This window comes from Notolepis coatsorum (genome assembly GCF_963971535.1).
Source record: "Notolepis coatsorum genome assembly, chromosome: 7".
NCBI lineage: Eukaryota > Metazoa > Chordata > Actinopteri > Aulopiformes > Paralepididae > Notolepis > Notolepis coatsorum.
In genome coordinates, this window is record NC_140171.1 from 71563127 (window position 1) to 71707305 (window position 144179).

Genomic DNA, 144179 nt, shown 5'->3' on the forward strand with positions numbered 1-144179 from the left:
TTGTAGAACCAGGTTAACTGTGTCCTGGCTGTAGTAGAACCAGGTTAACTGTGTCCTGGCTGTTGTAGAACCAGGTTAACTGTGTCCTGGCTGTAGTAGAACCAGGTTAACTGTGTCCTGGCTGTTAGTAGAACCAGGTTAACTGTGTCCTGGCTGTAGCAGTTTGGTTTGTTAGAACAGACTGTAATCTTATGCTTATGGCAGATCAATCAGCATGGATTGTCTGTAAACTTTAATACATGGCAGTTTGGTTTGTTAGAACAGACTAATCTTCACTTGCTTATGGCAGATCAATCAGCATGGATTGTCTGTAAACTTTCACTTGCTTATGGCAGATCAATCAGCATGGATTGTCTGTAAACTTTATGCATTGTTGTCACTTGCCATATCTTGCTATGCTCGCTCATGCCTGTATTTTTTTTGTCCGTTCTATTTTATAATTTTTATTTTATTTTATTTTATTTTTATTTTACTATTTTTAAACTGAATCATTTTAAACTATTTTTACTATTTGTGTTACTGAAAACTGTAAGCGGAGAGCCTATTGGGATGCTAGATCCTAATGTGAAACACTGTGATTCTACCTGTCTATCTTTTTATGCTCGCTTATGCCTGTATTTTTTACTGTTGTGAAGCACTTTGAACTACAACCTCTGTATGAAAAGTGCTATACAAATAAAGTTATTATTATTATTATTATAGTTATATGAGTATAGTGACGCTCTGCGTTGGACTCACTGAGGACCCCGTGGTCTTGCCTTTGTGGTGTAAGACTTGGGAAGGAGCTGTTAGTATGGCCACACCCCTGCTTATGTAGAGGAGCGGATGGGGGTGTGGCCAGGCAGATGAGGTGTGTAAAGGTGCATGTAGGAGCCAAATCCTATGATGATAAATTGTAACTTTATTGCCCCCTTAGAAATGTGGTTTATTATGGTATTCGTGTTTTTTTTTGTTTATTAATATTTGTCAATGAATTCCAAGATGGAGACTTACCTGGTCAACTCCCCCTTTTTCCCACGCTCCCCCTAACCACTCCTATAACATGGCAGGTAATTTAGAGTTCACGCAGGCCCAGGTGGAGCGGTACCATATAGTTTTTGACCGCACTCAATTCGCATTTGATTTGATTGACAGTTTAAGTTCATGTACATAACCCTTTTTGTTTGTTTTATAGTGGTAGGCAGCTATTGGGGCTGTTGTGACTCGCTTCCCAATAAATCCCGTTTGTTTTGAAAGTACATTGGACCAGCGTCATCTTTTCTTTTTGGATTGCAATTCGGAGCGTGTCGGACTAACAACGCATTACCTGGAGCCTCAAGGCAACTGCGGTTCGTATGATTGCCTTTATATTGTCAAAAACTTCCGCTGACAAAGCCGACGGACAACTTCTAAGCGCAACAAGGAAGGAGGTAAAGTAAAAAATGGATGTTCGTTGTGGATCAAAGACGTTGCGTCTGAGTGGAGTGGATGTGATGAACATAAACGGCGCGGCCGTCTTTATTGTTTGAAGGTGTCTTGTGCTGGTGAAGAGGAAAATATAATACGGACTCTGTCTCTGTGGTTGACAGCGATACGGACTCTGTCTCTGTGTGGCTGACAGCGGGTCGGTGTGTGTGCGTTTGAGAGTGGATGACGTCACGCGCAGCATTTGCCAAGTGCGCTGTTTCCCACGCCCTAGCTGCTTCATTCATAAAACACTGTTCTGTTTTAAATGCATACAACGCCGCTGCTCATCTGAATTAGGAGGTTTTCGTTAGCTGCCCACATTATGGAGGAAATGGAGAGTGGTATTTTTGAGGATCCTTTACAAAAATTAAAAGGCTCAAGAAGTGCAAAACTGGGTGCACTTACTAAAAAAAGGAATGAAATCACTGAACTTATGGGAAATCATGGAAATGTGGAATTGGTTCACACAAAAATGACAGATTTCTCCAAGTTGTGTGGCGAGTTACATGAACTCAATACAGCTGTAAAGGGTTTGCTAACCAAAATATCCATAGAGGAAACAGAAGAGGACCAAGCAGAATGGTACAAGCCTAAAGCAGCATCACTGCATGCATTTGCTGCCCATGTTCAAACGTGGACTGAAGCGGCACAACCACATATTGAATATGACAAAGGTGAAGAAGAGATCCACCCAAAGGACAGCGTTTCAAACACCTCTTCAAGGCGTTCAAGGAGGTCATCAAAAGGTAGTAGGCATTCTTTTTTTCTTTTTTTTTTTGGTCTTTTCCCCCCTCCATTTTCCTCCGATTTTCTCCCATCCCAATGTTAGTCGTATGCCAATTCCCAGTCCCTTCCTGGTCGCTGCGCTTTACCCCCCACAGTCAGATCATTTGGGAGAGTGGAGGCTACCACGTGCTTCCTCCGACACACGTCCAGCCAATCACCGCTTCTTTTCACCTGGCAGCGCGGATTCTCATTGAGAGGGCGTAGCGTGTGGGAGGACCACACTATCCCCCTCACGTCCAATCCGCGCTTAGCAGGCGCCCCGACCGAACTGTAGGAGTCGCTGTTTACAACGACCCGGACCCACCCCGCCAGCTTCTCCCACCCTCTGATACAGCCAATTGTATCAGTGCAGACGGCCAGCCAAGCTGGTGACAACCCCGGAGCTGTGAGCTGGATTCGAACAGGCGAACCAAGCTCACAGCTCCGGGGCTGATGACGAACGCAATCTCCGCTCGACCACCTAACCGCCCAGCTAGGTAGTAGGCATTCTAATTACTCCTCTACATCCTCAATCCGACTCAAACTACAAGCTGAGAAGGCAGCTTTATTGATCAAAGCAGAAGCATTAATAAAGAAACAAGCACTGGACAAGGAGGAGGCTGTACTAAAGGAGAGGAGCGACAAGGAGGATGCTGAACTAAAGGCCAAAAGGGAGCAGTTGGAACTGCAAACTGAAATACAAACCACCAGTGCTAAACTGAATGTTTTTACAGAATATGAGAACATTCATGAGATGGACAATAGACCAGGCGATGGAATTAATGAATATTTCGATGAAAGGGAAAGGTCTAAGGAAGCCTCAAAAAAGGTTATTCGAGAGGCAATGACGCCCACCTCCACTGATGTCATCACAACATTACCCATCACAAATTCAGATGTGTATGATGTGGAATTCCAGCCTCTTACTCCATCTGCTCAGCTTGCACAGTTGAACAGACACAGCAGCCTGTTACCAGAAAGTGTTCAAACTGTATATCACCCTGTTTACCCAAGACCAAGCAACATAGGAGGGGAGCCTGTTGTAAGACGAAAGGAAACGTCACAACAGCCCCAAATTGGAATGTCTGCTTTAAGGGTCAGCCATGGAGGATCTGCGAAACAGCATGAAAATGGAGCCGTCAGACACGATGGTGCTGTCACTCTAGAAGGATACAGGGAAACACCCGACATGGGCAGGATCGTCGACGTCATGCAACATCAGAATAGTATAACTGAAGTACTGGTGAAACAGCAAAGACTATCATCCTTACCACCTCTCAGCGTACCCACGTTTAAAGGGGATCCATTAGAATACAGGTTCTTTATACGCGCATTCGAGCATGGTATTGAGGATAGAACTGAAAACTGCAAGGACAGACTGTATTTCCTGGAGCAGTTTACCATGGGGCAACCCCGAGAAGTGGTACGGAGCTGCCAACATATGGACGCCTCAATAGGATACACGGAGGCCAAAAGGCTCCTAAAGAAGTATTATGGCAACGAGTACCAGATTGCAACAGCTCACATTGATAAAGCCCTGGGCCCTCATTCATCAACGTGTTCTACGCACAGATCTGTGCTTACCCTGTGCGTACGATCATTTCTAAGCAAAGAGTGGGATTCATCAATTTCGATTTGAACTTGACTCCGTGCTTACATCTACGCACAGGTCAGACCACACTTACCTGACGCCCAGTGGTAGAATATATTATTACAACAAGGAAATGAGCTTCTGTGCATAATAACACTGGCATGTTCTGTACGAACCGTAGTTCATTATAGTTCATTGTAAAATAGCAACAGTAGTGTAATTATGGTCAAAACCCTATAAATAGCATTTGGAATAATAGATCTTTCTCTCAGAATGAATGCAGCATGGTTTATATAGCGTTATCGGAATATACGGGGTGTAGGCTACTGACTGACTGCGCTCCGCGTAGCTTGATTGATTGATTGATTGATTGAAAAGTTTATTAACAGATTGCAGAATGGGTACAGTACAGTACAGCTCAGTACATACAATTGTTAATTGGGGATGCAGACCAACTTTCGTCTTGTTTACATCAGGGTCCCCCATTTTCAATTCATCATAAATCATAAAGCTCAACTCGTTATTATTTTGCGCACAGACCGCCGAAACACGGGAACGTTTTGATTATATTTAAAAGGCTTTACGTTAAACGAAACAAGTGGAATTTCGAAGCTGTAAGCAGAATAAGTCATATGAATATAGTGTTCTTCCCCCTTTTTACTGTATAAGAAAGAATAGAAAACGCATTGCAATGACACCATGCAGATAGTGGACAGACTATGTATATGATGGGATTCAAGTTCGCGTTTTTGTTGCTCATAGGCATGCTGTCAGAGTATGATATCTTAATCAAACATTCTAGAACATTTGTCGTCACAGATCATGTCCTAATAGAACATAGGCTATGGCATGGATCGTGATATTGTGTGGACTGTAATTATTACTGTACCGGTACCACCCATTGTGACAACAGCCTTGTGAGTCCCGCACACAAACATGATGGAATTCAAGTTCATGTATTGAAAGGCATGCCTACATCATACATGCAGTGAGATTCATTGTTCTTGTATATGCTCTCTATTATTGTTTATATAGGCTACCCAATACTGACATCAAAATAGATTGTAGTATGCCTCTAGAAATCATATGCAGCAGGTAGAAAATTGACGGGAGATCCATCGCGATTTGGAATAGAATTGAGGAGAACTTTAATCCCTGGGTATCAATCAAACAACACGGGAAAAGGCAGTCATATTCCAGCGCGGTCTTTATTAGCCGACAACAAAATAGATGCCTCTAAAAATCATATAGCCAATCGAACACAACTAATAAAGGCATTCATATTACAGCACGGTTATAATGACACACAACCAACGCCAAACAGTGGTCAACGAACGGTCTTTATTAGTATTCTGAGCTGTCCAGGCAGAATTGCAGCAATGGTCTTAGGGAGCCGTTGATATCTGACATCACCGTTTACAAGTCCGCCTTTTATTATTTATCCCATAATACGCGATAGTGTCTTCTTGGTTCGACAGCAGTGAACAATCTTCGTGGAGTTTCTCAGGGTTCCGCTCGGGTCAGTCCATTATTTCACATCCCATGGGGGGTGTTTCCTCATTTTCATGACCATATATGGATAATCATGCACAAGCATTGACGGTAGAACAAAGTGGTATTCATCAACACGGAGGGGCATAGAGCCTGCGTACGCACCGTGTGATGAATCCCGACTTCCCTGTGCGTACACTAGTTCTACATTCCATGCTTACGTGTGGAAATAGAAATGTTCTACGCACACTATTGATGAATGAGGGCCCTGAACTGGCCAGCAGTCAAAGCTGAAGATGCTGAAGCCCTACAAGCATATTCAGTAGGGATGCTCGATATTGGCTTTTTTACCGATACCGATATTCCGATATTGTCCAACTCTTAATTTCGATACCGATACCGATACCGATATCAACCGATACCGATATATGCAGGGTTTCCCCCCAAAAAAACTGAATAATTTCAGGTAATTAATCATTTCACTGGATGCATTCAAAAGGCTTTCTAAATGTAAGCATTATCTGTGCAAAATATGATAATTAAAAAAGTAAAAATTAACATTACATATCTCTTGTTGTTGAATTAAACCAACATGCATACTTTTGACAATAAATAAAATAAGAATTGGTTCTTACTTGCTTGCCTGGGTAAATAAAGGTTAAATAAATGTAAATTTTTTTTTTTTTTTTTTTTACCGATACCGATATTTTCCGATATCACATTTTACTGCCGATATCGGCCGATAATATCGGTCGGCCGATAATATCGGACATCCCTAATATTCAGTCTTTCTAACTGGATGCTGTAAAACGATGGACAGCATTGAGTACATGGAGGAGATGGATAATCCAACCACAATAAGAGCCATTCTCTCTAAATTGCCATACAAAATGAAAGAGAGGTGGAGAGGCTTGGCATGTGACCTACAAGAGAAAAGTGGACGGAGAGCTAGATTTAATGATCTAGTTAATTTCATTGATCACCAAGCTAGAATCATGTCACATCCTTTGTTTGGGAACCTAAAGGAAACACCCACCTCTTCAGGAAGAACATCAGGACCACTTCCATATCGACCAAGTACACCAAGGGAGAGGAAGAGTGGTTTTACTACCAGCGTCTCACCCGTTAAGAGAGTTACTGGAAGGCCCTCACCAGCCGCCCTCAAGCCATGTTTGTTCTGTCAGGGAGAGCACAGTTTGGACCTTTGCAGAGAACTGGACAAGAAGCCACAAAAGGAAAAGTTGGATTTCTTGAAAAGCAAAGGAGTGTGCTTTGGCTGTCTGTCATATGGACACATGAGCAAGGGATGCACACAGAAAGTGACTTGTCGAGTGTGTTCACTGAGGCACCCTACCATACTCCACATACATAAACAGGTCGACGGTGGTAAAGAAAATAAAAATAGGGAACAGACTGTTACCAGTGCATTTATAACTGGAGACGGCGAGACCCACACAGGGGCCGGGGAGCCTGACTGCATGCTATCTATAGTGCCGGTGAGGGTGAAAATGAAGAAAGGTAATCGCATGATACAGACTTATGCCTTTCTGGACTCAGGAAGCACCGGCACCTTCTGCACAGAAGCTTTGCTTAGAGACCTCAAGGTTTCAGGAAGAAGTACAGACATCCTTCTCAAAACCATGAATAAAGAGGAAGTCGTCAGTACCTCCGTGGTCTGCGGAATGGAGGTATGTGGCATGGACGACAACACACTAGTGGAACTCCCCGCCGTCTACACGCAGAAGAAAATACCTGTGACCAAAGACCATATTCCCACTCAGGAATACGTGGATCAGTGGCCATATTTGCAGCAGGTACGTCTCCGTCACATTGATGCTGACATTGGCCTGTTAATCGGAACCAATGTACCAATGGATGGTTATCAACAGCCAGAGAGATGGTCCATACGCCGTTAAAACAATGTTGGGTTGGACCGTCAATGGACCCCTAAAAAAAGGTTCTGTCTCCCCCTGTGGACAGTCGACTGTAATGGCACACAGAATTTCGGTTGTACAGCTAGATGAGATTCTGCAGCAACAAAACAAGTATGATTTCCCCGAACGACAGAGTGAGGAGCAGCTTGAAATGTCTAGAGAGGACCACGTCTTCATAGAGCGTGTCTCCCAGTCAGCCAAACTGGTGGATGGCCACTACAACATAGGCCTACCACTTAGGAAGGAGGATGCTGAATTTCCCAATAATCGCTGTGTGGCACAACAGCGGGCCCTCGGCCTGAAAAGGAAACTTAGCAAGTCCCCTCAGTTACATAGGGACTACGTCAAGTTCATGGCCGACATCCTGGATAAAGGCTATGCCATAAAAGTGGAAAAAGGCTCACAGGACAGCAGCAAAAGGACTTGGTACAGATACAGCCGGGAAAAGTCCTGGTACAGCTGTTTGCCGGCCGGTTTGTCGCCGTTTTGGTGTGGTTAATGTTAACAATGACCAGCGGGGGCGCTCTCATACAGCTGGTGACAACGTGCTGGACGAGCTCCGCCCTCCCTCGGCAAACTGAGAGAGAAGCAGAGGAAGTAAATATCGCGTCTCGTCTGTTGGCAGTGGATTTAGCTCTCAATCGGTAAACTCTTAATATACATTACTATTGAAATGCATTTTTACTTAACTTTACAGCATTATTCAAACGTGATAGGAAGTTATGAGTCATCAGCCGTTTATATGCAGTACGTTTTTGCCTACAGATTATACAGTACATGGCAAATGGTGTAGCCGGCTCACATATTTCACGTTACTTTCTCAGATAGCAATCTGTGTGTGTGTGTACTTATGTGTTGTACTAATTGTACTAATAATAGTGTTTACGTTCCATGTGTCCATATCCTGAGGTGCGAGGAGCTGGAGAACACTGGAGAGCAGCATGTAACCAACCCCCTCCAATGTACAGTCATTTACATTTACCATGTATCATAAACAGTACTGTATTTGCAAATCTGGTATGTCATTAAATGTATAGATGTAGCAGTACTGTCTATCTGTATGTCATATACTGTATGTTATGATGAATTGAAAATGGGGGACCCTGATGTAAACAAGATAAAAGTCTTTCTCTGGTCTGCATCCCCTTAACAATTGTGTGTATTGAGCTGTACTGTATTGTACCCATTCTGCAATCTGTTAATACAGTTTTCAATTAATGGCAGAGCCATAAAAAAACGATTGAATTGCTCAGAATTTTAAATTATGTCCCCAATAGCACATAATAATATTAATATTATTCCCCAGTATGACAGTATGATAAAAACATACTGCCAAATTACCCCCATGGGTGTTGAAGGCACTGTACCACCACAAGTCAGGAATTGAGAAAAAGAAAATGCAACTACTGGTACAAAATAAGGCAGCAAGACTCGTTCTTGGTTGTTCATATAGGACTAGTGTTGTTCAAATGCATGAACGTCTTAGTTGGAGGAGTGTTGAGAAAAGACTTTCTGCCAACCTTTTAATTTGTTTTCATAAAGTGATCACAACCCACAGTCCTAAATATATCACGGATAAAATAATTTACGCCTCAAATGTGCACATGCATTTTACCAGAGGGGCAAGTAGAGGGCAGATTATTCTACCCCATACAAACACTAACAGTATGCAAAGAACAGTTTTATATAGGGCTATCAGGGCATGGAATTATCTTCCAAGTGACATACGTGACATAAGAGGTGTAGCAAGCTTCAAAAATAAATTAAAATCTTACATGTAGCCAATATTGACAATGCTGAGATATGCAATATGTTACCGTTGATGTACATATTTAGATATAATATGTTTGTGTGTTAATGTTGTTGTGGTTCCTCGGTTGGTACGTCTTGCTATGTTGTGTTTCCTTATTTGGTATGTCTTGCTATGTTTTAATTGTATTATGTTTTAATTGCAATGTATATGTTGTAATGTTTTAATGTTGTCTCGGACCCCAGGAAGACTAGTTGACGTCTCGGCGTCAGCTAATGGGGATCCTTTGCTAATAAACAAATAAACTTCAGCCTCACGCTTACATCCACTTGGACCATGAACAAACAAAAAAGGTGTTGAGAAAGACAGTGAACACTACAGAAAGGAGGAACTTGGGGATTGAATGGAGAAATTAAGTAAGAGATGTAAAGATTATGCATTACAATTGATGATTAATCAACAATAATGGAAAACCATTTTTTGTTTTTCTTCCCTTCCACCCTCATCTCCAAAACAGTTGGTGTGAACAAATAATGAGTTTTGCTTCTTTTTTTGGTTTTTCTTTTAATCAGTGAAATATATTCCCATCCATATCCCCAACTTTGTGATTTTTACATACTGATCAGACGGAGGCAGAATAGCCTGCACATACATCAATGCATCTCTTGTAAGATACTGTATGAATTGCGGCATACATTTTCCCAGACATGGTGCTGTTGGCATCAAGCACAGGAGGTGAGGGGTGGATTGTCACCACCTGTTTAGCTAGGGCAGAGCGTGAGGGGTGGATTGTCACCACCTGTTTAGCTAGGGCAGAGCGCATGTAGAGGGCATAGAAGAACCAGATGAGGCTGAAGATGCACAGGCCGATGGAGATGTTGATGAACACTTTGCCCATGTCAACCTTCTTCTTCTTCTCCTTGCGATCTCCTTCACCACCCTCTTCCTCTGCCTTCCCATCCTGCCCACAGGAGCTGAGTGAAGAAGTGCAGAAGAGAAGATGTTTAGGTTCAAAGGGACAGTCAATGGCATGCTAGGGGTAACAGTACTGTATATTTGAATACCGCTTATGTCACAAATGTATCAGTACTAAATACCTACATGTCCCTATGCTATAAATGTCATGTATGTTGTGTATGTCATAAATGTCTATATGAAATGAAAATGGGGGACCCTGATGGAAACAAGACAAACGTCTTTCTCAGGTCTGCATCCCCTTAACAATAGTATGTATTGAGCCGTACTGTATTGTACCCATTCTGCAATCTGTTAAATAAAGTTTTCATTCATTCATTCATGCTTGAGGAAGACCGGTAAGGTCGAAACGTTTATTTATATATTGTAAGAGTATATTTATGAGACAGTATATTTATTTTGTACAAGAATGTGAAACTTCCTATCACGTTTGAATAATGCTGTAAAGTTAAGTAAAAATGCATTTCAACTTGTCCAATCGGTGGTAGTGAACGTATCGTAGCGATCAGGCATGCAGTAATGTCAGGAAGAATGAGAAGAGGTTGTATTCGTATATGATGGTTTAATTCCAGCTCAATATGGGTTTTACAGGTTAATACTCTCTCGTAACACACAACACAGACCTGCTAATTATATATACGCTCGCTTCACGACAAACTAACGTCCGGTCCGGTAATACAAAAAGTCAACCAATGAACTAGATTCTTGTACCGGATCTCCTCTCTGGTAAACAAGAATACCCTGAAGACTCTGGCAGGAGCACTCATTCAAGGGTACTACGACTTTGGAAAACCACTAGCCACAGTGGCTACCCAAGTGGCCAGCATACTCGGCCCAATTCCGGCTACCGGTCGGCACACTCGGCATATGTCCGGCACGGCACGCCAACGATGAGCCGGATCTGGCGCGGTAATGGTTGCCGGGGCAGAGCCGACTCGCGCTCGCCAAAGATAAACCGGCTCTGGCCCGGCAATGGTTGCCGGGGCGGAGCCGACTCGCGCTCGCCAAAGATAAACCGGCTCTGGCCCAGCAATGGTTGCCGGGGCGGAGCCGACTCGCGCTCGCCAAAGATAAACCGGCTCTGGCCCGGCAATGGTTGCCGGGGCGGAGCCGACTCGGGCTCGCCAAAGATAAACCGGCTCTGGCCCGGCAATGGTTGCCGGGGCTGAGCCGACTCGGGCTCGCCAAAGATAAACCGGCTCTGGCCCGGCTCGGCTTGCCGTGCCAGAGCCGACTCGGGCTCGCCAAAGATAAACCGGCTCTGGCCCGGCTCGGCTTGCCGTGCCAGAGCCGACTCGGGCTCGCCAAAGATAAACCGGCTCTGGCACGGCAATGGTTGCCGGGGCAGAGCCGACTCGGGCTCGCCAAAGATAAACCGGCTCTGGCTCGGCAATGGTTTGCGGCGTCGTTTCTTGCGCTAGCCTCTTGTTAGCCAGCATTGCCTTAATAGCTTTGAGCTAAGGATCTTTGCCGATGCATAAAGTATTGTTTATAGTGCATTTCTTGCCACCTTATAGCATTTGTACATTTGTATGACCGTCTATAATGCTCCCGTTTTTCCGGACGTTTTGGTAATGATTTTCAATATAAAATCATATTTCTAAATGACAGGAAGTTGATAAACTGGCCGGAATAGCTTTGAGCTAACGGATCTTTGCCGATGCATTCCATTCTAAACGTAACGTTAGTTGTTCAAAACATTACCCGTCTATATAATTTGTTCCTCAACGTTATATAGACAGGTCATGTTTTGTAAACTAACGTTATGTTTAGAATGGAATGAATACGGGTCGGGAAAGATAGTTAGCTCAAAGCTAATCCGGAAGGACAGCTAACAGTAGCTGCTGTCTAACTGTGATGCATTTTCTGTTTGCAGTCCAATGTTCACCAAAACACACACCCACACACTTATAATTTGTTCCTCAACGTTATATAGACAGGTCATGTTTTGTAAACTAACGTTATGTTTAGAATGGAATGAATACATGGGTCGGGAAAGATAGTTAGCTCAAAGCTAATCCGGAAGGACAGCTAACAGTAGCTACTGTCTAACTGTGATGCATTTTCTGTTTGCAGTCCAATGTTCACCAAAACACACACCCACACACTTATAATTTGTTCCTCAACGTTATATAGACAGGTCATGTTTTGTAAACTAACGTTATGTTTAGAATGGAATGAATACTAACACAACACAGACTGCAGCTCCCCAAGCTAACACAAGCTAACACAACACAGACTGCAGCTCCCCAAGCTAACACAAGCTAACACAACACAGACTGCAGCTCCCCAAGCTAACACAACACAGACTGCAGCTCCCCAAGCTAACACAAGCTAACACAACATGGACTGCAGCTCCCCAAGCTAACACAAGCTAACACAACACAGACTGCAGCTCCCCAAGCTAACACAAGCTAACACAACACAGACTGCAGCTCCCCAAGCTAACACAAGCTAACACAACACAGACTGCAGCTCCCCAAGCTAACACAAGCTAACACAACATGGACCGCAGCTCCCCAAGCTAACAGAAGCTAACACAACACAGACTGCAGCTCCCCAAGCTAACACAAGCTAACACAACACAGACTGCAGCTCCCCAAGCTAACACAACATGGACTGCAGCTCCCCAAGCTAACACAAGCTAACACAACACAGACTGCAGCTCCCCAAGCTAACACAAGCTAACACAACACAGACTGCAGCTCCCCAAGCTAACACAAGCTAACACAACACAGACTGCAGCTCCCCAAGCTAACACAAGCTAACACAACACAGGTCATTTGGACATTCTTTCGATGCCATTATGAATGACTAGCAATCTGTCGGAGTCAATGAGAGCTTTCATTTATGTCATTTAGTCATTTATTCAAAATGCCATTCCAGAATCCGTTCCTATGAGACAGTTTTAGTTCAATTCTGCACTAATGCCAACTGTTTAACATGAGTATGCAACAAGCTCATACTGGCTGCATATCTGTTCTACTGTCTATCTAGAAGCTCATACTGGCTGCATATCTCTTCTACTGTCTTATCTAGAAGCTCATACTGGCTGCATATCTCTTTCTTATCTAGAAGCTCATACTGGCTGCATATCTCTTCTACTGTCTTATCTAGAAGCTCATCTGGCTGCATATCTCTTCTACTGTCTTATCTAGAAGCTCATACTGGCTGCATATCTCTTCTACTGTCTTATCTAGAAGCTCATCTGGCTGCATATCTCTTCTACTGTCTTATCTAGAAGCTCATACTGGCTGCATATCTGTTCTACTGTATCTAGAAGCTCATACTGGCTGCATATCTGTTCTACTGTCTCTAGAAGAGAGAAGAGAGAAGAGAATGGCGCTGCTACGTCCGGCTGCCTTTCTGTTCGCTCCGTCGAGACTGTGCTTACTTTTGTTAATATTTATAGTTTTAAGAGTTTTGTCTGTACCAACAGTAGGTGCATTTAATGTGTATGACCGTCAGTCACTTATAGACATCGGATTACGGGAAACTTACCGATTGGATTACTCCCTGGACCAGCTTTCCGAACCGCAACAATGGCCTGTTGAGATTCTCCGGAGAATGGGACCAGAGCCTTTGTTCCTTGATCCCAGGAACAAACGAACCAGACGGCGTGGGAAGAGAGCTGGGATCCGTAACAGGCTGAGATACAGACGCCACCGAACGCCATTGCCCAGTATATTGCTAGCCAATGTACAATCAATTGACAATAAACTGGATGATATCCGAGCAAGGATTCAATACCAAAGAGACGTTAGGGACTGCAACGTTCTCTGCTTCACCGAAACGTGGCTCACGCCGGAGGTTCCAGATCACGCGATTCAACCAGCGGATCATTTCTTTATCCATAGGAAGGATCGGACACAATCAGAGTCCGGTAAACAACGTGGTGGAGGTATTGCCTTCATGTTTAACAAAAATTGGAGTGATCCAACGAATGTGAAGGAATTATCCAATCACTGCTCCCCAGAACTGGAATATATAACCATCAAGTGTCGTCCTTTCTTCCTCCCGAGGGAGTTAACGGCGATCATCCTGGTCGGAGTGTATATTCCACCGCAAGCCAACAACAACGCCGCGCTCTCCAGACTCCACGACGAGGTAAACAATATACAAGCGACGAACGTTAACGCCGCCATTTTAGTACTGGGAGATTTCAATAGCGCCAATCTGAGAAAGGTATTGCCTGATTTCTACCAGCATGTGACTTGCAACACCAGAGGCGGTAACATCCTAGATCACTGTTACACGCAATTTAAAGGTGGCTACAAGGCTCATTCTGATAGTGGCTTTGGCAAGTCAGATCACGCATCCATTTTCCTTACACCAAAGTACAGACAAAGAATTAAAAGTACTCCCGTAGTCTCGCGAGAGGTGCAGAAATGGGATGTGACGTCAGAGGATACACTAGTGTCAGTGTTTCACAACACAGACTGGATTGTATTCCGCGACACAGATAACATTAATGCCTACACGGAGACAGTGCTGGACTATGTCTGTACTAGGGTGAAAGAAACAATCCCCACTACCAAAATGAAAGTTTACCCAAATCAAAAACCCTGGGTAGACAAATCCGTCCGTGAAGCTCTGAGAGAGCGCACCAAAGCATACAATGACGGCCTAGTGGCAGGCAACATGAACGACCACAAGGTGGCGCAACACAACGGAAGGAGGACAGTGACAGAGGCCAAACGACGCTACAGGGATAAAATTGAACTCCAGTTTGAACAAGCTGACTCTAGAGCTATGTGGCAGGGGCTCAAAACGATGACAGACTACAAAGGCGCCTCCCTCAAACTGAACAGTGACATCTCCTTAGCAAACGACCTCAATACCTTCTATGCGAGGTTTGATGCTGGTAATAACAACACCAGCTCACAAGCCTCGGCAATGGGGGGGGGGGGGTCGGCTGCTGATGGAGGCGCAGTGTTCAGGGTAACAGAGCATGAGGTGAGGCGGACCTTTAAAAAAGTGAATATCAGGAAGGCAGCAGGTCCGGACGGCATCCCCGGCCGCGTCCTAAAAGTCTGTGCCGACCAACTGGCCCCAGTATTCACTGACATATTTAACCTGTCCTTAGAACAGGCTGTCATCCCCACCTGCCTGAAGAAGTCCACTATTATCCCTGTACCCAAAAAATCCAAGCCTGCTTGCCTCAACGACTACCGCCCTGTAGCTCTCACCTCCATAGCCATGAAGTGCTTTGAGAAGCTAGTAAAGGGCTACATCTGCTCCTCCCTCCCCATCAACATGGACCCCCTGCAATTTGCATACCGCCCCAACAGGTCCACGGAGGACGCCATATCCCATGTGCTGCACACAGCAGCATCACACCTGGACAAGAGGCAGGGGAACTATGTGAGAATGCTATTCATCGACTACAGCTCGGCATTCAATACCATAGTCCCCTCCATACTCATAGCCAAGCTCAGGGACCTGGGCTTGGGCTATGACCTCTGCCAGTGGGTCTTGGACTTCCTGACTGGCAGACCCCAGGTGGTGAGAGCAGGCAACTGCACCTCCTCATCCATCACCCTCAACATAGGGGCCCCCCAGGGCTGTGTTCTGAGTCCCCTCCTCTACTCCCTGTACACACACGACTGTGTGGCTCAGCGGAGTAGCAATACAATCGTCAAATTTGCTGACGACACAGTGGTGGTGGGCCTGATCTCTGCCAACGACGAGAGGGCCTACCTGGAAGAGGTCAAGGTCCTGGCGGGATGGTGCCAGGAAAACAGCCTCTCCCTGAACGTCAGCAAAACAAAGGAGATGATTGTGGACTTCAGGAGGTCGGGGGTCAAGGACTACAGCCCCCTCAGCATCGACGGGGCACCGGTTGAGAGAGTCAACAGCTTCAAGTACCTCGGAGCCCACATATCCGAGGACTTGAAATGGACCATACACATTAACAGTGTGGTGAAGAAGGCACGACAACGCCTCTACTTCCTCAGGCGCCTAAGGAAGTTCCAAGTCAGCCAGAAGATCCTTAAGAACTTCTACTCATGTACAATAGAGAGCATCTTGACCGGCAACATCACCTCCTGGTTTGGGAATAGCACTGCAAAAGACCAAAGCAGACTACAAAGAGTGACACGTTCAGCCGAACGCACAATCGGAGGGGGGCTCCCCACCCTCCAGAACATTTACTACAAGCGTTGCAAGGGGAAGGCTAAGAGAATTATTAAGGACTCGAGCCACCCGAACAACTGCCTCTTTGAACTGCTGCCGTCAGGCAAGCGATACAGGAGTCTCAAGGCGAGCACAGAAAGACTCAGAAGTAGCTTCTATCCCCAGGCCATCAGGCTGCTAAACGAACAATGAATGAACACTACACAACAACAACCACCAAACACACATAGCACACACATCCACACGCACACACTCACTTTAAACAAACACACTGTAGCACCCACTACACACACTTTATAGCACACACCCACTTTAAACAAACACACTGTAGCACCCACTCCCCACACTTTATATTTATGGATGAAGGATTGCACTACAACTCGTACACCTTACTGTAAATTGTACCTAAAATTGTACCTCATCCCATTTCTGCTTTGCACTAGATAGTACTGTACATTAGTACACTGCATAGTTGTGTATTGTATATTATATGGTAACTCAGAACATTGTACATATGTCTATACCGAACAACTGTGACCTCATTTTCTTCTTCTAAATTCATGCTATATTATGTTATTATGTTATTTGATACTATCTTGTCTAGCACAGTCTCTGGAGCGTAACAGTAAGAAGCATTTTGTATGAAAGTATTCTGTACTTCTGTATGACAACTATTAAAGAACTTGAACTTGAACTAGAAGATCATACTGGCTGCATATCTGTTCTACTGTATCTAGAAGCTCATACTGGCTGCATATCTGTTCTACTGTCTCTAGAAGATCATACTGTCTGCATATCTGTTCTACTGTCTTATCTAGAAGCTCATACTGGCTGCATATCTCTTCTACTGTCTTATCTAGAAGCTCATACTGGCTGCATATCTCTTCTACTGTCTTATCTAGAAGCTCATACTGGCTGCATATCTGTTCTACTGTATCTAGAAGCTCATACTGGCTGCATATCTGTTCTACTGTCTCTAGAAGATCATACTGGCTGCATATCTCTTCTACTGTCTTATCTAGAAGCTCATCTGGCTGCATATCTCTTCTACTGTCTTATCTAGAAGCTCATACTGGCTGCATATCTCTTCTACTGTCTTATCTAGAAGCTCATCTGGCTGCATATCTCTTCTACTGTCTTATCTAGAAGCTCATACTGGCTGCATATCTGTTCTACTGTATCTAGAAGCTCATACTGGCTGCATATCTGTTCTACTGTCTCTAGAAGATCATACTGGCTGCATATCTCTTCTACTGTCTTATCTAGAAGCTCATCTGGCTGCATATCTCTTCTACTGTCTTATCTAGAAGCTCATACTGGCTGCATATCTCTTCTACTGTCTTATCTAGAAGCTCATCTGGCTGCATATCTCTTCTACTGTCTTATCTAGAAGCTCATACTGGCTGCATATCTGTTCTACTGTATCTAGAAGCTCATACTGGCTGCATATCTGTTCTACTGTCTCTAGAAGATCATACTGGCTGCATATCTGTTCTACTGTCTCTATATAGAAGATCATACTGGCTGCATATCTGTTCTACTGTATCTAGAAGCTCATACTGGCTGCATATCTCTTCTACTGTCTTATCTAGAAGCTCATACTGGCTGCATATCTCTTCTACTGTCTGTCTAGAAGCTCATACTGGCTGCATATCCTTTCTACTGTATAGAAGCTCATTGGTTTGTAAATTGACTAGATTTTCTAGAGATTTTTAGTTTTTAATTGTATGTTTTGTAATCTGTATCTGTCGTTACCAGTTAGTCGTGTTACTTTGCTCGTATTCACTGTTCTGGTGGTTCTAGTTGTACGCCTGGATCTGGTGTTCTTTGACCGTGTCCTATATGCCCTGTAAATAATATGTACAGATACCGAGATGTCACAAATATGTTACCTGTTACCTGTTTATTGCACAATGTTGTTTTTTTATTGGATTCTATTATATGTTGTACCACGTATTGCACATCGTTGCGGGCAAGACCACCCGCATTTCATTGTATACTTGTATGCCGTGACAATTAAAACTCTTGACTTGACTTGACTTGACTTGACCCTGCTACACTTCATCTCAAAACAAACTGGTCAGACTACATGCTTGACCTTACTCCTAGAACCCACCTCGCCCCTGCCCATGTGACAACGGCTTAGACGACAGAGTGCAGCAACTTGCAATGGGCCTGTCTACAAGATACACTATACACGATCAAGGTACCCATATATGTGTACATATCAAAATACTTCCCAAAGGTCAGTGAATACCACGACCACAACACCATAGAGGGAGCTCCACAAATCATGTTAAACCCAGATTCGGCTCAAACAGGAACACGTTTAGCAATTATGCCACATCAATGTGGAACGCCCTACCCAAAGCTGTAAAGGAATGTGAATCACTACCCACTTTCAAAACCACTCTCAAAGAACACCTACGGGAGACTGCAATTCGAAACTGGCCCCTGTAAATGTCCTAACCCAACCCAATGTACAGTCAATTACCAAACATGGTTTTGTCAATATGTACAGTTGCTTGTGCAGTTGTACAGTGTCCAGTGTCCACCCCTACCCAACCTACCCAACCCCCCCCCCACTCCACCCACCCCCCCACCTATAATGTATACGTTTTCATAAATGTATATCCTGATGAATTGAAAATGGGGGACCCTGATGCAAGACGAAAGTATTTCTCTGGTCTGCATCCCCTTAACAATTGTGTGTATTGAGCTGTACTGTATTGTACCCATTCTGCAATCTGTTAATAAAGTTTTCAATCAATCAATCAAAACCGTGGTCAGTCTGTGCGGAGAAACAAGGATCCGAGCATGGTTGCCAGATCGGATTAACAATATCCGAACCGCCCATTATTATCAAAGGTCTGTCAGATGAAGGCGGACTCTCAAATCTGGCAACACTGATGCGTTGCATTGTGGGGGATCCCGGTTTGAAATTTGAATTGAAGCGCGCAAGAGATCTGGACCACGTCGTGAGCATTGCAACTGTTGCATCTTCTCCTCAGGTAATTGTGTGCAACACATATATTTTATTATTTATAAGTAATGCGTGCCGCTGATATAAATGAGTGCTGTTTAGTCTGTGTTTTCAGTGACTACTGTAACGTTATTAGCTCGATATTATGAAACTGCAGCGGGGTAAACTACCGGAGCTGCTAACTGGCTAACGGTATGACTAGCTAACGTTGCTATACTGTACCCGGAGCTGATAGCGTTATGACTATGAGAGCTAACTTTTGTTAGCTTGGGGAGCTGTGGTCCGTGTTGTATTAGCTTGTGTTAGCTTGGGGAGCTTACTAACCCTACTGTCATGCACTAATAAACTAACCTACGCTGTAACACGCAACACTTTGATGAATATTGTTACTCAGCTGATAGAGTTGTAATAAAATATATAATTTCATTGTTGCAAATACTGTTACAGTGCTGGATCTCATCAATGAGATGAACGCAGAAGACGGCTCAAGAACAACTACTTCAAGTGGTCGTAAGTGATGTATACATTTTTTTATTGTGTGTGTGACTGTGTATGTATATATAATATATACTTTTTAATCTGGGACATCATTTCAAAGAGTCATCCTGTAATGCCCTCTCTCCCCCTCTCTCTTTCTCTCTCTCTCTCTCTCTCTCTCTCTCTATATGGGTAACGCATGTATTCCTGGTAACCTGCCCCATTTCTAAGCCATATAACCCAGGACGTTATACGAACAACATTAAAATCTTTTCTCATGTCAAGAATGATTGTTATAGATGCCAAATAATTCACCTTAAAAAAAATACATCATGTAATGAGGGATGGCGGACCTCTAAAGTTGACCTAAGTTACCGGGAATACCAATTCACTATCTCCTCCAATTTAAGAGAGAATTAAAATGTTTTGGTTGTTTTGTAGGGATATCATCATCATGTAACATAATACCATAGTTCTCCCCGAGTTATCTCAAGAGAATTCAAATTTAGCTGAATCTGAAGGGAAAATCCGGGTATGGGATATGAGTCAACATAGTTCATGACCTTCAATTGATAACAAACATAAAAGGCTTAATTTTCATGGCAGATGCATGATATGTTTTGGGCATGATCTTGGCACCCCAATGAACAACCAAAATGAGTTTAGTCTTTTGTGGCCAATTATTTGAGGAGATAATTACGTTTCACATATTGATCCCAGGTTACCGCGAATACCTATCCTCACAATTCCAGATAAACACTTAAATCTCCTATTTGACTAAAGATTGGTGAGATTTTATTTTTGGAAATCATAACATCAATAATAAGGGTTAGGTGTAAACCAGAATTACTAGAATGTGTTGTGTTTTGTCTGTTAAAATGAGCAAAAACAAGGAAAGGGTATTCCCAGTAACTTAAAAACAAGTGCAAAAAATACAGTTCTAGAACAAGTATTTAAATTTTTTCTATATTCAAGAAAGTGGAAAGGAACCCAACATTTTCAATTGTCTGCACACAATCGTTGTTTTGTTATTCACCACCATGCCCCTAGTCAGTCTACACCACCATGCCCCTAGTCAGTCTACACCACCACCATGCCCCTAGTCAGTCTACACCACCATGCCCCTAGTCAGTCTACACCACCACCATGCCCCTAGTCAGTCTACACTAGCAACCTGCGCCTAGTAGGGATGCCCCCCGGACCCCGGTTTTAAACGGGAACCGGTACTATATTAGAAAATACCGGAGTATTTATAAGCTCCGACGTCCTCGGTACTGCTATCGATACTCTAGAGAAATTATTATTATTATTATTATTATTATTATTATTTAAAAGTTGCGAACGATCTCTCCTCTCTCTGTCTCTGCACGAGAAGCGAGTCGCAGCGAGTCATTATTACACACTCCTCGCGAGTCGCGCTACACATACATACGGGTACTCCTTAATGAAAGCGCTGTCAATAGTATGCAGCTGCAGCACGTCAGACCGCAGCGCTTACAAGCCCCGCACATACAAGCCCCGCACACCTGATGTGCTGCAGCTGGAAGCATCTCAGCGCTGTCTCCGTGCTGACGCGCGCTGCACACAGACACAGACAGCTCTGCATGGACTGAGTCGTGATGGCGGATAGAGCAAAGCGTTCACAAGTGCAACAAAACATTTGCCAGTAAGGGTGGCAATACGAGCAATCTATCAAAACATTTGTTTGCAAAACACTATATTAGTTTGCAGAAATGCGCCGTATTCGACTGCCTTGCGCGCAGTGGTCCATCTGCATCCACGTCCACTGCAGCCGGTAAGCCAAGATACGGAGTTTCCTAGGCTAATAACGAATTATTACAAATAGGCTAATAAACAAAATAATTGTTTAGCTACAAATACTACAATCTAAAAACTTTTTATAGATCGTCAAGCTGAGGTCAGCCACCAATGTGTCCCAGTGAGCCCACCACACATCCTCCCTCTACCTCCACCACCCAAAGTCCTTTCTCCCTAGCAGCTAGAGGAAAGATGACAGAGGATAGGGTGAACGAGTGTCACAGGGCTGTGACAAAGTTTGTTGTCAAAGGCCTGCACCCGTTCTCTACAGTGGAGTCCAAGGACTTTAGGTAACAACTAATCATTCAGTGTATATCGTTTTTTTTGTATACATAGTTGTCTAACTTGTCTGTTGTTGTTATAAGTTATTATTGAAGCAGCTATTCCCACCACTCCACACAAATTTACAATAATTCAATCATTTCTAATCTTTACTGTAGGGAGATGACCAATGCTCTCAACTGCAAATATAAAAATCATAAAAAAATTATCAAAAAGAACCGATAAGAGTATCGATAAAGTACCGAACCGTTAAGCAGTATCGATAGGAGTAGTAGTATCGATAAAATCCTAACGATACCCATCCCTAGCGCCTAGTCAGTCTACACCACCATGCCCCTAGTCAGTCTACACCACCATGCCCCTAGTCAGTCTACACCACCATGCCCCTAGTCAGTCTACACCACCACCATGCCCCTAGTCAGTCTACACCACCATGCCCCTAGTCAGTCTACACCACCACCATGCCCCTAGTCAGTCTACACTAGCAACCTGCGCCTAGTCAGTCTACACCACCATGCCCCTAGTCAGTCTACACCACCATGCCCCTAGTCAGTCTACACGACCACCATGCCCCTAGTCAGTCTACACCACCACCATGCCCCTAGTCAGTCTACACCACCATGCCCCTAGTCAGTCTACACCACCATGCCCCTAGTCGGTCTACACCAACCTGCCCCTAGTCAGATATACTTACTTTTGGTTAGGCCTCCAAATTAAGATAATCTGGACAAACCTGTCAGATTTTCTGATTTATATGTAGACCGGTTTGAGTTTATTGTAGTGATGTTACTGTGTTTCAAAATCTCAGATATTAACTTGTTAAGTGTTTGTTTTTTTACAGTATGTAAAACCCTACTGTCATGCACTAATAAACTAACCTACGCTGTAACACGCAACACTTTGATGAATATTGTTACTCAGCTGATAGAGTTGTAATAAAATATATAATTTCATTGTTGCAAATATACTGTTACAGTGCTGGATCTCATCAATGAGATGAACGCAGAAGACGGCTCAAGAACAACTACTTCAAGTGTCGTAAGTGATGTATAATTTTTTTTTATTGTGTGTGTGACTGTGTATATATAATATATACTTTTTAATCTGGGACATCATTTTCAAAGAGTCATCCTGTAATGCCTTCTCTATCTCTCTCTCTCCCAAGACGGTCAAGATCTAACGTATTCTCGCTCTCTCTAGGTTCATGGCCACTAATGACTTCAGACCTTCAGAAGGACAGTATGCTGGATGAGGAAGGTCTTGGCCATGCTGCGATGGCTCCTAGAAGACAAGAACGGAGAGGTGCTGGACCTGGCTGTCAAATGGTTTGTAATGCTACAGTATATTGTATGTAGTTGTGCATGACATGGACTAAATTAGAGGTCCTAGATATGCAAAATAATATTGAGAATCACTGGCCTTAGACTATCTACTAACGTATTCTCGCTCTCTCTCTTTAGGTTCATGGCCACTAATGACTTCAGAGCTTCAGAAGGACAGTATGCGTGTAGCTTATTGCCAGCGGAAGAGTGCAAGAATGCTTCCGCATTCGTCACTGCACGCCAGTACGGTAATGCGCCTTTCCTTTCGCCCCGCTCAGACAAATGCATGTAGTACATTGCAACACAACGCAGCATTTCCGCGTACATTGCAACGAATCACTTGGAGTTTGAAAGTGATATCAGAAGAAACTACTCAACCTTAGCTGTCTTTAACTAGCAGGACGCTAGTGGGCTAGTCGCTAAAATATATATCGTTTTATATATAATTGTACCAACACAGATATTAGGCAGTACACACATTGTCCTGCAATACATGTACAGTGAATGCACAGCTACATTCGCCATATATTTCTATCGCTGCTGCGGTCTACAGTGAAATGCAATATTATTATTATTGTAAAGATCATTACAATTATTATTTTGTGCACGTTGTGCAAATTGAGAGGCTGTGCTCTTTGCACACAACCCTCGTACACTTGTAACATTGCCTCCAGGCTGCGATTGTAATGATAATCTTTACAATAATAATAATAATATTGCATTTCACTATAGACCGCAGCAGCGATAGAAATATATGGCGAATGTAGCTGTGCATTCACTGTACATGTATTGCAGGACAATGTGTGTACTGCCTAATATCTGTGTTGGTACAATTATATATTTTAGCGACTAGCCCACTAGCGTCCTGCTAGTTAAAGACAGCCGCGGAAATGCTGCGTTGTGTTGCAATGTACTACATGCATTTGTCTGAGCGGGGCGAAAGGAAAGGCGCATTACCGTACTGGCGTGCGGTGACGAATGCGGAAGCATTCTTGCACTCTTCCGCTGGCAATAAGTTACACCCGGACAGTATGCTGGATGAGGAAGGTCTTGGCCATGCTGCGATGGCTCCTAGAGGACAAGAACGGAGGTGCAGGACCTGGCTGTCAAATGGTTTGTAATGCTACAGTATAAATTATTGTATTACATCACACTCACCATCAATGACTCCACCATCACCCCCTCCCCCCTAGTCCGCAACCTCTGTGTCATCCTCGACCCCACCCTCTCATTTGACCCCATGTCCGCTCCATTGTCAAAACTTCATATTTTCACCTCCGCAACATTGCCAAAATCCGTCACTGCCTCTACCCCCTGCTGCTGAATCCCTCATACACGCCTTCATCTTTTCCCTCCTGGACTACTGTAACTCCCTCCTCACTGGCATCACCTCCCGCTCCCTCCATAAACTGCAGATGGTCCAAAACTCAGTTGCCCGCCTCCTCACTAACACCCGGTCCCGCGAACACATCACTCCTGTCCTCCACTCCCTCCACTGGCTCCCGATCAAGGAACGCATTAACTTCAAAACACTACTCCTCACCTTCAAAGCCATCCATAGCCTGGCCTCACCCTGGTCTTAAACTTTTTACACCAAGAGAACGGTGGGGAGAGAATATATACATATGATGGGGAGAGAATACATACAGTGGGGAGGAGACTGTACATTAGGAGGGGGTGGTTGGGAGAGAAATATACATATAATAGACAGTCTCCTCCCCACCGTATGTATATATTCTCTCCCCACCATATGTATATTTCTCTCCCACCCACCCACCCCCTCCTAATGTACAGTCTCCTCCCCACCGTATGTATATATTCTCTCCCCACCGTATGTATATATTCTCTCCCCACCATATGTATTTTCTCTCTCACCCACCCACCCCCTCCTAATGTACAGTCTCCTCCCCACCGTATGTATATATTCTCTCCCCACCATATGTATATATTCTCTCCCCACCATATGTATATTTCTCTCCCACCCCCTCGTAATGTACAGTCTCCTCCCTACCGTATGTATATATTCTCTCCCACCCCCTCCTAATGTACAGTCTCCTCCCCACCGTATGTATATATTCTCTCCCCACCATATGTATATTTCTCTCCCACCCCCTCCTAATATACAGTCTCCTCCCCACCGTATGTATATATTCTCTCCCCACCGTATGTATATTTCTCTCCCACCCACCCCCTCCTAATGTACAGTCTCCTCCCCACCGTATGTATATATTTTCTCCCACCCCCTCCTAATGTACAGTCTCCTCCCCACCGTATGTATATATTCTCTCCCCACCATATGTATATTTCTCTCCCACCCCCTCCTAATATACAGTCTCCTCCCCACCGTATGTATATATTCTCTCCCCACCGTATGTATATTTCTCTCCCACCCACCCCCTCCTAATGTACAGTCTCCTCCCCACCGTATGTATATATTTTCTCCCACCCCCTCCTAATGTACAGTCTCCTCCCCACCGTATGTATATATTCTCTCCCCACCATATGTATATTTCTCTCCCACCCCCTCCTAATATACAGTCTCCTCCCCACCGTATGTATATATTCTCTCCCCACCGTATGTATATTTCTCTCCCACCCACCCCCTCCTAATGTACGGTCTCCTCCCCACCGTATGTATATATTTTCTCCCACCCCCTCCTAATGTACAGTCTCCTCCCCACCGTATGTATATATTCTCTCCCCACCGTATGTATATTTCTCTCCCACCCACCCCCTCCTAATGTACAGTCTCCTCCCCACCGTATGTATATTCTCCCCCCAACGTATGTATATATACCGCCATCTTTCTCCCGGGTTGGTGTGATCACATGACTGACAAAGCCGTGCAGTGATAGGCCAGAAGTCAATTCGATTGCATCCAGGCGCGATTGCTTATCCTGTCTGGGTAGCCCGGATGATGGTTTTTTGATCGAATTTTATACACCGCAATTATGCATCGAATTTTTTTTACATTGAATTTTATTATACATTCGAATTTTTTTACATTGAATTTTTATTTCACATAGGTAAATTCAGAGCAAAAAAATTCAGATACATGATTTTCAAAGTAATTATTTTCAATGCTATAAATTCGGTGTCTGAAAAAATTCAGATACATTTTTCAAAGTAATTATTTTCAATGCTATAAATTCGGTGTCTGAAAAAATTCAGATACATGTTTTCAAAGTAATTATTTTCAATGCTATAAATTCGGTGTCTGAAAAAATTCAGATACATGTTTTCAAAGTAATTATTTTCAATGCTATAAATTCGGTGTCTGAAAAAATTCAGATACATGTTTTCAAAGTAATTATTTTCAATGCTATAAATTCAATTCAGATACATGTTTTCAAAGTAATTATTTTCAATGCTATAAATTCGGTGTCTGATCAAATTCAAATACTTCTGTCACTCATTTGCTTCCATACTGGCTCTTGTTGTATTTTGTTATCTTGCTTTCCTTCTCTCTCTTCTCTCTCTCTTCTCTCTCTCTCTTCTCTCTCTCTATCTCATCCTCTTCTCTTCTGTCGTTGAATTTGTGGTTCGTTCTTTTTATTTGCCTTTTTCACTTTTCGTGTAGGGCAGTGAGTGGAAGTCCCATCCCCTCCACGTCGGGGACCAGCACGCCTCGCCGGGGCCGGCGACAGCTCCCCCAGACCCCGCCACGCTACGCCCCCACGTCACCTATTCCCCCGTGGTCCGTAAGGCTATGCCCACGCCTCCCGGGGTGCCCCAGGGGCGCCTCCCGGCCCGGCCCCCTGGCGCTTTTCTCCGGAGCCCCCCCCAGGGGCCTCCCCCTGCCGGCCCCCCGCCACCCCACCATGGCTCACCTCGTCAGGGTCGCCACCCGCCACCTCGCTGGGGTGACGCGGGAGGAGGGGGGTCTCCATGGAGGGCGACGGTTGCTTCTACAACCAGGACTACGAGCCACGCCACGAGCCGCCCGCCTATGAGCAGAGCCCCGCATAACATTGGGGTCTTGTGCTTGGCACTCCGAGCATGGCACTAACACTGTCACGGTTAGGAGTTTGATTCCTGCTGGGGCCACCCGTTGTGAATGATGTATACAGTCATTCCAAAGCACTTTATGTCCTAGTAATAGAGCTGTGCTATAGAGATGCTGTCATTCATTCATAACTAAACCAAAAGACATTTATAAACAACGTCTTACTAAATGCAGGCTTTCATTTACAACTGAACGGCCATATCACTCGTTTTTGTATTAATTCTCCTAAAAAATGTTGCTAAGCTAGACTAACATGAAAGTTTAAGTGAAAGTACACACTTGAGTAAAAGTCAAAGTTTCTACTTTTAAATGTACTTAAGTAGTAAATTGAACTTTTTTTCTGACTGTCTATATTCTTCTGATAGCAGGTGTTTAATCAAAGATCCCCTGTGGGAGAAGCTGTTGCAGGGGAACAATGGGTTAATTTCATTGGAGGCTTTGTCGTTGGGTTCAGAGAGGAGGATGTGATATTTTTTTGTTAATAAATGTTTAAATATCTATTCAAGTTGTCATTTTTAACTGGAAAAAGTAGCATGTATGGGGGTAATTGTTACTTTACTTGATATTTGAGCTTCACTGCAGAATGGTGTATATTGTGTACAATGTGCACATACACTGAGAATATATTTCAGTGAGGTAGGAGACAGCATGTAAACTTCTGAATTGTTCAATGCGGGACATGCCAATACTCCATTGGTAAAGGGAAGGGTCCTTAAATATGTGGCATTGTATTACTAATCAACCATTTCCTACTGTATTTCCGGTAATGTATGGTCATAGGCAGATAGTGGAGTAGCTCTGGCAGAATACTGGGTACACAGTAAATTCCGCAAAGTAAATTTGACTCAAACTGAGTACATTTCACTCAAACTGAGTAAAATTTCTTTACTCAGTTTGAATCAAATGTACTCAGTTTGAGTCAAATGTACTCTGCGGAATTTACTGTGTAGTACCATTGCATTGGCAGTGTCGGCTAGGCTTCGGGCAACCAAACCTGGCCCAGTGTGTGTGGGTCGCATCTGGGCTGCTTTAGGCAACCCGACGTTCACCGCTTCCGGCAACCCCGGACATGGCCCAGTGTACTCGGGCCGGAATCGGCCAGTCAGTCATTGCCGCCTACTCGGCCGATCCGGACGTTCACCGCTTCCGGCAACCCCGGACCTGGCCCAGTGTACTCGGGCCGGAATCGGCCAGTCAGTCATTGCCGCCTACTTGGCCGACTCTGGCAGCCGGACTTGGGCCGACTAATTTCTTCCGGCCTGCCGGATACAGGCCATTAATGGGCCGGAACTTTTTGGCCACCTGGGTAGTGAGCCAAAAAGTTAATGTCAGATTCAGATTCAGATTTCTTTATTCACCATATTGTACAGGTACAAATGGAACGTGATTTGACGTTTCAGTGCATGATTGATTTTTTTCACAAATAGGAACAACATGCGGTTAGGTGGCGTAGCGGAGATTGCGTTCGTCAGCTGTGAGCTGGATTCGGACAGCAACCCCGGAGCTGTGAGCTGGATTCGCCTGTTCGAATCCAGCTCACAGCTCCGGGGTTGTCACCAGCTTGGCTGGCCGTTCACACTAATACAATTGGCAGTATTAGAGGGTGGGAGAAGCTGGCGGGGTGGGTCCGGGTCATTGTAAACAGCGACTCCTACAGTTCGGTCGGGGCGCCTGCTAAGCGTGGATAGGACTTGAGTGGGATAGTGTGATCCTCAATGAGAATCCGCGCTGCCAGGTGAAAAGAAGCGGTTGATTAGCTGGACGTGTGTCGGAGGAAGCACGTGATAGCCTCCACTCTCCCAGATGATCTGACTGTGGGGGGTAAGTGCGCAGCGACCAGGAAAGGGATTGGGAATTGGCATACGACTAACATTGGGATGGGAGAAAATGGAGGGGGAAAAAGATAAAAAAAAAATAAAAAATAGGAACAACATAATAATAATAATGATAGATAAATAAATAAGTGCAAAACAGGACAGAACAGTGAGACAACAATAAGACAGTAAAGTGCAGTGGTAGGGGACATGGATACAGTGCAACACAGTTCAAGTCCAGGGCCCTCATTTATCAACGTTGCGTACGCACAGATATGTGCGTAACCCGTGCGTACGATCATTTCTAAGCAAAGTGTGGGACTTATCAATTTGAACTTGTGCTTGACTTTGTGCGTATATCTAAGCACAGCTCGGAGAATGCGTAGCTGGCGCCCGGTGGTAGAATATGTTTACAACGCGGAAATAAGCATTGATAAGCATCCGCGTAACTCAACTCGTTATTATTTTGCAGAAATACGGGAGCGTTTTGATTATATTTAAAAGGCTTTGCCATTGTTAAATGTAATAAGTGGAACCCCGAAGCTGTAAGCAGAATACAAGTCATATGAACACCCACGATATAGTGTTCTTCCCCTTTCCAAGATGGCAGCATCCCAATTGTCTGTGCTAATTGTTTGTTAATGTTTGGTCTTTTTTGTTGGTTTTTAGTACTTTTTGTTGGTTTTTAATACTTTTAAATATCCATTTTTAGTAAGTAAGTAGTAGTCTTAATTTCTTTAATCGCAAGTTGTGGATACTACAATGCTGCATGCGTGGCAGCCAGGCACTAATTGATCTTCAGCCAGCTGGCTCCGACAGGCTACACCCAGGCTTCTGGAGCAACCTACCAACACCAGGCCCAGGCTACTGGAGTACTAGATCTAGGCTCCACTGGACTCCGACAGGCTACACCCAGGCTTCTGGAGCAACCTACCAACACCAGGCCCAGGCTACTGGAGCTACTAGCTGCTAGCCCCAGGCTCCACTGGACTCCGACAGGCTACACCCAGGCTTCTGGAGCAACCTACCAACACCAGGCCCAGGCTACTGGAGCTACTAGCTGCTAGCCCTAGGCTCCACTGGACATCTCCATTCTCCAGCAGCCTTCCAGCCTGCAACCACCAGGACTATCTCGGGCTACAGCACAGCAGCTAGCCTCCAACCACCTAAACAGCCCAAAGCATCAGCAGCTTACCTGGCACTACCAGGTGAACCACAGGCACACTGGAACAGGCTAGACAGTTAAGTAAGCTTGAGAACTTCATTGACTTACACTACGACAACATGGTCAAATCACCGGTAAAGCCTAACAAACAGAGGCAGCTTCAAGGTGCTAAATCACAGAAGATCACAGACTCTGTCAAGCCTTCTCCATGTAAAAGGGCACGCTCTGATGCGGAGAGTACTGAGGAGAACTCCACATATGGTGCACAGGCAACCAGTGAGGGGGACACTCATTTGATAACATTAGAGTCCATCAACAAGAAACTGGACAAACTGGGAATGTTAGACTTGATGATGGAGCAGATAATAAGCCTTAGAGAAAGCTTAGAGTTCAGTCAGGAACAAATTGTCGAGTTGGTTAAGGATAATGCGGAGATGAAGGGTAAGATGGAACTCATGGAAACCAGAGTTAACATAATTGAAACAGAAAACAAAAAGATGAAAGAATCTCTTCTTGATGTACAGTGCCGCTCAATGAGAGACAATATTGTGTTTACTGGGTTACCAGAGAAGGAGGGAAAGGACTGTGAAACTGTCATTAGGGAGTTCATGTCAGACCAGCTTAGTTTGCCTACGGACACTGTTCGGGGTATCACATTCTCTCGGGTGCACAGAATGGGAAGACCCTCAAAGGACAGACCCCGTGCAATTGTGGCTCGTTTCGAACACTATAAGCAAAAGGAACTTGTCAAGGGGAGGGGCAAAGAGCTGAGAAATACCACCTTTGGCATGAATGACCAATTCCCTCATGAGATTAATGACAGGCGTAAAGTACTTATCCCTATCCTGAAAGAACATCGAAGCCAAGGCAGATGGGTCGCTCTGGTAGTTGACAGACTGTACATTGAACACCAACTTTTCAGAGACTCCAACATCACACCCTGGTTATTTTAATGTCAAGGTAGATGAACTGATCTTTTTATTTTATGACTGGTAGGCCTACCAAGGATTCCTGCATTAACAACCCAGGAGAGAACAGCAAAACAGCTCTAATAAGTAGAAGTAATAAACTGTCGCCCAAGGCTTTACTTGCTCATTTTAATGTGTGTAGTCTAAGGAACACGGTTTTCCAGTTTTTATCTTATTTTGTTTTTATCTTATTTTATTTTTATTTCTTATTTGATCTTGTTCATTTAATTAAACTAAATCATGACAATGTCACTTAAAATACCTAAAAAAGGTCTAAGACTTGCTCATTTGAATATGTGTAGCTTGAAGAATAAGGTGCATGAGCTGAGCTCTATAATGCTAGATAACAGCTTACACATAATGGCTATTTCAGAGACACACCTAGATGAAATAATAGAGGATACACCACTGAATATACAAGGATATAATATTTTTAGATTAGATAGAGACAAATATGGAGGGGGCATTGCTCTCTATGTTCAAGATCATATCCTGGTCAAAGTAAGAAAGGACTTAAGTATTACAGGGGTGGAGGCCTTATGGCTACAAGTTCACATGCCTTATTTGAAACCATTGCTTATATGCTGTTGCTATAGGCCACCAAGCTCTAGCATTGTATACTTAGACAATATATGTACAATGCTGCAGAATGTAACCGACAGAGATAATGAAATCTGTATATTAGGAGATATGAATATTGATTGGTTTTCCAGAAGTTGTACACTGAAGAAGAAACTGAATGATGCGGCCGCTGTATGTAATTTGTTTCAAATTATTGATGTACCAACAAGAATTAATAATAGTGCATGATCAGTCTCATCGACCTGTATAGACCATTGTTTTACGAATGCCAGAGAAAAATGTTCAAAAGTTGTATCTGAGCCTGTGGGCTTCAGTGACCACAACATTATTGCATTAACCTTAAAGATGAAGGTTCCTAAGGTAGGACCAAAAATAATTTATAAAAGAATATATAAGACATTTTCTGAGGATGAGTTTATTAATGATGTAAAAAATTTACTCTGGAATAATGTGCTAGAGACAAGGCATACAGAGGCTGCATTAGAGAAGTTTATGGAATTATTTACAGATGTCTGTGACAAACATGCTCCTGTAAAGAAGTTCTCCGTCAGAGCAATCAAAACACCCTGGCTGGATCCTGAGTTGAAAAATGGCATGAAAGAAAGAGACAGACTGAAAAAAGTAGCTATTGCATTAGAGAATCCAGAAGATTGGAAAGTTTACCGCTCATTGAGAAACAAAATAACCAAAATGAATAGGCAGAAGAAAAAACATTATTATCAAACCAGATTGGAGGAGTGTAAAGGGGACAGTAAGAGACTATGGAAAACATTGAATGAAGCTATGGGTAGAAATAAAATGGGCAAAACGCCATCATTTATTGAGTCAGATGGTATATTCATCACTAAACCATTTGACATTAATAATAATAATAATGGATTGGATTTATATAGCGCTCTTCGTGACACCCCAGAGACCCCAGAGCGCTTACAGAGTCCATTATTCGTTCATACACAGTCATACCGGTGGTGGTAAACTACAATTGCAGCCAGAGCTGCCCTGAGGCAGACTCACGGAAGCGTGGCGAATAATCATCGCCTACGGCCCCTCCGACCACCACCAACATTCATTCACATGCATACACATTCATACGAGGCAAGTAGGTTAAGTGTCTTGCCCAAGGACACAACGGCAGTGGGATGGACATGGGCTTGAGCGGGATTCGAACCACCAACCCTTCGATCATTGGACGACCCGCTCTACCCCTGAGCCACGCCGCCCCACATTGCAACCCATTTCAACAACTACTTTGTTTCCAAGGTAAACACAATTAGAAATCAAATGTTGCCAATGAGTGGTAAGCTGTCAGACTCTGTAATTAAAAAACATATAATGTATGACAAGAAATGCCGATTTAAATTCAGGAGCACAAGTCCAAATGATATTGAAAAGCTCCTCAAAGCACTTAAACCAGATAAACCTTGCGGTGTTGATAATCTGAATGGCAAACTGCTACAAATGTCTGCAAAATTTGTGGCTAAGCCACTATCACATATATTTAATTTATGTTTTGAAGAGAGGGTCTTTCCTCAGCCTTGGAAAATAGCCAAAGTAACTCCACTACCAAAGAACTGTAAAGAGCCATTTACAGGTTCAAACAGTAGGCCCATTAGTATTTTACCAGTAATAGGTAAGTTATTGGAAGGAATTGTGTTCAAGCAGATTCAAAAGTATTTCAATGAAAACAACGTTAATTCTGATTTCCAGCATGCATACAAAGCAGGATACTCTACAGGAACTGCTTTAACATCTCTTACAGATAGCTGGCTACAGCTGATTGATAGGAAGTTAGTAGTGGGTACAGTGCTCTTGGATTTCAGTGCGGCTTTCGACATCATAGATCATGACCTATTATTATTGAAATTACACACATATGGGTTTGAAGACACTGCCATGGAATGGATGAGAAGCTACTTGTCTAATAGACAACAATGTGTTATATTTAATGGTTCCATGTCAAATATGGTAACACTCCAGTGTGGTATTCCCCAAGGAAGTTGTCTTGGACCCCTCCTTTACTCTATATTTGTAAATGATATGCCTTATGTATTGGAAAGTGCAGGTACAGCGATTTATGCTGATGATACAACTATATATGCATCCGCTGAGAGCACAGAACAAGTGAATAAGATACTTCAGAGTGAATTATTTATGATTTCGAATTGGATAACTGAAAACAGACTAAAACTAAATGTAGCAAAAACAAAATGTCTTATACTCGGCTCTAAATATGCCTTAAGGTCGGAGCATAGACTGAGTCTCTCATTACAAGACGCTGGTATTGAACAAGTGAAGGAGGCCAAATTGTTGGGTGTAACTATTGACGAGGCACTACTTTGGTCTACCCAGATTAACAATATGGTTACCAGGATGAGTAGAAACATCTCCATAATAAGAAGAAATGCCTACCTCCTAACGAATACAACAATTAAAATGGTAGTACAATCTTTAGTCTTGTCCCATCTTGACTACTGCCCAGCAATTTGGTCTAGCGCGTCAAAGCAAGAGCTTAGTAAACTCCAGCTCACTCAAAATAGAGCTGCCCGACTCACTCTTCACTGCTCTATAAGGAATAGTGTGGAGGGAATGCATGCTAGACTGTCGTGGATGAGGGTGGAGGAGAGACTAGCATGCAGTTTGATTAGGTTTTTAAAGAACATTTGTACCTTGGGTAAACCCACTCAATTGTATTCTATGCTTTTATCCACCAATGATAGACATGACCATAATACCAGACATGCTTCAAGTAGTCGCTTCACCCTACCTCTGCCTAGAACCAACGCTCTAAAGAAAACTGCAATGTATAGAGCCATAACATACTGGAATAGGATCCCATTACATATTATACGGACGGAAAACAAGGACAGTTTCAAAAAGAGACTCAAAGGAGCCATAATCCGGAAGGAGATTAATATATGTCATGCATGAGTGTAGCTGCAGCCATGTTATCCAAAACTTCTTCTGATTACTTTGTGTTTTCTTTTCTTTTTAAAGGTATGGTGAAATTGATGTTTTAGTAACACTGATGAGCATTCTAAAAGCAATTCTTAAAAATATTCAATTTTAAAAACAATCTTAAATTGTATTTAACACTGTATTTTGTAATTTGTTTTGTTTTTTTGTTTTCTGTTTCTTTGCTTGCATGTAATTTTAGCCATCTTAATTGTTAGTTTCATTGTGTATTGTATGTTGAGTACTGGTTTTTAATAATTAGTAACATTGATGAGCATTCTAAAAGCAATTCTAAAAAATACTCAATTTTAAAAACAATCTTAAATTGTATTCAACACTGTATTTTGTATTTTGTGTTGTTTTGTTTTTTTGTTTTCTGTTTCTTTGCTTGCATGTAATTTTAGCCATCTTAATTGTTAGTTTTATTGTGTATTGTATGTTGAGTACTGGCTTTTAATAATTCTGTTTTGCAATAATTGTTTTGTATGTTTTTTTGTGTGGACCCCAGGAAGATTAGCTGGTTGCCATGGCACCAGCTAATGGGGATCCGTAATAAAATCAAATTCCCCCTTCCTATAAGAAAGAATAAAAAACGCATTGCTTTGTTGAGTGTATGTGTATTACAAAACCCTTGCAATAAATGTGTCTTAAATGAATGAAAAGCATACATGCTCTGGATACAGAGCATATATCGTGTGGGTGATATCATGACTTGTATTCTGCTTACAGAATTTCACTTATTTAGTTTTACAATGTCAAAGCCTAAATCAAAACGTTCCCGTATTTCTGCAATCTATGCGCAAAATAATGAGTTGAGTTCTAACAAAGAACGTATTACATGCTGGTAGGCTGATAGAGTAGACTATGATATGAATATGATATGATATAAAGGTATACTGGTCCATCCGCGAGGATAGCGAGGACTCAAGTCGGATAGCCATTAAATGCAATTTGAGAATATAGGCTATTAATGCAAAGCGACGGCCTATAGCCTATACATATTATTTAATGTTTTCATAAGCGTAAAGATACAACAGCTAGATTAATGATCAAGTTAGTTTACTGTATGCAGGCTTCGCAGGGCTGTGTGTTATTATATATGCGCAAGTTACTGTTGCATAATGTAGGCTATGGCTGCTATTATGTAATTCATATAGGCAACCTAATACCGACAACAAAATAGATTGTATGCCTCTAGTACAAATCATTATACCCGGTACCCAATCGAACAAAATGAATAAAGGCATTCATATTCCAGCGGTTATAATGACACACCAACGCCAAACAGAAACAGTGGTTAACGAACGGTCTTTATTAGTATTTTGAGCTGTCCAGGCAGAATTGCAGCAATGGTCTTAGGGAGTCTTTGATATCTGACATCACCATGTACAAGTCCGCCTTTTATTTATCCCATAACACGGGTTGTGTCTTCTTGGTTGACAGCGCCTCCGTAAACAATCTCCCTCTCAGTGAGGTTTCTCAGTTCGCTCGGGTCAGTCCATTATTTCACATCCCATGGGGGGTGTTTCATGACAATATATGGATAATCATGCACGAGCATTGACGGTAGAACAAAGAGGTATTTATCAACACAGTGTTATAGGACCCGTGTACGCACGGTTGATAAATCCGGATTTTTTTGTGCGTACACACATTCTAAATGTTGTGCTTACGAACGAAAATAGAACACTTTCTAAGGGGCCTTTCTCACTCACCAATCGGGGTCGAATCAGCGCCCCCGGGGACGAGTGTTCTCACTCAGACGGACACACCCCTTTTGGGAGCGAAGCGGCGCTGATTCGTTTTACCCCCCCGCTGAACCTGGGACGGTTGAAATAGGTGGTTTCGGGTGCGGGCCAGTGGGAGCGGGGGGCGTGGTTTTGCGAGCTTGTACCAAAACACGGACGTGGCTTGCTGCTGACACAACGTCATAACTATTCGACCGAGAAGAAACATGACTAGCAAAGGGTCACTGTGGTCGGCTGCCGAAATTGAATGTTTGCTGGCATTTTGGGCTGACGAGAGCATTCAGCAACAGCTGGGCAAGACGCATAAAAATGTGTCTCAGGCGAGCAAAGAACATGATTTGCGCATGCTGCACAAAACGCTCCATAACTCTCTTTCTAGGAAATTCGCCTGGATTTCAGTCAATGTTTACAATGTTTAGCTTGGAATTGTGAACGAACGAAGGCATGTAGAAACAAAAGTTTTTTTCATATTGTACAGCAAATAGTGTTTGTCAAATGAGCCGAACCATTTCCCCATAGCTATAATTAAATTGTTTGATCGCCATCTGGTACATCCAATGTCGATTTGGTCCACGGCATAATCCAACATATGGATCGGGGATATTTGACACGCTTCAATGGAACCGGGACAACCGTTCACCTCAGCCGACAAGGAAAAATTAAACCCGAGACATTTGCCCGTCCCACAGGCGACGATACAAGGTTACAAAGGGTGCTCGATACCGTCGTCTAGCGTGATGCGGCCGGTATTGCACTTTGATATTCTCATGTTAACCCAGAGTCTGTTATTTTACCCACGCGACGCCACTGCTTACGTGAGGGATATTTCCCAGGATATATATATATATATATATATATATATATATATATATATATATATATATATATATATATATATATATATAATTGTTCGACATCTACTGCGGGTGCCAATGCATTGGTACCAATGGCCATTTTGGATAAACATACTGTGGCAGATATCATCCCTCGTCACATGGTTACGTGGAGGAAGGGAGATACTATTGCCAACGGGCAGAGGAGAGAATTGAGGAGTTGATTGGGACTGATAGAATCAGTGGCGGTTCGTCCATAGTGGGCGCTAGAGCGCCGCCCTCCCTGGTTAAAAGAGAGGAGTAGAAGATTTTTTATTTCTTTTAGAGCCCTAGAAATAAAATAAACATGTTTAAAATGAATAATATTTACTCATTTAAACATTTAAGTATGTTTGTGTTTCCAATGCATGTTAACGTTAATATATCAAATATAAATAATTGTTTTTCATTCACAGGAAGTCACTAGTAACTATAGCTCTCAGGCCGGGCGACTGTATCGCGCACGGCAGGGCGTGCACTGGTTTCATCGCTGTTTCCTCGCAGCCAATGAAATAGGTCAACCAAATAAATTTCGCCTATCAGTGCGTAACGCACTGTGCGTTGAAATATGATGTAATATGATGGAAGCCGGGCGCGTTTTCAAGCGATCTATATCATCTAAGCAAGCAGCATCTATACTTTCCGTAGCCGCATTTCTCGGAGACGCTCTCTGATTGGCCGACGTCAGTTTCTACACTGGTTAGGCTTAGTTACTCTTCGAAGTTGGTTAAGGTTAGAGTTTGTCTTAGAGCATGACGGCAAGTTCTTTCGACGGTTAAGCTTAGGCACTCTTTCAAAGTTGGTTAAGGTTAGAGTTTGTCTTAGAGCAGGGCGATAGAACGCCAGGTAGTTTGCAGGCTGTTCGATGCGGAAAACTGTACATTGGAGGAGGTTGGGTTTGGACATTTACAGGGGCCAGTTTCGAATTGCAGTCTCCCGTAGGTGCTCTTTGAGAGTGGTTTTGAAAGTGGGTAGTGATTCACATTCCTTTACAGCTGTGGGTAGGGCGTTCCACATTGATGTGGCATAATTGTGAAACGTGTTTAGTCCCTTGTTTGAGCCGAATCTGGGTTTAACATGATTTGTGGAGCTCCCTCTGGTGTTGTGGTCGTGGTATTCACTGACCTTTGGGTACCTTAGTGGTGTAGTGTATCTTGTAGACCAGGCCCATTGCAAGTTTCTGTACTCTGTTCTAGGAAAGGTCAAGCAGTAGTCTGACCAGTTTGTTTTGTGATGTTTGTAATTTAGTTTTTAGCGCCTTTGAGGTGCTTTGGTACCATGAGGTGCAAGCATAGTCGTAGTACCCTTGAATGAGTGCTCCTGCCAGAGTCTTCAGGGTATTCTTGTTTACCAGAGAGGAGATCCGGTACAAGAATCTAGTTCGTTGGTTGACTTTTTTGATTACATTGGATGCCATTTTGTCACAGGAAATATTTGCCTCTAGGATGGAACGACATCCGTATTGAACACTAAAAACGCTTATCAGCCCGATCGCTATAAACGCATTGCAGGATCAAGCAAAAATGTACGTCAAATCGTTCTTACCTGTCATCGGGAGTATTCCAAAAATAATATTCCAATTGTTTGATCGCCATCTGGTACATCCAATGTCGATTTGGTCCTCCCGGTGGCCCACCTAACGGGCGTGAAAACCCCTGCCAATGTTTGATCTACTCCGTCATCTCCCCCCGGAGATGTATGCGAGTCCTCGAGTCTAACCTAGTGCACTGGAGTTCGGTAGAGATAAAAATAAAACGTCCCAGCCGACGGCATAAAAAACGCCGTTTTTATGATGTTGGGCAACCAAGGCGCGCCGGTCCCAAAAAGCGGATTCAATCATTGAAAAACACCCTGGGCCAACGCTGATCGGTCTCGTAAGACCAAACGCTGGTTTATGAAACAGCGTGTAAGCTCGTAAAGAACCAGAGAACAGTGACGGCGAATTTCTAACAAGAAAGAGCCCCACAATGTTTCTCCTTGCTGTCTGGGACGGGATCATCCCTATGTTCCCCGGGTCCTATGTTCCCCGGGTTCTATGTTCCCCGCTTTGATTGATTAATAGATTGAACATTTTATAAATTTTTATTATTTTATTAATTAATAATGTCCGCCTTGTTTCGAACGTTTAAGCTTAGGCCCTCTTTCGAACTGGTTAAGGTTAGTGTTTGGAATCAGGGCTGGTGGTCTAAGATTTTTTTTTTTTTTTTTTTTTAACTTAAATTTTTTATTAACATTTATTTAGACAGACAGCACTTACAAAAAATAAATAATAAAAAATGAAGAGACTAGTATCACAATAAAAACAAAAAGAAAAAACAGTGCACATAAATATTTACATGGGTATCACATGGTTAGTTGTCTGGTTCCCCTACTGTTGTTTTCTAGGTATTTGATACAAAGGCTGATTGTGTATCTCCCTTAAACAGGCATAAACAGGTAATTCCTACTCAAAGACAATAAATGCTGACTAAGGTTTGTATGTGTGATCTGGGTCCAGAGACCCTCCTTGAGTTTCTTACTTCCCTTCTCCTTCGTCCTTTCTTTTTTTTTCTCTTGTTTATTAACTTTCACTTTGCCTTTTGTTTCACCCATACACAAACCACATCATCCCTGAATATTTAATATCACACCGTTAAACAGACATAAATAATAAGGTATAAAAGCATTCAGCACTTGTAATATCCCAAAAACAAAATAGATAATATTAACTAAAGTACAGGTGTGTGACATGGGTTCATAGACCCTGCTTGAACATCTTTCCTCTTTTACCCTTCGCTCTCTTGTGTTGCATTTGGTTCTTCCTCTGTGATGTCGTTCTCGTTCCTTTTATAATCCTCCCACTTTCCCCATCTTTCCCCAAATTTCTCTTCCTGTAACCTCAGCATGTGTGTTATCCTTTCCATATCCTGTATTTCTTCCACTATTCCTACCCATTTTGCTATTGTCGGTGGGTCTTCCTTATACCACAGTCTCGTTATTGCTTTTCTGGCCGCTATCAACATTATCTTTATTAAATATTTGTCCCCCCCTTGTATTCCCTCGTGTGTCAGGTCTCCTAAGTAAAGCACCAGTCCTGTTTGTGGTATCCCGTATCCTAATATTCTGATCATTGCTTCCCCTATCTCCTCCCAATACCCCTTCAGCTTCTGACATCCCCAGAATATGTGCGTGTGATTTGCCCCCTCCTTCCCACACATCCTCCAGCATGCTTTTTGTGTTGGTGCATATTTTCCCTTCAGCTCTGGGGTTATAAAGAATCTGATTATGTTTTTCCATCCAAATTCTTTCCATATTCTCGATCCTGTTGTTGAGTGTTGTACCTCGCATATGTTCCCCCATTCCTTCCCTGTTATTTCTATCTCTAGCTCTCTCTCCCATTTCTCCCTTATATAATCGGTCGTGTGTCCCTTGCTGGTCATTATAGCCCGGTATATTGCTGATATTACTCTTCCTTGCCCCCCTTCGTATGCCCATACTATCATCTTTATTATTCCATTCTGTTCCTCGTCTTTGGCCCCCCTTATTTCTTTGTTGTAGTAGTCTCTAACCTGTAGATATCTGAAGTGGTCCCTGTTTTCTAGTACAAATTTCTCCTTTAATTTTTGTAGTGTCTGCATTTCTCCCTTCTCTATCATTTTGCATATTGCTGTTGCCCCCCCCCCCCCTCTCCCACCTTCTGAATCCGTGGTCTAACCTCCCTGGTTTGAATCTCTTGTCATGTGCTACCCATCTCAGGACCCCTGACTGCTTCTCCAATTTGTGTGTTTTTACTACTCTGTTCCATATGGTCAAGGTGTATTTGGTGATTGGATCTAATAGTCCCTCTTTTTCTTTAAATAGTTCCCTATCCCCCACCAGAGCTTGTACCTTGTATCCCTCCCCTTCTTTTTCAATGTCTTTCCATCTTGCCTCATATCTGTCGTTACACCAGCACGTCACTGCTCTCAGTTGTGCTGCATAGTAATAATCTTGTAGGCTGGGTACTGCCATCCCTCCCTCTTCCTTTGGTAGTTGTAGTGTTTTATATCTGACCCGTGGTCTTCTCCCCGCCCATATGAACCTCGATATCAGTCTGTCCCACTCCCTGAATTGATTCTGTGGTATTTGTATGGGTAATGACTGGAATAGGTACAGTAACCTTGATAGTATGTTCATTTTAATGACCTCTATTCTTGAATTGAAGTCCAAGGGCATTACTGTCCATCTCTCTAGGTCTCTCTTTATGTTCTGATTTATCTGTGTATAATTCGCCTCAAACAGTTTCTCCACCCCTCTCGTGATGTTCACCCCTAAGTATTTAATCTTGTCCATGTCCCATCTTATCCCGTACTGTTCTCTAATTTCCGTCATTGGAGAATAGTTCCATGCTAAGGTCTGTGTCTTTGTCACGTTTAGTTTGTATCCTGAGTAGTGGCCATATTCCTTCAGTAGATCCATCAGTGCCGGGAAGCTCTTTTCTGGTTGCCTCATGTATACTATCACGTCGTCTGCAAATAGGCCTAGTTTATATTCCGTTCCCTTTATCCTTACTCCCTTGATGTCCTCGGTCTGTCTGATCAGTTGTGCCAGTGGTTCTATGAAAACGGCGAAGAGCGTCGGTGAGAGACAACATCCCTGTCTGGTAGCCCTCTCTAATCTGATTCTATCCGTCAAGCTGCCATTCACCTTAACCCTCGCTGTCGGTTCTTGATATAGTGCCTTGATCATCTTCATCGCCCTCTCGTTCAGTCCGAACCTCATCAATGTTTTATATAAAAATGTCCAGCTCACACTGTCGAACACTTTTTCTGCATCTAGGCTAATCAGTACCGCGCTACCCCCTTGTTTTTGTATCTCCTCTACTATGTGTAATGTCTTTCTCACGTTGTCCTGTGTCTGTCTCCCTTTAATAAATCCAGTTTGATCTTCATCTATAATGTCTGGCATAAACGTCTCAAATCTTTTTGATATTATCGATGTATACATCTTGTAATCTACGTTGAGTATGGACACAGGTCTGAAACTACTACATAATTCCCTATCCTTCCCTTCCTTCGGTATCGTGGTGATTATGGCTTCCTTCCACGAGGGGGGCATTTTTCCCTCTTCCATCGTGTGTCTGAACGCCGCCCCTAACATGGGTGCTAATTCAGTTCTAAATGTCTTATAGAATTCCGATGGGAATCCGTCGCTCCCCGGAGACTTGTTGTTTTTAGCTCTACTAATTGCATCTTCCAGTTCTTGTTCCGTAATTATTTTATTTAATTCTTCATTCTGTTCTTTCCCTATCGATGGTAACTCTAGCTTCTCCAGATATGTTTCTATTTCCTCTTCTCCCGCTGCTTTTGGCTGTGTGTATAATTTCTCATAGTATTCTCTAAATGTCCTCTCTATTTCAGCTGGGTCCCTCAATATTTCATTAGTCTTTGTATCCCTTATTGTGTGTATCGTGTTCAACTTCTGTTGCATTCTAATTCTCCTAGCCAACAGTCTGGTCGCTTTTGGTCCCCCTTCATAGTACGTTTGTTTCATGAACCTCGCTTTCTTTTCTATTTCCGTCAATAATTCCCTATTTATCCTGGCCTTTACTTCTTTGATTTCTCCGAGCGTTTCCTGTTCTTTTGATATCTGGTGTCTCCCCTCTAGCTTCTTCAGCTTCCCTATCCCCTCTAGCTTCTTCAGCTTCCCTATCAGATTGTGATATGTCTCCGTTCTGGCCTTCTTCAGCATTGCTGTTTTTTCCATCAATTTCCCCCTTATCACTACCTTCAGTGTGTCCCATAGAATGTTCGGGTCTACCGCCCGTTGTCATTTTCTTCCTTATATCTGGCTATCTCCTCCTTGATCTGACTCACCACCCCTTTGTTATTTAATATTCCTACATTTAGTCTCCAAATCGTGTTCCTCCGTCTCCCTTCTAGATCTACTGTCAGATATATGGCACTGTGATCCGATATGTCCGCTACTCCTATACTGCTCTCCCGTGCCCTGTAACTGTCCCCTGTCGTCATCAAAAAGTAGTCTATTCTCGCATATGTCACGTGTGGGTGTGAGTAATGTGTGTATTCCCTGTCCATGGCGTGCATCTCCCTCCAAACGTCTGTAATTCCCATTTCCGTCATCTGAATATTCATATATCTACTGATGGGCGCCCGTCCTTTTCTAGTACTCGTGGTGTCTAGGTCGTGATTCAGTACTACGTTAAAATCCCCCGTACATATCAATATCCCTTCTAGTTCCAACACTATCATGTCAAAAATGGTCTCATATAAATCCCTCTCACTCTCTGGGGGTGCATACACATTTACTAACGTAACCATTTGGCCCTCCATTTTCCCCTTCACCAGAACAAACCTTCCCTCCTTGTCTCTTACTTCCTTGATCAATTCAAATTTGACTGTGTTTTTGATTAACGTGATTACTCCTCTCCTCGGGTTTTGTTCAAAGGAACTATAGTATGCATTTTCATATCCAAATCTCTTCAGTTTCTCATGACCCTGTGCTACCAAATGTGTCTCCTGCAGAAAAATCACTTCCATCTCACTTGTTTTACATTTCAACATCACTTTGCCCCTTTTTATCGCATTATTCATTCCATTAACGTTTAACGACATCATTTTTATACCTTTAACCCTTGTCATCTTTCTTCTTCTTTCGCCTGTCAGTCCCCCCCATGTCACACTCATTCCCCCCTCCGGTTGGAGCCTCCGCTCTCTTCACCGAATACATATAGTGATTAACATAAATAAAAAACATAAACTTTACATAAAGTGCTCCCAAGGCGTTCGGGGGGTCCCTGTGTCCCCCCCTGTCCCCTGCTGGTGGGTGAGGGGTAATTGCCCTCCTAACGAGGGGCCCCCTCCTGACGGCTTGGGGGTTTGAAACCCTTGCCCCCAATCGCTCGTCATATTTGTCCAGCTTTCTTACTGTTTTTTTTTTTGCTTTCGAGCTCCTGGTCAAAAAGCGCTCTGTCCTTCCTTTTGATCAAAGACCCTCTTTTCTTGGTCCCTCTCAATGTGACTCATATGTTTCATTGTCCCTCCTTCCTCCCATATCCGTGTGCGGTGCCTCCCGTGTACCCCTTATTATTCTCTTTTCCTCTCCTCTATTTTCTATGTGATGTCCATTTATCCCCTTAATCCCTCCCAACTGTGTTACTCACAGCATGTGTCTATATATCTGTTTCAGTATGTTCTGTGTCTCGCCTATCAAACCTAGTTATATTTCCATTTATTTCCTCCATCAGCTTGTGTATTATGTGTCCATGTATACGTTACGTTCATTTCTATATCCTGCCTCTACCTGGGAATGTGTGCTTATGTATATGTTATTTCAGTTTCTATACTTTGTCTCTATTTGAATAGTTTTTTCAATCTCTTGTGTGTGTACTCATCCGTTCGCCTCCTCCCGCCTCCTCTCCGTCTGGCCTCCTCATCCGTCTCAGTCCTCGCTCCGTCACGTTTCACCTCCGCCTCCTCCTCTCTCCTCCCTCCTGTTTCGGTCTCCGGCTCTGATCCACCTGCGTGCTCCCTCCAATCTCTGGTGCAGGCTCCGCGTCTGTTCCTCCCGCCTCCTTCCTTCTCCGTCCTCCGACATCCTCATCCCTCGCCGTCTCATCTCTCGCTCCGCTTCTCGTGCCGTCGCGTACGTCACCGTCCCTTCCTCCCAGTGAATCCTTAGCGAGGTCATGGGTGACTGGAATCTCATTCCGTTTTCTTTCAGGGTTTTCTTCAGTCCCGCGTAGGACCTGCGTGTTATCGCTACCGCTGTCGAGTAGTCGTGATCAAATGATAGTCTTTTCCCTTCGATTTCAATCTTCTTGGTCCACGCGGTTCTGAGTACCAATTCCTTAACCTCGAATCTCAGAAAGTTAATAATCACCGCCCTCGGAGGTCTGTCCGGTTGTGGTCTCGGAGCCAACGCCCTGTGGGCCCTCTGTATCTCCATTTTTTCCAGTCCCGTTTCCTTCATTTGTTCTTTGATAAGTTTTTCCACATATAGGGTCACCGATTCCCCTTCGACTCCTTCTTTCAGTCCCCATATTCTGATGTTATTTCTCCGAGACCTCCCCTCCATATCCGACATCTTTGTCTCCATCTGTTCTTGTTTCTGAATCACACATGTTAATACCTCGTGTATCTCCGTGTTCCATTCCTCCGCGTGAGCAGTCCTAGTCTGTAACTCGGTCACGTTTCTGTTCTGTTCCGTCATCTTCTCCTCCACCCTTTTGATTTCTGTATTCATTTCACCTCTGAAGTCCTCCTGTTCCTTCCTCAATTCCTCCCGTAGCTTCCCAATATCATTCCTTATCGTGTCCGTGTTCAGTTTTATCGCCGCTGTTATGTTCTCCAGTATCCCGGCCTGCATGACCACGGCCCATCCTGGCATTCCCGTGTCTGCCTCAGCGGTACCTCCCCCTTCTTTCGTCTGGCTTTTCTCGGCTTCGCTCCGGGGATTCTGTTTCTTCGGATTCTCTCCTTCTCGTATGTTCTCCATTTCTATTTCCTTCACAATCGTTGTCTCTTCCTTACTTCTCGTGAGCATTTTCCTTTTTAATTACTTTTCGGGTCTTTTTTTATCCGTTTTTTCACTCATTTGACCAGGAGCTCTTTCGCACGTGTGTTTACCCGTCTGCTCTCATACCGGAAGTCGGTCTAAGATTTTCAATCAATCAATCAATCAAAGCGGGGAACATAGAACCCGGGGAACATAGGACCCGGGGAACATAGACATGCTCCCTCTGGGACGAGCAGCAGGAAGCCGGTCTACTAGAGACACAGACACGTGCTCTTATACGACGAGCCTGGGAATAAAAACGCGTCAATTCTGCTCTTTATGTAAGAGGGGAAGACAGCGGTTTTCCCAGAGAGACCTCAACGTGAGTAAAACAATTGAAAAAGGTTCATGTAACAAATTGGACTAAGTAGACAAAATGGCCCAATATACACTACTGTTAGAGAGCAGAGCAGAAGGATCAATAGTCTTGACTGCATCGCATCATCTATCCTTTACAATGACAGCGGTCTGTAGCACAGGCCCTGTAACTCACGGACATGTCTCTTGGCCAATAAGAAAACGCGCCTGTGACGTCTTCAATGGCCGGGGATATCCCGTGTCCCACTATCCTAATTTGGTGTGGGAGACAGGGAAATCCCCCCCCCTCCCTGTGACGAGAGAGAGAACACCCTCATCAGGGAGACTGATAGGTAGAAAGGCACACCCTCTCGGCCAATCAGATTCGTAAAGGATATAACTATATCCGGGGGAGGAGGGGGGGTTTATTTGTCCACCCCCCTCAACCACCTCACCCCTGATATGACGCAATAAAAAGGCAGAGCCGTGACACCAGTTGTATAGCGCGCTAAATGAAAGCACATACACCTGACGTGTAATAGCTTCACATCCTGCACGCCAACCACAGCCGATAACCCCGTTTGTAAAAAACAGGTTTTATCCACGGCAGTGGCTTATGTGCGAAAACTTGCCACCCGCCATTTATTTTTTTTGATCCACTTTTTCTCCCATTTTCTATATTTTCTCCCATCCCAATTTCGTATCATCCAATTCAACCCTCCCCTGTCACGAACGCTGTTTCTTGCCTCCCACAGCCGGCTGCAATGTGGACTAAGTCATACATAGCACAAGTCCCCTCCGGTACTTGAGGTAACAGCAGTCGCATCTTTTCACCTGCGCAGCTCGATCTCTCAGTGGCGAGGAGTAACGCGTGGGAGGCTCACGCTGCCCCCGACAGTCCACTGCGCAGGCGCACCAACCGACCTGTAGGAGTCGCTGTCCACAACGCCCGATCCCCACCCATCAGTTTCCCACCCCCTAATACGGCCAATGTGTATTAGTATGAACGACCAGCTAAACTGAAAGCAATTCGTGGCGAGCGCCTTGCCCACTACGCCACGTAGCCGCCCGCCACCCGCCATTTTTTTTATCTTTACCCTTAACACTTTCAGTGCCGGCCGTGTTTTCCTTTTTACCCCGTTGAATGCCACCATCCACGGCCAATGTTAACGTTAATATCGCCTAATCTATGTTTTAAATTATGGCTATGTGTCTAATCTGCCCGTCGCTTATCAAAGACTCATTTTCCAGTCAACATTGGCAAGGCAGATTGTATTTTTATCGCTTCATTTCCGTTTGATAGCATTTTGAAAATCACCCGTTTTCCGGGGAAAAACAACCCATGACTATGATAATCGCCTTTTACTGGAATATTCCAGAACGTTGTCATTTGTCGGCCTATTTATGAATCGTTTTCAAATAAACGCTAGATGATCGATAGTATATGTGTGCGCACGCTCGTGCCGTGCGCTGATAATCGCTGCTCTTATTTCCTCATGGCTTTTACAGTCAAAACAGCCATATCACATATCACATAAACGCTTATATATCCGTGAAAACGAGTCTGATTATCCTAACACTGATAACATAGATTCATTATCTGAGGTCAGATGGTATCCAAATGGTTTATTCCAATTTCCGATCGCCATTCGGAAAAAAATCGATAAATGTATTGATCCATCGTGTGTACAGTATAACCCATATTCGCCGTGGCTCAGAGGCTCCAGAATGAACTCTGGTAGACCCCGGCTGCATCAGTGAGAAGTAAAATGTGGAGTCAGAAATCCGTTCTCCCATTCACTTTCATTGAGTCCATTCCGAAAGGGTGATTTACCATCTGGGAGACGATAGGGGGCGCTTTTTTCACATCTGAGCGCCGGCGGTCCCTGGATCTCCAACGGTAGGCTTGCGTGATGCAATATGATTTCAGATCGCTAATAAAAAAATAAAAAAAAAATACCAGAGAATACTCGTGACCGTGGCATTCAACGGTCGAGGCGTAAACCAGAGAAAAGCTGTGAGTGGCACTCAAAGTGTTAAGCAAAGAAAAAATTTCAAAAAGTCCTTGGTTTACATGCTACATATGTACAACTCTGTAAGCTAACAATAGCACACCAGTTGCGGACTCAAATGCTACGTTTTAACCAAAAAATGAAACACACACAACCCTCATCATACAATGAAGCCGTTGTTGAAATATGACACGTATATCACGTAAATTTATAGCAGAGACATCTCCCATCCCTCCACCATACAAAGCCCAGTTTGTTTCCCTTAAATTCTCTCTCTCTACGGACATCTAGCTAGCCAGATGGCCACTCACAGATTCTTATCAGTGACCATAAAAACTCACACACACGCTGCAATATCCTCAACTGCCCCCCAAGACACACACACACACACACGCTGTAATATCCTCATCTGCCCCCAAGACACATTTAAACAGCTCCGGAACACATAGCCTTAACTCAACTAATTTGACACGAAATGCCACAAGTGACAAAATTATGACTGGCCTAGGATTATCCCGGGATTAGAAGACGGGCCAGGTAGAGTTTAAGTACCAACGATAAAATACATACACATATAAATCTCCCTCCCTCTCTCTCTCTCTCCCTTTAACACACACACCCAAACAGAACCCCCCACACACACACACACACACACACACGCACACACACACACACACAACGTGCACTCAGGACAAAGAGCACAACCACACTGGACGATTGGGGGACCAATAAAACACCCTGACAGGCAAGGGACTTGACTTCACTTCTCTGCTGGACTGGATATTCTTACCCTACCTACTTTCATACACTTCCAATGAAATTCATATGTCAGTTCTATGATGTTGGAGTGATGCTCTGTTGTGAGGAGAAGATGACTTTTGACCTAAATCTAGCAAAGTTGTTTACCATTCCAGTTAGGTACATCGTGAACCTCACTGCCTAGCCAAGGTTGATTCTCCTAGCTGGGCCATTTTCATCTGATTGAACAATCTTATCACACTTTTTACTGTAACCTTGCTATTTACATTTTACATTTTTATGCTTGCTTATATCTGTATTTTTTACTGTTGTTGTATGTCCGTTCTATTTTATTAGTTTTAGACTATTTTTAAACTTAATCATTTTAAACTATTTTATTACTTGTATTACTGAATAGAGAGCCTATTAGGATGCTAGATCCTAATGTGAAACACTGATTTACCATACCTTGCTATGCTCGCTCATGCCTGTATTTTTTACTGTTGTGAAGCACTTTGAACTGCAACCTCTGTATGAAAAGTGCTATACAAATAAAGTTATTATTATTATTATTATTATTATTACTGCACTGACTGGTAATGTGCCCTACCTGGGCGCAGGACGACTGGCAGCAACAATGGTGGTCTCACCGTTGACGAGGCCTCTTGCTGGCGGGGCCAGTAGTGGCAACGGCTGGAGTCCTGCTCCGGCGTTTCGCCCATATCCTGCCGCCGGCCGTGGTGCAGGCTGACGACATCTTCTGCCAGAGATGATGCCGAATCAGAGTGTCCAGGGCCCGCTATCTCACCGCGGCTATCGCTAACGGTTAGCTACAGGCTAACGCCAGTTTACAGGCTAACGGCTAGCAACAAACTAACGGCTAGCTCTTACAGGCTGCAATCCTAATTGTCCATCGGACGCTACAGGCTAACGGCTAGCTACAAGCTACCGGCCAGCTACAGGCTAACGGCTAGCTACCGGCCAGCGGTTAGCTACAGGCTAACGGCTAGCTACAGGCTAATGGCTAGCTAGTAGCTACTGAAGCTGCGTAAGGTGGAGAATAGCGATGCAGACCTGGTCACTCCGGGTAGCCGTCAGGGCTGCGTGCTGAGTCCCCTTTTTTACTCTATTTATACACACGACTTCACCGCAGTCCACCCCAGCAACACCATCATCAAGTTCGCTGACGACACCACCGTAGTGGGCTGCATCACAAAAGGTAACGAGACCGCGTATCGCGATGAAATAGAGCAGCTCTCAGCCCTGTGCAAGGATAACAACCTACAGCTGAACAAGCTAAAGACCCAGGAGATGATCGTGGACTACAGGAGGAAGAAGACCGACATACAGCCCCTGTATATCGACGGGGGATGTGTGGAGAGAGTCTCGGTCATCAAGTTCCTGGGTGTCCACCTGGAGGATGACCTGACCTGGAGAATCAACACCACGGCGATAGTGAAAAAGGCACAGCAGAGACTCTACTTCCTGAGAGTACTGCGAAACTACCACCTCAGACAAGACCTGCTTGTGTCTTTTTACCGCTGCTCCGTGGAAAGCATCCTCACCTACTGCATAAATGTGTGGTTCCTCAGCTGCACAGCCGCAGAGAGGAGGGCGCTCCAGAGGGTCGTCAACTCGGCCCAGAAGATCATCGGCTGCCCCCTCCCCTCACTGGAGGGACTATACAACTCCCGCTGCCTCAAAAAAGGACCCACACCACCCGGGCAACAAGCACCTCGTGCGGCTGCGCTCGGGCAGGCGTTTCAGCGTCATGCCCACCCGGACTAACAGACTGAAGTTTAGTTTTTATCCCAGGGCCATATGTGCACTAAACTCAGCTAAATTTTAAAACAACAATCTCCTTGCACCCCCCCCACCCCCCCCCCACGCACACACACACACACACAACATTAACACTTTGATCGCCATGGTTAAATTCATAATTTACCATCCCTAGCCAGCTCTATTTGTCTATGGAGAAGTTCCCCTTCTTTGCAGGGCTATAACTTTTTAAATTGTATTGCTAAATTGACATTATTATGGCCCATTCAATGTCCTATATCTATTGTTCAGGGTGTAGCAACGTTATACTTTTTCATTCACATATTCATACTAAAATACGGTCTAAAGTATAAGTATGTTTTTATCGTTTTCTGCAGCTTTCTCCAGAACTTGATTTATAGCCCTAAATGCATTATATTGATGATCAAATACAGTTTGATAGCGATCGTAGCCAGATAAAAAATGTCAACTGCACGTAGTTCTAGAAGTTACTACGTATGATCTGATGTTGACCGGATGGGCGGGGGGTCGTTTATAATTCCGTGGGCAACGTTATATCATTCATCTAGTGTGGGTGATATGATCATTAGAGCAGTTAGTATATAGAGGACATTAGAAAATAACGCTGAAACTCACCGTAGCTTCCTCACGCCGTTGGCAGATGAGCGTGGAACAGAATTTTTTCTATTATCGAATGGAGAAATACCCGATCCATTTCCAGGTTGTATTATAGTATATACGTCCAAATCATGTTGTTTATCGAGTTATTGGCAACGGATCGCTATGTATTGTGTCGAGCTCGAGTCCCGGGACCTATAGCGAGTGATCGGACCGAATTGAAATGAGCACCAGCTTCTACATCCTGTTTCTCCCCTGGGCGATCCCCCGATCGGCCACCAGATGGCGCTCTTGAACCGTTAGAGAGTTGAGTGGAGCTCAGCAGTATATCTCAGGTCCCCGGGGGAGAAATATGATTTCGATCACAGATTTTTGAAATATTGATATCAAAGACGTGTTACGGCGTTTTCGGCAGAATGAGCATGCCGGGGAAAGACGAGTTTCGGCGTCTCCGGCGATGAAAGTGTTAAGGGATAGTGCAATTATATTTTATACCCCCCTGTTTTATTAATGTTATTTATGCCCCACCCCTGTTTTTATATTTTATACTGTGTTTAGGACTGTTTTTATTTTTTTACTAGCACCTAGGGTTGCATTTTTTAAATTTGTTGTAACAACTGTAACAATGACAATAAAGATCTATTCTATTCTATCTATTCTATTATTCTATTCTATTCAACTGCCTAGCCCAAAGAAAAGGCAGACAACGCTCGCCTCCCTCACAGGACGGCGTTGCCAGAGATACAGTGGCGTCAGCAGCGGAGCCCCGTTTGTACGGTCCGCTGCCACCCTAAGCTCGGGGACAAAAAACATGCAACTCCCTTGCGTACTGTCCTCCGTCTCGCTCGCATCCCTTGTGGCGGGAGGCTCAACCCACTTTTTCTTTCTGATAGGCAGGGGCCAACCTCCAGTGCGGATGGCAGTAGGGCATCCAGTCTCGGAGGTGGGACTTGAACCCAGACTCGGAGTACGGGGCTCCCAGGAAAACAAAGCACACTCTGCCAGAGGGGAGAGTGCTCCGTCTTCGTGGGGCGTGAAACAAGAACTCCCCGCCCCCTCCATGCAATCCTAATTGTCCATCGCTACAGGCTAACGGCTAGCTACAAGCTAACGGCCAGCTACAGGCTAATGGCTAGCCATAGGCCAACGGTTAGCTACCGGCTAATGGTTAGCTACAGGCTAATGGCCAGCTACTGTATCTGTATCGGACGCGATGGAGAGGTAACGGAGGAATCCTCGCCTGGAGCCGACTGTTCTGCGGGGCCGTATGCCTGAGCAGCCGACCCCGCACAACTGACATATCTGTTTAGACCGTCCGCCCCCGCCCCACACCACCAATTGACGTGAGCGAGCAGAGGCGGAGAGCCCGCGCCGCAAGACACCACCCACCAGAGAGACCGTCGGACCAGCCGACTACCTCCCGTGGCAATAGTATCCAGCTGCACAGCCGGAGAGCAACGCTGGCGGGGGAACTGCCCAGCGACGCGCACTCCCCTCCGGGCGCCGCTGAGGCTCACCTGCCTGCCACAAACGTGGAGCAGGAAAGCCCCACTACGCCCTGAGGAAGCCCGAATGTGAAGCGCCGGCGGAGGTCAGAATAATCCTCTAGACTCTCCGGTGGTGACGACATTATTCTTTCTTTCTCCCGTAAATTAGTGAGAGAGGGAAAAACAAAAGACACTGCAGCATGTACTTCCAGGTGGTGAAAGTAGGGATGGAGCAGGCCAAACAGGTCCACTGACGATGCGGTCTCTCAAGTACTACACAGTACCCTCTCTCACCTAGACTGCCAGAAGGGGGGCTATGTGAGACTGTTGTTCATTGAATACAGCTCAGCGTTCAACACCATAGTTCCCACCAGACTGGTGGACAAGCTGATCGAGCTGGGTCTGAGCTCCGCTCTGAGCGCCTGGATACTGGACTTTCTGAGTGAAAGGCCCCAGGCGGTCAGGGTGGGGGGTCAGACCTCCAACACCATCACCCTGAGCATTGGGTCCCCCCAGGGCTGTGTTCTGAGCCCCCTGCTGTATTCACTATACACACATGATTGTGTGGCCAAGCTCAGCTCCAACTCCATAGTGAAGTCTGCTGACGACACGGTGGTGGTCAGGGGCGGGGCTAGGGGGTGGCTACTTGGGCTCAAGCCCAGAATGTTTTCTGAAAAGCCCAGAATCTTTTTTTTTTTTTTTTTTTTTTTTTTTTTGACAATTCATCATTGTTACATGAAAATATGTTTGCACCAGATTTAGCAGAAGCTAATTTCCATCTGTGGTCTATCCAGCTGCTAACTGTATTGAGTGAGTTAAGTCTTGGTGTTATGGTAGACTCAGACCTAAGCTTTAAATCACAATCAACAAGTTGACAAAAACTTAATTCTTCCACCTTAGAAACATAGCTAAAGTACGGCCATTTATAAATCAAAAGGACGGTGAAAACCAGATCCATGCCTTTATCTCAAGCCAACTCGACTACTGTAATGCACTCCTTACCGGCCTCCCGAAAAAATACGATGATAACTATTTTATTGCAATGCACTATTGCATTATTTTATTCTATTTTACTAACTATTTTATTGCACTGCACTATTTTACTTTGTATCAGTGAATCATAGACGCCTGGCCATAAGAGCATTCGGAGCATCTCTGCTCTCCCACTATTGAACTTGGGGGAGCAAAGGTATGCTCTTGCTCCACCACTTTTTGATCATATGAAAAATATGATATATCCCCCCCCAATATGGTTAACTGAGTTTTATAGTGAAAAGAGCAGCTTTATTGGTCAAGATTGAAGGCTCTATATTGCAGGAAATTGCACGTACAGGTTCATTAAATTTAAAAAAAAAACTGCCTGACCCCCTCCAAAGCACCCCTTGCCTGCAAAAAATAAAAATAAAAGAATATTAAAAAAAATATAAAAAACTGGCACCTATCTGGGCTAAGACCCGGATCTCCTACAATCCTAAATCCGCCCCTGGTGGTGGTGGGGCTGATCTCTGACAACGACGAGAAGGCCTACCGGGAGGAGGTTGATGCACTGGAACGCTGGTGTCAGGACAACAGCCTGCTCCTGAACATTGGTAAAACCAAGGAGCTGATCGTGGATTTTAGGAGAACACAGCAGGAGACACACACACCACTGTGGATAAACAGGGTTACCGTGGACAGGGTGAGCAGCTTCAAGTACCTGGGGGTCCACATCTCAGAAGACCTGACATGGACAACACCCATAGACTCAGTCGTAAAGAAGCCGAAGCAGCGCCTCTACCACCTGAGACAGTTAAGGAAGTTCAGAGTATCGGGGAAGCTACTCCGGAGCTGTAGAGAGCATCTTGATGGAAACATCACTGCCTGGTATGGAAACAGCAAGGCACAGGACAAGAAGGCCCTACAGAGAGTTGTGTGCTCAGCTGAGCATACTACGGGTATTGCACTACCACCCCTGCAGGTCTTATATAACAAGAGGTGCAAATCCAGAGCCTGCAGAATAATGAAAGACCCTCACCACCCCAACAACAGCCTGTTCAAGCTGCTGCGGTCAGGCAAACGCCTGCGAACACCAGCAACTAGGACAGAGAGACTTCGGCTCAGCTTCTTCCCCCAGGCCATCAGAGTCTTGAACACTGAACTCTCCACACACAAGCACACATGAGCACACACATAACACACTCACACACTAACAGTCACTTTAGCATGAACACACACACACACATGCTGCACACACTCACACTCAACGGTCACTTTACACAATGAAAAGGTCCCAATTTTTTTTTTAAACAGGAGTGGCTCTTGTAGAGTAAATAGATGGATATAGCAAGTTAGCATAAGGACACATAGTATAACTGTAGATTGTATAGCATTGTATAGTAGTGTACATAAGACCCAGTGCCTCATCCGTAGCTAACATTGTATTGCACTATCGCAGGACCTTAGCATGTCTTACCATGCTTTTTGTAAACTATGTACATTATACATGTCTTGTTCTTATTTCTTGTATTATTGCACAAATGTCTTATTCTCATTCCTATTCTTATTACTTGTATTATTGCACAATCGCTGCGGGCATGACCCCCCGCATTTCACTGTATGCTTGTATGCCGTGACAAATAAAACTCTTGACTTGACTTGACTTGACTTGAGCTGGTAGTATGGCCATGACCCCGCTTATGTGTGAGCGGATGTGGGCGTGGTCAGGCATGTGTGGGTGCGTGCACGTGGTTGATAGCATATGATTAAAGGGACAGTTCCAATAGAGCAGAGCGCAAAGCCATATGAAATATAACTCCATATTAGGAGAGACTGTTTACCCTCTTGTAATTTCTTCAAAACAAATCCCATGTCGGGTACTGCCAGGTGTGGGAACGAATGGCAGAATCTCCTTTGTAACAGCAAACAAACGGGTCTATGGGAAAAGTGGTCTTATCATGAGAATTAGGCTATCAACTATCTAATTACAGCAGTGTTTCTCAAAGTGTGGGGCGCGACCGGGGGAAAGGTCTGTTTAAGCGGAACCAACACGCTGAACTATTGTTTTGACGTTGTGGACAGCGACTCCTACAGGTCGGTTGGTGCGCCTGCGCAGTAGAATCAGGAAGTGTCGGGGGCAGCGTGAGCCTCCCACGCGTTACTCCTCGCCACTGAGAGATCGAGCTGCGCAGGTGAAAAGATGTGACTGCTGTTACCTCTAGTACCGGAGGGGACTTGTGCTATGTATGACTACGCTCCCTACCTGTGGAACAAATTACCTGCGGCAGGGGCGCCTGCTCTGTCGAAGCTTTTAAATCCCTGCTTAAGACCCATCTTTTCCCTCTCTCCTTCAACCTACCCTGATCTCACCTGGTCGGGGACTGACCCTTAGATTAATCTGTCTAGTTTAGTTAGGATGTCTATTTGCTCCCATGTACCTTTTTAACCTCTGTCTCTGTCTCATGGAACAGCTTCATACCGCCTTCTGTCTGGCCTGCAGTGCTGAACCTTCTGAGCGGCTTCTCCTGCCCCCCGGGGCATACGGCCCTGAGCTATTGTCTTGTATCTCATCCTGTATCCACACGCTTGCAGTAGTTCTATCAATTACTCAATTTCACAATTTTCTTATATACTATGATTCCACTGTCACCATGTATGCTCACTACATATATTTATTGCTCCATCTCCGCCCACTACAAACAGGTCTTGCCCAAGATTGCAGTGACTGTTCTTTATGCACCACGAGGCCATGGATCAGCTTCTTACCGTCTTCAACGTGGTTCAGACGTTCATTGCTGGGTTAAGTACTTCTATTCTATTCACATAATATGCTTACGACATATATCTATTCTATTCACATATATGCTTACCACTTGTATCTATTGCTATGTCCGCCCATCACAATCACGCAAACTGTCTAACGCCTGTCTCGTCTCCCTGTGAGTGGCTGTCTCGGAGTGATGACCGGAGTGTTGGACGTCCCGCGATGAAGCCGCACCTTCGCCTCAAATAGATCGGCTATCAGCTCTATCTTTAATCTTTCAAAAATGTTCAGTTGCTATCTCTATCAGCTCAATCTTTAATCTTAATCTTTCAAAATGTACAGTTGCTATCGCTATCAGCTCTATCTTTAATCTTTCAAAATGTTCAGTTGGTATCGCATGCACTTATCTGTGTTTCACTACACATATGAGTGCATGCCTACCAACTGTTCGCCTGTTTTATTGCAACACTACTATCACCGACATCTAAGAAGGGAGATCCCCCCTTGAATGGCCCTTCTAAGGTTTCTCTCCTCCACATTGCCTGTGGTGCATTTTTTCCTATTGCTAGGTTTTAGTGAGTTTTTCCTTACCTTCGCCTGGGGTATGTCTGGGAGTGTTGCATTTATTTATTTTGCATTTATTTAAAAAAAAATTGGACTTTATGGTGTTCTTGTTTTGTTCTTGACTTATTCTGATGTTTTCTTCTTGACTTGTTTAAAGAAGACGTGTCCGGCCCATGGGGACATTAACGTGTGTTGTCGGGCCTTACAAATAAATTTGATTTGATTTGAACTACCCATGTGACCTAAGAATAGCAGTAGCGCACTTGAAAAACATGTAAATAATTTTGAAATGTTCAATTTCAAATGTATTTTCCTGAAATAGGGCCCCATGGTGGTTAGTGATAGTGGAGGAATTTGATTAAAAATAACTAATTAAATAAATTAACAAATTGGCATTACAAGTTTTTGGTCCGACAATGGTGATGTGCTCAGAAAGCATGAGAAGAAAATGTATAGTTTCAGTAAACAAACTCTTCAGCCTTTGAGAGGAGAGACATTGTGAACAGCAGGATGTGTCATTGTCTCATTGTGTATGCTCAAGGTGAGCTTGGCATCTGCCTGCACTCAAACAAACGTGGGAGTTGTCACCTGTGAAATTACTCCCATGTGTTTTCCGCCACCTTTTGTCTTCTATAGCAAAGGATGGATACATAATGCACGGACTGTTATGTAAAACAGAATTGCTTTATTAATGAGATTCCAACTCAAATACCTGGGTATTAATCTCAGTAATTGGATGGACATATGCATTCTGAACATTGCTCTTGCTTGGAACAAGAGCTCTGATAATTTTTTTTCCAACTATCTTTTCCTGACATCTTTGTTTGACGTTTGTTGGAACAACATCAAACAAGGAAGCCTTTGTTGGTGTTTTCTCAAGGACACCCGGCTCTGCGTAGAAATGCCATCATCCAATTATCTTGCTTGATTGATCCGATTTATTTCTGCCACCACGTCTCAAAATGTAACTCCGACAGACATGATTTTACACGTATTGAAGATGCTATAGATAACATTCAGCCACTAAATGTTGCACTAGAGCACCAGCATGTAATGTATCCAATCATGTGGAGAAATGGGAAGTAGAGAGGGGGTACAGTACATGCATGCATATTTTTTTTTATGATAAATTCATTAATCAATAAACTTTTGTGGGGAAAAGCAATACTTGTATTCTGCACCTTTCTAAAAGCTCTGTGGATGTATTATTTAAAATAAATAAAGTCTACATAAAATGTTACCTGTAGAATACATTATAATTTCACACTTCCAATTAAAACCAAATGATATGAGCCAGTATGTCACTGATTCATATGAGCCAATAACCTGTTGATTGCCTGAGGTCTTGCCCTCGATTCATGACCTCATTTGCTTTCCCCGTCAAATGTTAATGCGATGCATCATCTCAAACCATAACTGACGTGAATCATGCTCAAACCTCTTCTTCTTCCTCTTCATTGGAAAAAAATTGTCGTGTCTCCGATATTGTCCTGTGATTAGGGGTGTGATCAGATCATGCTTGATTGACAGCTCCCTTTTAGGGGAAGTCGTTTTTCTTTTAGTGGAAGTAGCTAACGTTTTATTTTCCATTCAAAAGCTCAAACGTTTTGCCAATAACTACCATATATATGAAATGGACCTTACTGATTAGAAAGAGGGACTAATCCTATAACAAACTATACTGTAGGCTATGTCCCAGAGTATGGCACTAATGACACTAGCATTTTCCATTCACTTACATGATTAGCATTAGCTTTGCTGTGCTAGCACTTTTGAGCTACTTAATACAGAGATTTTGGTGATGCACCCCAGTCTGCCAGTAGCTTTCAAACCATGTCACACTAATTTGAATTCTTGATCTAGCTAAAAGCAAAGAAAGGTGCAGTGCATTTTAATAATGAAGACACCAACTTCCATGATTCCACGCTCATTCACAAAGTCATCAAAGACCCATAGTGGCAGAAAATGATATAATGTATGTTCTGTACTTGTTAGTTTGTATATTGTATATTTTGTATAGTGTTTGGACTTTATTCTTTTAAATTTATTTTACTGTATGAAGCACATACTCAGGGGTATGGAAGCAAATGAGTGCCAGAAGTATTTGAATTTAATTTGCTCATACAGAACCAAGCATTTTCACTGTAATGTACTTTATACGTGACAAATAAAACAAAACTTGGAAACTTGAACATTGAAACTAATAACAGTAATTCCATTTTGGTAGTTTTACTTTGTTCCTAAATAGCTCTTCACAATATGTGAAGAGCTATTTAGGAATGCTGTAGGTATGCTGTAGTTTAGGAGCTACATTGTCTGATTTCGACAGTCATGCATATGCACGTTGGGTTTTGTTGTAATTTGATTACCATTCTCTGGCATCTATGCTACAAGATACAAGATACAAGATACAAGATTCCTTTATTGCCACACAACCAGGTTGGTGGTATTCTTGATCGGTACAGAGTGTAATAGCTCTACAATACATGAAACTGGAACATAGATACAAATGGATACATGATACGGCACAACATGACACAATAAATACAGCACGACACAGCACAACATAAACACACAGAAGAATCTAGTCCATCAGGTCAGGAGCTTGGTTAGTGTAGGGATGAGAGGGGGGCCAAGGGAGTTCAGGGTCCGAATGGCTGTTGGGAAGAAGCTGTCCTTGAAGCGGGTGGTTTTTGAAAAGATGGACTTGAAGCGCCTACCTGAGGGCAGGAGCTGAGTGTGAGGGGTCCTTAGCTATTTTTCTGGCGCGGTTGGTTGTGCGGGAGGTGAAGATGGAGTCCAGGGAGGGAAGGTCACATCCTATGATTTTGGAGGCCTTGTTGATGATGCGCTGAAGTTTTTGAATGGAGTTTTTTTTGTGCAGAACCGTACCAGTCTGTGATTGAAGAGGTGAGTATGCTTTGTATGATGGCGGTATAGAATTGGACCAGCAGGTGGCGTTTGACCCTGTACTTCCTCAGTTTCCTGAGGAAGTACATCCGCTGCTGGGCCTTTTTTTGTGATGGAGGTGATGTTGGTGTCCCATTTTAAGTTATTGTTGATGTGGGTGCAGAGGAATTTGAGTGAGTCCGTCAGAGTTATGGATTGGTCAGAGATTGATAGTGGGAGTTTGTGTGTTTTGTTGGTAGATCTGAAATCGATGGCTATCGATGGCTATATTGTGTCGTCTGCATATTTAAGAATTTTGACTGAGCTGTCCAGGGAGATGAGTTGGTTGGTGTAGATGGAGAAGAGCCAGGGGGCACCAGTGCTGAGTGTCAGGGAGCGGGATGTGAGATTGTTCACCTTGACTTTTCGGGTTCTCTTGTTGAGGAACTCAAGGATCCAGTAGTTTATGGCCGGGTTGATGTTCATGTCCTGAAGCTTGGAGAAGAGTTTATTGGGGGAGATAGTGTTAAAGGCTGAACTAAAGTCGATAAACAGGATGCGTGCGTATGTGTTGGGGGTTTCTAGGTGTAGGAGTTTGTGGTGGAGTACTAGGCTAATGGCGTCCTCTACTGACCTGTTGGCACGGTAGGCGAATTGATATGGGTCTAGTGTAACCCTATGATGTTACATTGATCTCCATGGACCTCTTGTTTTGCTGATGTATCTCATGGTAATAATTAACCACTACATCATCTCCATGCTCACAACACCTACTTATTCCTTGTCACAGCAGACACTTATTACACTTCCGTGTCATTTTCAATTCATAGAAAAAAAGAGAAATATATGTCACCCCCTTTCCTTGAACATGAGTGTTGTGTACCTGGAGGCCTCGAGTCATCTTCCTTTTCATTACCGCCTGTGTTTTTATGAAGCCCTCTGCGATGCACCCCGGGCCGACATCTTCCGAGAGGGGGGCTATATATCAGGGACGCAGGCCTCTGTGGTCAGTCGCTCCGCACCACCAGCCCGAGGAGCCCAGGAGCATTTGTTACCCATATAATTTATTCACCCCTATGCCTGAGAATATCCTCTTGCCTCACTCCCATCTTTGCCTCCCCTTTTCCTTGTTCATTTGTGAGGAACTGCTTCCCTGTGTGTGTTTATCAGTGTGTGTGTGTGTGTGTGTGTGATTTGCGATAAAGAAGCAAAGCGAGGCCATTCTGTCACAGCTGCCCTGTGTTGTACTTTTCCTGTTTTGAGAGAGAGACAGAAAACGTAATGATATTGATGTAAATGTGGCCGTATTTATTTTGAGGAACATGGAGAGTAACATAACATCAATATGGTTTTCTCTAACTTGACCTGGGACCGTGGATTACAATTTCCCCCTATGAGCCACATGGGAGGGAGGGTGACTCGTAGCTCATTATCCAAGATGGCTGCCAGTCTTGTCGATGGAACAGAAATGGTCAGTAGTGCTGCCAAACTGTCTCAGAATTCAGGAGATTAACCAATTGCCGCCCGCCATATGGAGTGTGGCCTAAGGTCTCGGCGTCAGGGGGAAATGGTCATCATGCTCAACTCAAAGTGAGAGGACAGACTGCCTTCTTCAGGGCCAGGGGGAGGCAGCAGCTTCCAAAGGCTTGGAATTGTGCCTAGTGAAGTATCTTGGATAGACTCCTGTGGTATTCCATGATCTGTTTGGGATTATTAACACTATGTGTGATGAGCTGGCTATCAATATTCAGTGTTCTCATGACATTTCAATATGGCACAACTCATTGGCCACGGTTGTCACCTGTTATTTGATTACAATCACCTGTTGGATGTGGACCAAGGTGTCTGCAATAGAATACTGTTTGCTACATTCAAACAGTTGTAGAATCCATTCAAACCAAACCATCCAGTAGGCCTACAGCAATTTTGCTCAGAATTGGATCAGTGTTTCATCCTATATACAATCTCCTTCCCTGACAATCTTTAATTTTTCTGTTTACTTTCCTTTTTAACTAATTTGCATTTCCATCTCTGCGAGTACAGTGTTAGGTCAAAGTCCTCTCTCTCTCAATCATAATTGGAAGAGCCAGAACATGTCATTTTCTCCCACACATAACTTTCCACCATAGCCACTATTAACATTTGATCCAATGGCCTGTGTAGAAATAAGTCCCGATTTACATTTCCGGCCTGATAATCACTTCAATAAACTTTCTGATGAAACCCAACATTTTCCCACCCACCACTAGTTGTGTCCCTTCGCTCATTATCTGATGTGGGTAACAGTGTATTTTTAGGCCCTTCATGCTGTGTGTTCCAGCTCCACTGTCAGCAGTTGCTGCAGAACCATCGAGTGACTCAGAATGCTGTTCCACCATCTGCTTTCGTTTTTTTTTTATTAATTCAAAATAAGATTAAATGAGATATAACACATCGGTTTCAATCGAATTTTTCTATATGTCCGATTGGACGTGAGTGGTGGGACAAAACACAAGAGTTATTATGGAGATACTAGAGCGTGTTTCTATGCTGCAGCGTTGCCCAATGGTAATTACCTGTCTATCTGCCCTGATTGCACTCATTGGTACTGGTGTGTATAGTTAAGTTGGCTTTATATGCTCTTCCTGGTTACTATTCAGATCGTCAGTCGATCACTGAACCTTACCCCATGAGTACTACTATGCATTCTGTCAAAGCCTTATCGCTCCTTGCCACAGAGGATAAGTTCGTTCACCATGTATAGTAAATTGCCGTGTGTTGCCTTTTGATTACGTATACTTACTGTGTGCTTACGTAGCACCGTCCCTGTCGTGTTTATTTTGTAATGTGTTTTGGAGACACCGTTTTCTCCCCTTTGCTTTCCCCATTATTATATATATAGTTCAGTTTATGGTTTGTGCTTTGCATGTTTTAGAGACTTGTTTTCTCCCCTTTGCGTTCCCTATTTTTGGAGCTGGAGGCTACTAGAGTACACACAGACAGTGGAGCTGTTTGCAGATAGCGAGCATTTTGACTTGTCGCGTGGTGGCGATGCCTCGCAGATAATACAAGTACAAGTCTAATTATATAATATATATATTTTATAAAAAAAAAAAAAAAATTATATAAAATAATTTTTAATTTCTTTTTAATCAAAAACTATCGGTATCGGCCGATATGGCTCACGACGATCGGTGATCGGTATCGGTGGCAAAAAACGTGATCGGGGCATCCCTAGTCGCATTGTTACCGTAACGTGAGTTTTGCGACAAGTACCCTTGTGTCTGAGAGAATATCATGCTAACCGCGGCCATAGACGCCTACATAATGGAGCAGTCGAAGCAGGTGCTCCACCAGTATTGAACGTGTCCCTTTGCTCCCTCACTTATTGATCATATGAAAAATATGATATACCCCCCCCAATATATAAATCTTATCTAACCATAATTACGTAATTTCAATCAAATTAATAATACGCAATGACACTTACAGTAATAGCAAGTTTTTAAGTTTCCAAAGATTGCGACACCCCCCTGCCCCAGGTGTAATAAGGTGGTGGCCAGGCAGCGTGAACACTTTAGGCACAACAGCAGGCTTTTCCACTAAATAAGTTGTTCAAACAAACTATTATGTTAGACATGTCTTTACTATTGAGTGGTAGAACTTCTACCACGCAATACAATAAAAGTGTTTCACGGTCCGAAATGCCATCTGGTCATACCGTAAATCCTCTAATAAATAATAATAATATAACGTTGGCGTTAGCCGCTAGCTAACGTTGTCATATTATCTAGATAATGGTGTCAGCTGGATGCTGTTGACTTCGTTTGACTCCTCTCTCTCCTCTCCCCTTTCTCTGCTCTCTTATCTCTCCTCTGCTCTCTCTTCTCCCCTCTCTCTCCTCTCCTCTGCTCCTCTCTCTCTCCTCTCCCCTCTCTCTCCTCTCTTATCTCGGCTCTCTCTTCTCTCCACTCCTCTCTTATCTCTCTATCTCTCTTCTGCTCTCTCTCTCCTCTCTCATATCTCCTCTCTCTCTCCTCTCTTATCTCTCCTCTGCTCTCTCTCCTCTCCCCTCTCTCCTCTCTCCTTTCTCTCCTCTGCTCTCTCTCCTCTCCCCTCTCTCTCCTCTGCTCTATCTCCTCTCCTCTCTTATCTCTCCTCTCTCTCTCCTCTCTTATCTCTCTATCTCTCCTCTGCTCTCTCTCTCATATCTCCTCTCTCTCCTCTCTTATCTCTCCTCTGCTCTCTCTCCTCCCTCTCTCTCTCTCCCCTCTCTCTCCTCTCCCCTCTCTCTTATCTCTCTATCTCTCCTCTGCTCTCTCTCCTCTCTTATCTCTCCTCTGCTCTCTCTTCTCTCCTCTCATATGCCCTCATCCTCCTTCACCTCTTGTGTTTTCCCTCCTTCATCTCTGTTCTCCTCCATCTCTGTTCTCCATCTCTGTTCTCCTCCATCTCTGTTCTCTGTTCTCCTCCATCTCTGTCCTCCTCTGTTCTCCTCCATCTCTGTTCTCCTCCATCTCCAAGCCGGTAGCAACGCCGAGAGCTGGGCTCAATACCAGCATCTCCTGCATTAGTCTGTAATCAACTGGACAACCTTTAGACTGTTCCAACTTCAGTGTGTGAATTATGTTAATCCCACAATTACTCAACTGCACTCAATATTTAAATACCAATGCTAGTCTAAATAAATGTAGACAGACAATGTACGCATTAAAAATATTATAATAATAATAATAATAATAATAATAATAATAATAATAATAATAATAATAATAATAATAATAATAATAATACAATAAAAGTCTGAAAATGAAGGGATTATGTCCATGAGTGTCAGTTTTAGAAATTAAGGCCTGCCTCTTATATAACAAGCCTCTCTAATAAAGGCCTGGGCCCTCATTCATCAACGTGGACGTAGAATATGTTCTATTTCCACACGTAAGCACGGAATGTAGAACTAGTGTACGCACAGGGAAGTCGGGATTCATCACACGGTGCGTACGCAGGCTCTACGCTCCTCCGTAGAACTTTGTTCTACCGTCAATGCTCGTGCATGATTATCCATATATGGTCATGAAAGTGAGGAAACACCCCCCATGGGATGTGAAATAATGGACTGACCCGAGCGGTACTCCGAGAAACTCCACGGAGAATTCACTGCTGTCGAACCAAGAAGACACTATCGCGTATTATGGGATAAATAAAAGGCGGATTTGTAAACGGTGATGTCAGATATCAACGGCTCCCTAAGACCATTGCTGCAATTCTGCCTGGACAGCTCAAAATACTAATAAAGACCGTTCGTTGACCACTGTTTGGCGTTGGTTGTGTGTCATTATAACCGTGCTGTAATATGAATGCCTTTATTAGTTGTGTTCGATTGGCTATATGATTTTTAGAGGCATCTATTTTGTTGTCGGCTAATAAAGACCGCGCTGGAATATGACTGCCTTTTCCCGTGTTGTTTGATTAATACCCAGGGATTAAAGTTCTCCTCAATTTGATTCCAAATCGCGATGGATCTCCCGTCAATTTTCTACCTGCTGCATATGATTTCTAGAGGCATACTACAATCCATTTTGATGTCAGTATTGGGTAGCCTACATAAACAATAATACGAGAGCTATACAAGAACAATGAATCTTACTGCCATGTATGATGTAGCAGGTACGCCATGTGTAGCCTGCCTATATGTGATCAATACAAACATGAACTTGAATTCCATCATGTCTGTGTGCGGGTCACTGCGGGAACTCACAAGGCTGTTGTCACAATGTAAATAAGAACGTGCACTGAAAAGTTACAGTATGTAGTTGGTTGATCATTTGTATGACAGTCAGTAAACCCTTGCAAAAAGTATCCGTTTTATTTAATGAATTGAAAACATTCAGCATCGCCTTCCTCCCGGCATCCAGCAATAACATGTATCAGGCAAATGCGCATCGCAACATTGACTGAGTGGAATCCCTTTCTATTCACACAACTGCATTTGTGATGGAGCTTTGACAGCTACAGTAACAGTCTATTGGTCGATCCATCTCCAATATCACGATGGACCGTGCCGCGGTGGCAAAGACCCGAGGGTGGAGAGAATCTTGAATGAATTCCATCATCATATATATATGTTGTGTGTCTGTCCACTATGTTTGTTACTTTGTTATTCCCCCCCCCCTATCTATGTAAAGCGACCTTGGGTCTCTTGAAAGGCGCTATATAAAATGAAGCTATTATTATTATTATTATTATTATCATCACATCTGTGCGGGAGCTCACAAATAGACTGTTAGTCTCAGTGAAGTTTCAACGGAGGTCATCTATTATTCTATTCTAACCAACAAATTGAAGTAGAAAGCATTTCGTGACCAATCTTATTTGGAAACATGACACACAAAATAATTTGCTTTTTATTTGAAACAATATCTAATCGCGTTTGGAGGTTGGTGTTTTGCGTCTGCCCCCCCGTGCCAAACAAGCAGGCCAACCTCTTGTTCGCGTGTGAGCCCGTTATAATTACACTACTGTCGCTATTTTACAATGAACTATAATGAATTACGGGTCATACAGAAGTTGAACACTAATGCACGGAAGCTTATTTCCGCCTTGAAACTAATGCAGGACTGAGGAGTGCTTATGCGTAGTAACGATATTCTACCACTGGGCGCGAGGTACGCCAGGTCCGACCTGTGCGTAGATGTAAGCACGGAGTCAAGTTCAAATCGAAATTGATGAATCCCACTATTTGCTTAGAAATGATCGTACGCACAGGGTAAGCACAGATCTGTGCGTAGAACACGTTGATGAATGAGGGCCCTGGTGCTCTTTGCAGCTGAGGTAAATAATATAATGCAGGACCTGTTGCAGAGGTCTTTATTCGGCATGCAACGACACTCAATGTTTTAGCGGTACACACACAGCGGTTAGTTTTTTTTTTTTTAGCACACACACCGGAACACACACGCATGCATTGTCTCTTTAGAATCGCCGATGCAATTCGTCTCTGCGATTACCCATCCCGTCGTCCTTCCCCCCCAAGGGCAGCCGGGAGCAGACAGGCGTCAACGTGAGCCGCGCCAGGGGACCAATCCAAGTGCTCCTGTCCGTCTTCGTCAAGGACGCCACAGCGTTAGCGATCTGTTGTTGTGCATGTTTTTCCATTGGGTTTATCTTATCGGGGGGGAAACCCTTGCGAGCACGGGGAGAACATGCAAACTCCACACAGAAAGGCCTGGGAGATACCCCACCTGGGTACCTGGCATCATGGAAACCTGGTCCCCAAGCGGGAATCGAACCCTGGACCTTCTTGCTGTGAGGCGACAGTGTTAACCACTACACCACCGTGCCGCCCAGGATTTACGGTAAATCAAGATTTTCAATTATCTTAAGGTACAATACCTGAAATGAAAATGTGTGTGTGTGTGTGTGTGTGTCCAGCCAACCAGGTAACATGGCAGAAAAAAGAAAGAATACAGACATCAGAGCATTTTTCAGTACACCAAAACGCAAAGTAAGAACCCTAGTAGCCTAATAGCTCAAAGACTTAAAGGGCGGGCTTCACAAATAATGGATTGCACGGTGTTAATTGCACCCTTACTTACAATTCATTATGAATTGTAAGTGGGGGACCCTGATGTAAACAAGACAAAAGTCTTTCTCTGGTCTGCATCCCCTTAACAATTGTGTGTATTGAGCCGTACTATATTGTACCCATTCTGCAATATGTTAATAACATTTTTAATCAATCAATAACAGATTGCAGAATGGGTACAGTACAGTACGGCTCAATACACACAATTGTTAAGGGGATGCAGACCAGAGAAAGACTTTCGTCTTGTTTACATCAGGGTCCCCCATTTTCAATTCATAATGAATTGTAAGTAAGGGTGCAATAGAAATGTTTCATAATGATGTTCAGTGTATTCATAAGTGTATTGCTCTCCTTAATGTAGAATGATATGGTGACTGTACAGACTCAGGAAGGAGAGAAAGAGACCCAAGAGTTACAGGTAATGGAAATATCAGACAGCTTAAAGTGTAGGATAACATAACAAATTAAGACACAAATACTTGGATTATATATCCCCCCCTCTCTCCCTTTCTTTACAGAGTAGCATACAGATTGTGTATTCAAACCGGTTCAGTGTATTCATAAGTGTATTGCTCTCCTTAATGTAGAATGATATGGTGACTGTGCAGACCCGGGATGGAGGCAGAGAAGGAGAGAAAAAGACCCAAGAGTTACAGGTAATGGAAATATCAGACAGTTTAAAGTGTAGGATAACATAACAAATTAAGACACAAATACTTGGATTATATATCCCCCCCCCCTCTCTCCCTTCCTTTACAGAGTAGCATAAAGATTGTGTATTCATAAGTGTATTGCTCTCCTTAATGTAGAATGATATGGTGACTGTGCAGACTCAGGGAGGAGGCAGAGAAGGAGAGAAAGAGACCGAAGAGTTACAGGTAATGGAAATATCAGACAGCTTAAGGTGTAGGATAACATAACAAATTAAAACACAAATACTTGGATTATATATCCCCCCCCTCTCTCCCTTTCTTTACAGAGTAGCATAAAGATTGTGTATTCAAACCGGTTCAGTGTATTCATAAGTGTATTGCTCTCCTTAATGTAGAATGATATGGTGACTGTGCAGACTCAGGGAGGAGGCAGAGAAGGAGAGAAAGAGACCCAAGAGTTACAGGTAATGGAAATTTCAGACAGTTTAAAGTGTAGGATAACATAACAAATTAAGACACAAATACTTGGATTATATATCCCCCCCTCTCTCCCTTTCTTTACAGAGTAGCATAAAGATTGTGTATTCAAACCGGTTCAGTGTATTCATAAGTGTATTGCTCTCCTTAATGTAGAATGATATGGTGACTGTGCAGACTCAGGGAGGAGGCAGAGAAGGAGAGAAAGAGACCCAAGAGTTACAGGTAATGGAAATATCAGACAGCAGTGTAGGATAACATCCCTAGTCAAAAAAATGCTATAGGAATCTCTATACGTTTTTTGGAACCCTATAGGAATCCTTTAGGATCCCATAGGATTTTGAGACAGTTCTATAGGATTCTTATGGGTTTGGTTCCTAAAACGTACAGTATACAGATTCTTATAGGATTCCTATAGCATTTTCCGACTAGGGATAACAAATTAAGCAACAAATACTTGGATCTTATGTTCTTTTAACAAGTGTTTTAGTGTGCAGGCGCTTCCAGTTCGAACCTCACTGTCATTAAAGCAGAAAAAAATTTTATGATATTTTTTTTCTAGTTATTCTTGAAAAGAGAATCACACATTCCATTATTCTATCTTAATGGATAGTAAAAAACTAAAACAAATCAGAAGTCATGTCTTTTCTAATCACCAGAGATGTTTAAAAGAAATAGGAAAGGGTTGGATTCTAACCCAAAATCCTGTGTAAGGCTTCTTGTAGTACGATGTAAAAGAAATAACAATAGAGCAAGGCTTCCTCTCTGCATTTTGAGAATGAAAACAACTTGGCAAAAGGCTTTGTTCATTTCTGAGTCCCACTCAAGCCATGGATGGTCATTGAACCATGAACCTTTGAACCAAACTGTAGTCTCTTGTATTGCGTTGCAACCCAAACATCTACCATTGAGGCAAAGGCACCTCAAGTGAGTTTTGTTTTTCATTTGTTTCCATCTTTAGGAAAGGTCAGATGTCGATTTGCGTAGGAAACCGAATCAGCCCAACATTCAGTTCTCTAAGTCAGCCTTTGGATCAACTCAGAGGTCCTTCAAATACTCTTGGTTCAAAGACCATCCATGGCTTGAGTGGGACTCAGAAGTGAACAAAGCCTTTTGCCATAGCTGCAGAATGGCTGAAAAGCTGAAATTGTTTTCATTCTCAAAATGCAGAGAAGAAGCCTTCACTTCCCAAGGTGTTGGTAACTGGAGTAAGGCCACTATCAAATTCAAAACCCATGAGAAATCATATGCTCATAGGGAGGCACAGATGAAATTCAGCAGTTACTTGTCCTCCTCATCTGTGCTTCACAAAATCCAAACAAAAGCAAACAAAGAATGTGAAAAAGCCAGAACTACACTGCTGAAGATCTTGGAGTCGTTCCGTTTTCTTGCGAGACAGGGCATTGCAACCAGGGGTTGCACCGATGATCAGAGCAATCTAGCCCAGCTTCTGAAAGTACGTGCGACTGACTCAGAAGAGCTTGCCGAGTGGCTTATCCGCAAGGAAAAATGGCTTGGACATGATGTCCAAAATGAAATGCTAGAAATGTTAGCTCATCCCTGCCTGCGTGCGATTGCAGAAGAAGTGAATTCCAACCAATTCTTCTCTTTGATTGTTGACGAAACCTCTGACCTTAGTAACAAGGAGCAAGTCACACTCATTCTTCGTCATGTGAGTGAGCATTTTGAAGTCTACGAAGATTTCCTTGGTCTGTACAACACAGATCAGACCGATGCTGCCACGTTGACAAAAATCATCAAGGACGTCCTGCTTCACCTCAACATACCCCTGGAGAACTGCAGAGGCCAGTGCTATGATGGAGCCAGTGCTATGTCAGGCCGGTTCTCCGGTGTTCAGGCAAGGATAAAAGAGGAGCAGCCAAATGCCTTCTTTGTGCACTGTTCGTCTCACGTTCTTAATCTCGTCCTGCAGGATGCAACACGAGATGTCCAATTAGTGCGGAACACTATCGACTTGGTCCAGGATTTGGTCAACTTTGTCCGGGACTCACCAAAGCGGTTGGCAGGTTTCCAGAAGCTCCAACACAGAGATCAGGCTGCACTGCGGCCACTGTGCCCGACAAGATGGACAATGCGTACTTCGTCCATCAGAAGTGTCCTTGAAAATTTGGAACCTCTGCATGAAGCATTGGTTAAGATCTCCGAAACTGATAGGGGGAAGGCTGGAAGCAAGGCATCCGGTCTCGCAAAACAACTCAAATCATTTGAGTTTTTATTTGGCTTGCTGATTTGTGAGAAAGTATTCTCAAAGGCCGAGATGGTCAGCAAGGTTTTGCAGGGCAAAACTATCACAATATCCAAAGCCAAGGAAGCCACAGACTGCCTCAAAGCAAGCATGCTGCACATGCAGTCAGATTCATGCTTTGCAGATCTGTGGCAGGAGTGTGTAGAACAGGCAGGAGGTCTAGATGTCGATATCCCTAGCCTACCAAGAACCAAAAGGTCACCAAGAAGGCTAATCAGGGAGGATGATGAGGAAGCAGAGGATCCAACCGTCCTCACAGTAAAACAAATGTACAGAGAAAAGCACTGGGAACCTCTGCTTTCCAAAATGACAAAAACCCTGGAGGAGCGGTTCCACACGCTGGACACCTCTGTGGTTTCCTGTGTGGAGAGGCTACTTGTTGACAGTATCAGAGCGGAAAAGGGCTCTTCCAAAGACCTTGATACTGTGGTGGAGCACTACTCCTCTGACGTTGATGTCAACAAGCTAAAAGTGCAGCTGAGCATGCTCCCTGACCTAGTGTCAGTGGACCCGACATCATCCAATGATCTGGTGTTGAAATTGGCAATCACTGCAATCAAAAAGTTAGGTGAGGCTGCCCGCCTCTTCAGCGAGGTTCGGACCCTCCTGAAGATCATTCTGGTCCTGCCAAGCTCCTCTGCCTCAGCAGAAAGGTAATTTTCAGGGTTACGGCGACTGAAAACGTATCTGAGAAACACAATGACCCAGGCAAGACTCAACCACCTTCTTGTCCTCCATGTCCAACAGCAACAGGCCGATAACCTTGACCTGTATGCCATAGCTAAACAATTTGCAGCCCGCTCCGCCAAGCGGCAGAACACATTTGGAGAGTTCCCAAAAAAATAAGACAACTGCTTGTTACGTTCCACCTGGTCCTGCCTCACAGCCCCCACCTTTCCATGGACTTCCTCTCGTCATTGCCCCTTGTATTATGTCTGCTCAAACTGTCTGTCTTTGTGAGTGCTCTCACCATCTTGCTGTCTATTCCAGTGTACCTGTTGCCCGTTGTTCTCTCTTGTCTGGTTTAACTTGTGATTATTGTCTTTTGTGTTATTTCCCCAGCGTGTTTAGTCTTGTCTTTTGTGTTATTTAGACTTTTACCCGAGCTGTTCAGTCTGTTCCATCACAGGTGTGTCTCGTTCCCAATCACCCGCATGTGTCAATTAGTCTGTGTATTTAAGTGTTGTCTGCCCTGCCTTCCTTGTCGGGTCATTGCTCTTGTTACTCCTGTTACCCTTGTCACTGTTTATGCTGTTTACATTGTCAGCCGTTCACTGACCGTTACGTTAGTACTCTTGCCGGAAGCAACTCTTATCTCTCCCGTTTTGGAGGATAGGTTTCGTTATTGTATAGGTAATATTTGAGTGTTTGTACCTTGGTGTGTGTGTTTGCAACATCCAAGTTCCGTATTATTGTAGCTTATCCCATTTTGGAGACTGGCTTCTCATTTGTTTTTCCCTGTTTAAGTGTTTTGTTCGTGTGTAATGTTTTGCAGAGACTGAGTTGTCTCGCCTTTTATTTGTATTCGTTATAGGGTTTTGGAGACCGTGTCTCACCCTTTTTTGTTAGTCATCCTTGTTGGTGTTAACGCCCTATTGCTCCTGACCAATAAACCTTATTTTGTTTAAGAAGCAACACCTGCCTCCTGCTTATCCTCTGCCTGTCTGTCTGCGTTTGGGTCCTATCCTATAACACCACCATTCTGTCTAAATGTACCCATTCTAACATTGCTAAGGATTAGGGGTGTAACGATTCTTCAAATCCCAATTTGATTAGATTTTAGATTTTTAAATACCACTGATGGTCTTCTTTTGTAAAGAAAAATACTTGTTCAGTAAAATAACTTTTATTTATAAATAACTTCCTTTCATTTAGTCTTTTTACCATCATAAAAGGGGGAGGGAGTGCTGGGAGGGGGGAAAATGAATACTGGGAGAATTTCAATTCTGTTTGTAAGAACGTTCATTTCCATAGATTTTTTCCAATTGATTTATGCGCATGTGTTTCCCATGTTCTGTTTATATTCTTGTCATTCTCTGAAAATAGGCTATGTTTACAGCAGACCCTGTTATTGTTCCTTGTTGGTATTTTTTCTCTCTTTCTTATTAAAAACTTGGCTTATTTGAAAGGAGATTGATTTAATAAAAATAAAAGAGCGAAAAATCAATATACAGTATATATACAGTATATATATATATTAATATATTATTATTATAGTAATTGGCTATCATACTGCAATATAAACTGAGTTTTATAGTGAAAAGAGCAGCTTTATTGGTCAAGATTTAAGGCTCTATATTGCAGGAAATTGCACGTACAGGTTCATTAAATGAAAAAGAAATCTGCCATGGAGGGGGGCGTGCCGGACCCCCTCCAAACCACCCCTTGCCTGTCCCAAAAAAAATAAAAAAAAAAAAAAATAAAAATTATATTGCACCCCCACTTTCAACTATAACTAGGCGGCCATGAGGTCCGCGGCAATGGCGGCATTCGTTTCTGTAAAGTAACATTCGAATGAGAGCGAAAGAGGCTTTGTCAGTGCTGTGAGTTTCAAGAAAGTGAATGATATTGTTGAAGAAAGAAGCAGATGTATATTCTGTGAGAGTTTTGATGGACTTTTAATAATGTGAGGTTTGGTCCGCTCCCCGCCACACGCTCCGTTCCTTTAAGGTACTATGTTGATTGATGCATTCCCCGCCACGCGCTCCGTTCCTTTAAGGTGCCGTGTTGATTGGTGCATTCCCCGCCACACGCTTTTGGAACAAGTATCAATCTCAGGCTTTATATACACAGACCTCCTTGCTATCGATGTTGGGTCGTTCTGGAATACAACTGCATATACCTGCCTTTCCCCGTCGCTGTTCCTGTCATCTTTCTCTCCAGGACCTTTTTGTGGAGAACCGCTATGGAGAACCTGGTTCCCCGTTTGGAGCTGCGCCTCGTTATCTGCCCGCTTTATGCGTTGCGCTCTGGTGAGTTTTTGGAAACAGTCCTTTTGGATTATCAGTTTTTTGTGTGTTTGGTGAACACTGAAGAAATACCGTTTTTGTTTTGTACTGGACTCAGCTAATTTGTGTGTTAGGATAACACTGAAGAATTCTGTTTTGTTTTGCACTGGACTCAGCTAATTTGTGTGTTAGTATAACACTGAAGAATACCGTGTTGTTTCTCACTGGACTCAGCTAACTTGTGTGTGGTACACCGAAGATCAAGTCACTTGGGATTAATACTGGACTCAGTCACCTCTCTGCCTCTGTGTGTTCGTTGGGCTGTTTCTGATTTCTCTCTCTCTCCGTTTTCCACCGTGAGTGAAAGCTGGGAGTATCTGCAGAGCCGCTGCAACGTCACATGCCAATTCCTCACCACTATCTACTGGGAGTATCTGCAGAGCCGCTACATCGTCACATGCCAGATCCCCGTTTGTTTGATTACTGTACCTCATCCATCTTGTGACTGTAAATAAATACGCCCTAGCTTTTGGCTAACTCTGAACTTCCTGTCTGTGCCGTTGCGTTTGAGGTCGGTTACAAACCATAACAAATAAGCTAAAAGTCAGTAGCTACCGCCGAGACCTGCGGTCAGTACGTGAAGTGTTAACGTGAAATGTAGCTTTGCGCCTTGAACGGCACGCGCAGTAAATACCAGTGAGTGCGTTATTGCGGTTGTGTTCGTTTATGTTCCTATCGTATCGAGTACAGAAGATGAAAGACAACCTCAGCAAAGACTGAATTGAAGAAGACGTGGTGCCTAGACTGAATTGTGCATTCGTTCTGGATTGAAGAAGACATGGTGCCGCTGTCCAGGCAGAACCAGGATCTGAGGGAGACCGGCTGGTGTCCATTAACACTTTGAGTGCCAGCCACGGCATAATTTGTTATTTCATGCCAACCGTTGAGTGCCAGAAATATGCCGTTTTTTTACCGTTATTTTTTTTTATTAGCGATTTCCATTCATATTTCATCAATCTAGCCTCACGTTACCACTGGCACTCTCTGAGCTCAAATTGGGAAAATACCGCCCCCTATCGTCTCTCCGGATGGTACTGCACCCCATTGGATTAGACTGAATGAAACGCATGGGAAAAAAAGAGTCCGGATTCCACATTTTACTTGTCAGGCAAGTAACCGGAGACGATCCCAGTCATTGCCCACCATCAGAACAGCGTGGAATATATGTTTCCAGTACCCAGCGTTGGATCAATAAACGCGATTGATATTTGGAATGGCGATCAGGAATTGGAATAATCTTTTTGGAGAACATCTGATCTGAGGTAAGGAATCTATTTTACCAGTATTGGGATAATCAGAGATGTTTTCACCTATATATCAACGTGTCCCATATGTGTGTGTGTGGCTGTGAGTGTGTGTAGCTGTCCAGAAAATAAGAGAATAGATTTTTCAGCCCGCTTCTATAGCGTGCATAAGTACACATATACTATCGATAATCTAGCATTTATTTGAAAACGATTCATAAATAAGCCGAAAAATGACAACATGTCTAGTGTATTACAGTAAAGCGCGATTCCTGCAGAATCTTTTTTTTTTCTGAAAGTTTCAAAAAACGAGCGTTTTTCAAAATGGTATAAAATGGAAATGAACCGATTAACACTTTGACGACCGTTCGGCGCCGTCTAATATGGTGCTAGAGGACCAAGGTTTGTCAACAAACCGATGTCTCTTTGTAGAGCTATATCTATACTTTATAGTATTGCTATCTGTCCATTCTCATTGTCAATTGAGTGCATAAACCGTCCCTTCAAAATGGCTTAAAGAAAAAATAAATCCATCGGTAGGTTGTCATTTTATAGCGCCATGAATATAAGCATTATCGCAGATTTCGTCTCATATATTTTCTGGGAAGCTAGTTATGGAGCTAAAGGCTACTAACGTTATATTCAACGGCATTTCCGTTCTATATATGCTAAAGAAATAACACAAACTGCATATGGTCCGGGCTGTCCCAAAGCATGTATGGATGAAAGGGGGCGGCGGGGGACGTCGATTAGTATTATTGATCACCGATAACAGTGTCAGTGTAACTAGCCACATTAGCCTATCGTCTGGTTGCGTTACACAGCAAGCTTCAATACGACTGTAATTTAGGTGAAAAGGCTCTTACCGTCAGCTGATTTCCCCGTTATCGATCGGCATCTGGTAGATCGATATGTCCATTGGTTGAGGATAAATCCCCTTATTCCATGGTGAAATTTGCGATTCAAAACGTGATTCACGGTGCAAAGTGTTGCTTTGGGATCAGGCTAATATGAAACGCCCTTGGTGGGTAGAAGAAAAAAAAATCCAATCGCCCACAATGATACTGCAGTGGAGCGATGGCGCCCCTAAGAGGATCTGGCCGGTATTGCATGTTGGCGCTTCCACAGAGGAGGGTAATTCTGCAGAGCCGATCGGGGATGTTGAGCCGGTTATTAACACTTTGATCGCCATGGTTAAATTAATAAATTACCATCCCTAGCCAGCTCTATTTGTCTATGGAGAAGTTCCCCTTCTTTTCAACTGGAGGTACTTCTAGAAGTTACTACGTATGATCTGATGTTGACCGGATGGGCAGGGGGTCGTTTATAATTCTGTGGGCAACGTTATATCATTCATCTAGTGTGGGTTATATGATCATCAGAGCAGTTTATATCGAACACGGTAATAATAAACGCTGAAACTTACCCCAGTCTCCTCGGGCCGTTGGGCGATCAGCTTGGAGTAGACAGTTTTCTATTATGGGATGTTGATCTAGATTAACCATTTCCAGGTTGTATAATACTATATACGTCCAAATAACGTTGTTTATTGAGTTAGGGCGAGCGATTGATTATCCAGTGTGTCGAGATGGAGTCCTGCTAACGATCGCGAGTGCCCGGACGAAATATGGGTGAGCACTTCCTGTTTGGCGCGTCACTTCCTGTTGGGCGATCTGCCGATCGGCCACCAGATGGCGCTCTTGAACCGTTAGAGAGTTGAGTGGAACTCAGCAGTATATCTCAGGTCCCCGGAGGAGAAATATGATTTCGATCACAGATTTTTGAAATATTGATATCAAAGACGTGTTACGGCGTCTTCGGCAGAATGAGCATGGCGGGCAATGACGAGTTTCGGCGTTTCCGGCGATTAAAGTGGTAATATGGAATAAAACAATAACAACTTTCCACGGCTATATACGTGCCTCTGGTCCACAACGCATGGCACCGAAACACGTATTTATACGTGGCTGGTCCCCATTGTGTTAAAAAACAATCCGTTTCGACAATGTTGACTGCAAACAAGTCATTGATAAGCGACGGTCGTATTAGACACATAGCCATAATTTAAGATATAGTTTATGCGTTCTAGTGTTGTCACGATACTGGAATTTCGACTTCTATACGATACCTTGAAAAGTATCGAAAGTATTGATATTTTCGATACCAAAAAAAAAAATATATATGTATATATTTTTTTTAAACAAATTTTGCTTTTGTTGCTGGTTGATTCTCCTCAGCGTCTCTCTGGTACTATAAGAGAAGATAAATATAACACTTTTAAAACCATTTGTTTATCTTTAGATCAGACATTTAAAAATAACTAAATTATCTAATCTAAATCAAACCCCTCTTAACACTTTGAGCGCCACGCCGGGTTTTCCTTTTTACCCGCTGAATGCCACCATCGGCGCCAATGTTAACGTTAATATCGCCTAATCTATGTTTTAAATTATGGCTATGTGTCTAATCTGCCCATCGCATTATCAAAGACTATTTTCCAGTCAGTGCTGTCAAGGCAGATTGTTTTTTGTATCGCGTCGTTTCCGTTTCAGAGCATGCATTTAGAAAAGCACCCGTTTTCAGATAAAAAACAGCCCATCCTGGAGCATTCTATGAAAATCGTCTTTTACTGGAATATTCCACAACGTTGATATTTGTTGGCCTTTTTATGAATCGTTTTCAAATAAACGCTAGATGATCAATATTATACGTGCACGCAAGCACATTCGAGCCGCGCACGGATAATCGCCCCGTTGATTTCCTCTCTGACTTTTACAGTGAAACCGAAAGCGGACATTTCACAAAACAGCTTATAACTTCATCAAACTTAGTCTGATTATCCTAACACTGATAACATAGAGTCCTTACCTGACATCAGATGGTATCCAACTGGTATATTCCAATTCCTGATCACCATTCAAAAAAATCGATAAGTGTATGGATCCAACGCGATACAGTAGAACTTTTTTTTTCCCCATTCATTTTCATCGAGTCCATTCCAAAATCACTTATGTCATCTGGGAGACGACAGGGGGCGCTTTTTTCCACAATGATCGCCGGCGCCGCTCGGCTATACTCGGGTAGGCTCGGGTGATGCAATATGATTTCAGATCGCTACATTTTATTTTTTTATTTCGAGAAATCTCGTGAGTGGCTTTCAACCACCCATAAAAAAACACGAGTTATCTCGTGAGTGGCACGGAAAGTGTTAAAAACAAAAACCTGTTTAACCTAGCCATCTATAAAACATCATGCTAAAACTGTGAAACAAACTCTCCTAAAGAAAGAAATACATAGCAAACATGACTCAGTTATGCAATAGTGCTGCTGCTTTTTATTTGGTTAAAACAACAACTACAACAATTTTCATGACGGCGAGAGAGAGAGAGAGAGAGAGAGAGAGAGAGAGAGAGAGAGAGAGAGAGAGAGAGAGAGATTTCTCCGGAGCTATGCTCCGACTCAGAGCATTTATTAACGTTACATTTTCAACAAGATTGCTGCTACTTAAACACTTCATGGAAACGGGGTAACGTTATGTCAAGTTCATACGTGTACTAGTGTAGTTAGTATGAACTCGACTTAACGTTACTCCGTTTCCATGAAGTAATTATAAAGGTGGCCAGCTAGCTAGCATAAGCTAACGTTAGCTAATAGCTGTATCGTTGGCACTGCTCTGTAACAACGCTTTAGCTTTTCCTTCGTCGTTTACTTCAAACCCGAAGTACTTCCAAACAGCACTACTGCTGTTTTCTTTATCCACAAGCACAAGTTGCGGAGGCTCTGCACTGGCCATATTCTGAGCTAAAATCTTTTGTTTACAAACTGAAGACAGGTCTGCAAGGGGGAGGGCTGCAGCGGAGGAGGAGGAGGGGCAGCTTATAGCTTATCCGCAACAGTAAGTTACTTCCGGGGTAGGCCTGATTGGCCCCGACAGGCACGTGACGCGCAACTTTCTCTGCCGCGCGGCACGCTCCGCGGAGCCGAGCGGCAGAGCTTGCGGAATTACGTAACCGTCCAAATACGCCATGACTTTCATTCGGCACTTCAGCTCACCTGGCAGAGCAACGGTCCTGCGATCCTGCGGTCCGTTGTTGACGAGTTCGAATCCCATCAAATCTTTTTTTTTTAACGTGATTTTTTTTTTACGTGTATTCTTTCGCCGGTTAAGGTTAGGCATGGTTAAGGTTAAGGTTAAGGTTAGGCATTGTTTCGGAGTTGGTTAAGGTTAGAACGGTTAAGTTTAGGCGCTGTTAAGGAGCTGGTTAAGGTTAGAGTTTGTCTTAGAGAATGGCAATATTCTTTCTATGGTTAAGGTTAGGCATGGTTAAGGTTAAGGTTAAGGTTAGGCATTGTTTCGGAGTTGGTTAAGGTTAGAACGGTTACGTTTAGGCGCTGTTAAGGAGCTGGTTAAGGTTAGAGTTTGTGTTAGAGAATGGCAATAGACAGCCTATTTCCGCGCGACAGCTCTCAGCAGCCTCGTTGCGCGTCCTGAGTTTGCCGCTTCACGTGCCTGTCGGGGCCAATCAGGCCTACCCCGGAAGTCACTTACTGTTGCGGAACAGTTACAGGCGGAGGGGCAAGCATGCTCTGCAGCAGCGTGTCTGTCTGTCAACAACTTGCGGTAGAACACTGCGAGCAAGCCAGCTGGTATCGATACTGCAGAAAGTATCGGTATTTCGGGAAATGAGTATCGAAACCGTTTTAAATATTCAGTATTGATATGTATCGATATTTCGATATTTTTGACAACACTAATGCGTTCACAAATGCGAGTGCTCTGTCATTGAATAAAGCGTCGGCACTCAGCGGGGTAAATAGGACACGGAGGCTGACACGGAAAGTGTTAACAGCTAACACGCACACACACACTATCCCACACACAAACAGACTGGAATACACACACACACACAAACAGACTGGAACACACACACACACAAACAGACTGGAACACACACACACAAACAGATTGGAACATACGCACAAGCTCAGTGATCAAGCAGTTACACGCATTATTTAGAACAGGGGTGGGCAACTTTGTATATGGTGAGGGCCACAAAATGTCCACAATCAATCTGGGGGGCCGCATTGTTTATCGGCAGTCCCGCCAGTAGTACCCCATCACTCAAATAGCCCTAATAGTCACAAGGTATATAAACAATTATAATTTGTTGTAACTTTGTTTTTATTCCATTTCAAATGCATTTAGTAATGCAATTTCAACTTTATGAATTTATAAACAGCTGAATTTAAAAGTATTGCTGTGTAACCCCAAATATATACAAAAATGATCAATTATAATTAAGGCTTCTAATAAAATAAATTTATGAACTTAAAGCCCACTGCTCAACAAACACAAAGCAGCATTCCTGCTGCATTTCACAGTAAATCAAAAGTGCAATAATAAATGATTTTGTTAAATGTATAAACTTTTATCCTGCTACTAAACAAAACATTATAACACTGAAATGCATGTTATGGATATGAAGCACTCAGGAATGTTTTGTTTAGTAGCAGGATAAAAGTGTATACATTTAACAAAATCATTTATTATTGCACTTTTGATTTACTGTTGTAGTGAAATGCAGCAGGAATGCTGCTTTGTCTTTGTGTTATTAGTGTTATCTGAACACTACAAAAGTAAACAAGTAAAGTGCAAGTAAAGTAAAGTGCAATACTACATGCCTCCCATTGACCCTTTATCAAACTGGCATGACATTCACCCTCGCCCCACAGTGGGTCAATAATGGTTATAATAATAATAATAATAATAATAATAATAATAATAATAATAATAATAATAATAATAATAATAATAATAATAATAATAATAATGGTCCCCTCTCTACACCTCTCCATCATCTCCCCCCCCCCTCTCTACACCTCTTCATCATCTCTTCCCCCCTCTCTACACCTCTTCATCATCTCCTCCCCCCCCCCCCTCTACACCTCTTCATCATCTCCTCCCCCCCTGTCTTTAATGAGACACTTGTGGTCTCTCTTGTTGGCGCACAATAGCAGGAATGTCAACTTCAATGTTTGTGCATGCAATCTGCATCAGATGAAATAATGTTTCATCCGACAGCCTGTTTCTCTCCTTTGACTTGATGTGCTTCATGTTTGAGAAATTGCTCTCGCATATGTATGTGCTCCCAAACATACTGGCCATAGAGAGGGCAAAGTCCCTGAGGAGTGGGAAGCGGGGCTCAGGTAGCAGTTTCCAAAATGAAATTCCCCTCTCATTTCTCTTTGCTTGAAAAAAAGGATCTGACTGTAGCTCGCACAGTTCAAGCTGCAACGGTGGGGGCTGCTCTGACACCGTAGCGGTGAGGGGGCCGGCAAACAGCGCTATCCGTGACTGCATGCCGTTGAAATCTTCAAACCGATCATTGAATTGCATTTCCAGTGTTTCAATGTCGCTCCTGTACTTTCCGACGGCTCAGCCATCGGATTTCTGTGTGTAGCTGCAAGTCGCCATAATCAGTGTCCATCTCTTCCAAAAAGGAGACAAACTTTCTATGGTTTAGTGACCTGTTGCCTCCACGAATTAGATTGGTAACCTTGGTAACCAAATCCATAACATGGCTGTATAGTCAAGCTTCTTGGCACAGAGAGCCTCCTATATCAGATAAAAAAAAAAAAAAAAACGATTTAACGACTCTCGCATATAATTTGACTACACTCGATTCGCATTGGTCATTATTAGTGACCCACAATAGATGGAAATTATGTTAGCGAACTTACCTGATGTATAATGCAGTGCAGCATTGGACACTCAACGCCACTCTGCCTTAGAAGCCCAGCGAATCCTGTGCGTTTTCCTTTCATTGCCGGTGCTCCATCGGTAACAACAGCCGACAGTTTATCAAAACCCCCATATTGCTGCACGGCACTTTCAACAGCGTTTCATATGTCCACACTAGGGCTGACCCCTATTAATCAAATAGTCGACTAATCAATCGAAAGGAGCCATAGTCGACTGCCAACTCTTCTTAGTCGAATACAATAAAAAAAAAATAAAAAATTATATATATATTTTTTTTTATATTGGCCTGGGGCCGCATGAAACGTCGGTGAGGGCCGCATGCGGCCCGCGGGCCGCCAGTTGCCCCTCCCTGATTTAGAACATTAGAAACAGAACGTTTCCCTGCCATCAGAAGACATCCTCCAGTGACTCAGCTCATCTCGTATGCAGTCAACAGGAGTGGTAATTGTTATCAAACCATTTTCAGTTGTAACCAACTGAGGTACTGTGTTAAAGTAATAATTGATTGTACCAAACCTTTTCCAGTTGTAACCAACTGAGGTATTGTGTCAAAGTGATAGTTAACTGTATCAAACCCATGTCAGTTGTAGAAGACTGAAGTAATGCATTAACCCTTAGTGGGTGACAGATATCCCGTTTATATCCAGAGTGAATACTCTCTCTGTGAGGTTGTAAGAGTTTTGTTGTGAGGTAATTCCCACTATTATAAGGGAACTGTCATAATCATATGCAACTATTATGAGTGAACTGCCATAATTATATGTAACTATTACAGGTGAACTGTCAATAATATTGGGATATATAGAAATGTACACTGTGAATCCGCTTTTGAAGTACAAATAACTATCCAGGTTATGTGTACCCTGTGAATCCATTGAAGAAGAAGTAATAACTAATAGTTCAAGTTTCTCAAGTTTCAAGTTTCTTTAATAGTTGTCATACAGAAGTACAGAATACTTTTATACAAAATGCTTCTTACTGTTACGCTCCAGAGACTGTGCAAGACAAGATAAGTATGAAATAAAATAACATAGTATAGCATGTAAATTAGAAGTAAAAAAAATTAGGTCACAGTGTTCAGTATAGACATATGTACAATGTTCGATGCAGAATAGACGTAACTGAGTTACCATATAATATACAATACTATGCAGTGTACTAATATACAATACTATATAGTGCAAGGCAGAAATGGGATGAGGTGCAATTTAGGTACAATTTACAGTAGGTGTACGAGTTGTAGTGCAAATCCTTTATCAATAAATATAAAGTGTGTTTGTGTGATCTAAAGTGTGGAGAGTGGGTGCTGCAGTGTGTTGTTTGTTTAAGTGAGTGTGTGCGTGTGGGTGTGTGTGCTGTGTGCATTTGATGGTTGTTGCATAGTGTTTATAGTCTTTCTGTGCTCGCCTTAAGACTCCGGTATCGCTTGCCTGACCGCAGCAGTTCAAAGAGGCAGTTGTTCGGGTGGCTGGAGTCCTTGATGATTCTCTTAGCCTTCCCCCTGCACCGCTTGTTGTAAATGTTCTGGAGGGTGGGAAGCCCCCCTCCAATTGTGCGTTCGGCTGAACGTGTCACTCTTTGTAGTCTGCTACGGTCTTGTGCAGTGCTATTCCCAAACCAGGAGGTGATGTTGCCAGTCAGGATGCTCTCTATTGTACATGAGTAGAAGTTTGAATATCATGCAGTATCTGTCTCTAATCCTTTCAATCTCACCATTGTTACACTCTACCGCCCTCCAGGTCCGCTCGATCACTTCACAGATGAGCTGGACATGCTTCTAAGCTCCTTACCGGAAGATGGTACCCCTCTCCTTCTATTGGGCGACTTCAACCTGCCTGACTCATCTCAGTCAGTCATAGTAGTCTCCCTCCTACAATCATTTTACCTGAGTCCCGCTGCCATGCCTCCCACCCACAAAGCAGGCAACTCCTTGGATCTCATATTTTCCCGTAACTCCAGCATCATTAACACCACGGTAACTCCCCTACATGTATCTGACCATTCCTTCATATCCTTTTCACTAACTCTCATGCTTAACCGAAAGGTCTTCACCCCAACTCAAACCGTCTCACTCAGACGCAACCTGCCCTCCCTATCCCCCTCCACCCTCTCCTCTGACATACTGTCCGCTCTACCTTTGAGTGACACCTTCTTTGCTCTCTCCACAGAGATGGCAACCTCCACCCTCCTCTCAGCCCTTGCAACCTCCTTCGACAAGCTCTGTCCCCTCGTTGAGAAACCTGCCCGCCGTTCCCCACCCAGTCCATGGCTGACAGATCCAGTGAGAGAACAAAGACAGGTCCTGAGAGCAGCTGAAAGGAAGTATAGAAAGTCACGCCTCACTGCTGACATCGACACATATCACAACCTCTTGTTAACATTCTCCAAAACCATTACTAATGCCAAAGCTTCTTTCTTTCACCATAGGATCGAGGCCTCTGCCAAGAATCTTCGCAAACTGCATGCTACCATGTCCTCCCTCCTCACTCCCCCCCCACCCCCCCCCTCCCTCATCTTTCTCTGCCGAAGACTTTGCGATCTTCTTTGAGGAAAAAGTGGAGAACATCCGCAGCTCCTTCTCCCAACCCCCACCCATTCCAAATGCTGAATCGAGAACCTCATCCTTCACTCTGTCATCTTTCTCTCCCATTACAGAAGCCGAGACCCTGACACTGGTAACGTCGAACCGTCCGACTACATGCCAGCTGGACCGGCTACCTTCCCCACTCCTCCAGACCATAGCACCAGACATCCTCCCATTCCTAACTGCAACCATCAACTCCTCACTCAACTCGGGGGTGGTCCCCACCTCCCTAAAACAAGCCAGAGTCACGCCCCTCATAAAAAAACCATCCCTGAACCCTACCGTCATAGGCAACTACCGTCCTGTCTCTCTTCTCTCCTTCCTTTCTAAAACACTTGAACGTGCTGTATCCAACCAACTTACTGCTTATCTCTTACAGAATGACCTCCTAGACCCTAATCAGTCAGGCTTCAGAACTGGTCACTCCACAGAGACAGCCCTCATTGCGGTCACAGAGGCACTTCACTTAGCAAAAGCGAAAGGCCTCTCCTCTGTCCTGATTCTCCTAGATCTATCTGCAGCCTTCGACACAGTCAACCACCAGATCCTCCTCGCGGCCCTCGCAGGAATGGGAGTGGCTGGCTCTGCGCTGACATGGTTGTCATCATACCTCAATGACCGCTCCTACCAAGTGTCATGGAGAGGGACCCTGTCGGCCACCCGCCCCCTGCGGACGGGTGTCCCCCAGGGCTCGGTTTTAGGACCCCTTCTCTTCTCCCTCTACACTAAATCACTGGGTAACATTATCACGTCTCATGGCTTCTCCTACCACTGTTATGCCGACGATACTCAACTCTTCCTCTCCTTCCCTCCTTCAGATATCCACGTCTCTGAGCGGATCTCGGCCTGTCTGTCCGACATCTCCGCCTGGATGACGACCAACCACCTCAAACTGAACCTAAGCAAAACAGAATTGCTCCACCTGCCGGCCAAATCCTCCCCCCTGACCGACCTTTCCATCACAGTCGAGAATGCAGCTGTGACCGCGTCCCCGACCGCCAATAACCTTGGTGTTGTCCTCGACGACCAGTTGAACTTCTCTGCTCACATCGCAGCGACAACCAGAACCTGCCGATTCCTCCTGAGCAACGTCAGAAGGATCCGCCCCTTCCTGACAAAAGAAGCCACCCAACTCCTCGTCCAATCAACAGTCATCTCCCGCCTCGACTACTGCAACGCACTGCTCGCTGGCCTCCCGGCCACTGCCACTAAGCCTCTTCAACTCATTCAGAACGCAGCGGCCCGCCTGATCTCAAACCTACCGAAGTCGGCCTATGTCACCCCACTTCTTAGGGACCTGCACTGGCTCCCCATTGCTGCACGAATCCGCTTCAAGGCCCTCGACCTAGCATACCGTGCGGCAAAGGGAACTGCTCCCGCCTACCTCCGGTCAATGGTCTCTAACTACACACCCTCAAGACCCCTACGCTCTGCATCTTCTGGCCGCCTCAGACCTACTCCTATCCAAGCTCCGGGAGGGTCATCAAAGAGAAGTCGCCTATTCTCAATCCTTGCCCCACAATGGTGGAATGAACTACCCACCCCAGTTAGGACAGCCGAAACACGTCCAATCTTTCGCCGTCGACTAAAGACGCACTTCTTCAACCATTATCTGAATTAAAAAAGAAAAGAAAAATTATCTAACCCTAACTAACCATACTGTCATGCACTTGTCCTAATAAACTAACCTACACTGTAGCACTCAACACTTTGATGAACATTGTTACTCAGCTGATAGAGTTGTGCCCTTCCTGATGGCTTGTCGTACAGACCTTTGGATAAAAGCGTCAGCTAAATGACTAAATGTAAATGTAAAGTTCCTAAGGATCGTCTGACTGACTTGGAACTTCCTTAGGCGCCTGAGGAAGTAGAGGCGTTGTCGTGCCTTCTTCACAACACTGTCAATGTGTGTGGTCCATGTCAAGTCCTCGGATATGTGGGCTCCGAGGTACTTGAAACTGTTCACTCTCTCAACCGGTGCCCCGTCGATGCTGAGGGGGCTGTAGTCCTTGACCCCCGACCTCCTGAAGTCCACAATCATCTCTTTTGTTTTGCTGACGTTCAGGGAGAGGCAGTTCTCCTGACACCACTGTGACAGATTCTCTACCTCTTCCAGGTAGGCCCTCTCGTCGTTGGCAGAGATCAGGTCCACCACTACTGTGTCATCAGCAAATTTGATGATTGTGTTGTTGTTCCGCTGTGCCACGCAGTCATGTGTGTACAGGGAGTAGAGGAGGGGGCTCAGAACACAGCCCTGGGGGGCCCCTATGTTGAGCGTGATGGATGATGAGGTGCAGTTGCCTGCTCTTAGCACCTGGGGTCTGCCTGTCAGGAAGTCCAAGACCCACTGGCAGAGGTCATAGTTCAAGCCCAGGTCCCTGAGCTTGGCTATGAGTTTGGAGGGGACTATGGTATTGAATGCTGAGCTGTAGTCGATGAACAGCATTCTCACATAGTTCCCCTGCCTCTTGTCCAGGTGTGATGCTGCTGTGTGCAGCACATGGGCTATGGCATCCTCCGTGGACCTGTTGGGGCGATATGCAAATTGCAGGGGGTCCAGGTTGATGGGGAGGGAGGAACAGATGTAGCCCTTCACTAGCTTCTCAAAGCACTTCATGGCTATGGAGGTGAGGGCTACAGGGCGGTAGTCGTTGAGGCAAGCGGGCGTAGATTTTTGGGTACAGGGATGATGGTGGACTTCTTCAGACAGGTGGGGATGACAGCCTGTTCCAAGGACAGGTTGAAGATGTCAGTGAATACCCGGGCCAGTTGGTCGGCACAGACTTTTAGGACGCGGCCGGGGATGCCGTCCGGTCCTGCTGCCTTCCTGATATTCACTTTTTTAAAGGTCCGCCTCACCTCATGCTCTGTTACCCTGAACACTGAGTCTTCATCAGCAGACCCCCCCCCCCCCATTGCCGTGGTTTGTGGGCTGGTGTTGTTATTCACAGCCTCAAACCTCGCATAGAAGGAATTGAGATAATTTGCTAAGGAGATGTCACTGTTCAGTTTGAGGGAGGTGCCTTTGTAGTCTGTCATTGTTCTGAGGCCCTGCCACATACCTCTAGAGCAGGGGTGGCCAACCCGCGGCTCGCGAGCCGCATGCGGCTCTTTTCCCGTCAATGTGCGGCTCTTCCATCCATAAAAAAAAAAAAAAATGTCTTTATTTTTTTTTAACCTTTTTATTTTTTTATGTCACTCATTCCATAAGGACGTAGAATAAACATTTACAATTTTTTTTTAAATGGTCCATTTGCATGTTCTTGGTATCTGAATCTAGGGACATATATGGATCAGTGTCAGAAATAGTGTGTCTGTTACTAGGCTTGAGTAAATTGTAATGAACCAAAGGAGAATATCAATTCTATTTAAACATTTTTTAATCTTTGACTGTAAATAACACCATGCTAAAATTGACCAGACCTGAAAAATCTAAGCAAATGAATAAAGGGAAGATGATTAAACAGAAGGTTTTGTAGATACAGTACTGAATTCTGCCATCTTTTTTATAATGTAAATTACTCCACCATTTTTCATCATATTGCAACACCGTTTTTTGCAAGACGTTCACAGAAAGGTAGAGAAACTAACTGCGTTATGTTTTATGGCAATAACGTTCAGGTTTGTGGGAGATAATCCCAAAAAATAAGAGAAATTAAAAAGTAAATGCAGAAGTCAGATGATTGACAGGGGCTGGTGTGAGCTGGGTAGGGTAGTTTTTCGAAATTTGAAAGCCCTGAGTCTCTTCCTTCAAAAGACTACACTCACTTTTGGCTGTGCCACTTCCTCCTGTCAATATGCGCCGGTTTCCAACTCAATGCCCTGAGATTTCTATAATCTTATATTTCACTAATAACAGTTAAAATAATTGGTAAACAAACGTAATGCTGAAAATATACACTTTTAGTGTATATCTCGGGCTTAAGAGGTTAACCCTGTGAGGCCCAAATTAAAAAGAAATTAGCAACTTCAGAGGCCAGAGGGTGGGACATATAAACACATTTACTATCAAATAGCATTGTGAGGCTGAACAACAGGACCAATTGACTACATGTGCTTAAGGCGAGACACTGCAGGTGAAGTCAAATATACTTTTTTTGTTGATTTTGAGATTTTGTTATATTTTGCTTCCTAAACATGTCTTCTATGAAACTAGTGACAATAAAACATCAATAACACACATTTAGTTGTTTATTTTACATCATTTTGCCTTATTGCATCCATAAATTTGCACATATTTAATGGTGAAGTGCCTCATTTGCATATATAAACATACATTTCAGAAAACTTGCAATATATTTTTTCTTAGTTTATATGTACATAACAAATTGCGAAAGTTTCATAGTGATATCTATTCAAATATCTTTTGCCTATTAGGGGGTACTACACTGTACTACACTGTTTGTAGCCTGTGTGTAGTTCTGTTCAGTTCAATAACATCATTATTATTATTATTCAGTTATCAGGCATGTGTTTAGGTTGTCTATTACTAATGGTTTGATTAGGTATTGTGTTTGTAAATATCTGTTTAAAAAAAAAAGGTATGGCATTTTACAATACAGAACTTAAAAGGCGTTTTCCCAAAAATGAGTTTTAAGAGTTTTTCCTCATACTCTGAGCCAGAAATCTCCACTTCAGTAGCACTCACATACACCAAACCTTCCAGTTCTATTCATATCTATGTTCTGAAGGTATTTACAGAAGGGTTTGTTGATATCGCATTCATACCCTGATTTATATCACATTTTATTCCTAAAAACATGGCGAAATATGGAATTTTACCATAAAAATGGACTGAATGGAGTATTTTCTGATTTATGGAGTGATACAAAGAGATATCCAAAATCCCCTCTGTAATAACCTTTGGCTCTAATATGTCAACAAAATGAAACTATAATTTTGAAAATGGCTTTATCCAATGTTCAGATTTCTGTCCTGGAATTATATGCAAATTAGTGCATATTTAAGTAGATACTGCCTCATTTGCATATTTAAACATACAATTTCAGAAAACTTGTAATACAAAAAAGTCTTGTCTTAATATAAGTAATCAACTGGGGAAGTTTCATTGTGATATCTATTAGTTAATTTTTTTACCCTATTCACCTGCAGTGTCTCCCCTTAAAGGGGAACTATCTTATAAATGGCTTTTTTCAGTGTTTACCATTGTTTCTTAGCTGTGTGGACTTATATTAATAGGATATATGTCTCTAATTCTCATATTGGCGAATTCTTCCAATTCTCCTCTCACAATATTCACCCTCACTGAACTGAGTCATCTGAAAATGTGCATATCTGTGATGTCAGAGATTTCTCAGCTGCATAATAATGTGGCAGTTGATGTGGCAGTTGGCACCAGGCCACACAGTGGTTGGAGCCCAGCCTCAAAACGGCTTAAGATCTTGAGGTAGAAAAATGCGGTTTTTAGTACTTGATTAGAAATACAAAACAATGCATTTTTTTTTGAAAAAAAATCTAGGTGTTCCATAGACTCACAGGAATTGTGTAAAAGTGCCCAAAAATAGTAAAATAGTTCCCCTTTAACATTTTTTAAATAAACATTATTTTTTTAAATGGCTAAAAGTGATTTTGTAATTTTGCAACCGTGGGTCTCACAGGGTACTTTTAACCCTGTGAGGCCCAAATAAAAAAGACATTAGCAACTTCAGAGGCCAGAGGGTGAGACCTATAAACACATGAAGGGTGCCGTGACTGAAAAAAAAGGTTGAGAAACGCTGGTACTATTCACAAACTTCACCTGCAGCTTGCGCTCCACTTCCTAATTGCAGGCCACACTAAGTTTGGCCCCGACTGGTGCTTCGGTTTGATAAAGCAGGTCTACAGGAAGACTGCGGTCGACACCCTGGCAGGCATCGCAGACATCGTCAGGAAAAGCTCTGCAGTGAAAGGAGTCAATATCCCCCAACTTGTCGGTCGCGAAGATGGCACAGTGTATGTTCCAAGCTACGACTGGCAACAACATCTCGGAGGCTTCTTCAAAAGATTCCCACAAATAAAGAAATACCAGCACTTCAGCTTCGATGCCAACAGTCCTGGCATGGTGACGGCGAAATTACACCGTGACGATACAGAGCCATTCACGTTTCAGCTGTTGAAAGACCCAAAACGCTACCCAACCATCTCTGGTTTTCCTGTCCTCCCCCCACCTGGTCTAGACAATGACCGACAGGAATATCTTTATAAGGAGATAAGACAATACTGTTCTGATGACGCAAAAGACATTACATGCCCACTCCCAACATCTAGAGCACCTCAGAACAAGAAGACTGTACGATGTTAGACACATGGATGTAGAGCACACACACACACACTGTACTAGCAGTCACTTTAACATGAACACACACACACACTCATGCTGCACACGCTCACAATGTAAGGTCACTTTAAAAAAATTAAACAAGAACAGGAGTGGTTCTTGTAGAGTAAAAGCTTTTGTAAAACTCATGTACATATACCTGATATGTCTTATTCTTATTACTTGTATTATTGCACAATGTCGCATTCTCATCCTATTGGATTCTTATTATTGCATTCTTGACTTGACTTGATAGTATAGTAGTACTAGTATAGCATAGGGACATAGAAGAATTGTATTGTTGTGTACCGGTACATGTACATTATATTTTTATTATTATTACTATTGTTTTATTGCACAATCGTAGCGGGCATGGCCAACCGCATTTCACTGTATGCCCTGGTATGTATGCAATGAATAAAAAAAAAATTCACTTTAAACTAAATGGAAAGGTCACTTTAAAGGAAAGAACCGATGTGGTTCTTGTATAGTTTAGATTATTGTAGTATAGCATAATGACAGAGTTGAAACTGTATTAGCATGTCTATTTTTATCATGCACATCTTATGCCTTCTTATTACCTGTTTATGTATTTTATTATTAGTATTATTGCACAATCGATGCGGGCATGACCACCCGCATTTCACTGTATGCCCTGGTATGTATGTGACTAATAAACCTCTTGAATTGATTTGATATTGTCTGCTGATTTTCATCCAGTTGTCACATGAAAGGTGGTAACAAAGATAATGATAATGATAATAATGAGGCTTGTGTCTATCACTCCGCTGGCCAGTTCTACCAACTATGCATTAAAATTCCCTGCGGTCAACATAATTTCTTCCTATTTTGGTTGTAATTGTGTAATGATAGATGTATAACCTGAACACTGTACATATCTGTTTTCAGGAAACACTGGGCTATACAAAGAATATGCTGTGATGTCACATGAATGTATAAATATATGGCCATGCATTTAATCTCTCTCTTTTTTATAAAATCATTATAGCCAACATGCAATATATCCCATTGATTGGTACAATGGGACAGACATTTGTTTTATACAGCTATAACCTGCATTCTTTCAAAATATATCATTAATCAATAAAACAGATATTGGAATACATAAATAAATGTTTTCAATTCAATAACTGAAATATACATTATTCAGACTAGTAGTTATATTACTACTACAATAGAAAATGTTTGATTTTGTATCTGATCTGTCAGCATGGCTGTCACAGCACTTAATTATGTTAATACTATTCAGGGGAGAGGTGTGGCTGGGAGGTATTGTTTACGCCCAGCAGAATCCTGGCAAAAGGTGTCAAATCTTTAAGAGCTGTTTTCTCTGCTTAGGTCTCTGGGGAAAAAAGACTGCTACAAGATTTAAAATTAGCACATCACAATAATAACATTCTCAGATTTCAAAGTATGACACATCATTTGAAAGCTTCCATTCTGTACTTTCACAATCTGGAAAATGAAAAAATAGACATGTAGGCTATAGCACTGGTCGCGGTCACATATGGTGTGGCTCTTTGTGGTACCACAGTAATTTTTGTGGCTCTTAGTCTCTGACTGGTTGGCCACCCCTGCTCTAGAGTCTGGGTATTGGTTATATTGTGAAGTGAAGAAGAGACTGTTGTTATTGTGAAAAGTATATTACTGTGTTGTTTGGGATAATTGTCCCTAAAAGAAGGAGATATCCAGGAGAGCCAAGGACTGAGAGAAGAGAATATTTCTCTTCCTAAAAATAAATATTAGTTTTGATTAACAAATTGAATTAACTTCTCAGGTGTTTCTTTAGTATTGGTTTACCTTGGAGTAGGGGCGCCTCACCTATCTTGTTAGATTGGGGAGGGAGGGTTTATGTTCCAGCTAAGACTGTTGAGAGTTGAGCATAATTATACACTTCAGGTTGCCACTGTGTCTGAGTTCAAACCTGAAGCCCACCTCGCCAAATCCATTCATATTCATACCAACTGTAGAGTAGAGCAGGATAGTTACAAACATACTTACACACGTAGGTAGTGAGGCTAATTGTATTGGGGACGGGGACTCAGCTCCTTTTGTTGTCTCAATCTTCCAAGGTAAGAACACACCATATTAACCCCTACAGGGCGGGCATACTTACCCCCGCTACATATGGAAGCCATCTTAGGTGTACCGGCCTACCAAGGAACATGACCAAGCTACACTAGAGACCCTTCTCTATGGGTCGTAACCACCACATCACCGCTAGGCAGCTTTTCTCTCAGGGCATGACGTATGGATTCATTTCTGGGACACCGTGGCTCTTATTGTGTGCCTGAGAACGGCCCCTGGGGATACTATTTCATGGACGTGTGGGAGACTTCTATGGAAGTGTTCCCAGAAACTGGATGAGCAAGTCTTCATTAGCACCAACTTTCCTCTCCTGCTGTTGAGCAGGGTTGGAGCGTGTTTTGTTTGGGTACAAACACTTGTTATTGGTTGCCGCCTACAATTGCTTATGTAATTCATTCCCATCTGTTTGCCTGATAAAGACCAGCTGTGGTGGCAGTGTTGGTGAGTAAACTACTAAGCACCACTCCTGTGTGTGTGTGTGTGTGTGTGTGTGTGTGCGTGCATGCTTTTTTCACTTTTTTTCTTCTATTTCATTGGGAAATTCCCATGCCATCTCTAGCACCCCTGAGACTGATATTCCCTCATTACAATGTCCTATCACATGCACACACACACACACACACACACAAATGCACACATATAGACACACAGATTCATGCACAGGCACATGCTCAGACACACACACGCATGATCACGTACACGCACGCACATACACACACACACAATCACGTACATGCATGCATACACGCACATACACACACACACGCACATACACACACACAATCGTGTACATGCACGCATACGGTAAATCCTCAAATATAGGATGGGTCTTCTATTTACCTAAGCTGCAAAGAGCACCAGGCCTTTATTAGAGAGAGGCTTATATAAGAGGCAGGTCTTAATTAAAAAAATGACACTCATGGACATAATCCCTTCATTTTCAGACTTTTATTGCATTATTATTATTATTATTATTTTTTGTATACGTACATTGTCTGTCTACATTTATTTAGACTAGCATTGGTATTTAAATATTGAGTGCAGTTGAGTAATTGTGGGATTAACGTAATTCACACACTGAAGTTGGAACTGTCTATAGGTTGCGGGGTCCGGGGACGATTTAGCGTGTGGTACCTACCTTCTCGACTTCCTCAGTCGAATCGAGTTGATGATAACATGCAGTGGCTTTAGCTAACGCTATCATAGCATCATGATCTGTAATGTGTCAACTGGACAACGCCAGCCTCGCCTGCCAACGCCATAGATAGCGAACGTTAACGTTTGCAAACGAAGTCAACGTCATCCAGCTGACACCACAGATCTAGATATTATGACAACGTTAGCTAGCGGCTAGCGCTAAAGCTAACGCCAACCAGAGGGAAACGTTAATGTCAGTGTAGCGGGAGGCAGCACTTGATTTGCATTGGCAAGAGTTTATCTCATTCTATATCACGGCACGAAAAATAAAAAAAACTTTTTTTTGCGACCTTATATTGGAGACAGGCCTTTATTTGTCTGCAGGATTTTGGAAACGTATGTTATGTCAGTCTTTTCATACGGAGCAGAAGCATGGACGCTGAATGAAGAGGCAAAGAGGATGATAGACTCTTTTGAAATGTGGACACTGAGGAAGATGCTGAAGATAACATGGAAGGATAAGATCAAGAATGAGGAGGTACTGAGAAGAGCGGATATGCAAGGGGGACAGCTGCTGGAGAGGTTGAAAAAGAGAAAGATGGAGTTGTGCGGGCATGTTCTGAGAGGATCCAGCGGGGAGATGTTCAAGAAGGTGGTGATGGGGAAGGTGGATGGAAAGAGAGGAAGTGGAAGACCAAGAAGAGGCTGGGTAGACGATGTCTGTGATTGGAGTGGAGTGAGAGGCGGAGTCATGGAGTTGGAGAGAAGAAGTGGGGACAGAATGGGTTGGAGAGTGATAGGCAACCTTCGGAACGAAGAAGCCACCTAATGATGATGATGCATCAAACCCTCGGCCATTATAAGAGGCCCGTCCTTTATTCGAGTACCCTCCACTATTAGAGGATTTACGGTACATGCACATGCACATGTAAACACACACACACACACACACACACACACACACAGACTCACTCACTCTCTTTCTCTCTTTGGGGAATCCAGCAGGGACAGTCTTAAAATGATGCACATATGTCTAAAATCAGATTACTGCAAATTAAAGTGGATTTCCACATGCATTCAGCATATCAGTAAATCATCAGATAGAAATACACACAAATGCACACACACACACACACATCACACATGGAGGCACACACATACACAGTTATAGCCTATTGTGAGTTTGCCTATTCAAATCAGATTTACTTTTGAACATCTCTGAGGAAATTAAAGTGAAAAAGACTATATTCATATTATTTTCATGCAGAGCAGTCTCGGCCTACTGAAACTCAGCTGGAGCCTCCGTACTTTTGCTCAATGAAAGGAAAGTCTTCTCCCTTACTGTAGCTGTCACTGCTTTTCTTAGAAAAGCAGAAATGTAATGTCATTGGAACTGACAAAAAAGGTTCTTTGTTCGTTTTTCAATCCAATGTGACATGCTCAATTAATTAAGCAATAATACACGAGGCAGTGCTGATCACTGCTGTGATGCAGTCGCAGGCACGAAGCTGAAAACAGAGTGCCATGGATCACCGTACAGCATGACCTTGAGTGTATTATTGGTATTATAGCCATGCCTGGATTACCAACCGGGCATACTGAGCAAATGCCCCGGGGCCCTGGACCATCAAGGGCCCCAGACCATCAAAAGGCCCAGAGTGCCCTAGTATTAATTGCTTCATTTCACAAATTCATAAATATTATCACAAATAACCAAATAATAACCAATAACCAATCTTTCCTGCGGAAGGGAACCAAACCTTGATGTGTTCATCATTTCCATGGACACGAGTGACTAAACATGTCAGTACAGACACCATGAAGTAAAATAATTGAAAAAAAAAATTATATATTTTTTTACACTAGCACAGCCATGGAGAAAATGCCACTAATTCCCGCCAGGAACGGGTCAGACGACCCGACAGCTTTATTATGAGAAATATGAGAAAAATAAACAGTGTAAACTATATAATTACCGCTGAATATAAAAATATGAGGTTTACCACAATGAAATGTAGGTTTGAGTGACATACAAACAAAATTATTTACATTTAAAAAAAATATATATATATTATAATTATATTTTTTTGGATGGAATAGCCACACATTGACGGGCAAAGAGCCACATGCGGCTCGCGAGCCACGGGTTGGCCACCCCTGCGCTAGACGCTCGCAAAGTGCTGTGACTTTCGTCTGTTCCAACGGCCCATATGTGGAATAACGTTCTAATTACATTTTCCTGAAGTCATTTTGGTAATTTTGAAAATTACCGTGCCAGATAAAATGGGTACTTTTAGGAAAAGTCATTGAGTGACAGAGCTGGAGCTCGACCGAGTGACAAGGATACATTTATTGAAAATGCCTAGGGGTCATGTGACCCCTTGTCGACTGTTAATAGGATAGAGGGAACAATTAATATAATATTATGTATTCCATATGTTAAAGGTGGGATCTGCAATGCCACCAAACAGCAACCTCTAGGCAAAAGAGCCCCACTTGGTATTGCACTTTGTTTAAATGTTTTGGTATGGTTTGATGTGTAGGTTGGAGTTGAGTGGAGATAGGGGTTGCTATTGCTGGCCACAGCTCAAGTTCTGCCAAAAGAGGTCTGGATAGATATACAGTATACGGGTGTGCACACTAGTAATTAAGTCAAGGGAATATTTGATTAATTATTAATTACCATTGACTTGCAGAAGATGGTGAAGATGGTAGGATGAGAATACAGCAAAGCATAGCACTACTAACTACTAGCACTTGTCCGGCTACTAGGGGTGTGCAGAGACATCATCTGTATCTGTATCTGTTATCAACAAAATTATTTGTATCTATTAGGATATGAACACAACTGTTTTACAATACAAGATAGGAACAGATGTAATCAAATTAACAAATTAACATTTATACTTATAGCACATGCACGAGTCTGGTCTCTTTCTGAAGTTTCTTTCAAAAACACAATGTATCACAATTTGTGATACTGTATGTAATCCATTACTCCAGCTGTGAGCTGGTGACTGAAGGGTGGCTGGTATTACATCTACGGTACCCACCATCCTGCCTAAGTGCCATTGAGCAAGGCACTGAACCCCAAAACTGCTCCAGGGGTGCTGCACTGTGGGCGATCCTGCGCTCTGACCTCTCTGATGAAATGTATATGTGTGGGGGACTGTGTGTATGTGTATGTGTAACTAGAAGGGATATGCGAAATAAAAATACAAATAATCTTCTTCTCCTTCTTTTTCTTTGCCCACGTCACGGACGAAGGCTCAACCATGAGACCTCAGGCGATGCTGTGAAGATACTAGGGTGTAAAAAGTACCCATAAATTATACTTAATTGAAAGTATGGGTACCGTCTAAAAATCATACTCAAGTAAAAGTCAGAGTATCTTGCTAAAAACACACTTGAGTAAAAGTCAAAACGTTTCTACTTTTAAATGTACTTAAGTACTAAAAAGTTAAAGTAAAAACTTTTTTTCTGACTGTCTATTCTTCTGATAGCAGGTGTTTAATCAAAGATGCCCGCTTTCTAGTCTTGCACAAGGACCAATCAGTATGGGTATGGGCAGGTTCATTTTCCATTGATGGGAATTTGATTGGCTGTTTTTAAATAAAGTGCGGCCGCAGGATTAATAATGTTAACGTTAGACCGGCCAGAGAAACAAATATACTAATTAAAATAGTTGGACCTGCGAGATTTGTACTTTGTAGGTGTGCATTTTAAATGTAAGGAGTAAAAAGTATGTTTTGTTTCTCTGAAATGTAATTGAGTAAAAGTACAAGTATACAAACCTAATAATACTTGAGTAAAGTACAAATCCCCCAAAACAGTACTTAAGTACTGTAACAAAGTACAATTACTCAAGTACTTTACACCCCTGGAAGATAGATACTTGAATGGGGACAGCTTTTGCTTTCAACACCCACATCCGGATGCGTGTTACCTAGGAGACCAGTAGCCTACACTATACAGTGTATTTATTGCAGGCAGCACTTCCCCTCATGGATTGTATGGGTTCTCATCTGAAGGACAGTTGGGTTGTTTCACCCATGCTGACGTCAATGTGACTCATTGACTCTCTTTCCACTTTGTCAGCAGTGGGCAAAGCGGAAAGTGGAAAAAGAGGCTATTTTGGTCAAACTGTCTCAGTAGTTATTGTCCTTTTCAGTATAGTTGTAGCATAGTGCATAGGGATGGGAATCGAAAACCGGTTCCCGTTGGGAACCGGTTCCTAATTGGCCGATGCCTGGAACCGTGTGGCTCCCGTGACTTTCGATTCCCTTATCGCTGCCTACAGTTGCGCAATAATGTTAGCCGTTAGCATGTAGCCATGGCAGACTCTATTTGATTCCTTAATGGCTCGAAATTGCCTGGGTTTTGGTAATATGCTCCCGAAATGCTCCTGCTGTTTGGCTACTTCTATGTGCAGTGAAAACTACTTGAATGCTTTAGAACCTAGTCATTGATTTAGATCAGGCTGAGCTAAAATTAGCCGCGGAGCTAACGTGAGCTAACGCTATTTAATCAAGCTCACAAAGAGAGATAAACAGCTGACAGCGGATAGTACAGGTACAAATACAATAAAACAGCAGGTGGGGGCTGTTGTGTAAACCTTGTACTCTTTAGTTCACATATAATGAGAGACGGAATGTTTGTTTACAAGACTGTAAGCCAGGAAGTACAGTGGTGCAACATACAAATGTGTCCGTGTAGCAACACAAGCCAATACCTTATAGGACAGGGGCCCGGGGAGCTCTCTCTCTCTGTGTGTGTGTGTGTGTGTGTGTGTGTGTGTGTGTGTGTGTGTGTGTGAGAGAGAGAGTGTGTGAGTGAGAGACAGAAGTCAGAGGAATAACAACCTGTTATTCAATAGATTAAATTAGTTTAAGAATAAAAAAATAAATACATTTTAAGAGAATCTCAAATACATTATTTTATTTAAGTGTAGGCTATAGTTAATGTTTTATTTTTTACAGTTTTTGTATTTTTCTGACATGGGGGCTCAACAATAAATGACAATCAGAAATGTCAAGTTGCATGTTATTCTAACCAGCTTAGACCCCTACGCTCTGCATCTTCTGGCCGCCTCAGACCTACTCCTATCCGAGCTCCGGGAGGGTCATCAAAGAGAAGTCGCCTATTCTCAGTCCTTGCCCCACAATGGTGGAATGAACTACCCACCCCAGTTAGGACAGCCGAAACCCATCCAATCTTTCGCCGTCGACTAAAGACGCACTTCTTCAACCATTATCTGAATAAAAAAAAATATATCTAACCCTAACTAACCGTACTGTCATGCACTTGTCCTAATAAACTAACCTACACTTTAGCACTCAACACTTTGATGAACATTGTTGCTCAGCTGATAGAGTTGTGCCCTTCCTGATGGCTTGTCGTACAGAACTTGTAAGTCGCTTTGGATAAAAGCGTCAGCTAAATGACTAAATGTAGTTCTGTTGCATTTTCAATTTATTTATTTAAATTATAAATTGATCAGGTATCGATAAGGGAATCGATAAAGAATCGATAATGGAATCGTATCGATAAAATCCTATCAATTCCCATCCCTAATAGTGCATGGTTATAATATGATTGAAGCGCTAGTTGCTTTCCATGCCTACTTTCTAGCAATGCAGTAATTTCAATCAGAACTGTACTAAAAGTTGCTATAGCGATGTATGGCAATTCAAAATACACACTATAATGTAGTTCACATCACATTTTCTAGAGTTCGCTGTTTGACAGCATTCAATAAAAAAGAAATGCACACAATGGTCGTTGCGCGCACCTGCAAACAGTGCTGTCCATGGTTCTGAATTCATACAATACACACACCCAGTAGGCTACTACAGCGAGCACCACTAATTTAACACTTTGAGTGCCAGCCATGAGAAATCTTGTTAGTTCATGCCATGCGTTGAGTGCCAACGACGAGAAATCTCGTTTTTTAATCGTTATTTATTTTATTAGCGATTTCCATTCATTTTTCATCAATCTAGCCTCACGTTACCACTGGGACTCTCTCTGAGCTCGAACAGGGAAAGTACCGCCCCCTATCGTCTCCCGGATGGTAATGCACCCTTTGGATTGGACTGAATGAAAACGCATGGGGAAAAGAAAATCCGGAATCCACATTTTACTTGTCAGGCATGTAATCCGAGCCAATTGCAGTCTTTGTGGTCCCTCATAACAGCGTGGAATATGTGTTTCAAGCACCCAGCGTTGGATCAATAAACGCGATCGATATTTAGAATGGCGATCAGGAATTGGAATAATCTTTTTGGAGAACATCTGGATCTGTGGTAAGGAATCTATTTGACCAGTCTTGGGATAATCAGAGCTTTTTTCACAGATATATCAACGTGTCTGTGTGAGTGTGCGTGTATGACGTTAGCGCTGATCAGGAAATAAGATAATCGATTTTCAGCCCGCTTCTCTAGCGTGCATAAGTACACATATACTATCGATAATCTAGCATTTATTTGAAAACTATTCATAAATAGGCCGAAAAATGACAACGTTTTTTGTGTATTCCAGTAAAGGGCGATTCCTGCAGAATCACTTTTCTTTTCTGGAAATTTAAAAAAACAAGCGTTTTTCAAAATGGTATAAAACGGAAATGTACCGAAAAAAAACAATCCGTTTCGACAATGTTGACTGCAAGCAAGTCATTGATAAGCGACGGGCGTATTAGACACATACCCATAATTTAAGATATAGTTTATGCGTTCGCAAATGTGCTTGCCCTCTCATTGAATAGAGCGCTGGCACTCAAGTGCTAAATCCTGCGCCCCCTGCTGGCACTCAAACTGTTAATATATAGATCAAATTAAGTGATCAAATTAAGGCATCCAATATGATTAACCATTGTCTTACCTTAACTCAATCAGCACCAGGGGGCGCTAGAACGCCATCGCTTTAATCAATGGGGAGTATAAATGGTGTAGTTTCTTTTCTGGGCCGATCTGAGCCATGCGGGCGGGGTTTGAATACTCCGGCAGGACTAGCGTTTACAACGATACATCTGCGATGCTGCCCCCCCCCCCCTTCATATGCAATGCCGGACAATGTGGGACGGACGTCCGCGAGCAGTATTTGGAATGGCGATCAGAGAATTGGATTCTTTTTTTTGCATTACATCAGAGACAAGGTAAGAACACTATATATAAAATCTTGTGTTGATCTGATATTTCTTTCTCCCGTGATCAAAGCTACAGATGAAGCCATGAATTATCATTGGACCACCGTTTGGGCACCGTATTAACGGTAACAATGACCAGCAGGGGGGCTCGAATACAGCTGGTGACAACGTGCCCAACGTGCCTGCTCTCTGTTCATTCAGGAGGAGCTCCGCTCGACAAAGGGAGAGAGAGGCAGAGAGAGAATGAGAGAGAATGGACAAAATGCACTGCAATGTTGTGTTCTGACCACATGTTTTGGCTAAAATACATAGTATTGTATTGTATGCCTCGTTTTATAAAATGTCCTTTGGGCACAAGCGATTGATAACTGTCAACATTGAAACGGCACGAGCTCTCATTTATTTATTTTTTAAGCGGCCACTTTTATTATGAAATTCGTATTATGAAACAGGAAACACCTCCACCAATGTCTTCAACTTGACCGGCCACTGCAGACGACTAAGATATTCGCCAGAAGTGGATTAAGAATACCAACCGAAAGGACTTTGTTCCCACTAAAAACAGCACGGTAGGTTTTGTCAGTCGACAATCTCACAATGGCTAATGTTAGCATACAGCTGCCTAGCCTAGCCAGCTGTCTAGCCTTAACATGGTGAAAACACGTCTTTAACACTTTCAGAGCCCAAGCTTAACCTTGATTTACCGATTGAATGCCCACCATCCACTTCAATGTTAGCGTTAAAAACGCCTAATCTATGTTTTAAATTATGGCTATGTGTCTAATCTGCCCGTCGCTTATCAATGACTCGTTTTCCAGTCGAAGCGGATTGTTTTTTTATCGGTTCATTTTCGTTTTATAGCATTTTGAAAAGCCCTCGTTTTCAAGGAAAATGTAAATATTCCATGATAAAAGACGTTTATTGGAATATTCTAGAATACACAAAAACGTTGTAATTTTTCGGCCTATTTATGAATCGTTTTCAAATAAATGCTAGATGTGTACGTACAGGGCCGCCTGGGAGAAATGCGAGGCCCTGTGCGAGATTTAAACGCGAGCCCCCCCCCCCCTAAAGGTAAAAAAAATTAAAACAAACATTTATATAATTTTTTTTTTTATTCTTTTTTATACAGTCAACATATTCTTAAATAATAGCGCTGCCCGAGGCTGGGCATGATACAGTCAACATATAGCAAGCAAGAGAGAGAGAGAGCAAGAGAGAGCTCCCGTTCTACAGTCAATATACAGTGTTATCGCTGCACAGACCCGGCAATGCCCCTGACCAGAGGAGAGAGAAATATAATATAGTTAGTAAAAGCACTATATAAGCTCAGAACACAGCTCAGAACACAACACAGCTTAGAACACAGCTCAGAACACAGAACACATCTCAGAACACAGCACAGAACACAGCTCAGAACACAGCTCAGAACACATCTCAGAACACAGCTCAGAACACAGAACACATGCAGAACACAGCACAGAACACAGCTCAGCACACAGCTCAGAACACAGGACACCTCAGAACACAGAACACATGCAGAACACAGCACAGAACACAGCTCAGCACACAGCTCAGAACACAGCTCAGAACACAGCTCAGAACACATCTCAGAACACAGCTCAGAACACAGCACACATGCAGAACACAGCACAGAACACAGCTCAGCACACAGCTCAGAACACAGCTCAGAACACAGGACACCTCAGAACACAGCTTCATCTAATTGAAATGCTATTTGGCCCTAAACAGAGAGTACACAGTGGCAGAATACCTGAGCACTGTGACTGACCCAATACTAAGAAGATCCTTGACTAGGTACAGACTCAGCGAGCACAGCCTAGCCATCGAGAAAGGCCGCCATAGGCAGACCTGGCTCCCAAGCGAAGACAGACTATGCACCCACTGCACACAAGATGAGGTGGAAACCGAGCTCCACTTCTTAACAACCTGCCCACTATACCAAGACATCAGAGACATATACTTCCCACAAATTGCAAACACCCAAAGAGACTTTGAAAACATGGACAATAACTCAAAACACCCATACCTACTGGGAGAAATACAAGAATGTGCAAACACAGCAGCCAGATTTGTGCAAGAAAAGGACATCCAACGGAATACAACCACCATAAAGACTGTACAAGAAATTCCTTCTGTAATGTACTGATTTCTTTTGTTTTATCTGTTTGATTGTTTTGTTTGGCTTTGGCAATGTAAATGTATGTTTCCCATGTCAATAAAGCCCATTTGAATTGAATTGAATTGAGAGAGAGAGAGAGAGAGAGCAAGAGAGAGAAAGAGAGACAGAGACCACGGCGGGAGCTGAATAGAGTAGAATAACTCACCCTAATGCAGAATCAATGGCAAAGTTGGAAGGAGACGACGTCGACGCATTTTCCTACCGTGGAGATGAAAAAGTTCACCAGCATCCATGATATTGTCCCCCCGTTGGGATGAACTAGGGAGTCCTAGTTTATCTGCCACACGTTAGCACTCGATAACGTAGCTAACGCTAGTTAGCCTTTAGCTAAGCTACTAGCCGACATAATAATAATAATAATAGATCAAATTTATATAACGCCTTTCATAGAACCCAAGGTCGCTTCACAATCAGGACAAAAAATAGGGCAAGGAAAATAGGGGGGGGATGAGGGAAGGTAAGGGATAATGGACCTAATCTAATCTAAACTAACTGATGAGGAAAAGCCTTGGTGAAGAGGTGTATTTTTAGAGCGGATTTGAAGGTGTCCAGGGTTGGGGCGTTGCGGATTTCGGGGGGGAGAAAGTTCCAGACGGTAGGGGACGCCACGCTGAAGGCTCTGTCCCGCTAGCTAGCCCGACTGAACCACACGTTAGCACTCGCTAGCTAACGCTAGTTAGCCTTTAGCTAAGCTACTAGCCGACATGGCTAGCCCAACTGAACCACACGTTAGCACTCGATAACGTAGCTAAAGCTAACTAGCTGTCCCTGCCTTTAGTTAAGCCGACATGGCTAGCCTGACTGAACTTTCTAACATGCAACTTTCATCTTCAGTCCATCTGCCGAACGACCGTCCTCTTCGTCTTGGCTGGCATAACCTCCAATGCTGCACGCGCGAAATAGTCAGACGCACGCCGGCCGACTGTACCTTACCTGTAACCATGGGCGGAGTTTATGGGGGTGCAGGGGGTGCATTGCACCCCCTGGTGGCCGGGGGTGAAATTGCTTATTTTTTTCTTTTTTTTTTTAAATCAAGATTATTTTTATTTTAATAAAATTATAATAATTGTGAGAAACAAATCTGAATTCTATTATGTTTTGTTTTACAATACATTCATTTCATAGTAGTAATCATGTCACATTATAAGGCGAACCTTCTGTAGTGTGGCAGTGAAAGGGTTAACACGCGGCCAAGCACCACCATTCGCAGCAGCAGAACGTAACGCTTGTACAAAGCCACTTATTCTGAGATGATAATTAATGTATCTGGATAACCAATGCACGGATTTTGTCGAGGCATGTAGCGTTATTTCGGGAAAATTGATATCTATAGTCTGGTATATTTTTCGTCCACGAAAAATGGAGGCTGTAATAATTATTATTGCTTGAGAGTCTCTATGAATAATAATAATTAGAGCCTCCAAATGATCCCCCGTAGTGCTGTGTGTGTGAGTGTGTGTGTGTGCTGCTGTACTACCTAAATAAAATAAAAAATTAGGGGTTAGGGCATTGTAAAAATGCTAAAATAATAAAATAAAGGGTATCGTTCGCCAAGCTGTCGCACCCCCTGGCGTCAAGTTCAAACTCCGCCTATACCTGTAACCCCTCCCCTCGTTGAAACCAATAGTATATCTGCTGCAGAGCCTCAGAGCTCCAATAGTGTATCTGCAGAGCCGCAGAGCCAGGAACAAGTCAGACACATTCTACAAACGTGTCTAATGTGAAATATATAAGCATATAAGCAAAACTAGATTTTTGGTCTGTGATGAAAGAGGGCCTTGCAAAAAAATAAAAAATAATAATATTTTTTTTAATTTAAAATTTTTTTTAGGCCCCCCTTTCCGCGAGGCGGCCCCGTGTACGTATGCACGCTATATAGGCGATATGAAAAATCGATTCTCTTATTTCCTGATCGCTCGCACAGCCACACAGCCACACACACACATAGGGGAACAGCTTATATCTCCGTGAAAACAGGTCTGATTATCCTAAGACTGGTAAAATAGATTCCTTACCTGAGATCAGATGTTATCCAAAAAGATTATTCCAATTCCTGATCGCCATTCCAAATATCGATCGATTTTATTGATCCAACGCTACATACTGTACATATGTATTCCACGCTGTTCTGAGGGTCCACAATGAATCCGATCGGCTCGGGTTACATGCCTGAGAAGTAAAATGTGGATTCCGGATTTTTCTTTTCTCATCCATTTTCATTGAGTCCATTCCAAAAGGGTGCATTACCATCTGGGAGACGATAGGGGGCGTTTTTTCCACATCTAAACTCCTACAGGGGCTGCATACCAACGGGAGACTCGGTTGATGAAATATGAATTCAGATCGCTAATAAAAAAATAAAACGCTAATAAACGTTGTGGGCATTCAGGCATTGGGCTGATAAAACGTGATATGACGTCATGGGCACTGAAAGTGTTAAGCTAACGTGCAGTTCTGCAGTGGTCGCACATAATAAATTAACTCATCAGTTAAAGTTAGATTGATTTATAAATCTGTGTGGCAAAAGCATACATGTCTTAACTCAAGGGGTTATTTTTGCATCTCACATTGCTGTGTGATATCGAGAAGATTTGGGCAGCATTTTCAACGGTGAAATGTCTGACAGGACAATATTTTAGGTAGTATTGTTGAGTTATTGTGGTATTTGTTACTCATCCTAATTATTCTTACCACTCTAGATGTGTGGAATACACTTCCTGGATGGCAAACCAACGAAAGAACACCCATATCCTGTATTGCATATGGGATATGAATATCATGCAAGTTTGATTCCATTTCTCCTGAAGTTTGAATAATGGCTCATTGCCCATACATTTAGTTTCATGTATGAAATATTTCTGTCTTTTCCTTAGAGGATAATGTCGCCTGGTAGAGTCCCTCCCAAGAGAAGATGTCTTGAGCCCTAAATATCATGCCTCTGCAGAAGTGTGATGTTGGCACCCAGTGGCCAGATGCTACAGACCACAGCTACTGTTCTAACAAGTCTACAAAAGACAGTGCAACACAAACTGATCCTGCACCATCAACATCAGCCTATGACTTGGATGACAAAGATTAAACGTTTTTCACAGGCATAGGTATAGACAGATTTTGGCACCTTTTGCACACCCTCATGGCTTTTCCCTCAAGCTACATGCATAATAGACTGTACTGAAATATTTGTACAAAGGCCAAAAAACTTTATGAAACGATCACAAACATACAGCAACTACAAACATCATAACACCTACAAAGTCCTATATTGTATAGCCCCCAATGGTCATGTGATGTTTGTATAAAAATTCTGTGTCTGTGATTACAAGTACAGATTCTTGGATGTTGTGGTAAAGTGGCCTGGGAGTGTGCATGATGCACAGGTCTTTGGTAATTCAGATCTAATCTCCTACTTAAAGTCTGGAAAGATCCCTGCTCTAAAAAAAACAGATTGTGGATGACGAGGAGGCCATACCAATTTTCCTGCTTGGTGACCCTGCCTACCCGCTGCTGCCATACCTGATGAAGGAATATTCCAACAGTGGCTCCACACATGAGGAGCAGTACTATGGGCTATGTTTGTGTAGAGCACGTATGGTCATTGAGTGTGCTTTTGGACGCCTCAAGGCCAGATTTTCTGCACTTCGAAGGCCTATGGACATAAACATGGCTGACCTGCCCTATGTAATTTACGCCTGCTTTGTCCTCCACAATTTTTGTGAGGCCAGTAAGGAGGCTATGGATGATCACTCTGTGTTGGGAACAATACATGGTGAACAGGACTCTCAGCCTCCTACACAGTGCAATGGGTATCTTACTGACTGTAATGAGGGGGAGGGAAAGAGAGTGAGGAGAGTGCTCACGCAGTACCTGGAGTGACTGACAGACAGATAATATCATTAGAATATTATTCTTTTGGTAACGTTTTATTTCTGACTAGCAGAAGTTTATGGCCCTCGTAACAGCGGGGCCTTGGCTCCACGTAGAGGAAGCAGTGTCTCTCTGGTTGGTGAATTTGTATATACATACATACAGTACAGTATGTATTACTATACTACCTAATACTATTACCTACTATGCTACTACAGTATGTCTATACTATTATTTACTATATACTATGCTACTATGCCTTTTTTTCTTTTTTGTATTAAGATCTGATGAACATTCTTTGTCACAAGACATGGTGCATTTTGGATGTTATGCACGGCCTCAGCCAGCTAATCACCAAACCCACACGTGTATGTGAGTCAACTCAGACTACCATTGACCTCATCCTGACCTCTGACAAGTCCAAGATCTCCAATAAAGGGGTTATAGCATGCGGGTTAAGTGATCATTATATGATATTCTGTACCCGCAAAAAGCTAAAACAAAAGGCTGGCTGTCACAAAACAGTCACATCTAGAGACCTCAAAACCTACTCTAGCGAGGCCTTTAACCTTGAACTGGAGAGTCTGGACTGGTCAGATGAGCTCAATGGTACACTGGTTGAAGAAACATGGCTTGGTTTCAAAACCAAATTTTTCAACAATACTAAACAACATGGCCCCCCTAAGAACCACCAGGGTAAAAAATCACGCTGAGCCATGGATGCACACTGAAATACTGACCGCTATGAAAACCAGAGACAAAAAATGCTCTGAGTTTCGTAAAAGTCAGTCAAAGCTTACCATAAGCACGAGCAGTGAACTCCAAGCCCACGTGACTGAACTCAAACTGGAAAGAAACAGACTAAGAAATGACGTAAACTCCATGATCAAAACAGCAAAAAAATATGTCATCAATGACAAAACCGAGGAAAACAAAAACAAACCACGTGAACTTTGGAAATTACTCAATAACCAACTAGGCTGCAGTAAAAAACTTAAAACCAGATTCTCAAACATAAACATAAAGACGGACAACACGCTCATCACAGACAAGCTGGATGTAGCCAATTACTTAAACAGTTTCTTCACAAACATAGCCACAACACTGGTAAACAAACTACCCTCCCACTCAGGGCATTATGGGGTAGAACACATAGTAGCATACTACAAGAACCTAGGGGTCCACAAAGACGACTTCAAACTGGAAATGGTAACAACAGATGAGGTACTCAAAAAACTGAGCGCCCTCCAACCTAACAAGGCCACTGGCCATGACAACATCCCCTCCAAATTCCTCAGAGACTCAGCAGCCGCCATCACCCCAGTCATCACACACATAATAAACCTCTCCATAAAACAGGGACACGTCCCCAAGGACTTCAAAATTGCGAGAGTAACACCCCTGCACAAAAAAGGCAGTAAATTAGACCCAGGCAACTACCGCCCTGTTTCTATCCTTACCTCCATCTCGAAAGTCATGGAAAAAATTGTATACGAACAGGTCGAAAAATACCCCACTCCACTGACACATGCCTTCTCTATTTAAACGACCACATCAAACAAGAGGTGGACGTGGGCAAATACTGCGGCATGGTCATGCTGGACCTACAAAAGGCCTTCGACACTGTCAATCACACCATTCTGATTGACAAGCTAAAGGCAATTGGTTTTGATAGTCTATCAGTGAGCTGGATGCAATCCTACCTGGAGGGGAGAGAGCAGATGGTGGAGGTAAACGGTACCCTATCCCCCCCCCCCCCTCACAGTAAGCTGTGGTGTTCCACAAGGAAGCATACTAGGTCCGCTACTGTTCCTAATTTATGCAAATGACGTGTCGTCAGCTTGTGACTGCAACTTGTTCCTGTTTGCGGACGACTCAGCCCTGCTGGTCTCTGACAAGAACAAGTTACAGGTTGAAAAAACCCTCAGCTCAGAACTAGGCAAAATCTGCATATGGCTCGCTGATAACAAACTATCATTACACATGGGCAAAACAGAGTCCATTCTCTTCGGTTCAAATAACAAACTCAGCAAGACCGACGGCTTCTCAGTTACAGTGGGTGACAATATTGTCACAAGGAAAGAAGATATTACCTACCTGGGTTCCATCCTAGAGGCAAATCTTTCCTGTGACAAAATGGCATCCAATGTAATAAAAAAAAGTCAACCAACGAACTCGATTCTTGTACCGGATCTCCTCACTGGTAAACAAGAATACCCTGAAGACTCTGGCAGGAGCACTCATTCAAGGGTACTACGACTATGCTTGCACCTCATGGTACCAAAGCACCTCAAAGGCGCAAAAAACAAAATTACAAACATCTCAAAACAAACTGGTCAGACTACTGCTTGACCTTACTCCTAGAACCCACCTCACCCCTGCCCACTTTGACAACCTAGGATGGCTTAGAGTAGACGACAGAGTACAGCAACTTGCAACGGGCCTGGTCTACAAGATACACTACACGACCAAGGTACCCATGTACATGTCAAAATACTTCCCAAAGGTCAGTGAATACCACGATCACAACACCAGAGGGAGCTCCACAAATCATGTTAAACCCAGATTCGGCTCAAACAAGGGACTAAACACGTTTCACAATTATGCCACATCAATGTGGAACGCCCTACCCAAAGCTGTAAAGGAATGTGAATCACTACCCACTTTCAACATACATGACATCATGACACATCAGTGTATGATGCTACAATAACGAATGCCGTTAGTGGTAATAAATAATCAGAAACGACGTTCCCCCCCCCTTTCATGCATTCATGGTGGAACATGATACCGATCATATGCATTTTGATTTTAAACATATTCATCATCACGCTATAAAATGGGAATGTATTGATGAAAAAATTATTTAGTGTGATGATTTTTGGCTGATGAAAATGCTGAGTGGCTAGTGACTTGCAGTGTCAAATTTCCCTCTGGATAATAAAAGTATTTCTATTCTATTCTATTCTATAAAATGTTATACAGTATGTCAAGCATTGTGCCTGTACCCAAAAGTAACCTATTTACTTGTTTTTTAAAGCTTTCTTTGCTTGTTGCTTGAGTAATTGCATAATTACTATTACTTTTTTTTTATCCACTTTTTCTCCCATTTTTCTATTTTTCTCCCATCCCAATTTCGTATCATCCAATTCAACCCTCCCCTGTCACGAACGCTGTTTCTTGCCTCCCACAAGCCGGCTGCAATGTGGACTAAGTCATACATAGCACAAGTCCCCTCCGGTACTTGAGGTAACAGCAGTCGCATCTTTTCACCTGCGCAGCTCGATCTCTCAGTGTCGAGGAGTAACGCGTGGGAGGCTCACGCTGCCCCCGACACTTCCTGATTCTACTGCGCAGGCGCACCAACCGACTTGTAGGAGTCGCTTGTTCACAACGTTCGATCCCCACCCTTCAGTTTTCCCTCCCCGTAATACGGCCAATGTGTATTACTGCGGACAACCAGCTAAACTGAAAACAATGTGGAGAGCTGGATTCGAACACGCGAATCCTAGCGTCTCCACACTGGTGGCGAGTGCCTTGCCCACTACACCACCTAGCCGCCGCATAATTACTATTACTATTATGGCAACCTATTCAACTGTTAGATGGCCCTATACATAGCAGTATAAAGTATGTACAAATAATGTATAAATAAAGTTATGCATGTAATAAAGTGGAATGACATAGGAAAAAAGTATTGAACACACTCACTCCCTCCCCACCCCCTCATCTTTTTCTGCCGAAGACTTTGCGATCTTCTTTGAGGAAAAAGTGGAGAACATCCGCAGCTCTTTCTCCCTCATCCTTCACTCTGTCATCTTTCTCTCCCATTACAAAAGCCGAGACCCTGACACTGGTAACGTTGAACCGTCCGACTACATGCCAGCTGGACCGGCTACCCTCCCCACTCCTCCAGACCATAGCACCGGACATCCTCCCATTCCTAACTGCAACCATCAACTCCTCACTCAACTCGGGGGTGGTCCCCACCTCCCTAAAACAAGCCAGAGTCACGCCCCTCATAAAAAAGAAAACCCTGAACCCCACCGTTATAGGCAACTATCGTCCTGTCTCTCTTCTCTCCTTCCTTTCTAAAACACTTGAACGTGCTGTATCCAACCAACTTACTGCTTATCTCTTACAGAATGACCTCCTAAACCCTAATCAGTCTGGCTTCCGCACTGGCCACCAGGCCATGTGAGCGGATCGGCGCGGCCGAGAAATCCGCTCTTCGCTCTTTAAAGCTTGGTCCGCTCCGCTAATCGCTCATGTTGACCCCGCCCCCAAGTCGCTCTCCGCTCGCTCCCCGCTCACCTTGAATCGAGCGCTCCCCGCGCCAGATCGCTCGGCATTTTTATTTTTTTTTTTAGGAGCATGGTGTAAATTAGCTCAAACTACAACAGTCTACACCCCCTGGGCCCCTTAACAATTGTTTGTATTGAGCCGCATTGTAATTGTACCCATTCTGCAATGTTAAATAACGTTGTTTATCCATTCACTAGCTCTATTAAGCGATGATAGGCTAGCCGAGCCACAATGCTATGGTCGCTGCCATTAACGTTAGCATGTAAGCTAACGTCAACAACAATGGCGTCAATACTTTTTCTAACAGGAGTGAGTGAAGGAGGAGGAGTGAAGCCTGAACAGGATATCACAGGTTCACCCTTCTCATTGGTTGAAAATGGCCTTCATGTTTGTACATCGCCATCTGTTGCTTTGGCATTGTACTGCATGTATATTACATCAACAGTGTTAAACCACTGTGAGCGACCTGGAGTGGATTGGAGCGGAGGAGAACTCTCGCTCCGGACGTCGCGCCGACTCATTTTAAAACCCACTCCTCGCTCACGTCAAAACCGGCCGCTCCGCGCCCCGCGCCGCTCACGCTCCGATCCGCTAACATGCACTGCTGGCCACTCCACAGAAACGGCCCTCATTGCGGTCACAGAGGCACTTCACTTAGCAAAAGCGAAAGGCCTCTCCTCTGTCCTGATTCTCCTAGATCTATCTGCAGCCTTCGACACAGTCAACCATCAGATCCTCCTCGCGGCCCTCGCAGGAATGGGAGTGGCTGGATCTGCGCTGACATGGCTGACATCATACCTCAATGACCGCTCCTACCAAGTGTCATGGAGAGGGACTCTGTCGGCCACCCGCCCCCCTGCGGACGGGTGTCCCCCAGGGCTCGGTCCTAGGACCCCTTCTCTTCTCCCTCTACACTAAATCACTGGGTAACATTATCACGTCTCATGGCTTCTCATATCATTGTTATGCTGATGATACTCAACTCTTCCTCTCCTTCCCTCCCTCAGATATCCACGTCTCTGAGCGGATCTCGGCCTGTCTGTCCGACATCTCCGCCTGGATGACGACCAACCACTTCAAACTGAACCTAAGCAAAACAGAATTGCTCCACCTGCCGGCCAAATCCTCCCCCCTGACCGACCTCTCCATCACAGTCGAGAATGCAGCTGTGACCGCGTCCCCGACCGCCAAGAACCTTGGTGTTGTCCTCGACGACTAGTTGAACTTCTCTGCTCACATCGCAGCGACAACCAGAACCTGCCGATTCCTCCTGAGCAACGTCAGAAGGATCCGCCCCTTCTTGACAAAAGAAGCCACCCAACTCCTCATCCAATCAACAGTCATCTCCCGCCTCGACTACTGCAACGCACTGCTAGCTGGCCTCCCGGCCACTGCCACCAAGCCTCTTCAACTCATTCAGAACGCAGCGGCCCGCCTGATCTCAAACCTACCGAAGTCAGCCCATGTCAACCCACTTCTTAGGGACCTGCACTGGCTCCCCATTGCTGCACGTATCCGCTTCAAGGCCCTCGACCTAGCATACTGTGCGGCAAAGGGAACCGCTCCCGCCTACTTCGGTCAATGGTCTCTAACTACACACCCTCAAGACCCCTACGCTCTGCATCTTCTGGCCGCCTTAGACCTACTCCTATCCAAGCTCCGGGAGGGTCATCAAAGAGAAGCCGCCTATTCTCAGTCCTTGCCCCACAATGGTGGAATGAACTACCCACCCCAGTTAGGACAGCCGAATCCCCTCCAATCTTTCGCCGTCGACTAAAGACGCACTTCAACCATTATCTGAAAAAAAAAATATATAATAATAATAATTCTAACCCTAACTAACCTTACTGTCATGCACTTGTCCTAATAAACTAACCTACACTGTAACACGCAACACTTTGATGAATATTGTTACTCAGCTGATAGAGTTGTATCCTTCCTGATGACCTGTCGTACAGAACTTGTAAGCTAAATGACTAAATGTTAATGTATTCATAATTTGTATAAAAATATAAGCATTTAATGTATTAAAAACACAATATTGTTGCGTCTTAATTGCTTATTATACTCATAATTATATAGAAGACCATACCATGCAATCCAACATGTTGTTAAGAGGTAACACTTTGGTCGCCAGGCTTATATTCTTAATATACCATCCTCCGCCAGCTCTATGTCTATGGAGAAGTTCCCCTTCTTTGCAGGGCTATAACTTTTTAAATTGTATTGCTAAATTGACATTACTATGGCCCATTCAACATCAAGTATCTATTGTTCAGGGTGTAGCAATGTTATACTTTTTCATTCACATATTCATACTAAAATACGGTCTAAAGTATAAGTATGTTTTTATCGTTTTCTGCAGCTTTCTCCAGAACGTGATTTATAGCCCCAAATGCATTATATTGATGATCAAATACAGTTTGATAGGAATCTGCGTGAGATAAAAAATTTCAAATGGACGTGCTTCTAGAAGTTACTACTGATCATCTGATGTTGACCGGATGGGGGGGGGGGTCGTTTATAATTCCGTGGCCAACGTTAGATGATTCATCTAGTGTGGGTGATATGATCATTAGAGCAGTTAGTATCGAACACGTTAAAAAATAACGCTGAATATTACCGTAGCTTCCTCATAGCTTTGGGCGATGAGCGTGGAACAGAAATATTCCTATTATGGGATGTAGAAATATGCGATCCATTTCCAGGTTGTATAATAGTATATACGTCCAAATCATGTTGTTTATCGAGTTATTGGTAACGGATTGCTATCCGTTGTGTCTAGCTCGAGTCCTGGGACTATTACCGAGTGATCGGACCGAATTGGAATGAGCACCAGCTTCCATTTCCTGTTTCCGCTCTGGGCGATCCGCCGATCCGCCACCAGATGGCGCTCTTGAACCGTTGGAGAGTTGAGAGGGGATCAACAGTAGATCTCAAGTCTCCGGGGAAGAAATATGATTTCGATCACAGATTTTTGAAATATTGATATCAAAGACGTGGTACGGCGTCTTTGGCAGAATGAGCATGGCGGGGAATGACGTGGGACAGCGTTTTTGGCGACCATAGTGTTAAGCGGTTCCAGAGTCCTATGGCTATAGTTAAGAGGTACATGTAACCTGTGATCTCTCTTGTAATGTGATACTGAAGTGCATAATTGTCTACACTGGCTTCCTTGATTCTAAACCTGTCCAGAACATACTACAAAGTTTAAAATGTTTCATTCAATGATAATCTGACAACATTTTACAATTATTGAAATGATAATACTTTTAATACTTTTTTTTTAAACTTTAATTAACATGTTAAATGTAAATATATCACAGGTATATACAGGATTAATATAATAACATGAGTATAGCATGAGTAGGCCTACAAAGAGTGTTATCCTGCATAAGTGAAATACATAAACAAATTAAAACAGCCGTGAACAATAGGAAACAACTATTTAAAAAATCTCGGTGCCCAACCCATGTGCGCAGTTGTGAATGATGTGGGCAAGACAGTTTGCCTTCACAATGCTGTCGCGGTTGTTGTGAAGCTTTTTGTACACAGATTTGTGTTTTCCATAGTTAACACTAGCATTATCTAATGGTCTAAGCCCAGACCATTTTGACGAAGCCTGCTCGTGATCTGGCTGTGGATTGCGTCGCGCATGGCAAGTGGGAAGAGTTTGGTCGTCCCGTGATTACTAGGCTATGTAATGTACAGTATTTGCAGATGGCTAAATATCGGGACTGTCCCGTGCAAATCGGGACGTTTGGTCACCCTGGGTGGGGGGGGGGGGGGGCGAGCGCCCCGCTACGAGGGCCATTTCATCATGAGGAGACATAATGATAATCTAGCGTTGATTTCAGGAAGATTCGATAATCAGGCGAAAAATGACAACGTGATAAGTGCATTCCACTAAAACGCTATTATCGCGTCTTTTCCTGGAATTACTCAGAATCACCAAAACTATACTCATATTCAAAACGGTATACAATGGAAATGTACGGATGAAAAAACAATCCGTTTTTTGCATGTTGACCAGAAGCAACTCACTGACAATCAACGGCGTTATTAGACCCATAGCTATAATATAAGATATATTTTAAGCACTCGCAAATTTCGCAGTTTCCCCATTGATTACATTTTTTTTTATTATTTTTTAAACAAACATAAACAAACATGACAAGACAAGATAAGATATACAAGCATTAATTAACAGTGCACATCCAATGAAATCACCATCGCCTAATCTATGTTTTAAATTATGCTGTGTCTAATCTGCCCATCGCTTATCAAAGAATCATTTTCCAGTCAACATTGGCAAAGCAGATTGTGTTTTTATCGCTTCATTTCCTTTTTATAGCATTTTGAAAACCACTCGGTTTCGAAGAAAAAACAACACATTCCCTGATAATCGCCTTTTACTGGAATATTCCAGAACGTTATCATTTGTCTGTCTATTTATGAATCGTTTTCAAATAAACGCTAGATGGTCGATAGTATATGTGTGCGCACACACGCTTGTGCCGTGCGCTGATAATCGCTGCTATTATTTCCTCATGGCTTTTACAGTGAAACAGCCATATCACATATAGTGGAAACGCTTATATCTCCATGAAAACGAGTCTGATTATCCTAACACTAATAACATAGATTCCTTACCTGACATCAGATGGTATCCAAATGGTATATTCCAATTCCTGATCACCATTCGAAAAAATAAGTATATTGATCATACCTGTCAACATTGGGATTTGAAAAAACTTGGACACTTTAGCCCCGCCCCTTCCCCGCCCCCTCCCAATGGAGCTGCCTCGTCGCTGCCAGCTGCTGGTCAAAACCTGTATGTACCCAGCAAATCTAAAATATGGGTAAACTGTAAATTTCCTACTTTAAGTGTAAATGCTATACAGTAAATTACCTTTTATCAAAATATTAACCATTAAATAAAGGTTGTAATCTGTAAATGTATTTGATTTTACTGTAAATGTTATGATGAATTGAAAATGGGGGAAGTCCTTCTCTGGTCTGCATCCCCTTAACACTTTGAGTGCCACGCCGGGTTTTCCTTTTTACCCCCTGAATGCCACCATCGGCGCCAATGTTAACGTTAATATCGCCTAATCTATGTTTTAAATTATGGCTATGTGTCTAATCTGCCCATCGCATTATCAAAGACTATTTTCCAGTCAGTGCTGTCAAGGCAGATTGTGTTTTTATCGCGTCATTTCCGTTTCAGAGCATTTAGAAAAGCACCCGTTTTCAGATAAAAAACAGCCCATTCTGGACCATTCTATGAAAATCGTCTTTTACGGGAATATTCCACAACGTTGATATTCGTCGGCCTTTTTATGAATCGTTTTCAAATAAACGCTAGATGATCAATATTATACGTGCACGCAAGCACATTCGGGCCGCGCACGGACAATCGCCGCGTTGATTTCCTCTCTGACTTTTACAGTGAAACCGAAAGAGTCCATTTCACAAAACAGCCTATAACTTCATCAAAATTAGTCTGATTATCTTAACACTGATAACATAGAGTCCTTACCTGACATCAGATGGTATCCAACTGGTATATTCCAATTCCTGATCACCATTCGAAAAAATCGATAAGTGTATAGATCCAACGCGATACAGTAGAACTCCATGATCAGCGGGGCTCAGAGGATCCAGAATGAACTCTGGTAACCCCGGCTGGATCAGTGGACTGGAAAATGTGGAGTACCGGATTTTTTCCCCCATCCATTTTCATTGAGTCCATTCCAAAATCCCTTGTCATCTGAAAGACGATAGGGGGCGCTTTTTTCCACATATAATCTCCGGCGGTGCTTGTGTATACTTGGGTAGGCTCGCGTGATGCAATATGATTTCAGATCGCTAAAAAAAATTAAAATAAAAAATCCGAGAAATCTCGTGAGTGGCTTTCAACCACATAAAAATAAACCCGAGATATCTCGTGTGTGGCAGTTAAAGTGTTAACAATTGTGTATTGCGCCATACTGTATTGTGCCCATTCTGCAATCTGTTAAAGTTAGCAATCAATCAATGTATTACCATAGTGTCTTTATACCTTCATCACTGTTGTGAGGTTCGCCTGTTCCCTGGACCTTTAATTCCCTGTCTCCTCACCTCTCCAGCCCCCACCCTCGCGTTCGTTTACTCTCCTCTGCTCTTCAGCAGCCCACACCCTTGGACTACCTTTCACAGCTGTGTTAGGTTATGATTAGCGCCCCAGAGGGCTTTAAATACCTGGACTTCCCCTCCAGTCCTCGTCGGGTCGTTCCGTATCTTATTCTTATCTGTATCTTATGCTACCGTGCTACCGCCGCGCTCCTGGTGAGTCATCACCATCGCCACCTGTCGCCGTTTGCCTGGAGTGGGACACAGTTCTGCGCTCTCTAATCCTCTACGGGAGGTTTTCCAGTGTCCCACTCCAGACCCCGAGCCGGCGTGCTCTCCAAGCCGGCGCACATCGCTTCCTATCCTACGGGAGGATGCGCGCTCTTCAAGCCGACGCGCATCGCTTCCTAATCCTCTACGGGAGGATGCGTCTCTCCGAGCCGGCGCGCTCCACTCCAGACCCCGAGCCGGCGCGCTCTTCAAGCTGACGCGCATCGCTTCCTAATCCTCTACGGGAGGATACGTCTCTCCGAGCCGGCGCGCTCCACTCCAGACCCCGAGCCGGCGCGCTCTTCAAGCCGACGCGCATCGCTTCCTAATCCTCTACGGGAGGATGCGTCTCTCCGAGCCGGCGCGCTCCACTCCAGACCCCGAGCCGGCGCGCTCTTCTAGCCGGCGCGCTCCTACTCCATCCCTGTAAGCAGCTCTGGCCCTCGCCCTGTCCAAGGCCTTAACCCTGTTTTTTCTGTCCCTGTCTCCAGACCGCCTCCGCGGGCCTCTGTCCCTGTTCCCCTCTCCAGTGCCCCTGTTCCTGCCCTGTCCTTTTGCCCTGGCCCTGTCCCTTGCCTTCCCCTTAGCCTGCTCGCCTCTTTTTTTTTTTTTTTTTTTTTTTTTAACTTTGGCCATTTCCCTGGCTCTTTTATACGTTTATCGCATTTATACTTGGTCAAGTTCGACCGACAGAAGCAGGCTGAAAGGGTTCAGATGGGGGGGAAGACACTCTGGGAAAGGCACGGCTGCAGTCCGGGATTCGAACTCGCTCAGCCCCAGATCCGTGACGAGCACGGTTGTCCACGGCGCTGAAATAGCACTCGCGGTACGTGGTGAGCTACTGGAGCTCCCCAGCCTGCTCGCCTCTTAAAGGCACAGTGCCACATTTTTCCCTATTTCTTTGTTCCAGTGTTTTTGTGTTCTCCCTTAACTCTTTCAGTGCCACTCACGAGATTTCTCGTGTTTTTTTATAGGTGGTTGCTAGCCACTCACGAGATTTCTCGATTTTTTTTTTTTTTTGCGATCTGAAAAATTATTGCATCACCCGAGCCTACCCGAGTATAGCCGAGGGGCGCCGACGATCACTGTGGAAAAAAGCGCCCCCTGTCGTCTCCCAGATGACATAAGTGATTTTGGAATGGACTCAATGAAAATGAATGGGGAAAAAAATCCGGTACTCCACATTTTCCAGTTCACTGATCCAGCCGGGGTTACCAGAGTTCATTCTGGAGCCTCAGATCCCCGCGGATCATAGAGATCTACTGTGTCGCGTTGGATCCATACACGTATCGATTTTTTCGAATGGTGATCAGGAATTGGAATATACCAGTTGGATACCATCTGATGTCAGGTAAGGACTCTATGTTATCAGTGGTAGGATAATCGGAGTAAATTTGATGAAGTTATAAGCTGTTTTGTGAAATGTCTTCTTTCGGTTTCACTGTAAAACTCCGTGAGGTAATCAACGGAGCGATTATCAGTGCGCGGCCGTAATGTGCTTGCGTGCACGTATAATATTGATCATCTAGCGTTTATTTGAAAACGATTCATAAAAAGGCCGACGAATATCAACGTTGTGGAATATTCCACTAAAAGACGATTTTCATAGAATGCTCCAGAATGAGCTGTTTTTTATATCAAAACGGGGGCTTTTCTAACTGCTCTGAAATGGAAACGACGCGATAAAAAAACAATCTGTCTTCACAGCACTGACTGGAAAATAGTCTTTGATAATGCGATGGGCAGATTAGACACATAGCCATAATTTAAAAAAATAGATTAGGCGATATTAACGTTAACATTGGCGCCGATGGTGGCATTCAAGCGGTAAAACGGAAAACCAGGCGTGGCACTGAAAGAGTTAAAGGGACAGTGCCGCTTTTTGTTTGTATTCAATAAATGCCCTGTCTTGGCTTACTCTCATACCTGTCTTGTGTTGTGCGATTGGGGTCGGTTACAAACCATAACACTGTAGGCTACATATTAATACTACAACTCGTTAAAGCTATAAAAAATACCTATGGTCATTAATTTAACAGTGGGAATATCATTTTTGGAACAGTGTGTGTGTCTACAGAGAAAAGTGAGATAGAAAAAAAGCCAATGCGATTTTGTTTTTCCTCAATATCTCTGCAATGCCTGCGAGTTACCAGTAACTGTATTTGTCATACCATGACAATTCACGACAACTTTTAAAACGGATCAATTTATATTTATAAATCGCATTCAGGAAATTGGGCAGTGAAGGCATGCTCTCCGTGGAGGAATGGGAGGAGGGGACAGGGGAGGCGCAGAGCAAACGGCTGTTCACCAACACATTTACACATTCCTGCATCACATACAGTAACTTTGTATTGTTTTATCCACAGAAGATTTGCAAACCTTTTGTTCCAGAGACAAAAGCCACAGAGTGGGCAATCAAGAGACACTGGCTAAGTTGATTTGACACCCTCGGTGCATCAGTCTGAGCTCTGAGCTTTATCCGGTCGCTGTTCTTATTCTTCTTCGGGTCGCAACCGTCTCCCGGTCTGACTTCCTGTGATAACGTTCTAATCTACACTGCTGCCACCTGTCGTCACGGAGGGGAATTGCAGCCATTTTGTAAAAATGTATATGTCAAAAAAACGTGGCAATTCCGTGAACCGTGAACAGGGCGGGAAGAAGATTGAAATACAGTACAATCCCGGGAAAAACGTCAGTGTTGACAGGTATGATATTGATCCAACGTGTGTACAGTATAACCCATGCTCGCCGCGGCTCAGAGGCTCCAGAATGAACTCTGGTAACTCCGGCTGCATCAGTGGACTGGAAAATGTGGACTGGAATATTTTTTTCCCCCATCCATTTTCATTGAGTCCATTCCAAAAGGGTGATTTACCATCTGGGAGACGATAGGGGGCGCTTTTTTCACATCTGATCGCTGGCGGCCCCTGGATCTCCAACGGTAGGCTCGCGTGATGCAATATGATTTAAGATCGCTAAAAAAAAAAAAAAAAATCTGAGAAAAGCCGTGACGTGGCTTTCAACGTCACAATCGTAAACCCGAGATTAGCCGTGAGTGGCGCTCAAAGTGTTAAGGGATTGCCCCGAGTGACATCGCAGACCACTATACCAAGAGGTGAATTCACGTTGGTGTTCGCTACAAAGCGATTGACGGGCAGAAATTTGGAATGCGGATGTTTACAAAAAATTTATTATGCTTTGCGGTGGGATCAGGATTTCATTGGCTACATGGAATGCCTTTTATTTTTTAAGCTAAGCTACCCATAATCACCTTGCTGAATTATCACCCGATTGTCACACACACACACACACAATATAGTAGCCTATATAATGCTGCACACATATTATATCATTTTCAAAATTCCCAGCATAACATTTGGGAAGGCTATGCCTTTAACACATTCAGAGCCGGCTGTATTAGGGCTTGTATGCCAGCACTTTACTCAATGGGAGGGCCAGCACATTTGCGAACGCATAAACTACATCTTAAATTATGGCTATGTGTCTAATACGCCTGTCGCTTATCAATGACTTGTTTGCAGTCCACATTGTCGAAACGGATTGTTTTTTAATCGGTACATTTCCGTTTTATACCATTTTGAAGTTTTTTTTAAACTTCCAGAAAAAAAGGTGATTCTGCAGGAATCGCGCTTTAGTGAAATATACAAAACATGTTGTAATTTTTCGGCCTATTTATGAATCGTTTTCAAATAAACGCCAGATTATCGATAGTATATGTGTACTTATGCACGCTAGAGAAGCGGGCTGAAAAATCGATTATCTTATTTCCTGATCAGCACACAGCCACACACACACAAAAAAACTCTGATTATCCCAAGACTGTTAAAATAGATTCCTTACCTCAGATCAGATGTTCTCCAAAAAGATTATTCCAATTCCTGATCGCCATTCCAAATATCGATCGCATTTATTGATCCAACGCTGGGTACTGGAAACACATATTCCACGCTGTTCTGCGGCTCTGCAATGAATGGGATCGTCTCCGGTTATTACGGTTACAAGTAAAATGTGGATTCCGGACTCTTTTTTTCCCATCCATTTCATTCAGTCCAATCCAATGGGTGCAATACCATCCGGAGAGACGATAGGGGGCGGTATTTTCCCTGTTCGAGCTCAGATAGATCCCCACTGGTGGTAACATGAGGCTAGATTGATGAAAAATGAATGGAAATCGATAATAAAAAAAATAACAATTAAATAACGAGATTTCTCGTTCTTGGCACTCAACGCATGGCATGAACTAACGAGATTTCTCGTGGCTGGCACTCAAAGTGTTAAAGGAACACGCCAACATTATGGGAAATACACTTACCGTCTTTTCCAGAGTCAGATAAGAAGATAGATACCAATTTCCTCTCTATGCATTCAGTAGAAAGAGGATATGAGACCAGCTAGCAAAAACACCTCTCCCTAAGCTTGTCAAGACCAGGACTGGGGACCTAAGATGCAGGCGGACACTGTAGTAATATAGAAGATTATGTTTATTTCCAAAACGGGGGAAGGTTGGAGGTGGTGAGTCTGTATCAGAGAAGGCAGAGACAGAAGAAACACAAAAATTAGCGAAGCACAAAAACACAGGAAAACTGACAAAAAATCTGTAGAGTAATATTTCTAAAGAGAGGCCTGAAACGTCACTACCAAGTAGCTGAGTCAACGATCTGACGAAGAGTGACTGAAGAACTGGGATAGATGTACTGCAGGGCTGATGAGAAGATGGCTGACAGGTCTGGCTGTTGAGCAGGTGAGTGGAATGAGCTCATTGCCAGGAAGCTGCTCCCCTCAGCTAACACAGCTATCGTACCCACTAAGAAGGTATGCTGCTTTCCTAACAACAAACCCTGGATCAACAGGGACATCAAAAACCTCCTCAGTACGTGAGAATTCAGGGCAGCCAATCAGAGGTGCTGGTGAGCAACACCGGCGCTCCCCAGGGTACAGCGCTGTCACCCTTTTTGTTTACCATCTACACCTCCGACTTCCACTACAACACAAGGATGTGCCACCTGCAGAAGTTCTCCGATGACTCCTCCATCGTCAGCTACATTGTGGACGACGATGAAGCTGAATACAGGGCTCTGGTTGAGAGCTTCGTAGGATGGTCGGACAGTAACCAGCTCCAACTCAACGTCAGCAAGATTTATTCCTAATAACTAGGGCTGTCAGTTTATCGCGTTAATTAGATGAATTAATTACACAGCAAATTATCGCGTTATGAAAACTAACTCAAAATATATTAAAAGAATTATAATAATTTATTGTTTAATTTATCTCATTCATTCCATAGGAACGTAGAATAAACATTTACAAACTTTTTTTTAAATGGTCCATTTGCATGTTCTTGGTATCTGATTCTAGGGACATCTATGGATCTCAGGGAATGTATTCCCGGTGTCAGAAATACTGTGTCTGTTACTAGGCTTGAGTAAATTGTAGTGAACCAAATAAGAATATCAATTAAATTCTATTTAATTTTTTTTTTTTTTACTGTGAATAATACCATGCTAAAATTGACCAGACCTGAAAAATCTAAGCAAATGAATAAAGGGAAGATGATTAAACAGAATGTTTTTTAGATACAGTACTGAATTCTGCCATCCGGACACATGCAATTTGAAATATGATTATAGAATATAAAATATCAGGGCTAAAATGGTTATGCGATTAAAATGTGATTAATTAGATTAATTAATTACAAATCATGTAATTAATTAGCTAAAAAAATGTATCGCCTGACAGCACTACTAATAACATTATTTATTGTTAACTTTTGTCAGATACAGCCACAATGTACGAAAGGGGTACTAGAATTAGCAAACTGTTCCACACAATTCTCATACAATGCAAGGGGCATTGAGAACATAATAAGTAACATTCTCACATAGCAAGGGAGAAAATTAAGAACTGTATTTCAGCAAATGTACTTCATTCAAACACTCTGAATGAACACTCTTCATCTCTCTCCCTCTCTCTCACACACTCTCTCCCTCTCTCACATACTCTCCCTCTCACACACACTCTTTCCCTCTCTCTCACACATGCACAAAGTGTAACAGGCGAGGGATATTATACAACGGCATGCAAATATCTCGATTCTGATTGGCTTAAATAGTCAATTTACACGTATGTATCCGTCACAATTCCACGCTCTTGGTCCCAGGACCCGCCCACAACCGAATCACTATTTAAAAAAAAAAAAAAAAAAAAAAAGATGGCGGACAATAATCTTTACAAATGGATATGTTGATAGCGTCATAACGACTAAATAATAACCAATTCTGTCACGGCGAATGTCTTAGTCTCTTACACAATGTTGGATTGTGTAATCTATGGGTCATGAATCATTGTGGAACAAAAGAAAAATCGCGGATTGATTGATTATTTGCATTTTTTTATTTTTTTTCTTCCTTGCCCCTGACTGCAGAGCTCACTCTCTCACACTGTCTGGCACACCCACACACACACACACCCACACACCCACACACACGCACTCCTGTCTGCAACGGCGGAGGAGAGTCAGACTGAGAGACATAGAAGCAGCTGAGTGCTGCGCTGTTTTAAGTGAGCATGGCCTATTGAATTGATTGATTGATTGCTAATTTTATTACTGTACGCCTGGTTTCCAACTGGTTAAGTTTAGGCCCTCTAAAGTAGGTTTAAAAAAATAAATAAAAAAATAGGGCGAAGAAAACTTCTGCATCTGGTAATACAATTTTCAATCAATCAATCAATCAATCATTCCAATAACAACCGCTAACTTCATAATTAAAAACGAAAGAAAAGTTGGATGTGTTAGTTAGTTGGATGTCTTAGTTGAAAGACAGTTGGATGTGTTAGTTGGTTGGATGTCTTAGTTGAAAGACAGTTGGATGTGTTAGTTGGTTGGATGTCTTAGTTGAAAGACAGTTGGATGTGTTCGTTGGTTGGATGCACTTCCGAGCTGCTTCCACATGGAGGCAATTTCTCTTTTTTGTTGTTGTGGGAACTACTTTTTGTGGCGGATGTTTTTTTCAATAAATCTTCGATTAATGTGTGTTTATTGTATAGCAATAAGGTTGGATGAATGTGGCAGTTGTATAAAAGCATTACACCACTTGCAGTCGTGATTTGCGAAAAATAAACCATGCCTAGGGGTGGTCGTTTTTTTCACAAACCACTCCTGCGCGTGATGTAATGCTTAAATACAGTTCTATATCTGTCTCTCCCCCACTGTGTTTCTCCCTCTCCATCTCTCTCTCTCCTTCTCTCTTTCTCTCTCCCTCTATCTCCTTCCCTTTCTCTCTCTCCTTCTCTCTCTCTCCTTCCCTTTCTTCCCCCTCTCTCTCCCCCTCATTCTGTCTCTCTCACACACACACACACACACTAGTTTTGTGCGGGCTGATCCATAGTGGGCGAGTGCCTGCGGTCAACCACGGTGGCGATCAAACAAAAATATTTGTATTGTTTGCGGGTCATTTGTGGCCGGGTTAGTTAAAATAAAATTTTTATTAGCATAATATCGCCGATATCCTGCATCAAATCCAGACTCTTTCCAGAGGGATCTTCTTCCAATCAAATAAAGTCAAATCCGACAGCAGTAACAGCATAATTATGAATGAATAGTGATGTGGATGTAAATCAACAAAACACTTGTAGTCTGTTACGTTCTGGACACCGACTGAGGTCGGTGACCACCCACATTCCTGGCATATGTCACTGGGCTTGTCACCTGTCCTTTCCCTGTCAATTAGTGCTGTCACTTAGGGGTGGTTCCTGATTGGCTGTCACGGGGGTGTGTGTGGAATGTTGGTATTTGGTGTCTATATAACCTACCTGTCTTCTGCTTGTTCATTGTCAGGTCTTCACTAATTGCGTTCGGGGAAAACGCGGACGGTTCAACTCTGGACCTCCAATAAGCTCCTATTTACCTTATTTCCTGCCTGTGCTATTTAGCATTTATCTCTCTTAGAAATTACTCTTGTGTTCTTACTATTAAAGTCGAACCTGTTCAAGAGTAAACACTCTCCGTCTCTGTGATTGCCTTCACCCATTGGAACTCACCTACCTCCATTCCTGACAGTAGTCCATTTTAGAAGAGACAGAAGGCTTTGAGAAACGAGTGTTCAGTCACTCGGTGTGTTACCAGCTTTCGCTATGCGGAGGCTGGCAGCCTGGCACGATACGAGGCTTCCTGTGATTTGGCTGTGGTTGTACAGCAGGATTGAATCGTGGACTTGCGCTTATTCAGTGCATCACGTTTTCTTGTGAAGAAATCTTCTGGTTAAAAAAATATTCTCCTCCACTATTCTCTTTCGAATATCTCCCATTTTGAGCAACTTTTGCGACATCCCTCGGCTAGTCATCACTAGCTTGCTTGTAACGTTAGCTAATCGTGCACGCGCCACAGGTACTAGTGTGTCCGTCAGAAACAACATCAGATTCGGAAACAAACATTTAATTTGTTTCTAAATCTAAAAACAACCAAATAAATGTACAACTTATTTTAAACCCCAATTTCAATTATCTCAAGCTTATTTTCATTCGTTGTAGTATTAGTATTTGGATTTTAAAGTTGGTTTTATTTAATTTTTGAAAAACATTGAGATTATCATTCCAGGGATCCCTCCGAGTACCACCAGCAGGGGGCCCAGGTACCACTAGTGGTACGCGTACCACAGGTTGAGAACCACTGATGGAGTCCACAATGGACTCTCACCACTGGACTATTTTGTGTTTGTACTTTTATATTACTATTTTATATTTTATATTACTTTATTTATATTACCTTATTATTATATTTTATATTACTATATTGTATTTGTACTGTGAAGCTATGCATCCCCCACCCTGTACCCCCCCCCCCCTGCTGCTTTGATACCCGAATTTCCCGAAGGGAATCAATAAAGGATTATCTTATCTTATCTAACACACAGACAGGGGCAGACAGGAGAAAAACAGGGGTAGGTGAGACACAGGAGCCGCTGGATCATGACAAAGTTAGGCTAGTGGTCCGTATCCACTTTCATTAATTTGTGCTAAGCTAGGCTTGGTGGTGTGAAGCTAGGCTCTGTGTGTGAAAGCTCACAGTTGCCAATTCTTTTTCATTTACCCCCAAGAACATTAGGATCATCTACTACTGGTTTATTGAAGGTTCCCAGCAACAGCCAAAAGAGGGATGCAGCCATTGGTAATTACACACAAAAGCTATGGAACACCTTACTTATGGACATTAGGGATGCTAGCTCACTAAATATTTTCAAAACTAAGCTAAGTAAGTGTGTGTGTGTCTGTGTCAGTGGTAAATGGTGCATCTATCAGTGGCGGCTGCTGAAATCTTTTTTTGGTGAAGCACAAATTATTATATTGTTACGACCCTGGCTCAAAGGCACGCAACCTATGTGCAAACCAACACCAAAAACCTGTGCTCAAACTCAAAATGATACTCTAACAAGGAATTACTGGTGTAAACTAAAGTACAAGTGTTACAAAGGGTCAGATTAAACCGAATATATATATTTATTGTTTGATATCCCTTGTATAATATTTGTATATCGTTTGATATCCCTTGTATATTATTTGTATATATACACGGAATATCCCTTTACCTGCGTACAAACCAGAGTAATATGCGCTCTCCTATTGGACACCCCCCAGGCTCCAGGCAGTCTCGTACTCAGACAGGTGCGGTGGGCGAGTTTTGGGCATGTTACAACATGCCTTTGGCAGTGCAGTGATTCAGGACCAAAGAGACCAGGGCCCTCATGCATCAACGTGTTCTACGCACAGATCTGTGCTTACCCTGTGCGTACGATCATTTCTAAGCAAAGAGTGGGATTCATCAATTTCGATTTGAACTTGACTCCGTGCTTACATCTACGCACAGGTCAGACCAGGCGTACCTGGCGCCCAGTGGTAGAATATATTATTACAACAAGGAAATGAGCTTCTGTGCATAATAACACTGGCATGTTCTGTACGAACCGTAGTTCATTATAGTTCATTGTAAAATAGCAACAGTAGTGTAATTATGGTCAAAACCCTATAAATAGCATTTGGAATAATAGATCTTTCTCCCAGAATGAATGCAGCATGGTTTATATAGCGTTATCGGAATATACGGGGTGTAGGCTACTGACTGACTGCGCTCCGCGTAGCTTGATTGATTGATTGATTGAAAAGTTTATTAACAGATTGCAGAATGGGTACAGTACAGCTCAGTACATACAATTGTTAATTGGGGATGCAGACCAACTTTCGTCTTGTTTACATCAGGGTCCCCCATTTTCAATTCATCATAAATCATAAAGCTCAACTCGTTATTATTTTGCGCAGACCGCAGAAACACGGGAACGTTTTGATTATATTTAAAAGGCTTTACGTTAAACGAAACAAGTGGAATTTCGAAGCTGTAAGCAGAATACAAGTCATATGAATATAGTGTTCTTCCCCCTTTTTACTGTATAAGAAAGAATAGAAAACGCATTGCAATGCCACCAGATAGTGGACAGACTATGTATATGATGGGATTCAAGTTCGCGTTTTTGTTGATCATAGGCATGCTGTCAGAGTATGATATCTTCAAACATTCTAGAACATTTGTCGTCACAGATCATGTCCTAATAGAACATAGGCTATGGCATGGATCGTGATATTGTGTGGACTGTAATTATTACTGTACCGGTACCACCCATTGTGACAACAGCCTTGTGAGTCCCGCACACAAACATGATGGAATTCAAGTTCATGTATTGAAAGGCAGGCTACATCATACATGCAGTGAGATTCATTGTTCTTGTATATGCTCTCTATTATTGTTTATATAGGCTACCCAATACTGACATCAAAATAGATTGTAGTATGCCTCTAGAAATCATATGCAGCAGGTAGAAAATTGACGGGAGATCCATCGCGATTTGGAATAAAATTGAGGAGAACTTTAATCCCTGGGTATTAATCAAACAACACGGGAAAAGGCAGTCATATTCCAGCGCGGTCTTTATTAGCCGACAACAAAATAGATGCCTCTAAAAATCATATAGCCAATCGAACACAACTAATAAAGGCATTCATATTACAGCACGGTTATAATGACACACAACCAACGCCAAACAGTGGTCAACGAACGGTCTTTATTAGTATTTTGAGCTGTCCAAGCAGAATTGCAGCAATGGTCCGTTGATATCTGACATCACCGTTTACAAGTCCGCCTTTTATTTATCCCATAATACGCGATAGTGTCTTCTTGGTTCGACAGCAGTGAACAATCTTCGTGGAGTTTCTCAGAGTTCCGCTCGGGTCGGTCCATTATTTCACATCCCATGGGGGGTGTTTCCTCATTTTCATGACCATATATGGATAATCATGCACGAGCATTGACGGTAGAACAAAGTGGTATTCATCAACACGGAGGAGCATAGAGCCTGCGTACGCACCGTGTGATGAATCCCGACTTCCCTGTGCGTACACTAGTTCTACATTCCGTGCTTACGTGTGGAAATAGGTCATGTTCTACGCACACATTGATGAATGAGGGCCCAGGTTGGGACTAGATTATCACTTACGTATAAATACGGCGCAGGTGTAAACAGCAGTAGTTCATCAAGTAGTTCAGTTCAAACCTTAAAGCCTTCACCACGAGTCAACGTGTAGTGAAGTGAGCAACCTTGCGTCTAAATAGAGCACTTAGAACATGTGCGAATAGGATAGTAAAAGTGTCAGAGTTTAGTGAAGTAACGTCAAGTTCAACCTAGTTTAATGTGAAGTATAGTGCACAGGAGAATCTACACCGGCGATTGCAGAACCATTTCTGGTTGGATTATATTGTTTTGGGACCGTTACCGCTGGAGGAGAGTACCGTGGATTCCACTATCGTTTGGGATTTACCCCCCGTGAGCAGGGCCGCCTCAGGGGGTGTGCGAGCAGTGCGGTCGCACAGGGCCTCGTGGGAAGGGGGGCCTCGCAAAAAAAAAAAAAAAAAAAAAAAATTAGGGCCCGCGAGGCCCTTTTTCATCACAGACCTAAAATCTAGTTTTGCTTATATGCTTATATATTTCACATTAGACACGTTTGTAGAATGTGTCTGACTTGTTCCTGCCTCTGCGGCTCTGCAGACTGCAGTGTTCCGGTTTCTGCGGCTTTGCTGCTCTACAGATTTTAGGATAGTGTTTCCGGGCTCTTCTCGGACACACGAGGTACAGGGATGATCTAATTCAGCGCTATTCAGAGGAGCGAGGCGAGTGGATGTCTTTTCAAAAGCAGCAAGGATAAGAAGAAATTACACCGTGGGCCAAGAAAGTCTCCTTCCAACTTTACCATTGGCGCCGCATTCATTGATACTGCGTTATGGTGAGTCAACCTATGATTATATACCCGCCGTGGACCTATCTATCTTTCTCTCTCTCTGGAGCCAAACTGGTCGACTAGCTAATATAGTACTACTAGTAGCTAACGGTGTGTGCCTGGTGTCAGCGCCTGTATTGCTTTTCTCATGTTGTAGTTTCAGTGGTAGTGCGTTAGCTAATGGTTAGCCGCTAGCGATAGCCGGGTTGAGCTAACTGGCTAACTGATAGCATCAAAGTAACGTGCGCAGCCAGCAGCTAACGTCGTAGCTAGCTGCCGGCTAGCTGCCGGCTGCGCACGTTACTTTGATGCCATCAGTTAGCCTAGGCTAGAGTTAGCTGTTAGCTTGTGCTACGAGTCGACCATTGACATTAGCCGTGAGAATAGCAGGGGGTTCTGGCTTATTTTGTCCCGCCAGCGAGAGGCCTTTCGTCAACGTGGAGACCTGTGTTGCGGCCTTTCGCCCTGCGTTCCTTTTGTGCAGGTAAGATTAATGAAAATGTCATGACATTACCCCACTCTTCCTTCCTTCCCCTCCCGAATGTTTTGTTAATAACGATGTTTTTTTCCAGGCAAAACATATGCTACTTCACAACATTTGGAGATACGACATGTGCTGTGTGTTAATGTCTTGGTCGTTTGTGTAGCTTGGGTAGCGTTGGGCCGTTGGCCAAAGCTGTGTGTGGCCTGGTGTCACAGTACCTGGCTAGCCTATTTAGCTGATGTCGGCCATTGGCTCCTTGCTGCTTTGGTTTCTCTGGTATAGACCCTCTTCTTGTTGGATTTAAGTGTTGATCTTTGTCCTTTTGGATCTCTCATACATGCTCTAGTCTCTCTCTAACACACACACACATGACAAACACACATGTTCTCTCTCTCTCTCTCTTTCTAACACACACAGTCTGCCTATGGCGGCCTTTCTCGATGGCTAGGCTGTGCTCAAGGATCTTCAGTCACAGTGCTCAGGTATTCTGCCACTGTGTACTCTCTGTTTAGGGCCAAATAGCATTTCAATTTCTTTCCAATGTGTCTCTCTCTCTCTCTCTCTCTCTCTCTCTTGGATTTAAGTGTTGATCTTTGTCCTTTTGAATCTCTCATACATGCTCTAGTCTCTCTCTAACACACACACACATGACAAACACACATGTTCTCTCTCTCTCTCTCTCTCTTTCTAACACACACAGTCTGCCTATGGCGGCCTTTCTCGATGGCTAGGCTGTGCTCAAGGATCTTCAGTCACAGTGCTCAGGTATTCTGCCACTGTGTACTCTCTGTTTAGGGCCAAATAGCATTTCAATTTCTTTCCAATGTGTCTCTCTCTCTCTCTCTCTGTACACTGTATATTGACTGTAGAACGGGAGCTCTCTCTCGCTCTCTCTTTTGCTATATGTTGACTGTATCATGCCCCGCCTCGGGCAGCGCTATTATTTAAGAATATGTTGACTGTATAAAAAAATATATATATATATATATTTTTTTTACCTTTTGGGGGGGGGGGGGGGGGGGGGCTCGCGTTAAATCTCGCACAGGGCCTCGTATTTCTCCCAGGCGGCCCTGCCCGTGAGGATCATCACTCGAGCCCGCCTCTAGGAAGAGGCTGGCTAGCTGTCTTCCATGCTGTCGAGCATACTTGGATTACAACTTCTGCTTTGTCTGCTGATCAAGGGAGTACATGCACCGACTCCCGTAGCTGGAGCCTCTTTATTCCTCGTTGACCCAGACTTTGTACCCGAACATTCCTCTACCCGGCCGGCCTTACACCCGGAGGGAACCCCCCAGTGTCTCCAGCTGGTACTAGTGTGCCCTATGTAATTGCTATGCCACAGGTGGCGTCAGTTTAGACCCATCTTAGTATTCATACTATTCTCATTGACTTACGCTCTTGACTTACTTTACGTGTGTTCTTCGCCATACAAGCGCAAGCATAATTCTCAATCTGTAACCTAACGTTGCTTTGATAATAATAAATACCCTCTAAATAGTACTTTATGTTGATAGATGGGCAAAACTTAAAAACACAGTACAAGCACGGATATCAATAGTTAAGATGGATGTACTACCTAGAATCAACTTCTTCAGTTCAATGCTACCGTTACCCCCTCCAGAGGGTTACTGGTAAAGATTACACTCCTCCACATACAAATTTATTTGGAATAACAAACCACCACGTATAAAAAGTTCCACCGCACAGAGAAATAAAGCAGATGGTGGCATGGCATTTCCAGATTTTTTCCTATATTTTAAGGCATACACATTAAGTCCATTGACAACATGGTTTGACCCCCAAGCATTAGTATCCTGGAGAAAATTAGAAGAAAACATATGTTAGGGATTAGCCTATCCCTGGTCGTGAGTTCTTAATTGATTTAGTTGTGGACCAGTCGGCCGAAAGACGAAGCGGAGACAGAGTATTTCTCAAACGGAGCTTTTATTCATTAGAGAAGAAGACAGTCAGTCACCCCGCGCGGGCACATCACCAGTAGACAAAAGAGGCAGAATGTCCATATTACATGTCACTTTATACACTCTTGAGAAAGGGGAGGGGGGTGTGTGTGTATGTCTCTGTGTGTGTATGTATGGGTGTTTGTGTGGTGTGTGCTTGTGTGTGTGTGTGTGTGTGTGTGTGTGTGTGTGTGTGTGTGTGTGTGTGTGTGTGTGTGCTGAAAGGGAGGGACATGATTTTGCATGTATAACTGCCAAGGGAACTAGGATTTTGCATGTTCTGCTACATGATTTTGCATGTGTGTGAGGAGGGAGCCGGCCCTGTGTGTGGAAGGGGCCTTCAGCCAGAGGTCATCAGGTCACGCCACATGCAGGGGGAGAGAGACACAGAGAGCAGTGTGCAGTCTAAGCACAGACAAATATTACCAGGAATCAATGAACTAATCTATCACATAGTAGCCCCACATAGACTGAAGGACATAGCATACACTAAACTACCAATCAAGCACTGTGAACGAAAATTTGGCCGCATTATTACTCATGCGATCCGGATATGGCGTGAATCACAAAAAAAAAATCCTAACCCACAAAAATGGCACAATCATACTCCCTTATTCAATAACAATGCACTCTTAATTGGAAAATGACCTATAAGATTCCCTATATGAGAAGAGCAAGGCATACACTCATTAGGGGATGTTTTTAACAAACAGGGTTTTTGTAGTGATAAAGAAATACGCAAAAAATGTAATCTCACCAAGTCCACATGGCTTTTTTACAAACAGTTACAGCTATGTTTGAAGTCTCACGGTGTTCCATTAGACAGACCAATTGAACACCACAGATACCACAAATTCTTCTACGAAAGAGAAACATCGAGAGGTTTTGTTTCAGAATTTTATCATCAATTACTAACGTCCTCGTATGAAACCCTCCAACTAGACTCTGTCTGGAGGAGGGATATACCAGACCTGGAAAATGACTTTGATTGGCAAGGAGCCTGGGCAAATGTCCGACTTACATCAAGGAACCCGGATCATCAACAAATCAATCTTAACTATATTCACAAGACATACTTGACTCCTATAAGACTGTGCCGAATGGGGCTTAAACAAGACTCCAAATGCTCCCAATGTACAAATGGGGACGAAGGGACATTTATGCACATGTATTGGGACTGCTCACCAGTTAAGGCATTCTGGAAAGATGTGACCCAACAAATATCAAAACTCGTATCTTGGAATATACCTGTACACCCCTCGGTATTACTATTGAATGATGTTTTTGAGTTTGCAGTGAATCCACAGCTAAAGAGATTGGTTTTATCGGGTATCACAGTAGCTAAAAAGCTGATCGCATCACGCTGGTTTCAACCGGAAAAAATGTGCCGTAAAGTTTGGTTTCTTACATATCTCGATGTAATTTACCAAGAAATATCTACAGCAAGAATTCTGGGTCTCAATGAATCCAAAATGTCAATGTGGTTAGAAGTGGTGGAGAGAATAAAAGCTAGCTTATAATGGTAGTGTCTGGTTAGGTGCGAGGGATAGTGGAGGTACTTTTCAAGGTGGGGTCCGGGAGGGGGGGTTCGAGCTGGAGCATATGTGTGTAGGTTTTTTAGATAACAGGTATTAGGGGTATATCTTATATAAGACAACTAACTAAAATGTGATCTCATTGGATGTGCCCTGACAATTAATGCTTGTATATCTTATCGTGTGTTGTCATGTTTGTTTATATGTTTGTTTAAAAAATAATAAAAAAATAAAATACAAAAAAAAATAGTACTTTATGTGTCATTGCCGTATTCTTGTGTGGGTGTTCACCATATATATTCATGTACTGTATGGCCAGTAATTAAAGTACATAACTAGTAGTGGTTTAATATACCATACTCTTTAATACAGTCGAGAGCGCCTTCACGCGCAACTCCAAGCGCAAGCCCTTAGTGAACGCGAACACTCTGCAACCGAGCGAGAGCGCTTCCAGGCGCAACAAAGGAGTGAAGACGACCGCATAAGACTGGAGACCAGACGCCTTCAGACGGAAGAGAACATTGAAAGAGACCGCGCCGATGCACAGCGCGCCACCGCCAATGCACAGCGCGACGCCGCCAATGCACAGCGCAACGCCGCCAATGCCCAGCGCGAAGCACAGCGCAACGCCGGCAATGCACAGCGCGACGCCGCCAAGGCCCAGCGCGAAGCAGAGCGTGACGCCGCCCATGCCCAGCGCGAAGCAGAGCGCGACCGGCTGCAGGCGCATATGATAGAACAATTGATTGCCATGGCGACACCCCCTCGCTCCGCACGGAGCTCCCGGAGATCATCACGACAAGGGTCTAGGGCACCTTCCCCTACCCGACCCAGCCAACAGAAGGATCCTGTCTACGTCTCCGAACCCCCTCCCCGACCGGTCCATACGAGACCCAGCCACCGGGAAGAACCGGCCTACGTCGCCGAGAGACTGACTAGAAGACTCCAGGACCTAGAAGAGGAAGAGGAAGAGGAGGAATGTCAAGCCCACCAGCAGCAACGTACTCTGGACCAGGAGGCCCAGTACAGCCCCGACCAGCAGCAACGTACTCTGGACCAGGAGGCCCAGTACAGCCCAGACGTCAGCCCCGAGTCACTGCACTACAAACCCCCGACCCAACTCACGGGTGAGTTTGACGTACAGTCAGCACCGAGGAACAGCACCTGGGTACCCGGCCCCTGGTACCCACCAAGTACCAACCCACGACAACACGTACGGGGAGACTCGCCCAGGAGGCCTCTTCCCCTACACTCACCAATGTGCCAGCCATCCATGGTATCGTACCTTGGCACATTGACGTTCCCAGACTTTACGCACGAGGACAGAGCACAGTACACGGAATTACGGATGTGCTTGGAGACTATGATGTCCGACGTCCCCGATGAGTCGTACAAACGCAGCACGAGAACCACAGCAACCCCCCGACCAAGGGGGAGTGGAAGATTGAATGCCAGTACTGTGAAAAGGAACATCGGCTGTATCAATGTGACACTTTCAAGAAGCTGACCACTGACGAGGTGAGTCAGTGGATCAAAGCCAACCGCCGCTGCGCGCGCAGCCATATGGCAGCTGAGTGCCGTTTAAAGAAGAAATGCAGCAAGTGCGACGGCGCCCACTTGGAGGTCCTGCACGACATCAACAAGCGTCCGCCAGGAAACCAAAGTGGGCCCGTCACGGTGATGTATCAGGCCGAGGCGGTGGCACCACTACCGAAGATCCATAGGACCGCCCCCTGGTGTCCTGACTGCTACAGCAGACACTGGGAGTCACGGTGCTACTCGGACTACCGCGAGTCGGCACCACTACAGAAGATCCAAGGCAACCCACCAACAGGAGTGCTCCACATAGACCAGCATAGCGGGACCCCCCGAGTGCTCATCAAAGTGGTCAGAGTGCTCCTGAGCTACGAGGACAAGGTCCTGGACACTTACGCCGTCCTAGACGATGGGTCTGAAAAGACTCTCCTCCTCGCTTCCGCCGCAGCCCAGTTGGGTGCCAAAGGAACAATGACAATCCGTACCATTAGAAAAGACCAGAAGACCATAAAGGGTGAAAATGTCTCCTTCACGATAGCAGCGATCGAGCAGCCCGAGAAGCAGTATAGTATCACTAACGTCTTCACCAGCCACGACATAGGCCTGTCACAGTACACCTACCCCATCCCACAGCTGATGGCGAAGTACGTGCACCTACGCAGACTACCTATACCGCTTATCGACGGCGCCACACCGACCCTGCTCATAGGCTCCGACCACGCGGACCTCATTCTCCCAATTGAGGCGGCCCACATCGGACCCAAAGGATGCCCAGTCGCGGTTCAGACCCGACTGGGGTGGACGCTCCAGGGCCCCCTCTACGGACTTGACAGTCAACCCACATTTACACGCTGCCTGCACACAAAGGTGAGCGACACAGGCCACTCTCTCGTACAGCCTGTTGAGAGGCTATTGACATTAGACGAGAGGCCTGTGAGAGAACCGTGGGCACAAGAAGAGGGAGTTCCGAACTCCACCCCCCTCAGCTGCGCTCCAAGCGACGTAGCTGACCTCGAACCCAGCACCCCAAGCGACTCCTTGATGGCGCGGCCGGAACCGGCCCCTCCTCAGACGGGGTACAGACCAAACAAGAGGAACAGACGGAGGATGTGGAGACACAGCCAAGCACAGATCAACCAGTCTCAGGCCCGCTTCCTCCTAAGCCCCCCTACCATCCCGGCCAGCTCGTCAGAAGCGGGTCAAGGACAGGGACAACTTAAAAGTGGACACAGTCGTTATGATCATAGACCAGTCACTACCCCGAGCTGCGTGGCCGGCCGGCCGCGTAAGCAAAGTGATCACTGGTGCCGACGGAAAGGTCAGAGCGGCAGAAGTTATTGTCCAGGGACGGACCTACACCCGACCCGTGGCGAGGCTGATAGAGTTGCCAAGGCTCCCTGACTCCCTTGATGACGATCATGACCCACTGACTTGTAGATTGCCCTACTCCCCACAACAGACATTGAGTAGTTGACAGGACTATTAATCTGTCTCCGCTTTAACTAATTAGGTGCGGACTAATTAGGAGGCGGCTGTTACAAAGGGTCAGATTAAACCGAATATATATATTTATTGTTTGATATCCCTTGTATAATATTTGTATATCGTTTGATATCCCTTGTATATTATTTGTATATATACACAGAATATCCCTTTACCTGCGTACAAACCAGAGTAATATGCGCTCTCCTATTGGCCACCCCCCCCCAGGCTCCAGGCAGTCTCGTACTCAGACAGGTGCGGTGGGCGAGTTTGGGGCATGTTACAACATGCCTTTGGCAGTGCAGTTATTCAGGACCAAAGAGACCAGGTTGGGACTAGATTATCACTTACGTATAAATACGGCGCAGGTGTAAACAGCAGTAGTTCATCAAGTAGTTCAGTTCAAACCTTAAAGCCTTCACCACGAGTCAACGTGTAGTGAAGTGAGCAACCTTGCGTCTAAATAGAGCACTTAGAACATGTGCGAATAGGATAGTAAAAGTGTCAGAGTTTAGTGAAGTAACGTCAAGTTCAACCTAGTTTAATGTGAAGTATAGTGCACAGGAGAATCTACACCGGCGATTGCAGAACCATTTCTGGTTGGATTATATTGTTTTGGGACCGTTACCGCTGGAGGAGAGTACCGTGGATTCCACTATCGTTTGGGATTTACCCCCCGTGAGGATCATCACTCGAGCCCGCCTCTAGGAAGAGGCTGGCTAGCTGTCTTCCATGCTGTCGAGCATACTTGGATTACAACTGCTGCTTTGTCTGCTGATCAAGGGAGTACATGCACCGACTCCCGTAGCTGGAGCCTCTTTATTCCTCGTTGACCCAGACTTTGTACCCGAACATTCCTCTACCCGGCCGGCCTTACACCCGGAGGGAACCCCCCAGTGTCTCCAGCTGGTACTAGTGTGCTCTATGTAATTGCTATGCCACAGGTGGCGTCAGTTTAGACCCATCTTAGTATTCATACTATTCTCATTGACTTACGCTCTTGACTTACTTTACGTGTGTTCTTCGCCATACAAGCGCAAGCATAATTCTCAATCTGTAACCTAACGTTGCTTTGATAATAATAAATACCCTCTAAATAGTACTTTATGTGTCATTGCCGTATTCTTGTGTGGGTGTTCACCATATATATTCATGTACTGTATGGCCAGTAATTAAAGTACATAACTAGTAGTGGTTTAATATACCATACTCTTTAATACAGTCAGGGAATTGTACCCCTCAGTTACAACAAGGATTGGAAGAACGTGACAGCTCTTCCTCTAACCACAGAACCCTGCATGTGTGACTCAAGGGCTGGTTTTAAGCTCCCAGCAGGTAACCAATCAGCAGCAATTAGCTAATTAGCAGCCCTCACCTGTATGCCCAGTGACACAGCAGTGATCAGGCAGTGACACAGGAGTGATCAGGCTCATGGTACATAACACCTCCCCCACCAAACAAAAAACTGTGACCCATTAGTTGTCAGGGCCACTACCACAACAGCGATAACGGGCCAGCCCCTGTCGAACACGACCACCAACCGTGTTGTATGCACCCCACTGTGGAACATTTGCCAATGCTGTGTAAAACAAAAAACAACCCTGTCCCGACTCTCGGGCAAACTAGACCTCACAAAAGGTTCCGCCACTGCGGTACATGGCTGCAGTGGGGCAGGCGCCTCCTCCCCTGAGGCGTAAGACTTAGGACCCCGTCGAACAACCAAGACCTCATCATATATGAGCCCCCTTTCAACAGGCCCCTCCACCGATACCGACCTGTCAAAAATAGACTGCAAACCAAAATCAATCTGAGAACTAATCTCACTGCGCTCAACAGGACAGAACACAGAAAAACAAAAACCATAGATCTCTGATACCACCACCGCGCCCATCTCCATCCCACCTGGCACTGGTAGTTCAGGATACTGCAAACCGTGAACATCCAGAGTAGGATGTACCGCCTCAGGTACAGCCCCACCGTCCCTGAAACATGGCAATACGTCCGTCACAAAAATGTCTGGAACACCATCTAAAATGGCGTCACCCAGAATAACATTGTCCTGATCAAAATGGCTGCCACTCAACAGACCAGGTCGCAAAGGCAGCTCCTGCTCCACAGGACACAGGTAACTAGGTTGACCATCACACCTAGTGCATGGCAGAGAATCAGTGTGGACACGTGGATCAATGTCAGAATCATCAACTGACATATTGGGACCATCCCTGCTCACAAGTGAAACATTAGGGACAATAGAGCTACTGTGGGAAGGCTGGCAGCCTAAGTCAGGCCTAGTAGCCTCTTCAACTAGAACGGTGTCACATGAATCAACAGCACCTCTCATAGCATCCTTCCCACACTCATCCTCCAATTCGTTCGTGGCCTCAGCCACAGTACAGGCTGAGAAGACCTTGAGACACTGCGCTGCCAGATCATCTCCTACCACATGCCTCTCCGGCACGCATGTCAACCCTAGTTTCACCACCGGGCCTAACACAAAGGCACAATCAAGAGAATCATTATGCAGAGGTACATCCACAGTGTGCTTTCCAAAATTCTCAACAGGTACACATTCCAATTCAACAAAGAATGTGTCACTAAGTGTAATGTCCCAAGTCGAATTATCAACAACACCACTTTTGTCCTTTGACATTTCCTGTGCCACAGCACACACAGGGAAAACTCCTGGATGTTTCTGTGCCAGCTCATTAGGGACCTCAGAAACCACAGGAATGGGAGTCACAACTGGAGTAGCCAACACTTCGTCACCAGCCAAATCATTCCCTAGAATGAAGGACACCCCCCTTATGGGAATGTGAGAACATACCCCCACAACAACATTGCCTGATACTAAGGGAGAATTGAGCGTGACCTCATGCAAAGGTGCATCCACAGTCTAACCAAAGAACCCTGCATGTGTGACTCAAGGGCTGGTTTTAAGCTCCCAGCAGGTAACCAATCAGCAGCAATTAGCTAATTAGCAGCCCTCACCTGTATGCCCAGCAATTAGCTAATTAGCAGCCCTCACCTGTATGCCCAGTGACACAGCAGTGATCAGGCAGTGACACAGGAGTGATCAGGCTCATGGTACATAACAATTATATGTTAAATTATATTTAAAAAAAAAGAAATTAATAAAGAAGTACAGACACACAGTGTGGTTATGAAGACAGCAGACAGACACGACAGTTAAAGACAACAGGCACTAGTAATAAATAAATAATACCTTGGAGTAACTCTTGACACACACGCCTCACTTACAAACATCACATCAATAGCTATAGGAGAGAGGAGGAGGAGGAGGGGAGAGGAGGAGGAGAGGGAGAGGAGGAGAGAGGAGGAGGAGAGGGAGAGGAGGAGGGGAGGAGAGAGAGGAAGAGGAGGAGGAGGAAGAGGAGGAGGAGATGAGATGTTGGGTCCAGAACTGGTTGGAAAGGAAATTATAGAAGAACCCATAGCAAAGTTGTACAATAGAGCTTGTAAAATTCACGGTAAATTTCCACCCTGGACTACTGCACTCTCAGTCACACACACACGCACACACAGAGGCCAGGCCACAGCGGACCAAAATAAATCGCTCGTTACCAACAGAAAGGCAGAAAGCATACCAACGCACGGAGTAAAATACAGCCAATTAATTCATAATCAACAGACCCGCCCCACACAGCTACTAAATATAAAAAAAAAAAAATTCACTCACCATTGACGACGTTACATTCTTAGGAGGAAATAGTGTCCCTGTATATATATATCATCAAACGATGCACAATAAGTTCATGAACAATAACAAAACACTCCACCCTGGGCCTGGTAGCTGCAGTGGTAGCCCTTTAGCTACGTTAGCTCCAACAAGTTAGCGTCTTCAACTGAGATAAAATGATTTTGTAAACAAAGCCTCCTCCTCCTCCCCTCCGTCTTCGCAAACATAGGCTATGGAAAAAAATTATTGGATCTTAAGTTTGTGTGGCACGGCGTGAACGCCAATCAATCGCGTGCACATACTGTCACTAACCCGCCTACCCTACCCTGTTTTGATTGGCTAATTATATTCCTAAAATCAACCCGTGCAGTTATTTTGCACTGAGTGATTGACAGCTCGCCATTACTGCAGTTAAGGGATCAGGCCTGATCAGAGAGCTCAGAGCTGTCACTTGGCCATTTTTGAAGAAAAAATAAATTCACTGGAATTATTTTTTTTACAGAGGAAAACATAATAATAATACAAAAAAAATACAAAAAAAAAATATATATATATATATATGTAAATTAATAATAATTATGAGTGAAGTTCTGCCTCACGTGTTGTCATGGAATAACCTCCACTGGCATCTATATAGCACTTTTTTCCAAAGTGCTTTACAAGTTTGTTCCTCGCATTTTACGCATTTGACCCCACTCACAGATTCACACACCAATGGCGGAGGCAACCATGCAAGGAGCCAACTTGCTCATCTGGAGCAATTAGGGGTTAAGTGTCTTGCTCAAGTCTTGCCGTTATCTTTATTTTGTACAAAATAATTAATTAAAGGCTTGGTCCAAACAGAAGACTACTCCAAAAATAGACTGCTTGTGTTCAATGATTGAAGCAAATAAAAGATCAGGCTAATAATTGATGTTTATGGTAGCTATGTGCGTCTGGCCATGGCCTCATATAGGACTGCAGCTACTCTCCATCAACATTTCCATCGCCAGATATTCTTGTCAGCCAAAGCCATGGTCATTATATAATCCATCATTACAAACTAAATCCTTTCCCTTTTTACGTAGAGAAATAGCTTCCTTTCACGCAATAACTTTTGACAGCTGGCAGATTGTTCCCAGATAGGTAGTGTTTGGATCGATGCACTCCGCAGGAATAATAGCATTTGACTGCCAAATTGATGGCAAAAAACTTTTATTTTACACTTTACCCGTCTTGTGTATTGACTGAAAAACAACTGAATGCAACGTGAAGAAAGTGAAGAATGCTCGTTTTGCTTTAGTGGAATCCTTGACAGAGTTCCAGAGAGTTAGCACACAATGAAACAATGTACAGTAATTACTATGCTGGTCATATGCTCCCCCCCCCTACATTATAGATGGTTATGGAATTCTGGACTAAATCACATCTAACAACAATTATCTTCTCAGACTCCATGACTTGTCAATGTGGGCAGTATTACCTATCAACCTTTGATGTAAAAAGGGTTGAGAACCAATGTTCTACAGGAATAAAATGGGATGACTTGTTGAAAATGCTGTTAATGTCTGCAATGGCTGTAGTGTAAATTAATGAAGGATTCATTCTTTACCTGAGTTTTAATATTTTCACTTTCACATCACTAAATTCTTTCTTATACTACATTGACATTGGACACTTCGTTACTCACTACAACATAAAATCTGAATCTAATTGTCAGTCTCTCATCATTATGATATTGAATTATACTCTGTATTCACGCAAGAACAACTGGCGCTCTTATCCATTTCATTCTGCCATTATAGCGTCACACACACACACACACACATACAAACACAAACACACACACACACTACCTTGATTCAGGTTGCTGCTCGCTCTCTCGTTAAAAGTGATACTGACTCACCCACAGCTGTAATGTGTCTCCTTCTTTCTTGCCAGGTAATTTTGACAAAGTTATTCCAGGGAGAGAGTAATGTAATCAAGATCATGCAAACAAGATGTTATTTCTTCAACTAGAATTAAAATGTCAGCCTTCTAAATTAATGGATGTATTCCGTATTCGCATCAGAACATAATTGTTCATCAAACAAGACATTTTCGTGCAATTTACAATTACAATAGCTTCCTAGTGCATGTGTCACTATATATATATATAGTGTTAAACTGTTGCAGTTAAATAATAAGATATCTTGGTGGTATTAGCAAAATATTTAAAAATAAATAATCAAGTGCCATAATCAAGCAGAGATGCTATGCTGTCAATCATTTCAACTCTCTTTTACTGTGACTACAACCTCTATGTTGGAAAGAAATGTTCAAATTAAAGGGAAGGCAGAATTAAAGGGAAAATGCAAATGCTTAAGGATAACATATTGTCAGAATGCAGGTAGGTGAATTCCAATGGGTGAAGGCAATCACAGAGACAGAGAGTGTTTACTCTTGAACAGGTTCGACTTTAATAGTAAGAACACAGAGTAAATTCTAAGAGAGAACAAGTGCTAATAGCACAAGTGGAAAATAAGGTAAAAGGGAGCTTATTGGAGGTCCAGAGTAGAACCGTCCGCGTTATCCCCGAACGCAATTAGTGAAGACCTGACAATGGACAAGCAGAAGAGAGGTATGTTACATAGACACCAAATACCAACATTCCACACACACCCCCGTGACAGCCAATCAGGAACCACCCCTAAGTGACAGCACTAATTTACAGGGAAATGACAGGTGACAAGCCCAGTGACATATGCCAGGAATGTGGGTGGTCACCGACCGAGGTCGGTGTCCAGAACGTAACAGTACCCTCCCCCGACGAACGGCACCAGACATTCACCTAGGAGCCTCGGGATTCAGCCGCCGGAAATCAACGATCAGGCTGGGATCTAAAATATCCCTTTGAGGCACCCAAGAACGCTCTTCTATCCCGTACCCCTCCCAATCCACCAAGAACTGAAACCCCCTACCCCTCCGCCTACAACCCAGTATCCTCCGCACCGTGTAAATGGGTTGACCGCCAATAAACCGGGGCGGAGGAACCACAGGCAGTGGCGGGGCCAAGGGCGATGAGAGGAATGGCTTCAACAGGGACACATGAAACGTCGGATGAACCCTCATAGAGCTCGGAAGTCGTAGCTTGTAAGCCACTGGATTAACCCGATGAATCACTTTAAATGGTCCTATAAAGCGAGGAGCCAGCTTCTTGGATTCCACCCGGAGAGGGAGATCCCGGGTGGAAAGCCAAACCCGCTGCCCTGGACGGTAAACTGGAGCCGGACGACGCTTACGGTTAGCCTGCCGTTGGGTACTAACCGAAACCTTCTGTAGCGCCTTCCGAACCTGTTTCCACGTCCTGCGACAGCGAGCCACATGTGCCTGGGCCGAGGGCACCTCCGCCTCCTGCTCCTGCTCGGGAAA